Genomic DNA, 144,179 nt, shown 5'->3' with positions numbered 1-144,179 from the left:
TCTCAAGTTCTTTTCTCTGGCTCAACCCAAGTCATTTGTCCACATTAGGTGTCTTTTACCATCCTGCAGGGCCATGAATTATAGGCTCCCTGAGATACCCGGCTCAACTTCCCACTTTCGGAACTGGTCCCAAAGCAGCAGGACATTTTCAAGCCCAATTCTCCTTCCGAGAGCAAGCTTAGACTTGGGTCAATTCTTGTTCAGCATTGGAAATTAGAGCGCCATGTGCCTGTCCAAATATATAGCCATCGTCTCTTATTCTTCCCCATTGTAGTTCATCCATGGAACCAATTCCAAGTTATAAGTAAGAGTGTTTTGAAAGTGCTGACTTCCCCAATTGGGTATATTTTCAGAAAAGCGGCTGAAAGCTTGAACCCGAGCACCAGGATATGAGAAGATGAGGTGGCTTTTCATGTTTTTTTGCCGTTCCAATGGGGTAGCATCCTGTGGCTGTCCCATGCATGTGTTCGCTGTAGGAAGGGTCGTCTGCATTTGGAAATTTCGGGTCCATGGAATCAGGAAAAGGCAGTGTTATTCGACAAGGGCTGCATTTGCTGACTCATGCTCACGAAGACACTCAGACCCACGAGTGTCCTTCCTTAGGTCCGATCATTCTGTGTGTTAATATATGCTCAAAACAACTTCAATGACAGCCCCTGAACGAAGTCTCGAAGAATTTATCTCTCACTCACTGCCTTTATTTTGCAGTTTATTTTTCTCACGGGATGTAGCCGATTTTCTGTGCTGTGTTGCTTGCTGCTGTGCATCCACTTGATTCTCTTCCAGAGAGACATCGATAAATTGTTTTTCAAATTCTGACCAGTTGTCAATAAACTTTTTTGGAGTGTAAAGTGGGCTGAGTTCAATCCTTTGAGGTTTAGAGTAAGTTGTCTTGATTCCCTCTTTGGTCTATATGGAATGGTATCTGTGCTCATTGAAAACACCTGGTTTCTCCTCACCTCAAGTGACCTTCGCGCTCCTACAGGCATAAGTGTGTTTGCTAAATGTGTGATGCTTTCTCTCATCTGCCATTTCATTCATGGGACGCAATTTTGTATTCCACCTGTTCCTCATATCTTTGATAAACCACTTTTTTCTACGTGACTAAATTTACTGAGAATGATTATAACTACGAACACTCGTTTGGCGGCAAGTGACGTTATTTCATTGATTTCCTGGCTCAGTAATATATCATTGTAGATAAGAATCACATATTCTCCATCCATGTTTTCCGTCCAAAGAAATTTAGATTGTATACTTCTCGAGGCATTTGTAAAGAGAGCAGCAGTAAACGTTGGGTTGCCTGTGACCTGAGGTTTTTTGGTTTTCTTGAAAGGATACATCCTTGAGTGGAAGTGTCCGATGTGCTGTAGCTTTGTTTCTTACATTATTTTTGAATACACCATAGACTTCGCCAGGGTGCCGATGGCCATTGTTCATCCCGGAATCCACAAAATGTGGGTACGATTTACCTCCATGCTACCCTGAATTTCTAGTCTTTACACTTTTCGTAGATGACCCTTTGTTTAGATGGGAAGTGATAGCACTATGTAGTGTTGATTTGCACCGAGCCCCTGCCTGGTTGCCCAAAAACGGTGTATGCCTTTATTCGGAATATATTCAGGATAAAGGCATACACCCTTTTTCGACAAAGGCATGGTTGAAGAAGTACTGCCACATTCTAGGTTCTTACCAGGCGAGACGCTTCTCCCTCTTGAAATCCCGGATTTGCAATTCTGCCTTGCTCTCCCGTTCTTTTCTCTGGTTCAACCCAAGTCATTTTTCCACATTAGGTGCCTTTTACCATCCTGCAGGGCCATGAATTATAGGCTCCCTGAGATCCCCTGCTCAACTTCCCACTTTGGGAACTGGTCCCAAAGCAGCAGGAAATTTTCCAGCCCAATTTTCCTTCTGAGAGCAAGCTTAGAATTGGGTCAATTCTTGTTCAGCATTTTAAATTAGAGCGCCATGTGCCTGTCTAAATGTATGGCGATCATCTCTTGTCCTTCCCCGTTGTACTTCATCCATGGAACCAATTCCAAGCTATAAGAAAGGGTGTTTTGAAAGTGCTGACTTCACCAAGTGGGAATATTTTCAGAAAATCGGCTGAAAGCTTGAAACCGAGCACCAGGATATGAGAAGATGAGGTGGCTTTTCATGTTTTTTTCCCGTTCCAATGGGGTAGCATCCTGTGGCTGTCCCATGCATGTGTTTGGTGTAGGAAGGGTGGTCTGCATTTGGAGATTTCAGGTCAATGGAATCAGGGAAAGGCAGTGTTATTCTACAAGGGCTGCATTTGCTGACTCATGCTCACGAAGACACTCAGACCCACGAGTGTCCTCCCTTAGGTCCCATCTTTCTGTGTGTTAATATATGCTCAAAACAACTTCAAACACAGCCCCTGAATGAAGTCTCGAAGTATTTATCTCTCATTCACTGCCTTTATTTTGCAGTTTATTTTTCTCACGGGGTGTAGCCGATTTTCAGTGCTGTGTTGCTTGCTGCTGTGCATCCACTTGATTCTCTTCCAGAGAGACATCGATAAATTGTTTTTCAAATTCTAACCAGTTGTAAATAATCTTTTCTGGTGTGTAAAGTGGGCTGAGTTCAGTCCTTTGAGGTTTAGAGTAAGTTGTCTTGATGCCCTCTTTGGTGTATATGGAATGCTATCTGTGCTCATTGAAAACATCTGGTTTTTCCTCACCTCAAGTGACCTTCGCGCTCCTACAGGCATAAGTGTGTTTGCTAAATGTGTGATGCTTTCTCTCGCCTGCCATTTCATTCATGGGATGCAATTTTGTATTCCACCTGTACCTCATATCTTTGATAAACCACTTTTTTCTATGTGACTAAATTTACTGAGAATGATTGTAACTACGACCACTCCTTTGGCGGCAAGTGATGTTATTTCATTGATTTCCTGGCTCAGTAATATATCATTGTAGATAAGAATCACATATTCTCCATCCATGTTTTCCGTCCAAGGAAATTTAGATTGTATCCTAGTCGAGGCTTTTGTAAAGAGAGCAGCAGTAAACGTTGGGTTGCCTGTGACCTGAGGTTCTTTGGTTTCCTTGAAAATATACGTCCTTGAATGGAAGTGTCCTATGTGCTGTAGCTTTGTTTCTTACATTATTTTTGAATACACCATAGACTTCGCCAGGGTGCCGATTGCCATTGTTCATCCTGGAATCCACAAAATGTGGGTACGATTTACCTCCATGCTACCCTGAATTTCTCGTCTTTACACTTTTCGTAGATGACCCTTTGTTTAGATGGGAAGTGATAGCACTATCTACTGTTGATTTGCACCGAGCCCCTGCCTGGTTGCCCAAAAACGGTGTATGCCTTTATTCGGAATATATTCAGGATAAAGGCATACACCGTTTTTCGACAAAGGCATGGTTGAAGAAGTACTGCCACATTCTAGGTTCTTACCAGGCGAGACGCGTCTCCCTCTTGAAATCCCATTTTTGCAATTCTGCCTTGCTCTCAAGTTCTTTTCTCTGGCTCAACCCAAGTCATTTGTCCACATTAGGTGTCTTGGACCATCCTGCAGGCCCATGAATTATATGCTCGCTGAGATCCCCTGCTCAACTTCCCACTTTTGGAACTGGTCACAAATCAGCGGGAAATTTTCAAGCCCTATTCTCCTTCTGAGAGCAAGCTTAGACTTGGGTCAATTCTTGTTCAGCAGTTGAAATTAGAGCACCATATGCCTGTCCAAATATATAGGCATCGTGTCTTATTCTTCCCCGTTGTAGTTCATCCATGGAACCAATTCCAAGCTATAAGAAAGAAGGTTTTCAAAGTGCTGACTTCCCCAAGTGGGGATATTTTCAGGAAAGTGGCTGGAAGCTTGAACCCGAGCACCAGGATATGAGAAGATGAGGTGCCTTTTCATGTTTTGTCCCGTTCCAATGGGGTAGCATCCTGTGGATGACCCATGCATGGGTTCGCTGTAGAAGGGTCGTCTACATTTGGAGATTTCGGGTCCATGGAATCGGGGCAAGGCAGTGTTATTCTACAAGGGCTGCATTTGCTGACTCATGCTCACGAAGACGCTCAGACCCACGATTGTCCTCCCTTAGGTCCCATCATTCTGTGTGTTAATATATGCTGAAAACAACTCCAATCACAGGCCCTGAACGAAGTTTCGAAGAATTTATCTCTCACTCACTGCCTTTATTTTGCAGTTTATTTTTCTCACCGGGTGTAGCCGATTTTCCGTGCTGTGTTGCTTGCTGCTGTGCATCCACTAGATTCTCTTCCAGAGAGACATAGATAAATTGTTTTTCAATTTCTGACCAGTTGTCAATAATCTTTTCTGGTGTGTAAAGTGGGCTGAGTTCAGTCCTTTGAGGTTTAGAGTAAGTTGTCTTGATTCCCTCCTTGGTCTATACGGAATGGTATCTGTGCTCATTGAAAACACCTGGTGTTTCCTCACCTCATGTGACCTTCGCGCTCCTACAAGCATAAGTGTGTTTGCTAAATGTGTAATTCTCTCTGTCGTCTGCCATTTCGTTCAAGGGACGCAATTTTATATTCCACCTGTACCTCATATCTTTGATAAACCACTTTTTTCTATGTGACTAAATTCACTGAGAATGATTGTAACTAAGAACACTCCGGTGGCGCCAAGTGACGTTATTTCATTGATTTCCTGGCTCTGTAATATATCATTGTAGATAAGAATCACATATTCTTCATCCATGTTTCCGTCCAAGGAAATTTAGATTGTATCCTAGTCGAGGCTTTTGTAAAGAGAGCAGCAGTAAACGTTCGGTTGCCTGTGACCTAAAGTTCTTTGGTTTCCTTGAAAATATACGTCCTTGAGTGGAAGTGTCCTAAGTGCTGTAGCATTGTTTCTTACTTTATCTTCGAATACACCATAGAATTCGCCAGGGTGCCGATTGCAATTGGTCATCTCACAATCCACAAAATGTGGGTACGATTTACCTCCACGTTACCCTGCATTTCTTGTCTTTACACTTTTCGTACATGACCCTTTGTTTTGATGGGAAGTGATAGCATTATGTAGTTTTGATTTGCACCGAGCCCCTGCCTGGTTCCCCAAAAATGGTGTATGCCTTTATTCGGAATATATTCAGGATAAAGGCATACACCCTTTTTTGACAAAGGCATGTTTGAAGAAGTACTGCCACATCCTAGGTTCTTACCAGGCGAGACGCTTCTCCCTCTTGAAATCCCAGTTTTGCAATTCTGCCTTGCTCTCAAGTTCTTTTCTCTGGCTCAACCCAAGTCATTTTTCCACATTACGTGCCTTTTACCATCCTGCAGGGCCATGAATTATAGGCTCCCTGAGATCCCCGGCTCAACTTCCAACTTTCGGAACTGGTCTCAAAGCAGCAGGAAATTTTCAAGCCCAATTCTCCTTCCGAGAGCAAGCTTAGAATTGGGTCAATTCTTGTTCAGCATTGGAAATTAGAGCGCCATGTGCCTGTCCAAATATATAGCCATCGTCTCTTATTCTTCCCCATTGTAGTTCATCCATGGAACCAATTCCAAGTTATAAGTAAGAGTGTTTTGAAAGTGCTGACTTCACCAATTGGGTATATTTTCAGAAAAGCGGCTGAAAGCTTGAACCCGAGCACCAGGATATGAGAAGATGGGGTGGATTTTCATGTTTTTTTGCCGTTCCAATGGGGTAGCATCCTGTGGCTGTCCCATGCATGTGTTCGCTGTAGGAAGGGTCGTCTGCATTTGGAGATTTCGGGTCCATGGAATCAGGAAAAGGCAGTGTTATTCGACAAGGGCTGCATTTGCTGACTCATGCTCACGAAGACACTCAGACCCACGAGTGTCCTCCCTTAGGTCCGAACCTTCTGTGTGTTATTATATGCTCAAAACAACTTCAATGACAGCCCCTGAACGAAGTCTCGAAGAATTTATCTCTCACTCACTGCCTTTATTTTGCAGTTTATTTTTCTCACGGGGTGTAGCCGATTTTCAGTGCTGTGTTGCTTGCTGCTGTGCATCCACTTGATTCTCTTCCAGAGAGACATCGATAAATTGTTTTTCAAATTCTAACCAGTTGTCAATAATCTTCTCTGGTGTGTAAAGTGGGCTGAGTTCAGTCCTTTGAAGTTTAGAGTAAGTTGTCTTGATTCCCTCTTTGGTCTATATGGAATGGTATCTGTGCTCATTCAAAACACCTGGTTGTTCCTCACCTCAAGTGACCTTCGCGCTCCTACAGGCATAAGTGTGTTTGCTAAATGTGTGATGCTTTCTCTCGTCTGCCATTTCATTCATGGGACGCAATTTTGTATTCCACCTGTACCTCATATCTTTGATAAACCACTTTTTTCTATGTGACTAAATTTACTGAGAATGATTGTAACTACGAACACTCCTTTGGCGGCAAGTGACGTTACTTCATTGCTTTCCTGGCTCAGTAATATATCATTGTAGATAAGAATCACATATTCTCCATCCATGTTTTCCGTCCAAGGAAATTTAGATTGTATCCTAGTCGAGGCTTTTGTAAAGAGAGCAGCAGTAAACGTTGGGTTGCCTGTGAACTGAGGTTCTTTGGTTTTCTTGAAAATAAACGTCCTTGAGTGGAAGTGTCCTATGTGCTGTAGCTTTGTTTCTTACATTATTTTTGAATACACCATAGACTTCGCCAGGGTGCCGATTGCCATTGTTCATCCTGGAATCCACAAAATGTGGGTACGATTTACCTCCATGCTACCCTGAATTTCTCGTCTTTACACTTTTCGTAGATGACCCTTTGTTTAGATGGGAAGTTATAGCACTATGTAGTGTTGATTTGCACCGAGCCCCTGCCTGGTTGCCCAAAAACGGTGTATGCCTTTATTCGGAATATATTCAGGATAAAGGCATACACCGTTTTTCGACAAAGGCATGGTTGAAGAAGTACTGCCACATTCTAGGTTCTTACCAGGCGAGACGCGTCTCCCTCTTGAAATCCCATTTTTGCAATTCTGCCTTGCTCTCAAGTTCTTTTCTCTGGCTCAACCCAAGTCATTTGTCCATATTAGGTGTCTTGGCCCATCCTGCAGGCCCATGAATTATAGGATCGCTGAGATCCCCTGCTCAACTTCCCACTTTCGGAACTGGTCACAAATCAGCGGGAAATTTTCAAGCCCTATTCTCCTTCTGAGAGCAAGCTTAGACTTGGGTCAATTCTTGTTCAGCAGTTGAAATTAGAGCACCATATGCCTGTACAAATATATAGGCATCGTGTCTTATTCTTCCCCGTTGTAGTTCATCCATGGAACCAATTCTAAGCTATAAGAAAGAAGGTTTTGAAAGTGCTGACTTCCCCAAGTGGGGATATTTTCAGGAAAGTGGCTGGAAGCTTGAACCCGAGCACCAGGATATGAGAAGATGAGGTGCTTTTTCATGTTTTTTCCCGTTCCAATGGGGTAGCATCCTGTGGCTGACCCATGCATGTGTTTGCTGTAGAAGGGTCGTCTACATTTGGAGATTTCGGGTCAATGGAATCAGGGCAAGGCAGTGTTATTCTACAAGGGCTGCATTTGCTGACTCATGCTCACGAAGACACTCAGACCCACGATTGTCCTCCCTTAGGTCCCATCTTTCTGTGTGTTAATATATGCTGAAAACAACTCCAATCACAGCCCCTGAACGAAGTCTCGAAGAATTTATGTCTCACTCACTGCCTTTATTTTGCAGTTTATTTTTCTCACCGCGTGTAGCCGATTTTCCGTGCTGTGTTGCTTGCTGCTGTGCATCCACTAGATTCTCTTCCAGAGAGACATAGATAAATTGTTTTTCAAATTCTGACCAGTTGTCAATAATCTTTTCTGGTGTGTAAAGTGGGCTGAGTTCAGTCCTTTGAGGTTTAGAGTAAGTTGTCTTGATTCCCTCCTTGGTCTATATGGAATGGTATCTGTGCTCATTGAAAACACCTGGTTTTTCCTCACCTCATGTGACCTTTGCGCTCCTACAGGCATAAGTGTGTTTGCTAAATGTGTAATTCTCTCTGTCGTCTGCCATTTCGTTCAAGGGACACAATTTTATATTCCACCTGTACCTCATATCTTTGATAAACCACTTTTTTCTATGTGACTAAATTCACTGAGAATGATTGTAACTAAGAACACTCCGGTGGCGCCAAGTGACGTTATTTCATTGATTTCCTGGCTCTGTAATATATCATTGTAGATAAGAATCACATATTCTCCATCCATGTATTCCGTCCAAGGAAATTTAGATTGTATTCTAGTCGAGGCTTTTGTAAAGAGAGCAGCAGTAAACGTTTGGTTGCCTGTGACCTGAGGTTCTTTGGTTTTCCTGAAAATATACGTCCTTGAATGGAAGTGTCCTATGTGCTGTAGCATTGTTTCTTACTTTATCTTCGAATACACCATAGAATTCGCCAGGGTGCCGATTGCAATTGGTCATCCCACAATCCACAAAATGTGGGTACGATTTACCTCCACGTTACCCTGCATTTCTGGTCTTTACACTTTTCGTACATGACCCTTTGTTTTGATGGGAAGTGATAGCATTATGTAGTGTTGATTTGCACCGAGCCCCTGCCTGGTTGCCCAAAAACGGTGTATGCCTTTATCCTAAAGATATTCAGGATAAAGGCATACACCCTTTTTCGACAAAGGCATGTTTGAAGAAGTACTGCCACATCCAAGTTCTTACCAGGCGAGACGCTTCTCCCTCTTGAAATCCCAGTTTTGCAATTCTGCCTTGCTCTCAAGTTCTTTTCTCTGGTTCAACCCAAGTCATTTTTCCACATTACGTGCCTTTTACCATCCTGCAGGGCCATGAATTATAGGCTCCCTGAGATCCCCAGCTAAACTTCCCACTTTCGGAACTGGTCCCAAAGCAGCAGGGAATTTTCAAGCTCAATTCTCCTTCTGAGAGCAAGCTTAGACTTGGGTCAATTCTTGTTCAGCATTGGAAATTAGAGCGCCATGTGCCTGTCCAAATATATAGCCATCGTCTCTTATTCTTCCCCATTGTAGTTCATCCATGGAACCAATTCCAAGTTATAAGTAAGAGTGTTTTGAAAGTGCTGACTTCCCCGATTGGGTATATTTTCAGAAAAGCGGTTGAAAGCTTGAACCCGAGCACCAGGATATGAGAAGATGAGGTGGCTTTTCATGTTTTTTTGCCGTTCCAATGGGGTAGCATCCTGTGGCTGTCCCATGCATGTGTTCGCTGTAGGAAGGGTCGTCTGCATTTGGAGATTTCGGGTCCATGGAATCAGGAAAAGGCAGTGTTATTCGACAAGGGCTGCATTTGCTGACTCATGCTCACGAAGACACTCAGACCCACGAGTGTCCTCCCTTCAGTCCGATCCTTCTGTTTTTTAATATATGCTCAAAACAACTTCAATGACAGCCCCTGAACGAAGTCTCGAAGAATTTATCTCTCACTCACTGCCTTTATTTTGCAGTTTATTTTTCTCACGGGGTGTAGCCGATTTTCAGTGCTGTGTTGCTTGCTGCTGTGCATCCACTTGATTCTCTTCCAGAGAGACATCGATAAATTGTTTTTCAAATTCTAACCAGTTGTAAATAATCTTTTCTGGTGTGTAAAGTGGGCTGAGTTCAGTCCTTTGAGGTTTAGAGTAAGTTGTCTTGATGCCCTCTTTGGTCTATATGGAATGGTATCTGTACTCATTGAAAACACCTGGTTTTTCCTCACCTCAAGTGACCTTCGCGCTCCTACAGGCATAAGTGTGTTTGCTAAATGTGTGATGCTTTCTCTCCTCTGCGATTTCATGCATTGGACGCAATTTTGTATTCCACCTGTACCTCATATCTTTGATAAACCACTTTTTTCTATGTGACTAAATTTACTGAGAATGATTGTAACTACGAACACTCCTTTGGCGGCAAGTGGCGTTATTTCATTGATTTCCTGGCTCTGTAATATATCATTGTAGATAAGAATCACATATTCTCCATCCATGTTTTCCGTCCAAGGAAATTTAGATTGTATCCTAGTCGAGGCTTTTGTAAAGAGAGCAGCAGGAAACGTTGGGATGCCTGTGACCTGAGGTTCTTTGGTTTTCTTGAAAATATACGTCCTTGAGTGGAAGTGTCCTATGTGCTTTAGCTTTGTTTCTTACATTATTTTTGAATACACCATAGACTTCGCCAGGGTGCCGATTGCCATTTTTCATCCTGGAATCCACAAAATGTGGGTACGATTTAACTCCATGCTACCCTGAATTTCTAGTCTTTACAATTTTCGTAGATGACCCTTTGTTTAGATGGGATGTGATAGCACTATGTAGTGTTGATTTGCACCGAGCCCCTGCCTGGTTGCCCAAAAACGGTGTATGCCTTTATTCGGAATATATTCAGGATAAAGTCATACACCATTTTTCGAAAAAGGCATGGTTGAAGAAGTACTGCCACATTCTAGGTTCTTACCAGGCGAGAAGCGTCTCCCTCTTGAAATCCCATTTTTGCAATTCTGCCTTGCTCTCAAGTTCTTTTCTCTGGCTCAACCCAAGTCATTTGTCCACATTAGGTGTCTTTGACCATCCTGCAGGCCCATGAATTATAGGCTCGCTGAGATACCCTGCTCAACTTCCCACTTTTGGAAATGGTCACAAATCAGTGGGAAATTTTCAAGCCCTATTCTCCTTCTGAGAGCAAGCTTACAGTTGGGTCAATTCTTGTTCAGCAGTTGAAATTAGAGCACCATATGCCTGTCCAAATATATAGGCATCGTGTCTTATTCTTCCCCGTTGTAGTCCATCCATGGAACCAATTCCAAGCTATAAGAAAGAAGGTTTTGAAAGTGCTGACTTCCCCAAGTGGGGATATTTTCAGGAAAGTGGCTGGAAGCTTGAATCCGAGGACCAGGATATGAGAAGATGAGGTGCCTTTTCATGTTTTTCCCGTTCCAATGGGGTAGCATCCTGTGGCTGACCCATGCATGTGTTCGCTGTAGAATGGTCGTCTACATTTGGAGAATTCGGGTCAATGGAATCAGGGCAAGGCAGTGTTATTCTACAAGGGCTGCATTTGCTGACTCATGCTCACGAAGACACTCAGACCTACGATTGTCCCCCCTTAGGTCCCATCATTCTGTGTGTTAATATATGCTGAAAACAACTCCAATCACAGCCCCTGAACGAAGTCTTGAAGAATTTATCTGTCACTCACTGCCTTTATTTTGCAGTTTATTTTTCTCACCGGGTGTAGCTAATTTTCCGTGCTGTGTTGCTTGCTGCTGTGCATCCACTAGATTCTCTTCCAGAGAGACATAGATAAATTGTTTTTCAAATTGTGACCAGTTGTCAATAATCTTTTCTGGTGTGTAAAGTGGGCTGAGTTCTGTCTTTTGAGGTTTAGAGTAAGTTGTCTTGATTCCCTCCTTGGTCTATATGGAATGGTATCTGTGCTCATTGAAAACACCTGGTTTTTCCTCACCTCATGTGACCTTTGCGTTCCTACAGGCATAAGTGTGTTTGCTAAATGTGTAATTCTCTCTGTCGTCTGCCATTTCGTTCAAGGGACGCAATTTTATATTCCACCTGTACCTCATATCTTTGATAAACCCCTTTTTTCTATGTGACTAAATTCACTGAGAATGATTGTAACTTAGAACACTCCGGTGGCGCCAAGTGACGTTATTTCATTCATTTCCTGGCTCTGTAATATATCATTGTAGATAAGAATCACATATTCTTGATCCATGTTTTCCATCCAAGGAAATTTAGATTGTATCCTAGTCGAGGCTTTTGTAAAGAGAGCAGCAGTAAACGTTGGGTTGCCTGTGACCTGAGGTTCTTTGGTTTTCCTGAAAATATACGTCCTTGAATGGAAGTGTCCTATGTGCTGTAGCATTGTTTCTTACTTTATCTTCGAATACACCATAGAATTCGCCAGGGTGCCGATTGCAATTGGTCATCCCACAATCCACAAAATGTGGGTACGATTTACCTCCACGTTACCCTGAATTTCTGGTCTTTACACTTTTCGTACATGACCCTTTGTTTTGATGGGAAGTGATAGCATTATGTAGTGTTGATTTGCACCGAGCCCCTGCCTGGTTCCCCAAAAACGGTGTATGCCTTTATCCTAAAGATATTCAGGATAAAGGCATACACCCTTTATCGACAAAGGCATGTTTGAAGAAGTACTGCCACATCCTAGGTTCTTACCAGGCGAGACGCTTCTCCCTGTTGAAATCCCAGTTTTGCAATTCTGCCTTGCTCTCAAGTTCTTTTCTCTGGTTCAACCCAAGTCATTTTTCCACATTACATGCCTTTTACCATCCTGCAGGGCCAAGAATTATAGGCTCCCTGAGATCCCCGGATCTACTTCCCACTTTCGGAACTGGTCCCAAAGCAGCAGGAAATTTTCAAGCCCAATTCTCCTTCTGAGAGCAAGCTTAGACTTGGGTCAATTCTTGTTCAGCATTGGAAATTAGAGCGCCATGTGCCTGTCCAATATATAGCCATCGTCTCTTATTCTTCCCCGTTGTAGTTCATCCATGGAAACAATACCAAGTTATAAGTAAGAGTGTTTTGAAAGTGCTGACTTCCCCAATTGGGTATATTTTCAGAAAAGCGACTGAAAGCTTGAACCCGAGCACCAGGATATGAGAAGATGAGGTGGCTTTTCATGTTTTTTGCCGTTCCAATGGGGTAGCATCCTGTGGCTGTCCCATGCATGTGTTCGCTGTAGGAAGGGTCGTCTGCATTTGGAGATTTCGGGTCCATGGAATCAGGGCAAGGCAGTGTTATTCGACAAGGGCTGCATTGGCTGACTCATGCTCACGAAGACACTCAGACCCACGAGTGTCCTCCCTTACGTCCGATCCTTCTGTGTGTTAATATATGCTCAAAACAACTTCAATGACAGCCCCTGAACGAAGTCTTGAAGAATTTATCTGTCACTCACTGCCTTTATTTTGCAGTTTATTTTTCTCACCGGGTGTAGCCGATTTTCTGTGCTGTGTTGCTTGCTGCTGTGCATCCACTTGATTCTCTTCCAGAGAGACATCGATAAATTGTTTTTCAAATTCTGACCAGTTGTCAATAATCTTTTCTGCTGTGTAAAGTGGGCTGAGTTCAGTCCTTTGAGGTTTAGAGTAAGTTGTCTTGACTCCCTCCTTGGTCTATACGGAATGTTATCTGTGCTCATTGAAAACACCTGGTTTTTCCTCACCTCAAGTGACCTTCGCGCTCCTACAGGCATAAGTGTGTTTGCTAAATGTGTGATGCTTTCTCTCGTCTGCCATTTCATTCATGGGACGCAATTTTGTATTCCACCTCTACCTCATATCTTTGATAAACCACTTTTTTCTATGTGACTAAATTTACTGAGAATGATTGTAACTACGAACACTCCTTTGGCGGCAAGTGACGTTACTTCATTGATTTCCTGGCTCAGTAATATATCATTGTAGATAAGAATCACATATTCTCCATCCATGTTTTCCGTCCAAGGAAATTTAGATTGTATCCTAGTCGAGGCTTTTGTAAAGAGAGCAGCAGTAAACGTTGGGTTGCCTATGACCTGAGGTTCTTTCATTTTCTTGAAAATATTCATCCTTGAGTGGAAGTGTCCTATGTGCTGTAGCTTTGTTTCTTACATTATTTTTGAATACACCATAGACTTCGCCAGGGTGCCGATTGCCATTGTTCATCCTGGAATCCACAAAATGAGGGTAGGATTTACCTCCTTGCTACCCTGAATTTCTAGTCTTCACACTTTTCCTAGATGACACTTTGTTTAGATGGGAAGTGATAGCACTATTTAGTGTTGATTTGCACCGAGCCCCTGCCTGGTTGCCCAAAAACGGTGTATGCCTTTATTCGGAATATATTCAGGATAAAGGCATACACCGTTTTTCGACAAAGGCATGGTTGAAGAAGTACTGCCACATTCTAGGTTCTTACCAGGCGAGACGCTTCTCCCTCTTGAAATCCCATTTTTGCAATTCTGCCTTGCTCTCAAGTTCTTTTCTCTGGCTCAACCCAAGTCATTTGTCCACATTAGGTGTCTTGGCCCATCCTGCAGTCCCATGAATTATAGGATCGCTGAGATCCCCTGCTCAACTTCCCACTTTCGGAACTGGTCACAAATCAGCGGGAAATTTTCAAGCCCTATTCTCCTTCTGAGAGCAAGCTTAGACTTGGGTCAATTCTTGTTCAGCAGTTGAAATTAGAGCACCATATGCCTGTCCAAATATATAGGCATCGTGTCTTATTCTTCCCCGTTGTAGTTCATCCATGGAACCAATTCCAAGCTATAAGAAAGAATATTTTGAAAGTGCTGACTTCCGCAAGTGGGGATATTTTCAGGAAAGTGGCTGGAAGCTTGAACCCGAGCACCAGGATATGAGAAGATGAGGTGCCTTTTCATGTTTTTTCCCGTTCCAATGGGGTAGCATCCTGTGGCTGACCCATGCATGTGTTCGCTGTATAAGGGTCGTCTACATTTGGAGATTTCGGGTCAATGGAATCAGGGCAAGGCAGTGTTATTCTACAAGGGCTGCATTTGCTGACTCATGCTCACGAAGACACTCAGATCCACGATTGTCATCCCTTAGGTCCCATCTTTCTGTGTGTTAATATATGCTGAAAACAACTCCAATCACAGCCCCTGAACGAAGTCTCGAGAATTTATCTGTCACTCACTGCCTTTATTTTGCAGTTTATTTTTCTCACCGGGTGTAGCCGATTTTCCGTGCTGTGTTGCTTGCTGCTGTGCATCCACTAGATTCTCTTCCAGAGAGACATAGATAAATTGTTTTTCAAATTCTGACCAGTTGTCAATAATCTTTTCTGGTGTGTAAAGTGGGCTGAGTTCAGTCCTTTGAGGTTTAGAGTAAGTTGTCTTGATTCCCTCCTTGGTCTATATGGAATGGTATCTGTGCTCATTGAAAACACCTGGTTTTTCCTCACCTCATGTGACCTTTGCGCTCCTACAGGCATAAGTGTGTTTGCTAAATGTGTAATTCTCTCTGTCGTCTGCCATTTCGTTCAAGGGAAAAATTTTATATTCCACCTGTACCTCATATATTTGATCAACCCCTTTTTTCTATTTGACTAAATCCACTGAGAATGATTGTAACTAAGAACACACCGGTGGCGCCAAGTGACGTTATTTCATTGATTTTCTTGCTCTGTAATATATCATTGTAGATAAGAATCACATATTCTTCATCCATGTTTTCGTTCCAAGGAAATTTAGATTGTATCCTAGTCGAGGCTTTTGTAAAGAGAGCCGCAGTAAACGTTGCGTTGCCTGTGACCTGAGGTTCTTTGGTTTTCCTGAAAATATACGTCCTTGAATGGAAGTGTCCTATGTGCTGTAGCATTGTTTCTTACTTTATCTTCGAATACACTATAGAATTCGCCAGGGTGCCGATTGCAATTGGTCATCCCACAATCCACAAAATGTGGGTACGATTTACCTCCATGCTACCCTGAATTTCTCGTCTTTACACTTTTCGTAGATGACCCTTTGTTTAGATGGGAAGTGATAGCACTATGTAGTGTTGATTTGCACAGAGCCCCTGCCTGGTTGCCCAAAAACGGTGTATGCCTTTATCCTAAAGATATTCAGGATAAAGGCATACACCCTTTTTCGACAAAGGCATGTTTGAAGAAGTACTGCCACATCCTAGGTTCTTACCAGGCGAGACGCTTCTCCCTCTTGAAATCCCAGTTTTGCAATTCTGCCTTGCTCTCAAGTTCTTTTCTCTGGTGCAACCCAAGTCATTTTTCCACATTACGTGCCTTTTACCATGCTGCAGGGCCATGAATTATAGGCTCCCTGAGATCCCCGGCTCAACTTCCCACTTTCAGAACTGGTCCCAAAGCAGCAGGGAATTTTCAAGCTCAATTCTCCTTCTGAGAGCAAGCTTAGACTTGGGTCAATTCTTGTTCAGCATTGGAAATTAGAGCGCCATGTGCCTGTCCAAATATATACCCATCGTCTCTTATTCTTCCCCGTTGTAGTTCATCCATGGAACCAATTCCAAGTTATAAGTAAGAGTGTTTTGAAAGTGGTGACTTCCCCAATTGGGTATATTTTTAGAAAAGCGGCTGAAAGCTTGAACCCGAGCACGAGGATATGAGAAGATGAGGTGGCTTTTCATGTTTTTTGCCGTTCCAATGGGGTAGCATCCTGTGGCTGTCCCATGCATGTGTTCGCTGTAGGAAGGGTCGTCTGCATTTGGAGATGTCGGGTCCATGGAATCAGGAAAAGGCAGTGTTATTCTACAAGGGCTGCATTTGCTGACTCATGCTCACGAAGACACTCAGACCCACGAGTTTCCTCCCTTAGGTCCGATCCTTCTGTGTGTTAATATATGCTCAAAAGAACTTCAATGACAGCCCCTGAACGAAGTCTCAAAGAATTTATCTCTCACTCACTGCCTTTATTTTGCAGTTTATTTTTCTCACGGCGTGTAGCCGATTTTCCGTGCTGTGTTGCTTGCTGCTGTGCGTCCACTTGATTCTCTTCCAGAGAGACATCGATAAATTGTTTTTCAAATTCTAACCAGTTGTAAATAATCTTTTCTGGTGTGTAAAGTGGGCTGAGTTCAGTCCTTTGAGGTTTAGAGTAAGTTGTCCTCATTCCCTCTTTGGTCTATATGGAATGGTATCTGTGCTCATTGAAAACACCTGGTTTTTCCTCACCTCAAGTGACCTTCGCGCTCCTACAGTCATAAGTGTGTTTGCTAAATGTGTGATGCTTTCTCTCCTCTGCCATTTCATTCATGAGACGCAATTTTGTATTCCACCTGTACCTCATATCTTTGATAAACCACTTTTTTCTATGTGACTAAATTTACTGAGAATGATTGTAACTACGAACACTCCTTTGGCGGCAAGTGGCGTTATTTCATTGATTTCCTGGCTCAGTAATATATCATTGTAGATAAGAATCACATATTCTCCATCCATGTTTTCCGTCCAAGGAAATTTAGATTGTATCCTAGTCGAGGCTTTTGTAAAGAGAGCAGGAGGAAACGTTGGGATGCCTGTGACCTGAGGTTCTTTGGTTTTCTTGAAAATATACGTCCTTGAGTGGAAGTGTCCTATGTGCTGTAGCTTTGTTTCTTACATTATTTCTGAATACACCATAGACTTCGCCAGGGTGCCGATTGCCATTTTTCATCCTGGAATCCACAAAATGTGGGTACGATTTACCTCCATGCTACCCTGAATTTCTAGTCTTTACAATTTTCGTAGATTACCCTTTGTTTTGATGGGAAGTGATAGCACTATGTAGTGTTGATTTGCACCGAGCCCCTACCTGGTTGCCCAAAAACGCTGTATGCCTTTATTCGGAATATATTCAGGATAAAGGCATACACCGTTTTTCGACAAAGGCATGGTTGAAGAAGTATTGCCACATTCTAGTTTCTTACCAGGCGAGACGCGTCTCCCTCTTGAAATCCCATTTTTGCAATTCTGCCTTGCTCTCAAGTTCTTTTCTCTGGCTCAACCCAAGTCATTTGTCCACATTAGGTGTCTTTGACCATCCTGCAGGCCCATGAATTATATGCTCGCTGAGATCCCCTGCTCAACTTCCCACTTTTGGAACTGGTCACAAATCAGCGGGAAATTTTCAAGCCCTATTCTCCTTCTGAGAGCAAGCTTAGACTTGGGTCAATTCTTGTTCAGCAGTTGAAATTAGAGCACCATATGCCTGTCCAAATATATAGGCATCGTGTCTTATTCTTCCCCGTTGTAGTTCATCCATGGAACCAATTCCAAGCTATAAGAAAGAAGGTTTTGAAAGTGCTGACTTCCCCAAGTGGGGATATTTTCAGGAACGTGGCTGGAAGCTTGAACCCGAGCACCAGGATATGAGAAGATGAGGTGCCTTTTCATGTTTTTTCCCGTTCCAATGGGGTAGCATCCTGTGGCTGACCCATGCATGTGTTCGCTGTAGAAGGGTCGTCTACATTTGGAGATTTCGGGTCAATGGAATCAGGGCAAGGCAGTGTTATTCTACAAGGGCTGCATTTGCTGACTCATGCTCACGAAGACACTCAGACCCACGAGTGTCCTCCCTTAGGTCCCATCTTTCTGTGTGTTAATATATGCTGAAAACAACTCCAATCACAGCCCCTGAACGAAGTCTCGAAGAATTTATCTGTCACTCACTGCCTTTATTTTGCAGTTTATTTTTCTCACCGGGTGTAGCCGATTTTCCGTGCTGTGTTGCTTGCTGCTGTGCATCCACTAGATTCTCTTCCAGAGAGACATAGATAAATTGTTTTTCAAATTCTGACCAGTTGTGAATAATCTTTTCTGGTGTGTAAAGTGGGCTGAGTTCAGTCCTTTGAGGTTTAGAGAAAGTTGTCCTCATTCCCTTCTTGGTCTATATGGAATGGTATCTTTGCTCATTGAAAACACCTGGTTTGTCCTCACCTCATGTGACCTTTGCGCTCCTACAGGCATAAGTGTGTTCGCTAAATGTGTAATTCTCTCTGTCGTCTGCCATATCGTTCAAGGGACGCAATTTTATATTCCACCTGTACCTCATATCTTTGATAAACCACTTTTTTCTATGTGACTAAATTCACTGAGAATGATTGTAACTAAGAACACTCCGGTGACGCCAAGTGACGTTATTTCATTGATTACATGGCTCTGTAATATATCATTGTAGATAAGAATCACATATTCTTCATCCATGTTTTCCGTCCAAGGAAATTTAGATTGTATCCTAGTCGAGGCTTTTGTAAAGAGAGCAGCAGTAAACGTTGGGTTGCTTGTGACCTGAGGTTCTTTGGTTTTCCTGAAAATATACGTCCTTGAATGGAAGTGTCCTATGTGCTGGAGCATTGTTTCTTACTTTATCTTCGAATACACCATAGAATTCGCCAGGGTGCCGATTGCAATTGGTCATCCCACAATCCACAAAATGTGGGTACGATTTACCTCCACGTTACCCTGCATTTCTGGTCTTTACACTTTTCGTACATGACCCTTTGTTTTGATGGGAAGTGATAGCATTATGTAGTGTTGATTTGCACCGAGCCCCTGCCTGGTTCCCCAAAAACGGTGTATGCCTTTATCCTAAAGATATTCAGGATAAAGGCATACACCCTTTTTCGACAAAGGCATGTTTGAAGAAGTACTGCCACATCCTAGGTTCTTACCAGGCGAGACGCTTCTCCCTCTTGAAATCCCAGTTTTGCAATTCTGCCTTGCTCTCAAGTTCTTTTCTCTGGTTCAACCCAAGTCATTTTTCCACATTACGTGCCTTTTACCATCCTGCAGGGCCATGAATTATAGGCTCCCTGTGATCCCCTGCTCAACTTCCCACTTTGGGAACTGGTCCCAAAGCAGCAGGAAATTTTCCAGCCCAATTTTCCTTCTGAGAGCAAGCTTAGACTGGGGTCAATTCTTGTTCAGCATTTTAAATTAGAGCGCCATGTGCCTGTCCAAATGTATGGCGATCATCTCTTGTCCTTCCCCGTTGTAGTTCATCCATGGAACCAATTCCAAGCTATAAGAAAGGGTGTTTTGAAAGTGCTGACTTCCCCAAGTGGGAATATTTTCAGAAAATCGGCTGAAAGCTTGAAACCGAGCACCAGGATATGAGAAGATGAGGTGGCTTTTCATGTTTTTTTCCCGTTCCAATGGGGTAGCATCCTGTGGCTGTCCCATGCATGTGTTTGGTGTAGGAAGGGTGGTCTGCATTTGGAGATTTCAGGTCAATGGAATCAGGGAAAGGCAGTGTTATTCTACAAGGGCTGCATTTGCTGACTCATGCTCACGAAGACACTCAGACCCACGAGTGTCCTCCCTTAGGTCCCATCTTTCTGTGTGTTAATATATGCTCAAAACAACTTCAAACACAGCCCCTGAATGAAGTCTCGAAGTATTTATCTCTCATTCACTGCCTTTATTTTGCAGTTTATTTTTCTCACGGGGTGTAGCCGATTTTCAGTGCTGTGTTGCTTGCTGCTGTGCATCCACTTGATTCTCTTCCACAGAGACATCGATAAATTGTTTTTCAAATTCTGACCAGATGTCAATAAACTTTTTTGGTGTGTAAAGTGGGCTGAGTTCAATCCTTTGATGTTTAGAGTAAGTTGTCTTGATTCCCACTTTGGTCTACATGGAATGATATCTGTGCTCATTGAAAACACCTGGTTTTTCCTCACCTCAAGTGACCTTTGCGCTCCTACAAGCATAAGTGGGTTTGCTAAATGTGTAATTATTTCTGTCGTCTGCCATTTCGTTCAAGGGATGCAATTTTATATTCCACCTGTACCTCATATCTTTGATAAACCACTTTTTTCTATGGGACTAAATTCACTGAGAATGATTGTAACTAAGAACACTCCGGTGGCGGCAAGTGACGTTATTTCATTGATTTCCTGGCTCTGTAATATATCATTGCAGATAAGAATCACATATTCTCCATCCATGTTTTCCGTCCAAGGAAATTTAGATTGTATCCTAGTCTAGGCTTTTGGAAAGAGAGCAGCAGTAAACGTTGGGTTGCCTGTGACCTGAGATTCTTTGTTTTTCTTGAAAGTATACGTCCTTGAGTGGAAGTGTCCTATGTGCTGTAGCTTTGTTTCTTACATTATTTTTGAATACACCATAGACTTCGCCATGGTGCCGATTCCAATTGTTCATCCTGGGATCCACAAAATGTGGGTACGATTTACCTCCATGCTACCCTGAATTTCTAGTGTTTACACTTATCGTAGATGACCCTTTGTTTAGATGGGAAGTGATAGCACTATGTAGTGTTGATTTGCACCGAGCCCCCGCCTGGTTGCCCAAAAACGGTGTATGCCTTTATTCGGAATATATTCAGGATAAAGGCATACACCGTTTTTCGACAAAGGCATGGTTGAAGAAGTACTGCCACATTCTAGGTTCTTACCAGGCGAGACGCGTCTCCCTCTTGAAATCCCATTTTTGCAATTCTGCCTTGCTCTCAAGTTCTTTTCTCTGGCTCAACCCAAGTCATTTGTCCACATTAGGTGTCTTTGACCATCCTGCAGGCCCATGAATTATAGGCTCGCTGAGATCCCCTGCTCAACTTCCCACTTTTGGAACTGGTCACAAATCAGCGGGAAATTTTCAAGCCCAATTCTCCTTCTGAGAGCAAGCTGAGACTTGGGTCAATTCTTGTTCAGCAGTTGAAATTAGAGCACCATATGCCTGTCCAAATATATAGGCATCGTGTCTTATTCTTCCCCGTTGTAGTTCATCCATGGAACCAATTCCAAGCTATAAGAAAGAAGGTTTTGAAAGTGCTGACTTCCCCAAGTGGGGATATTTTCAGGAAAGTGGCTGGAAGCTTGAACCCGAGCACCAGGATATGAGAAGATGAGGTGCCTTTTCATGTTTTTTCCCGTTCCAATGGGGTAGCATCCTGTGGCTGACCCATGCATGTGTTTGCTGTAGAAGGGTCGTCTACATTTGGAGATTTCGGGTCAATGGAATCAGGGCAAGGCAGTGTTATTCTACAAGGGCTGCATTTGCTGACTCATGCTCACGAAGACACTCAGACCCACGATTGTCCTCCCTTAGGTCCCATCTTTCTGTGTGTGAATATATGCTGAAAACAACTCCAATCACAGCCCCTGAACGAAGTCTCGAAGAATTTATCTGTCACTCACTGCCTTTATTTTGCAGTTTATTTTTCTCACCGGGTGTAGCCGATTTTCCGTGCTGTGTTGCTTGCTGCTGTGCATCCACTAGATTCTCTTCCAGAGAGACATAGATAAATTGTTTTTCAAATTCTGACCAGTTGTCAATAATCTTTTCTGGTGTGTAAAGTGGGCTGAGTTCAGTCCTTTGAGGTTTAGAGTAAGTTGTCTTGATTCTCTCCTTGGTCTATATGGAATGGTATCTGTGCTCATTGAAAACACCTGGTTTTTCCTCACCTCATGTGACCTTTGCGCTCCTACAGGCATAAGTGTGTTTGCTAAATGTGTAATTCTCTCTGTCGTCTGCCATTTCGTTCAAGGGACTCAATTTTATATTCCACCTGTACCTCATAACTTTGATAAACCACTTTTTTCTATGTGACTTAATTCACTGAGAATGATTGTAACTAAGAACACTCCGGTGGCGCCAAGTGACGTTATTTCATTGATTTCCTGGCTCTGTAATATATCATTGTAGATAAGAATCACATATTCTCCATCCATGTATTCCGTCCAAGGAAATTTAGATTGTATCCTAGTCGAGGGTTTTGTAAAGAGAGCAGCAGTAAACGTTGGGTTGCCTGTGACCTGAGGTTCTTTGGTTTTCCTGAAAATATACGTCCTTGAATGGAAGTGTCCTATGTGCTGGAGCATTGTTTCTTACTTTATCTTCGAATACACCATAGAATTCGCCAGGGTGCCGATTGCAATTGGTCATCCCACAATCCACAAAATGTGGGTACGATTTACCTTCACGTTACCCTGCATTTCTGGTCTTTACACTTTTCGTACATGACCCTTTGTTTTGAGGGGAAGTGATAGCATTATGTAGTGTTGATTTGCACAGAGCCCCTGCCTGGTTGCCCAAAAACGGTGTATGCCTTTATCCTAAAGATATTCAGGATAAAGGCATACACCCTTTTTCGACAAAGGCATGTTTGAAGAAGTACTGCCACATCCTAGGTTCTTACCAGGCGAGACGCGTCTCCCTCTTGAAATCCCATTTTTGCAATTCTGCCTTGCTCTCAAGTTCTTTTCTCTGGCTCAACCCAAGTCATTTGTCCACATTAGGTGTCTTTTACCATCCTGCAGGGCCATGAATTATAGGCTCCCTGAGATCCCCGGCTCAACTTCCCACTTTCGGAACTGGTCCCAAAGCAGCAGGACATTTTCAAGCCCAATTCTCCTTCCGAGAGCAAGCTTAGACTTGGGTCAATTCTTGTTCAGCATTGGAAATTAGAGCGCCATGTGCCTGTCTAAATATATAGCCATCGTCTCTTATTCTTCCCCATTGTAGTTCATCCATGGAACCAATTCCAAGTTATAAGTAAGAGTGTTTTGAAAGTGCTGACTTCCCCAATTGGGTATATTTTCAGAAAAGCGGGTGAAAGCTTGAACCCGAGCACCAGGATATGAGAAGATGAGGTGGCTTTTCATGTTTTTTTGCCGTTCCAATGGGGTAGCATCCTGTGGCTGTCCCATGCATGTGTTCGCTGTAGGAAGGGTCGTCTGCATTTGGAAATTTTGGGTCCATGGAATCAGGAAAAGGCAGTGTTATTCGACAAGGGCTGCATTTGCTGACTCATGCTCACGAAGACACTCAGACCCACGAGTGTCCTTCCTTAGGTCCGATCATTCTGTGTGTTAATATATGCTCAAAACAACTTCAATGACAGCCCCTGAACGAAGTCTCGAAGAATTTATGTCTCACTCACTGCCTTTATTTTGCAGTTTATTTTTCTCACGGGATGTAGCCGATTTTGTGTGCTGTGTTGCTTGCTGCTGTGCATCCACTTGATTCTCTTCCAGAGAGACATCGATAAATTGTTTTTCAAATTCTGACCAGTTGTCAATAAACTTTTTTGGAGTGTAAAGTGGGCTGAGTTCAATCCTTTGAGGTTTAGAGTAAGTTGTCTTGATTCCCTCTTTGGTCTATATGGAATGGTATCTGTGCTCATTGAAAACACCTGGTTTCTCCTCACCTCAAGTGACCTTCGCGCTCCTACAGGCATAAGTGTGTTTGCTAAATGTGTGATGCTTTCTCTCGTCTGCCATTTCATTCATGGGACGCAATTTTGTATTCCACCTGTTCCTCATATCTTTGATAAACCACTTTTTTCTATGTGACTAAATTTACTGAGAATGATTATAACTACGAACACTCGTTTGGCGGCAAGTGACGTTATTTCATTGATTTCCTGGCTCAGTAATATATCATTGTAGATAAGAATCACATATTCTCCATCCATGTTTTCCGTCCAAAGAAATTTAGATTGTATCCTTCTCGAGGCATTTGTAAAGAGAGCAGCAGTAAACGTTGGGTTGCCTGTGACCTGAGGTTTTTTGGTTTTCTTGAAAGGATACATCCTTGAGTGGAAGTGTCCGATGTGCTGTAGCTTTGTTTCTTACATTATTTTTGAATACACCATAGACTTCGCCAGGGTGCCGATTGCCATTGTTCATCCCGGAATCCACAAAATGTGGGTACGATTTACCTCCATGCTACCCTGAATTTCTAGTCTTTACACTTTTCGTAGATGACCCTTTGTTTAGATGGGAAGTGATAGCACTATGTAGTGTTGATTTGCACTGAGCCCCTGCCTGGTTGCCCAAAAACGGTGTATGCCTTTATCCGGAATATATCCAGGATAAAGGCATACACCCTTTTTCGACAAAGGCATGGTTGAAGAAGTACTGCCACATTCTAGGTTCTTACCAGGCGAGACGCTTCTCCCTCTTGAAATCCCAGATTTGCAATTCTGCCTTGCTCTCACGTTCTTTTCTCTGGTTCAACCCAAGTCATTTTTCCACATTAGGTGCCTTTTACCATCCTGCAGGGCCGTGAATTATAGGCTCCCTGAGATCCCCTGCTCAACTTCCCACTTTGGGAACTGGTCCCAAAGCAGCAGGAAATTTTCCAGCCCAATTTTCCTTCTGAGAGCAAGCTTAGACTTGGGTCAATTCTTGTTCAGCATTGGAAATTAGAGCGCCATGTGCCTGTCCAAATGTATGGCGATCATCTCTTGTCCTTCCCCGTTGTAGTTCATCCATGGAACCAATTCCAAGCTATAAGAAAGGGTGTTTTGAAAGTGCTGACTTCCCCAAGTGGGAATATTTTCAGAAAATCGGCTGAAAGCTTGAAACCGAGCACCAGGATATGAGAAGATGAGGTGGCTTTTCATGTTTTTTTCCCGTTCCAATGGGGTAGCATCCTGTGGCTGTCCCATGCATGTGTTTGGTGTAGGAAGGGTGGTCTGCATTTGGAGATTTCAGGTCAATGGAATCAGGGAAAGGCAGTGTTATTCTACAAGGGCTGCATTTGCTGACTCATGCTCACGAAGACACTCAGACCCACGAGTGTCCTCCCTTAGGTCCCATCTTTCTGTGTGTTAATATATGCTCAAAACAACTTCAAACACAGCCCCTGAATGAAGTCTCGAAGTATTTATCTCTCATTCACTGCCTTTATTTTGCAGTTTATTTTTCTCACGGGGTGTAGCCGATTTTCAGTGCTGTGTTGCTTGCTGCTGTGCATCCACTTGATTCTCTTCCACAGAGACATCGATAAATTGTTTTTCAAATTCTAACCAGATGTCAATAAACTTTTTTGGTGTGTAAAGTGGGCTGAGTTCAATCCTTTGATGTTTAGAGTAAGTTGTCTTGATTCCCACATTGGTCTATATGGAATGATATCTTTGCTCATTGAAAACACCTGGTTTTTCCTCACCTCAAGTGACCTTTGCGCTCCTACAAGCATAAGTGGGTTTGCTAAATGTGTAATTATTTCTGTCGTCTGCCATTTCGTTCAAGGGATGCAATTTTATATTCCACCTGTACCTCATATCTTTGATAAACCACTTTTTTCTATGGGACTAAATTCACTGAGAATGATTGTAACTAAGAACACTCCGGTGGCGGCAAGTGACGTTATTTCATTGATTTCCTGGCTCTGTAATATATCATTGCAGATAAGAATCACATATTCTCCATCCATGTTTTCCGTCCAAGGAAATTTAGATTGTATCCTAGTCTAGGCTTTTGTAAAGAGTGCAGCAGTAAACGTTGGGTTGCCTGTGACCTGAGATTCTTTGTTTTCCTTGAAAGTATACGTCCTTGAGTGGAAGTGTCCTATGTGCTGTAGCTTTGTTTCTTACATTATTTTTGAATACACCATAGACTTCGCCATGGTGCCGATTCCAATTGTTCATCCCGGGATCCACAAAATGTGGGTACGATTTACCTCCATGCTACCCTGAATTTCTAGTGTTTACACTTTTCGTAGATGACCCTTTGTTTAGATGGGAAGTGATAGCACTATGTAGTGTTCATTTGCACCGAGCCCCTGCCTGGTTGCCCAAAAACGGTGTATGCCTTTATTCGGAATATATTCAGGATAAAGGCATACACCGTTTTTCGACAAAGGCATGGTTGAAGAAGTACTGCCACATTCTAGGTTCTTACCAGGCGAGACGCGTCTCCCTCTTGAAATCCCATTTTTGCAATTCTGCCTTGCTCTCAAGTTCTTTTCTCTGGCTCAACCCAAGTCATTTCTCCACATTAGGTGTCTTTGACCATCCTGCAGGCCCATGAATTATAGGCTCGCTGAGATCCCCTGCTCAACTTCCCACTTTTGGAACTGGTCACAAATCAGCGGGAAATTTTCAAGCCCAATTCTCCTTCTGAGAGCAAGCTGAGACTTGGGTCAATTCTTGTTCAGCAGTTGAAATTAGAGCACCATATGCCTGTCCAAATATATAGGCATCGTGTCTTATTCTTCCCCGTTGTAGTTCATCCATGGAACCAATTCCAAGCTATAAGAAAGAAGGTTTGTTTGTTTGTTTTTTTTTTGTTTTTGTTTTGTTTTTTTTTTGTTGTTGTTGTTTTTTTTTTTTTTGCGGTATGCGGGCCTCTCACTGTTGTGGCCTCTCCCAATGCGGAGCACAGGCTCCGGACGCGCAGGCCTAGCGGCCATGGCTCACGGGCTTAGTTGCTCCGTGTCATGTGGGATCTTCCCGGACCAGGGCACGAACCCGTGTCTCCTGCATCGGCAGGCGGATTCTCAACCGCTGCGCCACCAGGGAAGCCCAGAAAGAAGGTTTTGAAAGTGCTGACTTCCCCAAGTGGGGATATTTTCAGGAAAGTGGCTGGAAGCTTGAACCCAAGCACCAGGATATGAGAAGATGAGGTGCCTTTTCATGTTTTTTCCCGTTCCAATGGGGTAGCATCCTGTGGCTGACCCATGCATGTGTTTGCTGTAGAAGGGTCGTCTACATTTAGAGATTTCGGGTCAATGGAATCAGGGCAAGGCAGTGTTATTCTACAAGGGCTATATTTGCTGACTCATGCTCACGAAGACACTCAGACCCACGATTGTCCTCCCTTAGGTCCCATCTTTCTGTGTGTGAATATATGCTGAAAACAACTCCAATCACAGCCCCTGAACGAAGTCTCAAAAAATTTATCTGTCACTCACTGCCTTTATTTTGCAGTTTATTTTTCTCACCGGGTGTAGCCGATTTTCCGTGCTGTGTTGCTTGCTGCTGTGCATCCACTAGATTCTCTTCCAGAGAGACATAGATAAATAGTTTTTCAAATTCTGACCAGTTGTCAATAATCTTTTCTGGTGTGTAAAGTGGGCTGAGTTCAGTCCTTTGAGGTTTAGAGTAAGTTGTCTTGATTCCCTCCTTGTTCTATATGGAATGGTATCTGTGCTCATTGAAAACACCTGGTTTTTCCTCACCTCATGTGACCTTTGCGCTCCTACAGGCATAAGTGTGTTTGCTAAATGTGTAATTCTCTCTGTCGTCTGCCATTTCGTTCAAGGGACGCAATTTTATATTCCACCTGTACCTCATATCTTTGATAAACCACTTTTTTCTATGTGACTAAATTCACTGAGAATGATTGTAACTAAGAACACTCCGGTGGCGCCAAGTGACGTTATTTCATTGATTTCCTGGCTCTGTAATATATCATTGTAGATAAGAATCACATATTCTCCATCCATGTATTCCGTCTAAGGAAATTTAGATTGTATCCTAGTCGAGGCTTTTGTAAAGAGAGCAGCAGTAAACGTTGGGTTGCCTGTGACCTGAGGTTCTTTGGTTTTCCTGAAAATATACGTCCTTGAATGGAAGCGTCCTATGTGCTGTAGCATTGTTTCTTACTTTATCTTCGAATACACCATAGAATTCGCCAGGGTGCCGATTGCCATTGGTCATCCCACAATCCACAAAATGTGGGTACGATTTACCTCCACGTTACCCTGCATTTCTGGTCTTTACACTTTTCGTACATGACCCTTTGTTTGGATGGGAAGTGATAGCATTATGTAGTGTTGATTTGCAAAAACCCCTTGCCTGGTTGCCCAAAAACGGTGTATGCATTTATCCTAAAGATATTCAGGATAAAGGCATACACACTTTTTCGACAAAGGCATGTTTGAAGAAGTACTGCCACATCCTATGTTCTTACCAGGCGAGACGCGTCTCCCTCTTGAAATCCCATTTTTGCAATTCTGCCTTGCTCCCAAGTTCTTTTCTCTGGCTCAACCCAAGTCATTTGTCCACATTAGGTGTCTTTTACCATCCTGCAGGGCCATGAATTATAGGCTCCCTGAGATCCCCGGCTCAACTTCCCACTTTCGGAACTGGTCCCAAAGCAGCAGGACATTTTCAAGCCCAATTCTCCTTCCGAGAGCAAGCTTAGACTTGGGTCAATTCTTGTTCAGCATTGGAAATTAGAGCGCCATGTGCCTGTCTAAATATATAGCCATCGTCTCTTATTCTTCCCCATTGTAGTTCATCCATGGAACCAATTCCAAGTTATAAGTAAGAGTGTTTTGAAAGTGCTGACTTCCCCAATTGGGTATATTTTCAGAAAAGCGGCTGAAAGCTTGAACCCGAGCACCAGGATATGAGAAGATGAGGTGGCTTTTCATGTTTTTTTGCCGTTCCAATGGGGTAGCATCCTGTGGCTGTCCCATGCATGTGTTCGCTGTAGGAAGGGTCGTTTGCATTTGGAAATTTCGGGTCCATGGAATCAGGAAAAGGCAGTGTTATTCGACAAGGGCTGCATTTGCTGACTCATGCTCACGAAGACACTCAGACCCACGAGTGTCCTTCCTTAGGTCCGATCATTCTGTGTGTTAATATATGCTCAAAACAACTTCAATGACAGCCCCTGAACGAAGTCTCGAAGAATTTATCTCTCACTCACTGCCTTTATTTTGCAGTTTATTTTTCTCACGGGATGTAGCCGATTTTGTGTGCTGTGTTGCTTGCTGCTGTGCATCCACTTGATTCTCTTCCAGAGAGACATCGATAAATTGTTTTTCAAATTCTAACCAGTTGTAAATAATCTTTTCTGGTGTGTAAAGTGGGCTGAGTTCAGTCCTTTAAGCTTTAGAGTAAGTTGTCTTGATGCCCTCTTTGGTCTATACGGAATGGTATCTGTGCTCATTGAAAACACCTGGTTGTTCCTCACCTCAAGTGACCTTCGCGCTCCTACAGGCATAAGTGTGTTTGCTAAATGTGTGATGCTTTCTCTCGCCTGCCATTTCATTCATGGGACGCAATTTTGTATTCCACCTGTACATCATATCTTTGATAAACCACTTTTTTCTATGTGACTAAATTTACTGAGAATGATTGTAACTACGAACACTCCTTTGGCGGCAAGTGACGTTATTTCATTGATTTCCTGGCTCAGTAATATATCATTGTAGATAAGAATCACATATTCTCCATCCATGTTTTCCGTCCAAGGAAATTTAGATTGTATCCTAGTCGAGGCTTTTTTAAAGAGAGCAGCAGTAAACGTTCGGTTGCCTGTGACCTAACGTTCTTTGGTTTCCTTGAAAATATACGTCCTTGAGTGGAAGTGTCCTAAGTGCTGTAGCATTGTTTCTTACTTTATCTTCGAATACACCATAGAATTCGCCAGGGTGCCGATTGCAATTCGTCATCTCACAATCCACAAAATGTGGGTACGATTTACCTCCACGTTACCCTGCATTTCTTGTCTTTACACTTTTCGTACATGACCCTTTGTTTTGATGGGAAGTGATAGGATTATGTAGTTTTGATTTGCACCGAGCCCCTGCCTGGTTCCCCAAAAATGGTGTATGCCTTTATTCGGAATATATTCAGGATAAAGGCATACACCCTTTTTTGACAAAGGCATGTTTGAAGAAGTACTGCCACATCCTAGGTTCTTACCAGGCGAGACGCTTCTCCCTCTTGAAATCCCAGTTTTGCAATTCTGCCTTGCTCTCAAGTTCTTTTCTCTGGCTCAACCCAAGTCATTTGTCCACATTACGTGCCTTTTACCATCCTGCAGGCCCATGAATTATAGGCTCCCTGAGATCCCCGGCTCAACTTCCCACTTTCGGAACTGGTCTCAAAGCAGCAGGAAATTTTCAAGCCCAATTCTCCTTCCGAGAGCAAGCTTAGACTTGGGTCAATTCTTGTTCAGCATTGGAAATTAGAGCGCCATGTGCCTGTCCAAATATATAGCCATCGTCTCTTATTCTTCCCCATTGTAGTTCATCCATGGAACCAATTCCAAGTTATAAGTAAGAGTGTTTTATAAGTGCTGACTTCACCAATTGGGTATATTTTCAGAAAAGCGGCTGAAAGCTTGAACCCGAGCACCAGGATATGAGAAGATGGGGTGGATTTTCATGTTTTTTTGCCGTTCCAATGGGGTAGCATCCTGTGGCTGTCCCATGCATGTGTTTGCTGTAGGAAGGGTCGTCTGCATTTGGAGATTTCGGGTCCATGGAATCAGGAAAAGGCAGTGTTATTCGACAAGGGCTGCATTTGCTGACTCATGCTCACGAAGACACTCAGACCCACGAGTGTCCTCCCTTAGGTCCGATCCTTCTGTGTGTTAATATATGCTCAAAACAACTTCAATGACAGCCCCTGAACGAAGTCTCGAAGAATTTATCTCTCACTCACTGCCTTTATTTTGCAGTTTATTTTTCTCACGGGGTGTAGCCGATTTTGAGTGCTGTGTTGCTTGCTGCTGTGCATCCACTTGATTCTCTTCCAGAGAGACATCGATAAATTGTTTTTCAAATTCTAACCAGTTGTAAATAATCTTCTCTGGTGTGTAAAGTGGGCTGAGTTCAGTCCTTTGAGGTTTAGAGTAAGTTGTCTTGATTCCCTCTTTGGTCTATATGGAATGGTATCTGTGCTCATTAAAAACACCTGGTTGTTCCTCACCTCAAGTGACCTTCGGGCTCCTACAGGCATAAGTGTGTTTGCTAAATGTGTGATGCTTTCTCTCGTCTGCCATTTCATTCATGGGACGCAATTTTGTATTCCACCTGTACCTCATATCTTTGATAAACCACTTTTTTCTATGTGACTAAATTTACTGAGAATGATTGTAACTACGAACACTCCTTTGGCGGCAAGTGACGTTATTTCATTGATTTCCTGGCTCAGTAATATATCATTGTAGATAAGAATCACATATTCTCCATCCATGTTTTCCGTCCAAGGAAATTTAGATTGTATCCTAGTCGAGGCTTTTGGAAAGAGAGCAGCAGTAAACGTTGGGTTGCCTGTGACCTGAGGTTCTTTGGTTTTCTTGAAAATATACGTCCTTGAGTGGAAGTGTCCTACGTGCTGTAGCTTTGTTTCTTACATTATTTTTGAATACACCATAGACTTCGCCAGGGTGCCGATTGCCATTGTTCATCCCGGAATCCACAAAATGTGGGTACGATTTACCTCCATGCTACCCTGAATTTCTCGTCTTTACACTTTTCGTAGATGACCCTTTGTTTAGATGGGAAGTGATAGCACTATGTAGTGTTGATTTGCACCGAGCCCCTGCCTGGTTGCCCAAAAACGGTGTATGCCTTTATTCGGAATATATTCAGGATAAAGGCATACACCGTTTTTCGACAAAGGCATGGTTGAAGAAGTACTGCCACATTCTAGGTTCTTACCAGGCGAGACGCGTCTTCCTCTTGAAATCCCATTTTTGCAATTCTGCCTTGCTCTCAAGTTCTTTTCTCTGGCTCAACCCAAGTCATTTGTCCACATTAGGTGTCTTTGACCATCCTGCAGGCCCATGAATTATAGGCTCGCTGAGATCCCCTGCTCAACTTCCCACTTTTGGAACTGGTCACAAATCAGCGGGAAATTTTCAAGCCCTATTCTCCTTCTGAGAGCAAGCTTAGACTTGGGTCAATTATGGTGCAGCAGTTGAAATTAGAGCACCATATGCCTGTACAAATATATAGGCATCGTGTCTTATTCTTCCCCGTTGTAGTGCATCCATGGAACCAATTCCAAGCTATAAGAAAGAAGGTTTTGAAAGTGCTGACTTCCCCAAGTGGGGATATTTTCAGGAAAGTGGCTGGAAGCTTGAACCCGAGCACCAGGATATGAGAAGATGAGGTGCCTTTTCATGTTTTTTCCCGTTCCAATGGGGTAGCATCCTGTGGCTGACCCATGCATGTGTTCGCTGTAGAAGGGTCGTCTACATTTGGAGATATCGGGTCAATGGAATCAGGGCAAGGCAGTGTTATTCTACAAGGGCTGCATTTCCTGACTCATGCTCACGAAGACACTCAGACCCACGATTGTCCTCCCTTAGGTCCCATCTTTCTGTGTGTGAATATATGCTGAAAACAACTCCAATCACAGCCCCTGAACGAAGTCTCAAAAAATTTATCTGTCACTCACTGCCTTTATTTTGCAGTTTATTTTTCTCACCGGGTGTAGCCGATTTTCCGTGCTGTGTTGCTTGCTGCTGTGCATCCACTAGATTCTCTTCCAGAGAGACATAGATAAATAGTTTTTCAAATTCTGACCAGTTGTCAATAATCTTTTCTGGTGTGTAAAGTGGGCTGAGTTCAGTCCTTTGAGGTTTAGAGTAAGTTGTCTTGATTCCCTCCTTGGTCTATATGGAATGGTATCTGTGCTCATTGAAAACACCTGGTTTTTCCTCACCTCATGTGACCTTTGCGCTCCTACAGGCATAAGTGTGTTTGCTAAATGTGTAATTCTCTCTGTCGTCTGCCATTTCGTTCAAGGGACGCAATTTTATATTCCACCTGTACCTCATATCTTTGATAAAGCACTTTTTTCTATGTGACTAAATTCACTGAGAATGATTGTAACTAAGAACACTCCGGTGGCGCAAGTGACGTTATTTAATTGATTTCCTGGCTCTGTAATATATCATTGTAGATAAGAATCACATATTCTCCATCCATGTTTTCCGTCCAAGGAAATTTAGATTGTATCCTCGTCTAGGCTTTTGGAAAGAGAGCAGCAGTAAACGTTGGGTTGCCTGTGACCTGAGGTTCTTTGGTTTCCTTGAAAATATACGACCTTGAGTGGAAGTGTCCTATGTGCTGTAGCATTGTTTCTTACTTTATCTTCGAATACACCATAGAATTCGCCAGGGTGCCGATTGCCATTGTTCATCCCACAATCCACAAAATGTGGGTACGATTTACCTCCACGTTACCCTGCATTTCTGGTCTTTACACTTTTCGTACATGACCCTTTGTTTTGATGGGAAGTGATAGCATTATGTAGTGTTGATTTGCACCGAGCCCCTGCCTGGTTCCCCAAAAACGGTGTATGCCTTTATTCGGAATATATTCAGGATAAAGGCATACACCGTTTTTCGACAAAGGCATGGTTGAAGAAGTACTGCCACATTCTAGGTTCTTAAGAGGCGAGACGCGTCTCCCTCTTGAAATCCCATTTTTGCAATTCTGCCTTGCTCTCAAGTTCTTTTCTCTGGCTCAACCCAAGTCATTTGTCCACATTAGGTGTCTTTGACCATCCTGCAGGCCCATGAATTATAGGCTCCCTGAGATCCCCTGCTCAACTTCCCACTTTTGTTACTGGTCACAAATCAGCGGGAAATTTTCAAGCCCTATTCTCCTTCTGAGAGCAAGCTTAGACTTGGGTCAATTCTTGTTCAGCAGTTGAAATTAGAGCACCATATGCCTGTCCAAATATATAGGCATCGTGTCTTATTCTTCCCCGTTGTAGTTCATCCATGGAACCAATTCCAAGCTATAAGAAAGAAGGTTTTGAAAGTGCTGACTTCCCCAAGTGGGGATATTTTCAGGAAAGTGGCTGGAAGCTTGAACCCGAGCACCAGGATATGAGAAGATGAGGTGCCTTTTCATGTTTTTTCCCGTTCCAATGGGGTAGCATCCTGTGGCTGACCCATGCATGTGTTCGCTGTAGAAGGGTCGTCTACATTTGGAGATATCGGGTCAATGGAATCTGGGCAAGGCAGTGTTATTCTACAAGGGCTGCATTTGCTGACTCATGCTCACGAAGACACTCAGACCCACGATTGTCCTCCCTTAGGTCCCATCTTTCTGTGTGTGAATATATGCTGAAAACAACTCCAATCACAGCCCCTGAACGAAGTCTCGAAAAATTTATCTGTCACTCACTGCCTTTATTTTGCAGTTTATTTTTCTCACCGGGTGTAGCCGATTTTCCGTGCTGTGTTGCTTGCTGCTGTGCATCCACTAGATTCTCTTCCAGAGAGACATAGATAAATAGTTTTTCAAATTCTGACCAGTTGTCAATGATCTTTTCTGGTGTGTAACGTGGGCTGAGTTCACTCCTTTGAGGTTTAGAGTAAGTTGTCTTGATTCCCTCCTTGGTCTATATGGAATGGTATCTGTGCTCATTGAAAACACCTGGTTTTTCCTCACCTCATGTGACCTTTGCGCTCCTACAGGCATAAGTGTGTTTGCTAAATGTGTAATTCTCTCTGTCGTCTGCCATTTCGTTCAAGGGACGCAATTTTATATTCCACCTGTACCTCATATCTTTGATAAACCACTTTTTTCTATGTGACTAAATTCACTGAGAATGATTGTAACTAAGAACACTCCGGTGGCGCAAGTGACGTTATTTCATTGATTTTCTGGCTCTGTAATATATCATTGTAGATAAGAATCACATATTCTTCATCCATGTTTCTGTCCAAGGAAATTTAGATTGTATCCTCGTCGAGGCTTTTGTAAAGAGAGCAGCAGTAAACGTTGGGTTGCCTGTGACCTGAGGTTCTTTGGTTTCCTTGAAAATATACGTCCTTGAGTGGAAGTGTCCTATGTGCTGTAGCATTGTTTCTTACTTTATCTTCGAATACACCATAGAATTCGCCAGGGTGCCGATTGCCATTGTTCATCCCACAATCCACAATATGTGGGTACGATTTACCTCCACGTTACCCTGCATTTCTGGTCTTTACACTTTTCGTACATGACCCTTTGTTTTGATGGGAAGTGATAGCATTATGTAGTGTTGATTTGCACCGAGCCCCTGCCTGGTTCCCCAAAAACGGTGTATGCCTTTATCCTAAAGATATTCAGGATAAAGACATACACCCTTTTTCGACAAAGGCATGTTTGAAGAAGTACTGCCACATCCTAGGTTCTTACCAGGCGAGACGCTTCTCCCTCTTGAAATCCCAGTTTTGCAATTCTGCCTTGCTCTCAAGTTCTTTTCTCTGGTTCAACCCAAGTCATTTTTCCACATTACGTGCCTTTTACCATCCTGCAGGGCCATGAATTATAGGCTCCCTGAGATCCCCGGTCAACTTCCCACTTTCGGAACAGGTCCCAAAGCAGCAGGAAATTTTCAAGCCCAATTCTCCTTCTGAGAGCAAGCTTAGACTTGGGTCAATTCTTGTTCAGCATTGGAAATTAGAGCGCCATGTGCCTGTCCAAATATATAGCCATCGTCTCTTATTTTTCCCCGTTGTAGTTCATCCATGGAACCAATTCCAAGTTATAAGTAAGAGTGTTTTGAAAGTGCTGACTTCCCCAATTGGGTATATTTTCAGAAAAGCGGCTGAAAGCTTGAACCCGAGCACCAGGATATGAGAAGATGAGGTGGCTTTTCATGTTTTTTGCCGTTCCAATGGGGTAGCATCCTGTGGCTGTCCCATGCATGTGTTCGCTGTAGGAAGGGTCGTCTGCATTTGGAGATTTCGGGTCCATGGAATCAGGAAAAGGCAGTGTTATTCGACAAGGGCTGCATTTGCTGACTCATGCTCACGAAGACACTCAGACCCACGAGTGTCCTCCCTTAGGTCCGATCCTTCTGTGTGTTAATATATGCTCAAAACAACTTCAATGACAACCCCTGAACGAAGTCTCGAAGAATTTATATCTCACTCACTGCCTTTATTTTGCAGTTTATTTTTCTCACGGGGTGTAGCCGATTTTCAGTGCTGTGTTGCTTGCTGCTGTGCATCCACTTGATTCTCTTCCAGAGAGACATCGATAAATTGTTTTTCAAATTCTAACCAGTTGTAAATAATCTTTTCTGGTGTGTAAAGTGGGCTGAGTTCAGTCCTTTGAGGTTTAGAGTAAGTTGTCTTGATTCCCTCCTTGGTCTATATGGAATGGTATCTGTGCTCATTCAAAACACCTGTTTTTTCCTCACCTCAAGTGACCTTCGCGCTCCTACAGGCATAACTGTGTTTGCTAAATGTGTGATGCTTTCTCTCGTCTGCCATTTCATTCATGGGACGCAATTTTGTATTCCACCTGTACCTCATATCTTTGATAAACCACTTTTTTCTATGTGACTAAATTTACTGAGAATGATTGTAACTACGAACACCCCTTTGCCGGCAAGTGACGTTATTTCATTGATTTCCTGGCTCCGTAATATATCATTGTAGATAAGAATCACATATTCTCCATCCATGTTTTCCGTCCAAGGAAATTTAGATTGTATCCTAGTCGAGGCTTTTGTAAAGAGAGCAGCAGAAAACGTTGGATTGCCTGTGACCTGCGGTTCTTTGGTTTTCTTGAAAATATACGTCCTTTAGTGGAAGTGTCCTATGTGCTGTAGCTTTGTTTCTTACATTATTTTTGAATACACCATAGACTTTGCCAGGGTGCCGATTGCCATTGTTCATCCTGGAATCCACAAAATGTGGGTACGATTTACCTCCATGCTACCCTGAATTTCTAGTCTTTACACTTTTTGTAGATGACCCTTTGTTTAGATGGGAAGTGATAGCACTATGTAGTGTTGATTTGCACCGAGCCCCTGCCTGGTTGCCCAAAAACGGTGTATGCCTTTATTCGGAATATATTCAGGATAAAGGCATACACCCTTTTTTGACAAAGGCATGTTTGAAGAAGTACTGCCACATCCTAGGTTCTTACCAGGCGAGACGCTTCTCCCTCTTGAAATCCCATTTTTGCAATTCTGCCTTGCTCTCAAGTTCTTTCTCTGGTTCAACCCAAGTCATTTTTCCACATTACGTGCCTTTTACCATCCTGCAGGGCCATGAATTATAGGCTCCCTGAGATCCCCGGCTCAACTTCCCACTTTCGGAACTGGTCCCAAAGCAGCAGGACATTTTCAAGCCCAATTCTCCTTCCGAGAGCAAGCTTAGACTTGGGTCAATTCTTGTTCAGCATTGGAAATTAGAGCGCCATGTGCCTGTCCAAATATATAGCCATCGTCTCTTATTCTTCCCCATTGTAGTTCATCCATGGAACCAATTCCAAGTTATAAGTAAGAGTGTTTTGAAAGTGCTGACTTCCCCAATTGGGTATATTTTCAGAAAAGCGGCTGAAAGCTTGAACCCGAGCACCAGGATATGAGAAGATGAGGTGGCTTTTCATGTTTTTTTGCCATTCCAATGGGGTAGCATCCTGTGGCTGTCCCATGCATGTGTTCGCTGTAGGAAGGGTCATCTGCATTTGGAGATTTCGGGTCCATGGAAACAGGAAAAGGCAGTGTTATTTGACAAGGGCTGCATTTGCTGACTCATGCTCACGAAGACACTCAGACCCACGAGTGTCCTCCCTTAGGTCCGATCCTTCTGTGTGTTAATATGTGCTCAAAACAACTTCAATGACAGCCCCTGAACGAAGTCTCGAAGAATTTATCTCTCACTCACTGCCTTTATTTTGCAGTTTATTTTTCTCACGGGATGTAGCCGATTTTGAGTGCTGTGTTGCTTGCTGCTGTGCATCCACTTGATTCTCTTCCAGAGAGACATCGATAAATTGTTTTTCAAATTCTAACCAGTTGTAAATAATCTTTTCTGGTGTGTAAAGTGGGCTGAGTTCAGTCCTTTGAGGTTTAGAGTAAGTTGTCTTGATTCCCTCTTTGGTCTATATGGAATGGTATCTGTGCTCATTGAAAACACCTGGTTTTTCCTCACCTCAAGTGACCTTCGCGCTCCTACAGGCATAAGTGTGTTTGCTAAATGTGTGATGCTTTTCTCTCGTCTGCCATTTCATTCATGGGACGCAATTTTGTATTCCACCTGTACCTCATATCTTTGATAAACCACTTTTTTCTATGTGACTAAATTTACTGAGAATGATTGTAACTACGAACACTCCTTTGGCGGCAAGTGACGTTATTTCATTGATTTCCTGGCTCCGTAATATATCATTGTAGATAAGAATCACATATTCTCCATCCATGTTTTCCGTCCAAGGAAATTTAGATTGTATCCTAGTCGAGGCTTTTGTAAAGAGAGCAGCAGTAAACGTTGGGTTGCCTGTGACCTGAGGTTCTTTGTTTTTCCTGAAAATATACGTCCTTGAAAGGAAGTGTCCTATGTGCTGCAGCATTGTTTCTTACTTTATCTTCGAATACACCATAGAATTCGCCAGGGTGCCGATTGCAATTGGTCATCCCACAATCCACAAAATGTGGGTACGATTTACCTCCATGCTACCCTGAATTTCTAGTCTTTACACTTTTCGTAGATGACCCTTTGTTTAGATGGGAAGTGATAGCACTATGTAGTGTTGATTTGGACCGAGCCCCTGCCTGGTTGCCCCAAAACGTTGTATGCCTTTATTCGGAATATATTCAGGATAAAGGCATACACCGTTTTTCGACAAAGGCATGGTTGAAGAAGTACTGCCACATTCTAGGTTCTTACCAGGCGAGACGCGTCTCCCTCTTGAAATCCCATTTTTGCAATTCTGCCTTGCTCTCAAGTTCTTTTCTCTGGCTCAACCCAAGTCATTTGTCCACATTAGGTGTCTTTGACCATCCTGCAGGCCCATGAATTATAGGCTCCCTGAGATCCCCTGCTCAACTTCCCACTTTTGGAACTGGTTACAAAGCAGCAGGAAATTTTCAAGCCCTATTCTCCTTCTGAGAGCAAGCTTAGACTTGGGTCAATTCTTGTTCAGCAGTTGAAATTAGAGCACCATATGCCTGTCCAAATATATAGGCATCGTGTCTTATTCTTCCCCGTTGTAGTTCATCCATGGAACCAATTCCAAGCTATAAGAAAGAAGGTTTTGAAAGTGCTGACTTCCCCAAGTGGGGATATTTTCAGGAAAGTGGCTGGAAGCTTGAACCCAAGCACCAGGATATGAGAAGATGAGGTGCCTTTTCATGTTTTTTCCCGTTCCAATGGGGTAGCATCCTGTGGCTGACCCATGCATGTGTTCGCTGTAGAAGGGTCGTCTACATTTGGAGATTTCAGGTCAATGGAATCAGGGCAAGGCAGTGTTATTCTACAAGGGCTGCATTTGCTGACTCATGCTCACGAAGACACTCAGACCCACGATTGTCCTCCCTTAGGTCCCATCTTTCTGTGTGTGAATATATGCTGAAAACAACTCCAATCACAGCCCCAGAACGAAGTCTCAAAGAATTTATCTGTCACTCACTGCCTTTATTTTGCAGTTTATTTTTCTCACCGGGTGTAGCCGATTTTCCGTGCTGTGTTGCTTGCTGCTGTGCATCCACTAGATTCTCTTCCAGAGAGACATCGATAAATTGTTTTTCAAATTCTAACCAGTTGTCAATAATCTTTTCTGGTGTGTAAAGTGGGCTGAGTTCAGTCCTTTGAGGTTTAGAGTAAGTTGTCTTGATTCCCTCCTTGGTCTATATGGAATGGTATCTGTGCTCATTGAAAACACCTGGTTTTTCCTCACCTCATGTGACCTTTGCGCTCCTACAGGCATAAGTGTGTTTGCTAAATGTGTAATTCTCTCTGTCGTCTGCCATTTCGTTCAAGGGACGCAATTTTATATTCCACCTGTACCTCATATCTTTGATAAACCACTTTTTTCTATGTGACTAAATTCACTGAGAATGATTGTAACTAAGAGCACTCCGGTGGCGCCAAGTGACGTTATTTCATTGATTTCCTGGCTCTGTAATATATCATTGTAGATAAGAAACACATATTCTTCATCCATGTTTTCCGTCCAAGGAAATTTAGATTGTATCCTCGTCGAGGCTTTTGTAAAGAGAGCAGCAGTAAACGTTGGGTTGCCTGTGACCTGAGGTTCTTTGGTTTTCCTGAAAATATACGTCCTTGAATGGAAGTGTCCTATGTGCTGTAGCATTGTTTCTTACTTTTTCTTCGAATACACCATAGAATTCGCCAGGGTGCCGATTGCAATTGGTCATCCCGCAATCCACAAAATGTGGGTACGATTTACCTCCACGTTACCCTGCATTTCTGGTCTTTACACTTTTCGTACATGACCCTTTGTTTTGATGGGAAGTGATAGCATTATGTAGTGTTGATTTGCACCGAGCCCCTGCCTGGTTCCCCAAAAACGGTGTATGCCTTTATCCTAAAGATATTCAGGATAAAGACATACACCCTTTTTCGACAAAGGCATGTTTGAAGAAGTACTGCCACATCCTAGGTTCTTACCAGGCGAGACGCTTCTCCCTCTTGAAATCCTAGTTTTGCAATTCTGCCTTGCTCTCAAGTTCTTTTCTCTGGTTCAACCCAAGTCATTTTTCCACATTACGTGCCTTTTACCATCCTGTAGGGCCATGAATTATAGGCTCCCTGAGATCCCTGGCTCAACTTCCCACTTTCAGAACAGGTCCCAAAGCAGCAGGAAATTTTCAAGCCCAATTCTCCTTCTGAGAGCAAGCTTAGACTTGGGTCAATTCTTGTTCAGCATTGGAAATTAGAGCGCCATGTGCCTGTCCAAATATATAGCCATCGTCTCTTATTTTTCCCCGTTGTAGTTCATCCATGGAACCAATTCCAAGTTATAAGTAAGAGTGTTTTGAAAGTGCTGACTTCCCCCATTGGGTATATTTTCAGAAAAGCGGCTGAAAGCTTGAACCCGAGCACCAGGATATGAGAAGATGAGGTGGCTTTTCATGTTTTTTGCCGTTCCAATGGGGTAGCATCCGGTGGCTGTCCCATGCATGTGTTCGCTGTAGGAAGGGTCGTCTGCATTTGGAGATTTCGGGTCCATGGAATCAGGAAAAGGCAGTGTTATTCGACAAGGGCTGCATTTGCTGACTCATGCTCACGAAGACACTCAGACCCACGAGTGTCCTCCCTTAGGTCCGATCCTTCTGTGTGTTAATATATGCTCAAAACAACTTCAATGACAGCCCCTGAACGAAGTCTCGAAGAATTTATCTCTCACTCACTGCCTTTATTTTGCAGTTTATTTTTCTCACGGGGTGTAGCCGATTTTCAGTGCTGTGTTGCTTGCTGCTGTGCATCCACTTGATTCTCTTCCAGAGAGACATCGATAAATTGTTTTTCAAATTCTAACCAGTTGTAAATAATCTTTTCTGGTGTGTAAAGTGGGCTGAGTTCAGTCCTTTGAGGTTTAGAGTAAGTTGTCTTGATTCCCTCCTTGGTCTATATGGAATGGTATCTGTGCTCATTCAAAACACCTGTTTTTTCCCCACCTCAAGTGACCTTCGCGCTCCTACAGGCATAAGTGTGTTTGCTAAATGTGTGATGCTTTCTCTCGTCTGCCATTTCATTCATGGGACGCAATTTTGTATTCCACCTGTACCTCATATCTTTGATAAACCACTTTTTTCTATGTGACTAAATTCACTGAGAATGATTGTAACTACGAACACTCCTTTGGCGGCAAGTGACGTTATTTCATTGATTTCCTGGCTCAGTAATATATCATTGTAGATAAGAATCACATATTCTCCATCCATGTTTTCCGTCCAAGGAAATTTAGATTGTATCCTAGTCGAGGCTTTTGTAAAGAGAGAAGCAGTAAACGTTGGGTTGCCTGTGACCTGAGGTTCTTTGGTTTTCCTGAAAATATACGTCCTTGAAAGGAAGTGTCCTATGTGCTGCAGCATTGTTTCTTACTTTATCTTCGAATACACCATAGAATTCGCCAGGGTGCCGATTGCAATTGGTCATCCCACAATCCACAAAATGTGGGTACGATTTACCTCCATGCTACCCTGAATTTCTAGTCTTTACACTTTTCGTAGATGACCCTTTGTTTAGATGGGAAGTGATAGCACTATGTAGTGTTGATTTGGACCGAGCCCCTGCCTGGTTGCCCCAAAACGGTGTATGCCTTTATTCGGAATATATTCAGGATAAAGGCATACACCGTTTTTCGACAAAGGCATGGTTGAAGAAGTACTGCCACATTCTAGGTTCTTACCAGGCGAGACGCGTCTCCCTCTTGAAATCCCATTTTTGCAATTCTGCCTTGCTCTCAAGTTCTTTTCTCTGGCTCAACCCAAGTCATTTGTCCACATTAGGTGTCTTTGACCATCCTGCAGGCCCATGAATTATAGGCTCCCTGAGATCCCCTGCTCAACTTCCCACTTTTGGAACTGGTTACAAAGCAGCGGGAAATTTTCAAGCCCTATTCTCCTTCTGAGAGCAAGCTTAGACTTGGGTCAATTCTTGTTCAGCAGTTGAAATTAGAGCACCATATGCCTGTCCAAATATATAGGCATCGTGTCTTATTCTTCCCCGTTGTAGTTCATCCATGGAACCAATTCCAAGCTATAAGAAAGAAGGTTTTGAAAGTGCTGACTTCCCCAAGTGGGGATATTTTCAGGAAAGTGGCTGGAAGCTTGAACCCAAGCACCAGGATATGAGAAGATGAGGTTCCTTTTCATGTTTTTTCCCGTTCCAATGGGGTAGCATCCTGTGGCTGACCCATGCATGTGTTCGCTGTAGAAGGGTCGTCTACATTTGGAGATTTCAGGTCAATGGAATCAGGGCAAGGCAGTGTTATTCTACAAGGGCTGCATTTGCTGACTCATGCTCACGAAGACACTCAGACCCACGATTGTCCTCCCTTAGGTCCCATCTTTCTGTGTGTGAATATATGCTGAAAACAACTCCAATCACAGCCCCAGAACGAAGTCTCAAAGAATTTATCTGTCACTCACTGCCTTTATTTTGCAGTTTATTTTTCTCACCGGGTGTAGCCGATTTTCCGTGCTGTGTTGCTTGCTGCTGTGCATCCACTAGATTCTCTTCCAGAGAGACATAGATAAATTGTTTTTCAAATTCTGACCAGTTGTCAATAATCTTTTCTGGTGTGTAAAGTGGGCTGAGTTCAGTCCTTTGAGGTTTAGAGTAAGTTGTCTTGATTCCCTCCTTGGTCTATATGGAATGGTATCTGTGCTCATTGAAAACACCTGGTTTTTCCTCACCTCATGTGACCTTTGCGCTCCTACAGGCATAAGTGTGTTTGCTAAATGTGTAATTCTCTCTGTCGTCTGCCATTTCGTTCAAGGGACGCAATTTTATATTCCACCTGTACCTCATATCTTTGATAAACCACTTTTTTCTATGTGACTAAATTCACTGAGAATGATTGTAACTAAGAGCACTCCGGTGGCGCCAAGTGACGTTATTTCATTGATTTCCTGGCTCTGTAATATATCATTGTAGATAAGAAACACATATTCTTCATCCATGTTTTCCGTCCAAGGAAATTTAGATTGTATCCTCGTCGAGGCTTTTGTAAAGAGAGCAGCAGTAAACGTTGGGTTGCCTGTGACCTGAGGTTCTTTGGTTTTCCTGAAAATATACGTCCTTGAATGGAAGTGTCCTATGTGCTGTAGCATTGTTTCTTACTTTTTCTTCGAATACACCATAGAATTCGCCAGGGTGCCGATTGCAATTGGTCATCCCGCAATCCACAAAATGTGGGTACGATTTACCTCCACGTTACCCTGCATTTCTGGTCTTTACAATTTTCGTACATGACCCTTTGTTTTGATGGGAAGTGATAGCATTATGTAGTGTTGATTTGCACAGAGCCCCTGCCTGGTTGCCCAAAAACGGTGTATGCCTTTATCCTAAAGATATTCAGGATAAAGGCATACACCCTTTTTCGACCAATGCATGTTTGAAGAAGTACTGCCACATCCTAGGTTCTTACCAGGCGAGACGCTTCTCCCTCTTGGAATCCCAGTTTTGCAATTCTGCCTTGCTCTCAAGTTCTTTTCTCTGGCTCAACCCAAGTCATTTATCCACATTACGTGCCTTTTACCATCCTGCAGGGCCATGAATTATAGGCTCCCTGAGATCCCCTGCTCAACTTCCCACTTTCGGAACTGGTCCCAAAGCAGCAGGAAATTTTCAAGCCCAATTCTCCTTCCGAGAGCAAGATTAGACTGGGGTCAATTCTTGTTCAGCATTGGAAATTAGAGCGCCATGTGCCTGTCCAAATATATAGCCGTCGTCTCTTATTCTTCCCCATTGTAGTTCATCCATGGAACCAATTCCAAGTTATAAGTAAGAGTGTTTTGAAAGTGCTGACTTCCCCAATTGGGTATATTTTCAGAAAAGCGGCTGAAAGCTTGAAACCGAGCACCAGGATATGAGAAGATGAGGTAGCTTTTCATGTTTTTTTGCCGTTCCAATGGGGTAGCATCCTGTGGCTGTCCCATGCATGTGTTCGCTGTAGGAAGGGTCGTCTGCATTTGGAGATTTCGGGTCCATGGAATCAGGAAAAGGCAGTGTTATTCGACAAGGGCTGCATTTGCTGACTCATGCTCACGAAGACACTCAGACCCACGAGTGTCCTTCCTTAGGTCCGATCCTTCTGTGTGTTAATATATGCTCAAAACAACTTCAATGACAGCCCCTGAACGAAGTCTCGAAGAATTTATCTCTCACTCACTGCCTTTATTTTGCAGTTTATTTTTCTCACGGGGTGTAGCCGATTTTCAGTGCTGTGTTGCTTGCTGCTGTGCATCCACTTGATTCTCTTCCAGAGAGACATCGATAAATTGTTTTTCAAATTCTAACCAGTTGTAAATAATCTTTTCTGGTGTGTAAAGTGGGCTGAGTTCAGTCCTTTGAGGTTTAGAGTAAGTTGTCTTGATTCCCTCTTTGGTCTATATGGAATGGTATCTGTGCTCATTGAAAACACCTGGTTTTTCCTCACCTCAAGTGACCTTCGCGCTCCTACAGGCATAAGTGTGTTTGCTAAATGTGTGATGCTTTCTCTCGTCTGCCATTTCATTCATGGGACGCAATTTTGTATTCCACCTGTACCTCATATCTTTGATAAACCACTTTTTTCTATGTGACTAAATTTACTGAGAATGATTGTAACTACTAACACTCCTTTGGCGGCAAGTGACGTTACTTCATTGATTTCCTGGCTCAGTAATATATCATTGTAGATAAGAATCACATATTCTCCATCCATGTTTTCCGTCCAAGGAAATTTAGATTGTATCCTAGTCGAGGCTTTTGTAAAGAGAGCAGCAGTAAACGTTGGGTTGCCTGTGACCTGAGGTTCTTTGGTTTTCTTGAAAATATACGTCCTTGAGTGGAAGTGTCCTATGTGCTGTAGCTTTGTTTCTTACATTATTTTTGAATACACCATAGACTTCGCCAGGGTGCCGATTGCCATTGTTCATCCTGGAATCCACAAAATGTGGGTACGATTTACCTCCATGCTACCCTGAATTTCTAGTCTTTACACTTTTCGTAGGTGACCCTTTGTTTAGATGGGAAGTGATAGCACTATGTAGTGTTGATTTGCACTGAGCCCCTGCCTGGTTGCCCAAAAACGGTGTATGCCTTTATTCGGAATATATTCAGGATAAAGGCATACACAGTTTTTTGACAAAGGCATGGTTGAAGAAGTACTGCCACATTCTATGTTCTTACCAGGCGAGACGCGTCTCCCTCTTGAAATCCCATTTTTGCAATTCTGCCTTGCTCTCAAGTTCTTTTCTCTGGCTCAACCCAAGTCATTTGTCCACATTACGTGTCTTTGACCATCCTGCAGGCCCATGAATTATAGGCTCCCTGAGATCCCCTGCTCAACTTCCCACTTTTGTTACTGGTCACAAATCAGCGGGAAATTTTCAAGCCCTATTCTCCTTCTGAGAGCAAGCTTAGACTTGGGTCAATTCTTGTTCAGCAGTTGAAATTAGAGCACCATATGCCTGTCCAAATATATAGGCATCGTGTCTTATTCTTCCCCGTTGTAGTTCATCCAAGGAACCAATTCCAAGCTATAAGAAAGAAGGTTTTGAAAGTGCTGACTTCCCCAAGTGGGGATATTTTCAGGAAAGTGGCTGGAAGCTTGAACCCGAGCACCAGGATATGAGAAGATGAGGTGCCTTTTCATGTTTTTTCCCGTTCCAATGGGGTAGCATCCTGTGGCTGACCCATGCATGTGTTTGCTGTAGAAGGGTCGTCTACATTTGGAGATTTCGGGTCAATGGAATCAGGGCAAGGCAGTGTTATTCTACAAGGGCTGCATTTGCTGACTCATGCTCACGAAGACACTCAGACCCACGATTGTCCTCCCTTAGGTCTCATCTTTCTGTGTGTGAATATATGCTGAAAACAACTCCAATCACAGCCCCTGAACGAAGTCTTGAAAAATTTATCTGTCACTCACTGCCTTTATTTTGCAGTTTATTTTTCTCACCGGGTGTAGCCGATTTTCCGTGCTGTGTTGCTTGCTGCTGTGCATCCACTAGATTCTCTTCCAGAGAGACATAGATAAATTGTTTTTCAAATTCTGACCAGTTGTCAATAATCTTTTCTGGTGTGTAAAGTGGGCTGAGTTCAGTCCTTTGAGGTTTAGAGTAAGTTGTCTTGATTCCCTCCTTGGTCTATATGGAATGGTATCTGTGCTCATTGAAAACACCTGGTTTTTCCTCACCTCATGTGACCTTTGCGCTCCTACAGGCATAAGTGTGTTTGCTAAATGTGTAATTCTCTCTGTCGTCTGCCATTTCGTTCAAGGGACGCAATTTTATATTCCACCTGTACCTCATATCTTTGATAAACCACTTTTTTCTATGTGACTAAATTCACTGAGAATGATTGTAACTAAGAACACTCCGGTGGCGCCAAGTGACGTTATTTCATTGATTTCCTGGCTCTGTAATATATCATTGTAGATAAGAATCACATATTCTCCATCCATGTTTTCCGTCCAAGGAAATTTAGATTGTATCCTAGTCGAGGCTTTTGTAAAGAGAGCAGCAGTAAACGTTGGGTTGCCTGTGACCTGAGGTTCTTTGGTTTTCCTGAAAATATACGTCCTTGAATGGAAGTGTCCTATGTGCTGTAGCATTGTTTCTTACTTTATCTTCGAATACACCATAGAATTCGCCAGGGTGCCGATTGCAATTGGTCATCCCACAATCCACAAAATGTGGGTACGATTTACCTCCACGTTACCCTGCATTTCTGGACTTTACACTTTTCGTACATGACCCTTTGTTTGGATGGGAAGTGATAGCATTATGTAGTGTTGATTTGCACAGAGCCCCTGCCTGGTTGCCCAAAAACGGTGTATGCCTTTATCCTAAAGATATTCAGGATAAAGGCATACACCCTTTTTCGACAAAGGCATGTTTGAAGAAGTACTGCCACATCCTAGGTTCTTACCAGGCGAGACGCTTCTCCCTCTTGGAATCCCAGTTTTGCAATTCTGCCTTGCTCTCAAGTTCTTTTCTCTGGTTCAACCCAAGTCATTTTTCCACATTACGTGCCTTTTACCATCCTGCAGGGCCATGAATTATAGGCTCCCTGAGATCCCCTGCTCAACTTCCCACTTTCGGAACTGGTCCCAAAGCAGCAGGAAATTTTCAAGCCCAATTCTCCTTCTGAGAGCAAGCTTAGACTTGGGTCAATTCTTGTTCAGCATTGGAAATTAGAGCGCCATGTGCCTGTCCAAATATATAGCCATCGTCTCTTATTTTTCCCCGTTGTAGTTCATCCATGGAACCAATTCCAAGTTATAAGTAAGAGTGTTTTGAAAGTGCTGACTTCCCCCATTGGGTATATTTTCAGAAAAGCGGCTGAAAGCTTGAACCCGAGCACCAGGATATGAGAAGATGGGGTGGATTTTCATGTTTTTTGCCGTTCCAATGGGGTAGCATCCGCTGGCTGTCCCATGCATGTGTTCGCTGTAGGAAGGGTCGTCTGCATTTGGAGATTTCGGGTCCATGGAATCAGGAAAAGGCAGTGTTATTCGACAAGGGCTGCATTTGCTGACTCATGCTCACGAAGACACTCAGACCCACGAGTGTCCTCCCTTAGGTCCGATCCTTCTGTGTGTTAATATATGCTCAAAACAACTTCAATGACAGCCCCTGAACGAAGTCTCGAAGAATTTATCTCTCACTCACTGCCTTTATTTTGCAGTTTATTTTTCTCACGGGGTGTAGCCGATTTTCAGTGCTGTGTTGCTTGCTGCTGTGCATCCACTTGATTCTCTTCCAGAGAGACATCGATAAATTGTTTTTCAAATTCTAACCAGTTGTAAATAATCTTTTCTGGTGTGTAAAGTGGGCTGAGTTCAGTCCTTTGAGGTTTAGAGTAAGTTGTCTTGATTCCCTCCTTGGTCTATATGGAATGGTATCTGTGCTCATTCAAAACACCTGTTTTTTCCCCACCTCAAGTGACCTTCGCGCTCCTACAGGCATAAGTGTGTTTGCTAAATGTGTGATGCTTTCTCTCGTCTGCCATTTCATTCATGGGACGCAATTTTGTATTCCACCTGTACCTCATATCTTTGATAAACCACTTTTTTCTATGTGACTAAATTCACTGAGAATGATTGTAACTACGAACACTCCTTTGGCGGCAAGTGACGTTATTTCATTGATTTCCTGGCTCAGTAATATATCATTGTAGATAAGAATCACATATTCTCCATCCATGTTTTCCGTCCAAGGAAATTTAGATTGTATCCTAGTCGAGGCTTTTGTAAAGAGAGAAGCAGTAAACGTTGGGTTGCCTGTGACCTGAGGTTCTTTGGTTTTCCTGAAAATATACGTCCTTGAAAGGAAGTGTCCTATGTGCTGCAGCATTGTTTCTTACTTTATCTTCGAATACACCATAGAATTCGCCAGGGTGCCGATTGCAATTGGTCATCCCACAATCCACAAAATGTGGGTACGATTTACCTCCATGCTACCCTGAATTTCTAGTCTTTACACTTTTCGTAGATGACCCTTTGTTTAGATGGGAAGTGATAGCACTATGTAGTGTTGATTTGGACCGAGCCCCTGCCTGGTTGCCCCAAAACGGTGTATGCCTTTATTCGGAATATATTCAGGATAAAGGCATACACCGTTTTTCGACAAAGGCATGGTTGAAGAAGTACTGCCACATTCTAGGTTCTTACCAGGCGAGACGCGTCTCCCTCTTGAAATCCCATTTTTGCAATTCTGCCTTGCTCTCAAGTTCTTTTCTCTGGCTCAACCCAAGTCATTTGTCCACATTAGGTGTCTTTGACCATCCTGCAGGCCCATGAATTATAGGCTCCCTGAGATCCCCTGCTCAACTTCCCACTTTTGGAACTGGTTACAAAGCAGCGGGAAATTTTCAAGCCCTATTCTCCTTCTGAGAGCAAGCTTAGACTTGGGTCAATTCTTGTTCAGCAGTTGAAATTAGAGCACCATATGCCTGTCCAAATATATAGGCATCGTGTCTTATTCTTCCCCGTTGTAGTTCATCCATGGAACCAATTCCAAGCTATAAGAAAGAAGGTTTTGAAAGTGCTGACTTCCCCAAGTGGGGATATTTTCAGGAAAGTGGCTGGAAGCTTGAACCCAAGCACCAGGATATGAGAAGATGAGGTTCCTTTTCATGTTTTTTCCCGTTCCAATGGGGTAGCATCCTGTGGCTGACCCATGCATGTGTTCGCTGTAGAAGGGTCGTCTACATTTGGAGATTTCAGGTCAATGGAATCAGGGCAAGGCAGTGTTATTCTACAAGGGCTGCATTTGCTGACTCATGCTCACGAAGACACTCAGACCCACGATTGTCCTCCCTTAGGTCCCATCTTTCTGTGTGTGAATATATGCTGAAAACAACTCCAATCACAGCCCCAGAACGAAGTCTCAAAGAATTTATCTGTCACTCACTGCCTTTATTTTGCAGTTTATTTTTCTCACCGGGTGTAGCCGATTTTCCGTGCTGTGTTGCTTGCTGCTGTGCATCCACTAGATTCTCTTCCAGAGAGACATAGATAAATAGTTTTTCAAATTCTGACCAGTTGTCAATAATCTTTTCTGGTGTGTAAAGTGGGCTGAGTTCAGTCCTTTGAGGTTTAGAGTAAGTTGTCTTGATTCCCTCCTTGGTCTATATGGAATGGTATCTGTGCTCATTGAAAACACCTGGTTTTTCCTCACCTCATGTGACCTTTGCGCTCCTACAGGCATAAGTGTGTTTGCTAAATGTGTAATTCTCTCTGTCGTCTGCCATTTCGTTCAAGGGACGCAATTTTATATTCCACCTGTACCTCATATCTTTGATAAACCACTTTTTTCTATGTGACTAAATTCACTGAGAATGATTGTAACTAAGAGCACTCCGGTGGCGCCAAGTGACGTTATTTCATTGATTTCCTGGCTCTGTAATATATCATTGTAGATAAGAAACACATATTCTTCATCCATGTTTTCCGTCCAAGGAAATTTAGATTGTATCCTCGTCGAGGCTTTTGTAAAGAGAGCAGCAGTAAACGTTGGGTTGCCTGTGACCTGAGGTTCTTTGGTTTTCCTGAAAATATACGTCCTTGAATGGAAGTGTCCTATGTGCTGTAGCATTGTTTCTTACTTTTTCTTCGAATACACCATAGAATTCGCCAGGGTGCCGATTGCAATTGGTCATCCCGCAATCCACAAAATGTGGGTACGATTTACCTCCACGTTACCCTGCATTTCTGGTCTTTACAATTTTCGTACATGACCCTTTGTTTTGATGGGAAGTGATAGCATTATGTAGTGTTGATTTGCACAGAGCCCCTGCCTGGTTGCCCAAAAACGGTGTATGCCTTTATCCTAAAGATATTCAGGATAAAGGCATACACCCTTTTTCGACCAATGCATGTTTGAAGAAGTACTGCCACATCCTAGGTTCTTACCAGGCGAGACGCTTCTCCCTCTTGGAATCCCAGTTTTGCAATTCTGCCTTGCTCTCAAGTTCTTTTGTCTGGCTCAACCCAAGTCATTTATCCACATTACGTGCCTTTTACCATCCTGCAGGGCCATGAATTATAGGCTCCCTGAGATCCCCTGCTCAACTTCCCACTTTCGGAACTGGTCCCAAAGCAGCAGGAAATTTTCAAGCCCAATTCTCCTTCCGAGAGCAAGATTAGACTGGGGTCAATTCTTGTTCAGCATTGGAAATTAGAGCGCCATGTGCCTGTCCAAATATATAGCCGTCGTCTCTTATTCTTCCCCATTGTAGTTCATCCATGGAACCAATTCCAAGTTATAAGTAAGAGTGTTTTGAAAGTGCTGACTTCCCCAATTGGGTATATTTTCAGAAAAGCGGCTGAAAGCTTGAAACCGAGCACCAGGATATGAGAAGATGAGGTAGCTTTTCATGTTTTTTTGCCGTTCCAATGGGGTAGCATCCTGTGGCTGTCCCATGCATATGTTCGCTGTAGGAAGGGTCGTCTGCATTTGGAGATTTCGGGTCCATGGAATCAGGAAAAGGCAGTGTTATTCGACAAGGGCTGCATTTGCTGACTCATGCTCACGAAGACACTCAGACCCACGAGTGTCCTTCCTTAGGTCCGATCCTTCTGTGTGTTAATATATGCTCAAAACAACTTCAATGACAGCCCCTGAACGAAGTCTCGAAGAATTTATCTCTCACTCACTGCCTTTATTTTGCAGTTTATTTTTCTCACGGGGTGTAGCCGATTTTCAGTGCTGTGTTGCTTGCTGCTGTGCATCCACTTGATTCTCTTCCAGAGAGACATCGATAAATTGTTTTTCAAATTCTAACCAGTTGTAAATAATCTTTTCTGGTGTGTAAAGTGGGCTGAGTTCAGTCCTTTGAGGTTTAGAGTAAGTTGTCTTGATTCCCTCTTTGGTCTATATGGAATGGTATCTGTGCTCATTGAAAACACCTGGTTTTTCCTCACCTCAAGTGACCTTCGCGCTCCTACAGGCATAAGTGTGTTTGCTAAATGTGTGATGCTTTCTCTCGTCTGCCATTTCATTCATGGGACGCAATTTTGTATTCCACCTGTACCTCATATCTTTGATAAACCACTTTTTTCTATGTGACTAAATTTACTGAGAATGATTGTAACTACTAACACTCCTTTGGCGGCAAGTGACGTTACTTCATTGATTTCCTGGCTCAGTAATATATCATTGTAGATAAGAATCACATATTCTCCATCCATGTTTTCCATCCAAGGAAATTTAGATTGTATCCTAGTCGAGGCTTTTGTAAAGAGAGCAGCAGTAAACGTTGGGTTGCCTGTGACCTGAGGTTCTTTGGTTTTCTTGAAAATATACGTCCTTGAGTGGAAGTGTCCTATGTGCTGTAGCTTTGTTTCTTACATTATTTTTGAATACACCATAGACTTCGCCGGGGTGCCGATTGCCATTGTTCATCCTGGAATCCACAAAATGTGGGTACGATTTACCTCCATGCTACCCTGAATTTCTAGTGTTTACACTTTTCGTAGGTGACCCTTTGTTTAGATGGGAAGTGATAGCACTATGTAGTGTTGATTTGCACTGAGCCCCTGCCTGGTTGCCCAAAAACGGTGTATGCCTTTATTCGGAATATATTCAGGATAAAGGCATACACCGTTTTTTGACAAAGGCATGGTTGAAGAAGTACTGCCACATTCTATGTTCTTACCAGGCGAGACGCGTCTCCCTCTTGAAATCCCATTTTTGCAATTCTGCCTTGCTCTCAAGTTCTTTTCTCTGGCTCAACCGAAGTCATTTGTCCACATTAGGTGTCTTTGACCATCCTGCAGGCCCATGAATTATAGGCTCCCTGAGATCCCCTGCTCAACTTCCCACTTTTGTTACTGGTCACAAATCAGCGGGAAATTTTCAAGCCTTATTCTCCTTCTGAGAGCAAGCTTAGACTTGGGTCAATTCTTGTTCAGCAGTTGAAATTAGAGCACCATATGCCTGTCCAAATATATAGGCATCGTGTCTTATTCTTCCCCGTTGTAGTTCATCCAAGGAACCAATTCCAAGCTATAAGAAAGAAGGTTTTGAAAGTGCTGACTTCCCCAAGTGGGGATATTTTCAGGAAAGTGGCTGGAAGCTTGAACCCGAGCACCAGGATATGAGAAGATGAGGTGCCTTTTCATGTTTTTTCCCGTTCCAATGGGGTAGCATCCTGTGGCTGACCCATGCATGTGTTTGCTGTAGAAGGGTCGTCTACATTTGGAGATTTCGGGTCAATGGAATCAGGGCAAGGCAGTGTTATTCTACAAGGGCTGCATTTGCTGACTCATGCTCACGAAGACACTCAGACCCACGATTGTCCTCCCTTAGGTCTCATCTTTCTGTGTGTGAATATATGCTGAAAACAACTCCAATCACAGCCCCTGAACGAAGTCTTGAAAAATTTATCTGTCACTCACTGCCTTTATTTTGCAGTTTATTTTTCTCACCGGGTGTAGCCGATTTTCCGTGCTGTGTTGCTTGCTGCTGTGCATCCACTAGATTCTCTTCCAGAGAGACATAGATAAATTGTTTTTCAAATTCTGACCAGTTGTCAATAATCTTTTCTGGTGTGTAAAGTGGGCTGAGTTCAGTCCTTTGAGGTTTAGAGTAAGTTGTCTTGATTCCCTCCTTGGTCTATATGGAATGGTATCTGTGCTCATTGAAAACACCTGGTTTTTCCTCACCTCATGTGACCTTTGCGCTCCTACAGGCATAAGTGTGTTTGCTAAATGTGTAATTCTCTCTGTCGTCTGCCATTTCGTTCAAGGGACGCAATTTTATATTCCACCTGTACCTCATATCTTTGATAAACCACTTTTTTCTATGTGACTAAATTCACTGAGAATGATTGTAACTAAGAACACTCCGGTGGCGCCAAGTGACGTTATTTCATTGATTTCCTGGCTCTGTAATATATCATTGTAGATAAGAATCACATATTCTCCATCCATGTTTTCCGTCCAAGGAAATTTAGATTGTATCCTAGTCGAGGCTTTTGTAAAGAGAGCAGCAGTAAACGTTGGGTTGCCTGTGACCTGAGGTTCTTTGGTTTTCCTGAAAATATACGTCCTTGAATGGAAGTGTCCTATGTGCTGTAGCATTGTTTCTTACTTTATCTTCGAATACACCATAGAATTCGCCAGGGTGCCGATTGCAATTGGTCATCCCACAATCCACAAAATGTGGGTACGATTTACCTCCACGTTACCCTGCATTTCTGGACTTTACACTTTTCGTACATGACCCTTTGTTTGGATGGGAAGTGATAGCATTATGTAGTGTTGATTTGCACAGAGCCCCTGCCTGGTTGCCCAAAAACGGTGTATGCCTTTATCCTAAAGATATTCAGGATAAAGGCATACACCCTTTTTCGACAAAGGCATGTTTGAAGAAGTACTGCCACATCCTAGGTTCTTACCAGGCGAGACGCTTCTCCCTCTTGGAATCCCAGTTTTGCAATTCTGCCTTGCTCTCAAGTTCTTTTCTCTGGTTCAACCCAAGTCATTTTTCCACATTACGTGCCTTTTACCATCCTGCAGGGCCATGAATTATAGGCTCCCTGAGATCCCCTGCTCAACTTCCCACTTTCGGAACTGGTCCCAAAGCAGCAGGAAATTTTCAAGCCCAATTCTCCTTCCAAGAGCAAGCTTAAACTTGGGTCAATTCTTGTTAAGCATTGGAAATTAGAGCGCCATGTGCCTGTCCAAATATATAGCCATCGTCTCTTATTCCTCCCCATTGTATTTCATCCATGGAACCAATTCCAAGTTATAAGTAAAAGTGTTTTGAAAGTGCTGACTTCCCCAATTGGGTATATTTTCAGAAAAGCGCCTGAAAGCTTGAACCCGAGCACCAGGATATGAGAAGATGAGGTGGCTTTTCATGTTTTTTTGCCGTTCCAATGGGGTAGCATCCTGTGGCTGTCCCATGCATGTGTTCGCTGTAGGAAGGGTCGTCTGCATTTGGAGATTTCGGGTCCATGGAATCAGGAAAAGGCAGTGTTATTCAACAAGGGCTGCATTTGCTGACTCATGCTCACGAAGACACTCAGACCCACGAGTGTCCTCCCTTAGGTCCGATCCTTCTGTGTGTTAATATATGCTCAAAACAACTTCAATGACAGCCCCTGAACGAAGTCTCGAAGAATTTATCTCTCACTCACTGCCTTTAATTTGCAGTTCATTTTTCTCACGGGGTGTAGCCGATTTTGAGTGCTGTGTTGCTTGCTGCTGTGCATCCACTTGATTCTCTTCCAGAGAGACATCGATAAATTGTTTTTCAAATTCTAACCAGTTGTAAATAATCTTTTCTGGTGTGTAAAGTGGGCTGAGTTCAGTCCTTTGAGGTTTAGAGTAAGTTGTCTTGATTCCCTCTTTGGTCTATATGGAATGGTATCTGTGCTCATTGAAAACACCTGGTTTTTCCTCACCTCAAGTGACCTTCGCGCTCCTACAGGCATAAGTGTGTTTGCTAAATGTGTGATGCTTTCTCTCGTCTGCCATTTCATTCATGGGACGCAATTTTGTATTCCACCTGTACCTCATATCTTTGATAAACCACTTTTTTCTATGTGACTAAATTTACTGAGAATGATTGTAACTACGAACACTCCTTTGGCGGCAAGTGACGTTATTTCATTGATTTCCTGGCTCAGTAATATATCATTGTAGATAAGAATCACATATTCTCCATCCATGTTTTCCGTCCAAGGAAATTTAGATTGTATCCTAGTCGAGGCTTTTGTAAAGAGAGCAGCAGTAAACGTTGGGTTGCCTGTGACCTGAGGTTCTTTGGTTTTCTTGAAAATATAGGTCCTTGAGTGGAAGTGTCCTATGTGCTGTAGCTTTGTTTCTTACATTATTTTTGAATACACCATAGAATTCGCCAGGGTTCCGATTGCAATTGGTCATCCCACAATCCACAAAATGTGGGTACGATTTACCTCCATGCTACCCTGAATTTCTAGTCTTTACACTTTTTGTAGATGACCCTTTGTTTAGATGGGAAGTGATAGCACTATGTAGTGTTGATTTGCACCGAGCCCCTGCCTGGTTGGCCAAAAACGGTGTATGCCTTTATTCGGAATATATTCAGGATAAAGGCATTCACCGTTTTTCGACAAAGGCATGGTTGAAGAAGTACTGCCACATTCTAGGTTCTTACCAGGCGAGACGCGTCTCCCTCTTGAAATCCCATTTTTGCAATTCTGCCTTGCTCTCAAGTTCTTTTCTCTGGCTCAACCCAAGTCATTTGTCCACATTAGGTGTCTTTGACCATCCTGCAGGCCCATGAATTATAGGCTCGCTGAGATCCCCTGCTCAACTTCCCACTTTTGGAACTGGTCACAAATCAGCGGGAAATTTTCAAGCCCTATTCTCCTTCTGATAGCAAGCTTAGACTTGGGTCAATTATTGTTCAGCAGTTGAAATTAGAGCACCATATGCCTGTCCAAATATAAAGGCATCGTGTCTTATTCTTCCCCGTTGTAGTTCATCCATGGAAGCAATTCCAAGCTCTAAGAAAGAAGGTTTTGAAAGTGCTGACTTCCGCAAGTGGGGATTTTTTCAGGAAAGTGGTTGGAAGCTTGCACCCGAGCACCAGGATATGAGAAGATGAGGTGCCTTTTCATGTTTTTTCCCGTTCCAATGGGGTAGCATCCTGTGGCTGACCCATGCATGTGTTCGCTGTAGAAGGGTCGTCTACATTTGGAGCTTTCGGGTCAATGGAATCTGGGCAAGGCAGTGTTATTCTACAAGGGCTGCATTTGCTGACTCATGCTCACGAAGACACTCAGACCCACGATTGTCCTCCCTTAGGTCCCATCTTTCTGTGTGTGAATATATGCTGAAAACAATTGCAATCACAGCCCCTGAACGAAGTCTCGAAGAATTTATCTCTCACTCACTGCCTTTATTTTGCAGTTTATTTTTCTCACCGGGTGTAGCCGATTTTCCGTGCTGTGTTGCTTGCTGCTGTGCATCCACTAGATTCTCTTCCAGAGAGACATAGATAAATTGTTTTTCAAATTCTGACCAGTTGTCAATAATCTTTTCTGGTGTGTAAAGTGGGCTGAGTTCAGTCCTTTGAGGTTTAGAGTAAGTTGTCTTGATTCCCTCCTTGGTCTATATGGAATGGTATCTGTGCTCATTGAAAACACCTGGTTTTTCCTCACCTCATGTGACCTTTGCGCTCCTACAGGCATAAGTGTGTTTGCTAAATGTGTAATTCTCTCTGTCGTCTGCCATTTCGTTCAAGGGACGCAATTTTATATTCCACCTGTACCTCATATCTTTGATAAACCACTTTTTTCTATGTGACTAAATTCACTGAGAATGATTGTAACTAAGAACACTCCGGTGGCGCAAGTGACGTTATTTCATTGATTTCCTGGCTCTGTAATATATCATTGTAGATAAGAATCACATATTCTCCATCCATGTATTCCGTCCAAGGAAATTTAGATTGTATCCTAGTCGAGGCTTTTGTAAAGAGAGCAGCAGTAAAGGTTGGGTTGCCTGTGACCTGAGGTTCTTTGGTTTTCCTGAAAATATATGTCCTTGAATGGAAGTGTCCTAGGTGCTGTAGCATTGTTTCTTACTTTATCTTCGAATACACCATAGAATTCGCCAGGGTGCCGATTGCAATTGGTCATCCCACAATCCACAAAATGTGGGTACGATTTACCTCCACGTTACCCTGCATTTCTGGTCTTTACACTTTTCGTACATGACCCTTTGTTTTGATGGGAAGTGATAGCATTATGTAGTGTTGATTTGCACAGAGCCCCTGCGTGGTTGCCCAAAAACGGTGTATGCCTTTATCCTAAAGATATTCAGGATAAAGGCATACACCCTTTTTCGACAAAGGCATGTTTGAAGAAGTACTGCCACATCCTAGGTTCTTACCAGGCGAGACGCTTCTCCCTCTTGAAATCCCATTTTTGCAATTCTGCCTTGCTCTCAAGTTCTTTTCTCTGGTTCAACCCAAGTCATTTTTCCACATTACGTGCCTTTTACCATCCTGCAGGGCCATGAATTATAGGCTCCCTGAGATCCCCGGCTCAACTTCCCACTTTCGGAACTGGTCCCAAAGCAGCAGGACATTTTCAAGCCCAATTCTCCTTCCGAGAGCAAGCTTAGACTTGGGTCAATTCTTGTTCAGCATTGGAAATTAGAGCGCCATGTGCCTGTCCAAATATATAGCCATCGTCTCTTATTCTTCACCATTGTAGTTCATCCATGGAACCAATTCCAATTTATAAGTAAGAGTGTTTTGAAAGTGCTGACTTCCCCAATTGGGTATATTTCCAGAAAAGCGGCTGAAAGCTTGAACCCGAGCACCAGGATATGAGAAGATGAGGTGGCTTTTCATGTTTTTTTGCCGTTCCAATGGGGTAGCATCCTGTGGCTGTCCCATGCATGTGTTTGCTGTAGGAAGGGTCGTCTGCATTTGGAGATTTCAGGTCCATGGAATCAGGAAAAGGCAGTGTTATTCGACAAGGGCTGCATTTGCTGACTCATGCTCACGAAGACACTCAGACCCACGAGTGTCCTTCCTTAGGTCCGATCCTTCTGTGTGTTAATATATGCTCAAAACAACTTCAATGACAGCCCCTGAACGAAGTCTCGAAGAATTTATCTCTCACTCACTGCCTTTATTTTGCAGTTTATTTTTCTCACGGGGTGTAGCCGATTTTCAGTGCTGTGTTGCTTGCTGCTGTGCATCCACTTGATTCTCTTCCAGAGAGGCATCGATAAATTGTTCTTCAAATTCTAACCAGTTGTAAATAATCTTTTCTGGTGTGTAAAGTGGGCTGAGTTCAGTCCTTTGAGGTTTAGAGTAAGTTGTCTTGATGCCCTCTTTGGTCTATATGGAATGGTATCTGTGCTCATTGAAAACACCTGGTTTTTCCTCACCTCAAGTGACCTTCGCGCTCCTACAGGCATAAGTGTGTTTGCTAAATGTGTGATGCTTTCTCTCGTCTGCCATTTCATTCATGGGACGCAATTTTGTATTCCACCTGTACCTCATATCTTTGATAAACCACTTTTTTCTATGTGACTAAATTTACTGAGAATGATTGTAACTACGAACACTCCTTTGGCGGCAAGTGACGTTACTTCATTGATTTCCTGGCTCAGTAATATATCATTGTAGATAAGAATCACATATTCTCCATCCATGTTTTCCGTCCAAGGAAATTTAGATTGTATCCTAGTCGAGGCTTTTGTAAAGAGAGCAGCAGTAAACGTTGGGTTGCCTGTGACCTGAGGTTCTTTGGTTTTCTTGAAAATATACGTCCTTGAGTGGAAGTGTCCTATGTGCTGTAGCTTTGTTTCTTACATTATTTTTGAATACACCATAGACTTCGCCAGGGTGCCGATTGCCATTGTTCATCCTGGAATCCACAAAATGTGGGTACGATTTACCTCCATGCTACCCTGAATTTCTAGTCCTTACACTTTTCGTAGATGACCCTTTGTTTAGATGGGAAGTGATAGCACTATGTAGTGTTGATTTGCACCGAGCCCCTGCCTGGTTGCCCAAAAACGGTGTATGCCTTTATTCGGAATATATTCAGGATAAAGGCATACACCGTTTTTCGACAAAGGCATGGTTGAAGAAGTACTGCCACATTCTAGGTTCTTACCAGGCGAGACGCGTCTCCCTCTTGAAATCCCATTTTTGCAATTCTGCCTTGCTCTCAAGTTCTTTTCTCTGGCTCAACCCAAGTCATTTGTCCACATTAGGTGTCTTTGACCATCCTGCAGGCCCATGAATTATAGGCTCGCTGAGATACCCTGCTCAACTTCCCACTTTTGGAACTGGTCACAAATCAGCGGGAAATTTTCAAGCCCTATTCTCCTTCTGAGAGCAAGCTTAGACTTGGGTCAATTCTTGTTCAGCAGTTGAAATTAGAGCAACATATGCCTGTCCAAATATATAGGTATCGTGTCTTATTCTTCCCCGTTGTAGTTCATCCATGGAACCAATTCCAAGCTATAAGAAAGAAGGTTTTGAAAGTGCTGACTTCCCCAAGTGGGGATATTTTCAGGAAAGTGGCTGGAAGCTTGAACCCGAGTACCAGGATATGAGAAGAAGAGGTGCCTTTTCATGTTTTTTCCCGTTCCAATGGGGTAGCATCCTGTGGCTGACCCATGCATGTGTTTGCTGTAGAAGGGTCGTCTACATTTGGAGATTTCGGGTCAATGGAATCAGGGCAAGGCAGTGTTATTCTACAAGGGCTGCATTTGCTGACTCATGCTCACGAAGACACTCAGACCCACGATTGTCCTCCCTTAGGTCCCATCTTTCTGTGTGTGAATATATGCTGAAAACAACTCCAATCACAGCCCCTGAACGAAGTCTCGAAAAATTTATCTGTCACTCACTGCCTTTATTTTGCAGTTTATTTTTCTCACCGGGTGTAGCCGATTTTCCGTGCTGTGTTGCTTGCTGCTGTGCATCCACTAGATTCTCTTCCAGAGAGACATAGATAAATTGTTTTTCAAATTCTGACCAGTTGTCAATAATCTTTTCTGGTGTGTAAAGTGGGCTGAGTTCAGTCCTTTGAGGTTTAGAGTAAGTTGTCTTGATTCCCTCCTTGGTCTATATGGAATGGTATCTGTGCTCATTGAAAACACCTGGTTTTTCCTCACCTCATGTGACCTTTGCGCTCCTACAGGCATAAGTGTGTTTGCTAAATGTGTAATTCTCTCTTTCATCTGCCATTTCGTTCAAGGGATGCAATTTTATATTCCACCTGTTCCTCATATCTTTGATAAACCACTTTTTTCTATGTGACTAAATTCACTGAGAATGATTGTAACTAAGAACACTCCGGTGGCGCCAAGTGACGTTATTTCATTGATTTCCTGGCTCTGTAATATATCATTGTAGATAAGAATCACATATTCTCCATCCATGTATTCCGTCCAAGGAAATTTAGATTGTATCCTAGTCGAGGCTTTTGTAAAGAGAGCAGCAGTAAACGTTGGGTTGCCTGTGACCTGAGGTTCTTTGGTTTTCCTGAAAATATACGTCCTTGAATGGAAGTGTCCTATGTGCTGTAGCATTGTTTCTTACTTTATCTTCGAATACACCATAGAATTCGCCAGGGTGCCGATTGCAATTGGTCATCCCACAATCCACAAAATGTGGGTACGATTTACCTCCACGTTACCCTGCATTTCTGGTCTTTACACTTTTCGTACATGACCCTTTGTTTTGATGGGAAGTGATAGCATTATGTAGTGTTGATTTGCACAGAGCCCCTGCCTGGTTGCCCAAAAACGGTGTATGCCTTTATCCTAAAGATATTCAGGATAAAGGCATACACCCTTTTTCGACAAAGGCATGTTTGAAGAAGTACTGCCACATCCTAGGTTCTTACCAGGCGAGACACGTCTCCCTCTTGAAATCCCATTTTTGCAATTCTGCCTTGCTCACAAGTTCTTTTCTCTGGCTCAACCCAAGTCATTTGTCCACATTAGGTGTCTTTTACCATCCTGCAGGGCCATGAATTATAGGCTCCCTGAGATCCCCGGCTCAACTTCCCACTTTCGGAACTGGTCCCAAAGCAGCAGGAAATTTTCAAGCCCAATTCTCCTTCCGAGAGCAAGCTTAGACTTGGGTCAATTCATGTTCAGCATTGGAAATTAGAGCGCCATGTGCCTGTCCAAATATATAGCCATCGTCTCTTATTCTTCCCCATTGTAGTTCATCCATGGAACCAATTCCAAGTTATAAGTAAGAGTGTTTTGAAAGTGCTGAATTCCCCAATTGGGTATATTTTCAGAAAAGCGGCTGAAAGCTTGAACCCGAGCACCAGGATATGAGAAGATGAGGTGGCTTTTCATGTTTTTTTGCCGTTCCAATGGGGTAGCATCCTGTGGCTGTCCCATGCATGTGTTCACTGTAGGAAGGGTCGTCTGCATTTGGAAATTTCGGGTCCATGGAATCAGGAAAAGGCAGTGTTATTCTACAAGGGCTGCATTTGCTGACTCATGCTCACGAAGACACTCAGACCCACGAGTGTCCTTCCTTAGGTCCGATCATTCTGTGTGTTAATATATGCTCAAAACAACTTCAATGACAGCCCCTGAACGAAGTCTCGAAGAATTTACCTCTCACTCACTGCCTTTATTTTGCAGTTTATTTTTCTCACGGGGTGTAGCCGATTTTGAGTGCTGTGTTGCTTGCTGCTGTGCATCCACTTGATTCTCTTCCAGATAGACATCGATAAATTGTTTTTCAAATTCTAACCAGTTGTAAATAATCTTTTCTGGTGTGTAAAGTGGGCTGAGTTCAGTCCTTTGAGGTTTAGATTAAGTTGTCTTGATGCCCTCTTTGGTCTATATGGAATGGTATCTGTGCTCATTGAAAACACCTGGTTTTTCCTCACCTCAAGGGACCTTCGCGCTCCTACAGGCATAAGTGTGTTTGCTAAATGTGTGATGCTTTCTCTCGTCTGCCATTTCATTCATGGAATGCAATTTTGTATTCCAACTGTACCTCATATCTTTGATAAACCACTTTTTTCTATGTGACTAAATTTACTGAGAATGATTGTAACTACGAACACTCCTTTGGCGGCAAGTGACGTTATTTCATTGATTTCCTGGCTCAGTAATATATCATTGTAGATAAGAATCACATATTCTCCATCCATGTTTTCCGTACAAGGAAATTTAGATTGTATCCTAGTCGAGGCTTTTGTAAAGAGAGCAGCAGAAAACGTTAGGTTGCCTGTGACCTGAGGTTCTTTGGTTTTCTTGAAAATATACGTCCTTGAGTGGAAGTGTCCTATGTGCTGTAGCTTTGTTTCTTACATTATTTTTGAATACACAATAGAATTCGCCAGGGTTCCGATTGCAATTGGTCATCCCACAATCCACAAATGTGGGTACGATTTACCTCCATGCTACCCTGAATTTCTAGTCTTTACAATTTTCGTAGATGACCCTTTGTTTAGATGGGAAGTGATAGCACTATGTAGTGTTGATTTGCACCGAGCCCCTGCCTGGTTGCCCAAAAACGGTGTATGCCTTTATTCGGAATATATTCAGGATAAAGGCATACACCGTTTTTCGACAAAGGCATGGTTGAAGAAGTACTGCCACATTCTAGATTCTTACCAGGCGAGACGCGTCTCCCTCTTGAAATCCCATTTTTGCAATTCTGCCTTGCTCTCAAGTTCTTTTCTCTGGCTCAACCCAAGTCATTTGTCCACATTAGGTGTCTTTGACCATCCTGCAGGCCCATGAATTATAGGCTCGCTGAGATACCCTGCTCAACTTCCCACTTTTGGAACTGGTCACAAATCAGCTGGAAATATTCAAGCCCTATTCTCCTTCGGAGAGCAAGCTTAGACTTGGGTCAATTATTGTTCAGCAGTTGAAATTAGAGCACCATATGCCTGTCCAAATATAAAGGCATCGTGTCTTATTCTTCCCCGTTGTAGTTCATTCATGGAAGCAATTCCAAGCTCTAAGAAAGAAGGTTTTGAAAGTGCTGACTTCCCCAAGTGGGGATATTTTCAGGAAAGTGGCTGGAAGCTTGAACCCGAGCACCAGGATATGAGAAGATGAGGTGCCTTTTCATGTTTTTTCCCGTTCCAATGGGGTAGCATCCTGTGGCTGACCCATGCATGTGTTTGCTGTAGAAGGGTCGTCTACATTTGGAGATTTCGGGTCAATGGAATCAGGGCAAGGCAGTGTTATTCTACAAGAGCTGCATTTGCTGACTCATGCTCACGAAGACACTCAGACCCACGATTGTCCTCCCTTAGGTCCCATCTTTCTGTGTGTGAATATATGCTGAAAACAATTCCAATCACAGCCCCTGAACGAAGTCTCGAAGAATTTATCTCTCACTCACAGCCTTTATTTTGCAGTTCATTTTTCTCACGGGGTGTAGCCGATTTTGAGTGCTGTGTTGCTTGCTGCTGTGCATCCACTTGATTCTCTTCCAGAGAGACATCGATAAATTGTTTTTCAAATTCTAACCAGTTGTAAATAATCTTTTCTGGTGTGTAAAGTGGGCTGAGTTCAGTCCTTTGAGGTTTAGAGTAAGTTGTCTTGATGCCCTCTTTGGTCTATATGGAATGGTATCTGTGCTCATTGAAAACACCTGGTTTTTCCTCACCTCAAGTGACCTTCGCGCTCCTACAGGCATAAGTGTGTTTGCTAAATGTGTGATGCTTTCTCTCGTCTGCCATTTCATTCATGGGACGCAATTTTGTATTCCACCTGTACCTCATATCTTTGATAAACCACTTTTTTCTATGTGACTAAATTTACTGAGAATGATTGTAACTACGAACACTCCTTTGGCGGCAAGTGACGTTACTTCATTGATTTCCTGGCTCAGTAATATATCATTGTAGATAAGAATCACATATTCTCCATCCATGTTTTCCGTCCAAGGAAATTTAGATTGTATCCTAGTCGAGGCTTTTGTAAAGAGAGAAGCAGTAAACGTTGGGTTGCCTGTGACCTGAGGTTCTTTGGTTTTCTTGAAAATATACATCCTTGAGTGGAAGTGTCCTATGTGCTGTAGCTTTGTTTCTTACATTATTTTTGAATACACCATAGACTTCGCCAGGGTGCCGATTGCCATTGTTCATCCTGGAATCCACAAAATGTGGGTACGATTTACCTCCATGCTACCCTGAATTTCTAGTCTTTACACTTTTCGTAGATGACCCTTTGTTTAGATGGGAAGTGATAGCACTATGTAGTGTTGATTTGCACCGAGCCCCTGCCTGGTTGCCCAAAAACGGTGTATGCCTTTATTCGGAATATATTCAGGATAAAGGCATACACCGTTTTTCGACAAAGGCATGGTTGAAGAAGTACTGCCACATTCTAGGTTCTTACCAGGCGAGACGCGTCTCCCTCTTGAAATCCCATTTTTGCAATTCTGCCTTGCTCTCAAGTTCTTTTCTCTGGCTCAACCCAAGTCATTTGTCCACATTAGGTGCCTTTGACCATCCTGCAGTGCCATGAATTATAGGCTCCCTGAGATCCCCTGCTCAACTTCCCACTTTTGGAACTGGTCACAAATCAGCGTAAATTTTCAAGCCCTATTCTCCTTCTGAGAGCAAGCTTAGACTTGGGTCAGTTTTTGTTCAGCAGTTGAAATTAGAGCACCATATCCCTGTCCAAGTATATAGGCATCGTGTCTTATTCTTCCCCGTTGTAGTTCATCCATGGAACCAATTCCAAGCTATAAGAAAGAAGGTTTTGAAAGTGCTGACTTCCCCAAGTGGGGATATTTTCAGGAAAGTGCCTGGAAGCTTGAACCCGAGCACCAGGATATGAGAAGATGAGGTGCCTTTTCATGTTTTTTCCCGTTCCAATGGGGTAGCATCCTGTGGATGACCCATGCATGTGTTCGCTGTAGAAGGGTCGTCTGCATTTGGAGATTTCGGGTCCATGGAATCAGGAAAAGGCAATGTTATTCGACAAGGGCTGCATTTGCTGACTCATGCTCACGAAGACACTCAGACCCACGAGTGTCCTTCCTTAGGTCCGATCATTCTGTGTGTTAATATATGCTCAAAACAACTTCAATGACAGCCCCTGAACGAAGTCTCGAAGAATTTATCTCTCACTCACTGCCTTTATTTTGCAGTTCATTTTTCTCACGGGGTGTAGCCGATTTTGAGTGCTGTGTTGCTTGCTGCTGTGCATCCACTTGATTCTCTTCCAGAGAGACATCGATAAATTGTTTTTCAAATTCTAACCAGTTGTAAATAATCTTTTCTGGTGTGTAAAGTGGGCTGAGTTCAGTCCTTTGAGGTTTAGAGTAAGTTGTCTTGATTCCCTCCTTGGTCTATATGGAACGGTATCTGTGCTCATTGAAAACACCTGGTTTTTCCTCACCTCAAGTGACCTTCGCGCTCCTACAGTCATAAGTGTGTTTGCTAAATGTGTGATGCTTTCTCTCGTCTGCCATTTCATTCATGGGACGCAATTTTGTATTCCACCTGTACCTCATATCTTTGATAAACCACTTTTTTCTATGTGACTAAATTTACTGAGAATGATTGTAACTACGAACACTCCTTTGGCGGCAAGTGACGTTACTTCATTGATTTCCTGGCTCAGTAATATATCATTGTAGATAAGAATCACATATTCTCCATCCATGTTTTCCGTCCAAGGAAATTTAGATTGTATCCTAGTCGAGGCTTTTGTAAAGAGAGAAGCAGTAAACGTTGGGTTGCCTGTGACCTGAGGTTCTTTGGTTTTCTTGAAAATATACATCCTTGAGTGGAAGTGTCCTATGTGCTGTAGCTTTGTTTCTTACATTATTTTTGAATACACCATAGACTTCGCCAGGGTGCCGATTGCCATTGTTCATCCTGGAATCCACAAAATGTGGGTACGATTTACCTCCATGCTACCCTGAATTTCTAGTATTTACACTTTTCGTAGATGACCCTTTGTTTAGATGGGAAGTGATAGCACTATGTAGTGTTGATTTGCACCGAGCCCCTGCCTGGTTGCCCAAAAACGGTGTATGCCTTTATTCGGAATATATTCAGGATAAAGGCATACACCGTTTTTCGACAAAGGCATGGTTGAAGAAGTACTGCCACATTCTAGGTTCTTACCAGGCGAGACGCGTCTCCCTCTTGAAATCCCATTTTTGCAATTCTGCCTTGCTCTCAAGTTCTTTTCTCTGGCTCAACCCAAGTCATTTGTCCACATTAGGTGCCTTTGACCATCCTGCAGTGCCATGAATTATAGGCTCCCTGAGATCCCCTGCTCAACTTCCCACTTTTGGAACTGGTCACAAATCAGCGGGAAATTTTCAAGCCCTATTCTCCTTCTGAGAGCAAGCTTAGACTTGGGTCAGTTCTTGTTCAGCAGTTGAAATTAGAGCACCATATGCCTGTCCAAATATATAGGCATCGTGTCTTATTCTTCCCCGTTGTAGTTCATCCATGGAAACAATTCCAAGCTGTAAGAAAGAAGGTTTTGAAAGTGCTGACTTCCCCAAGTGGGGATATTTTCAGGAAAGTGGCTGGAAGCTTGAACCCGAGTACCAGGATATGAGAAGATGAGGTGCCTTTTCATGTTTTTTCCCGTTCCAATGGGGTAGCATCCTGTGGCTGACCCATGCATGTGTTTGCTGTAGAAGGGTCGTCTACATTTGGAGATTTCGGGTCAATGGAATCAGGGCAAGGCAGTGTTATTCTACAAGGGCTGCATTTGCTGACTCATGCTCACGAAGACACTCAGACCCACGATTGTCCTCCCTTAGGTCCCATCTTTCTGTGTGTGAATATATGCTGAAAACAACTCCAATCACAGCCCCTGAACGAAGTCTCGAAAAATTTATCTGTCACTCACTGCCTTTATTTTGCAGTTTATTTTTCTCACCGGGTGTAGCCGATTTTCCGTGCTGTGTTGCTTGCTGCTGTGCATCCACTAGATTCTCTTCCAGAGAGACATAGATAAATTGTTTTTCAAATTCTGACCAGTTGTCAATAATCTTTTCTGGTGTGTAAAGTGGGCTGAGTCCAGTCCTTTGAGGTTTAGAGTAAGTTGTCTTGATTCCCTCCTTGGTCTATATGGAATGGTATCTGTGCTCATTGAAAACACCTGGTTTTTCCTCACCTCATGTGACCTTTGCGCTCCTACAGGCATAAGTGTGTTTGCTAAATGTGTAATTCTCTCTGTCGTCTGCCATTTCGTTCAAGGGACGCAATTTTATATTCCACCTGTACCTCATATCTTTGATAAACCACTTTTTTCCATGTGACTAAATTCACTGAGAATGATTGTAACTAAGAACACTCCGGTGGCGCCAAGTGACGTTATTTCATTGATTTCCTGGCTCTGTAATATATCATTGTAGATAAGAATCACATATTCTCCATCCATGTTTTCCGTCCAAGGAAATTTAGATTGTATCCTAGTCGAGGCTTTTGTAAAGAGAGCAGCAGTAAAGGTTGGGTTGCCTGTGACCTGAGGTTCTTAGGTTTTCCTGAAAATATACGTCCTTGAATGGAAGTGTCCTATGTGCTGTAGCATTGTTTCTTACTTTATCTTCGAATACACCATAGAATTCGCCAGGGTGCCGATTGCAATTGGTCATCCCACAATCCACAAAATGTGGGTACGATTTACCTCCACGTTACCCTGCATTTCTGGTCTTTACACTTTTCGTACATGACCCTTTGTTTTGATGGGAAGTGATAGCATTATGTAGTGTTGATTTGCACAGAGCCCCTGCCTGGTTGCCCAAAAACGGTGTATGCCTTTATCCTAAAGATATTCAGGATAAAGGCATACACCCTTTTTCGACAAAGGCATGTTTGAAGAAGTACTGCCACATCCTAGGTTCTTACCAGGCGAGACGCGTCTCCCTCTTGAAATCCCATTTTTGCAATTCTGCCTTGCTCTCAAGTTCGTTTCTCTGGTTCAACCCAAGTCATTTGTCCACATTAGGTGTCTTTTACCATCCTGCAGGGCCATGAATTATAGGCTCCCTGAGATCCCCGGCTCAACTTCCCACTTTCAGAACTGGTCCCAAAGCAGCAGGGAATTTTCAAGCTCAATTCTCCTTCTGAGAGCAAGCTTAGACTTGGGTCAGTTCTTGTTCAGCATTGGAAATTAGAGCGCCATGTGCCTGTCCAAATATATAGCCATCGTCTCTTATTCTTCCCCGTTGTAGTTCATCCATGGAACCAATTCCAAGTTATAAGTAAGAGTATTTTGAAAGTGCTGACTTCCCCAATTGGGTATATTTTCAGAACAGCGGCTGAAAGCTTGAACCCGAGCACCAGGATATAAGAAGATGAGGTGGCTTTTCATGTTTTTTTGCCGTTCCAATGGGATAGCATCCTGTGGCTGTCCCATGCATGTGTTCGCTGTAGGAAGGGTCGTCTGCATTTGGAAATTTCGGGTCCATGGAATCAGGAAAAGGCAGTGTTATTCGACAAGGGCTGCATTTGCTGACTCATGCTCACGAAGACATTCAGACCCACGAGTGTCCTCCCTTAGGTCCGATCCTTCTGTGTGTTAATATATGCTCAAAACAACTTCAATGACAGCCCCTGAACGAAGTCTCGAAGAATTTATCTCTCACTCACTGCCTTTAATTTGCAGTTCATTTTTCTCACGTGGTGTAGCCGATTTTGAGTGATGTGTTGCTTGCTGCTGTGCATCCACTTGATTCTCTTCCAGAGAGACATCGATAAATTGTTTTTCAAATTCTAACCAGTTGTAAATAATCTTTTCTGGTGTGTAAAGTGGGCTGAGTTCAGTCCTTTGAGGTTTAGAGTAAGTTGTCTTGATTCCCTCTTTGGTCTATATGGAATGGTATCTGAGCTCATTGAAAACACCTGTTTTTTCCTCACCTCAAGTGACCTTCGCGCTCCTACAGGCATAAGTGTGTTTGCTAAATGTGTGATGCTTTCTCTCGTCTGCCATTTCATTCATGGGACGCAATTTTGTATTCCACCTGTACCTCATATCTTTGATAAACCACTTTTTTCTATGTGACTAAATTTACTGAGAATGATTGTAACTACGAACACTCCTTTGGCGGCAAGTGACGTTATTTCATTGATTTCCTGGCTCAGTAATATATCATTGTAGATAAGAATCACATATTCTCCATCCATGTTTTCCGTCCAAGGAAATTTAGATTGTATCCTAGTCGAGGCTTTTGTAAAGAGAGAAGCAGTAAACGTTGGGTTGCCTGTGACCTGAGGTTCTTTGGTTTTCTTGAAAATATACGTCCTTGAGTGGAAGTGTCCTATGTGCTGTAGCTTTGTTTCTTACATTATTTTTGAATACACCATAGACTTCGCCAGGGTGCCGATTGCCATTGTTCATCCTGGAATCCACAAAATGTGGGTACGATTTACCTCCATGCTACCCTGAATTTCTAGTCTTTACACTTTTCGTAGATGACCCTTTGTTTAGATGGGAAGTGATAGCACTATGTAGTGTTGATTTGCACCGAGCCCCTGCCTGGTTGCCCAAAAACGGTGTATGACTTTATTCCGAATATATTCAGGATAAAGGCATACACCGTTTTTCGACAAAGGCATGGTTGAAGAAGTACTGCCACATTCTAGGTTCTTACCAGGCGAGACGCGTCTCCCTCTTGAAATCCCATTTTTGCAATTCTGCCTTGCTCTCAAGTTCTTTTCTCTGGCTCAACCCAAGTCATTTGTCCACATTAGGTGTCTTTGACCATCCTGCAGGCCCATGAATTATAGGCTCGCTGAGATCCCCTGCTCAACTTCCCACTTTTGGAACTGGTCACAAATCAGCGGGAAATTTTCAAGCCCTATTCTCCTTCTGAGAGCAAGCTTAGACTTGGGTCAATTCTTGTTCAGCAGTTGAAATTAGAGCACCATATGCCTGTCCAAATATATAGGCATCGTGTCTTATTCTTCCCCGTTGTAGTTCATCCATGGAACCAATTCCAAGCTATAAGAAAGAAGGTTTTGAAAGTGCTGACTTCCCCAAGTGGGGATATTTTCAGGAAAGTGGCTGGAAGCTTGAACCCGAGCACCAGGATATGAAAAGATGAGGTGCCTTTTCATGTTTTTTCCCTTTCCAATGGGATAGCATCCTGTGGCTGACCCATGCATGTGTTTGCTGTAGAAGGGTCGTCTACATTTGGAGATTTCGGGTCAATGGAATCAGGGCAAGGCAGTGTTATTCTACAAGGGCTGCATTTGCTGACTCATGCTCACGAAGACACTCAGACCCACGATTGTCCTCCCTTAGGTCCCATCTTTCTGTGTGTGAATATATGCTGAAAACAACTCCAATCACAGCCCCTGAACGAAGTCTCGAAAAATTTATCTGTCACTCACTGCCTTTATTTTGCAGTTTATTTTTCTCACCGGGTGTAGCCGATTTTCCGTGCTGTGTTGCTTGCTGCTGTGCATCCACTAGATTCTCTTCCAGAGAGACATAGATAAATTGTTTTTCAAATTCTGACCAGTTGTCAATAATCTTTTCTGGTGTGTAAAGTGGGCTGAGTTCAGTCCTTTGAGGTTTAGAGTAAGTTGTCTTGATTCCCTCCTTGGTCTATATGGAATGGTATCTGTGCTCATTGAAAACACCTGGTTTTTCCTCACCTCATGTGACCTTTGCGCTCCTACAGGCATAAGTGTGTTTGCTAAATGTGTAATTCTCTCTGTCGTCTGCCATTTCGTTCAAGGGACGCAATTTTATATTCCACCTGTACCTCATATCTTTGATAAACCACTTTTTTCTATGTGACTAAATTCACTGAGAATGATTGTAACTAAGAACACTCCGGTGGCGCCAAGTGACGTTATTTCATTGATTTCCTGGCTCTGTAATATATCATTGTAGATAAGAATCACATATTCTCCATCCATGTTTTCCGTTCAAGGAAATTTAGATTGTATCCTAGTCGAGGCTTTTGTAAAGAGAGCAGCAGTAAACGTTGGGTTGCCTGTGACCTGAGGTTCTTTGGTTTTCCTGAAAATATACGTCCTTGAATGGAAGTGTCCTATGTGCTGTAGCATTGTTTCTTACTTTATCTTCGAATACACCATAGAATTCGCCAGGGTGCCGATTGCAATTGGTCATCCCACAATCCACAAAATGTGGGTACGATTTACCTCCACGTTACCCTGCATTTCTGGTCTTTACACTTTTCGTACATGACCCTTTGTTTTGATGGGAAGTGATAGCATTATGTAGTGTTGATTTGCACAGAGCCCCTGCCTGGTTGCCCAAAAACGGTGTATGCCTTTATCCTAAAGATATTCAGGATAAAGGCATACACCCTTTTTCGACAAAGGCATGTTTGAAGAAGTACTGCCACATCCTAGGTTCTTACCAGGCGAGACGCTTCTCCCTCTTGAAATCCCATTTTTGCAATTCTGCCTTGCTCTCAAGTTCTTTTCTCTGGTTCAACCCAAGTCATTTTTCCACATTACGTGCCTTTTACCATCCTGCAGGGCCATGAATAATAGGCTCCCTGAGATCCCCGGCTCAACTTCCCACTTTCGGAACTGGTCCCAAAGCAGCAGGACATTTTCAAGCCCAATTCTCCTTCCGAGAGCAAGCTTAGACTTGGGTCAATTCTTGTTCAGCATTGGAAATTAGAGCGCCATGTGCCTGTCCAAATATATAGCCATCGTCTCTTATTCTTCACCATTGTAGTTCATCCATGGAACCAATTCCAATTTATAAGTAAGAGTGTTTTGAAAGTGCTGACTTCCCCAATTGGGTATAATTCCAGAAAAGCGGCTGAAAGCTTGAACCCGAGCACGAGGATATGAGAAAATGAGGTGGCTTTTCATGTTTTTTTGCCGTTCCAATGGGATAGCATCCTGTGGCTGTCCCATGCATGTGTTTGCTGTAGGAAGGGTCGTCTGCATTTGGAGATTTCAGGTCCATGGAATCAGGAAAAGGCAGTGTTATTCGACAAGGGCTGCATTTGCTGACTCATGCTCACGAAGACATTCAGACCCACGAGTGTCCTCCCTTAGGTCCGATCCTTCTGTGTGTTAATATATGCTCAAAACAACTTCAATGACAGCCCCTGAACGAAGTCTCGAAGAATTTATCTCTCACTCACTGCCTTTATTTTGCAGTTTATTTTTCTCACGGGGTGTAGCCGATTTTCAGTGCTGTGTTGCTTGCTGCTGTGCATCCACTTGATTCTCTTCCAGAGAGGCATCGATAAATTGTTCTTCAAATTCTAACCAGTTGTAAATAATCTTTTCTGGTGTGTAAAGTGGGCTGAGTTCAGTCCTTTGAGGTTTAGAGTAAGTTGTCTTGATGCCCTCTTTGGTCTATATGGAATGGTATCTGTGCTCATTGAAAACACCTGGTTTTTCCTCACCTCAAGTGACCTTTGCGCTCCTACAGGCATAAGTGTGTTTGCTAAATGTGTGATGCTTTCTCTCGTCTGCCATTTCATTCATGGGACGCAATTTTGTATTCCACCTGTACCTCATATCTTTGATAAACCACTTTTTTCTATGTGACTAAATTTACTGAGAATGATTGTAACTACGAACACTCCTTTGGCGGCAAGTGACGTTATTTCATTGATTTCCTGGCTCAGTAATATATCATTGTAGATAAGAATCACATATTCTCCATCCATGTTTTCCGTCCAAGGAAATTTAGATTGTATCCTAGTCGAGGCTTTTGTAAAGAGAGCAGCAGTAAACGTTGGGTTGCCTGTGACCTGAGGTTCTTTGGTTTTCTTGAAAATATACGTCCTTGAGTGGAAGTGTCCTATGTGCTGTAGCTTTGTTTCCTACATTATTTTTGAATACACCATAGACTTCGCCAGGGTGCCGATTGCCATTGTTCATCCTGGAATCCACAAAATGTGGGTACGATTTACCTCCATGCTACCCTGAATTTCTAGTCCTTACACTTTTCGTAGATGACCCTTTGTTTAGATGGGAAGTGATAGCACTATGTAGTGTTGATTTGCACCGAGCCCCTGCCTGGTTGCCCAAAAACGGTGTATGCCTTTATTCGGAATATATTCAGGATAAAGGCATACACCGTTTTTCGACAAAGGCATGGTTGAAGAAGTACTGCCACATTCTAGGTTCTTACCAGGCGAGACGCGTCTCCCTCTTGAAATCCCATTTTTGCAATTCTGCCTTGCTCTCAAGTTCTTTTCTCTGGCTCAACCCAAGTCATTTGTCCACATTAGGTGCGTTTGACCATCCTGCAGGGCCATGAATTATAGGCTCCCTGAGATCCCCTGCTCAACTTCCCACTTTTGGAACTGGTCACAAATCAGCGGGAAATTTTCAAGCCCTATTCTCCTTCTGAGAGCAAGCTTAGACTTGGGTCAATTCTTGTTCAGCAGTTGAAATTAGAGCAACATATGCCTGTCCAAATATATAGGTATCGTGTCTTATTCTTCCCCGTTGTAGTTCATCCATGGAACCAATTCCAAGCTATAAGAAAGAAGGTTTTGAAAGTGCTGACTTCCCCAAGTGGGGATATTTTCAGGAAAGTGGCTGGAAGCTTGAACCCGAGTACCAGGATATGACAAGATGAGGTGCCTTTTCATGTTTTTTCCCGTTCCAATGGGGTAGCATCCTGTGGCTGACCCATGCATGTGTTTGCTGTAGAAGGGTCGTCTACATTTGGAGATTTCGGGTCAATGGAATCAGGGCAAGGCAGTGTTATTCTACAAGGGCTGCATTTGCTGACTCATGCTCACGAAGACACTCAGACCCACGATTGTCCTCCCTTAGGTCCCATCTTTCTGTGTGTGAATATATGCTGAAAACAACTCCAATCACAGCCCCTGAATGAAGTCTCGAAAAATTTATCTGTCACTCACTGCCTTTATTTTGCAGTTTATTTTTCTCACCGGGTGTAGCCGATTTTCCGTGCTGTGTTGCTTGCTGCTGTGCATCCACTAGATTCTCTTCCAGAGAGACATAGATAAATTGTTTTTCAAATTCTGACCAGTTGTCAATAATCTTTTCTGGTGTGTAAAGTGGGCTGAGTTCAGTCCTTTGAGGTTTAGAGTAAGTTGTCTTGATTCCCTCTTTGGTCTATATGGAATGGTATCTGTGCTCATTGAAAACACCTGGTTTTTCCTCACCTCATGTGACCTTTGCGCTCCTACAGGCATAAGTGTGTTTGCTAAATGTGTAATTCTCTCTGTCATCGCAATTTCGTTCAAGGGATGCAATTTTATATTCCACGTGTACCTCATATCTTTGATAAACCACTTTTTTCTATGTGACTAAATTCACTGAGAATGATTGTAACTAAGAACACTCCGGTGGCGCCAAGTGACGTTATTTCATTGATTTCCTGGCTCAGTAATATATCATTGTAGATAAGAATCACATATTCTCCATCCATGTATTCCGTCCAAGGAAATTTAGATTGTATCCTAGTCGAGGCTTTTGTAAGGAGAGCAGCAGTAAACGTTGGGTTGCCTGTGACCTGAGGTTCTTTGGTTTTCCTGAAAATATACGTCCTTGAGTGGAAGTGTCCTATGTGCTGTAGCTTTGTTTCTTACATTATTTTTGAATACACAATAGAATTCGCCAGGGTTCCGATTGCAATTGGTCATCCCACAATCCACAAATGTGGGTACGATTTACCTCCATGCTACCCTGAATTTCTAGTCTTTACAATTTTCGTAGATGACCCTTTGTTTAGATGGGAAGTGATAGCACTATGTAGTGTTAATTTGCACCGAGCCCCTGCCTGGTTGCCCAAAAACGGTGTATGCCTTTATTCGGAATATATTCAGGATAAAGGCATTCACCGTTTTTCGACAAAGGCATGGTTGAAGAAGTACTGCCACATTCTAGGTTCTTACCAGGCGAGACGCGTCTCCCTCTTGAAATCCCATTTTTGCAATTCTGCCTTGCTCTCAAGTTGTTTTCTCTGGCTCAACCCAAGTCATTTGTCCACATTAGGTGTCTTTGACCATCCTGCAGGCCCATGAATTATAGGCTCGCTGAGATACCCTGCTCAACTTCCCACTTTTGGAACTGGTCACAAATCAGCGGGAAATTTTCAAGCCCTATTCTCCTTCTGAGAGCAAGCTTAGACTTGGGTCAATTCTTGTTCAGCAGTTGAAATTAGAGCAACATATGCCTGTCCAAATATATAGGTATCGTGTCTTATTCTTCCCCGTTGTAGTTCATCCATGGAACCAATTCCAAGCTATAAGAAAGAAGGTTTTGAAAGTGCTGACTTCCCCAAGTGGGGATATTTTCAGGAAATTGGCTGGAAGCTTGAACCCGAGTACCAGGATATGACAAGATGAGGTGCCTTTTCATGTTTTTTCCCGTTCCAATGGGGTAGCATCCTGTGGCTGACCCATGCATGTGTTTGCTGTAGAAGGGTCGTCTACATTTGGAGATTTCGGGTCAATGGAATCAGGGCAAGGCAGTGTTATTCTACAAGGGCTGCATTTGCTGACTCATGCTCACGAAGACACTCAGACCCACGATTGTCCTCCCTTAGGTCTCATCTTTCTGTGTGTGAATATATGCTGAAAACAACTCCAATCACAGCCCCTGAACGAAGTCTCGAAGAATTTATCTCTCACTCACTGCCTTTATTTTGCAGTTTATTTTTCTCACGGGGTGTAGCCGATTTTCAGTGCTGTGTTGCTTGCTGCTGTGCATCCACTTGATTCTCTTCCAGAGAGGCATCGATAAATTGTTCTTCAAATTCTAACCAGTTGTAAATAATCTTTTCTGGTGTGTAAAGTGGGCTGAGTTCAGTCCTTTGAGGTTTAGAGTAAGTTGTCTTGATGCCCTCTTTGGTCTATATGGAATGGTATCTGTGCTCATTGAAAACACCTGGTTTTTCCTCACCTCAAGTGACCTTCGCGCTCCTACAGGCATAAGTGTGTTTGCTAAATGTGTGATGCTTTCTCTCGTCTGCCATTTCATTCATGGGACGCAATTTTGTATTCCACCTGTACCTCATATCTTTGATAAACCACTTTTTTCTATGTGACTAAATTTACTGAGAATGATTGTAACTACGAACACTCCTTTGGCGGCAAGTGACGTTATTTCATTGATTTCCTGGCTCAGTAATATATCATTGTAGATAAGAATCACATATTCTCCATCCATGTTTTCCGTCCAAGGAAATTTAGATTGTATCCTAGTCGAGGCTTTTGTAAAGAGAGCAGCAGTAAACGTTGGGTTGCCTGTGAACTGAGGTTCTTTGGTTTTCTTGAAAATATACGTCCTTGAGTGGAAGTGTCCTATGTGCTGTAGCTTTGTTTCTTACATTATTTTTGAATACACCATAGACTTCGCCAGGGTGCCGATTGCCATTGTTCATCCTGGAATCCACAAAATGTGGGTACGATTTACCTCCATGCTACACTGAATTTCTAGTCCTTACACTTTTCGTAGATGACCCTTTGTTTAGATGGGAAGTGATAGCACTATGTAGTGTTGATTTGCACCGAGCCCCTGCCTGGTTGCCCAAAAACGGTGTATGCCTTTATTCGGAATATATTCAGGATAAAGGCATACACCGTTTTTCGACAAAGGCATGGTTGAAGAAGTACTTCCACATTCTAGGTTCTTACCAGGCGAGACGCGTCTCCCTCTTGAAATCCCATTTTTGCAATTCTGCCTTGCTCTCAAGTTCTTTTCTCTGGCTCAACCCAAGTCATTTGTCCACATTAGGTGCGTTTGACCATCCTGCAGGGCCATGAATTATAGGCTCCCTGAGATCCCCTGCTCAACTTCCCACTTTTGGAACTGGTCACAAATCAGCGGGAAATTTTCAAGCCCTATTCTCCTTCTTAGAGCAAGCTTAGACTTGGGTCAATTCTTGTTCAGCAGTTGAAATTAGAGCAACATATGCCTGTCCAAATATATAGGTATCATGTCTTATTCTTCCCCGTTGTAGTTCATCCATGGAACCAATTCCAAGCTATAAGAAAGAAGGTTTTGAAAGTGCTGACTTCCCCAAGTGGGGATATTTTCAGGAAAGTGGCTGGAAGCTTGAACCCGAGTACCAGGATATGAGAAGATGAGGTGCCTTTTCATGTTTTTTCCCGTTCCAATGGGGTAGCATCCTGTGGCTGACCCATGCATGTGTTTGCTGTAGAAGGGTCGTCTACATTTGGAGATTTCGGGTCAATGGAATCAGGGCAAGGCAGTGTTATTCTACAAGGGCTGCATTTGCTGACTCATGCTCACGAAGACACTCAGACCCACGATTGTCCTCCCTTAGGTCCCATCTTTCTGTGTGTGAATATATGCTGAAAACAACTCCAATCACAGCCCCTGAACGAAGTCTCGAAAAATTTATCTGTCACTCACTTCCTTTATTTTGCAGTTTATTTTTCTCACCGGGTGTAGCCGATTTTCCGTGCTGTGTTGCTTGCTGCTGTGCATCCACTAGATTCTCTTCCAGAGAGACATAGATAAATTGTTTTTCAAATTCTGACCAGTTGTCAATAATCTTTTCTGGTGTGTAAAGTGGGCTGAGTTCAGTCCTTTGAGGTTTAGAGTAAGTTGTCTTGATTCCCTCCTTGGTCTATATGGAATGGATTCTGTGCTCATTGAAAACACCTGGTTTTTCCTCACCTCATGTGACCTTTGCGCTCCTACAGGCATAAGTGTGTTTGCTAAATGTGTAATTTTCTCTGTCATCTGCCATTTCGTTCAAGGGATGCAATTTTATATTCCACCTGTACCTCATATCTTTGATAAACCACTTTTTTCTATGTGACTAAATTCACTGAGAATGATTGTAACTAAGAACACTCCGGTGGCGCCAAGTGACGTTATTTCATTGATTTCCTGGCTCTGTAATATATCATTGTAGATAAGAATCACATATTCTCCATCCATGTTTTCCGTCCAAGGAAATTTAGATTGTATCCTAGTCGAGGCTTTTGTAAAGAGAGCAGCAGTAAACGTTGGGTTGCCTGTGACCTGAGGTTCTTTGGTTTTCCTGAAAATATACGTCCTTGAATGGAAGTGTCCTATGTGCTGTAGCATTGTTTCTTACTTTATCTTCGAATACACCATAGAATTCGCCAGGGTGCCGATTGCAATTGGTCATCCCACAATCCACAAAATGTGGGTACGATTTACCTCCACGTTACCCTGCATTTCTGGTCTTTACACTTTTCGTACATGACCCTTTGTTTTGATGGGAAGTGATAGCATTATGTAGTGTTGATTTGCACAGAGCCCCTGCCTGGTTGCCCAAAAACGGTGTATGCCTTTATTCGGAATATATTCAGGATAAAGGCATACACCCTTTTTTGACAAAGGCATGTTTGAAGAAGTACTGCCACATCCTAGGTTCTTACCAGGCGAGACGCTTCTCCCTCTTGAAATCCCAGTTTTGCAATTCTGCCTTGCTCTCAAGTTCTTTTCTCTGGCTCAACCCAAGTCATTTGTCCACATTACGTGCCTTTTACCATCCTGCAGGCCCATGAATTATAGGCTCCCTGAGATCCCCGGCTCAACTTCCCACTTTCGGAACTGGTCTCAAAGCAGCAGGAAATTTTCAAGCCCAATTCTCCTTCCGAGAGCAAGCTTAGACTTGGGTCAATTCTTGTTCAGCATTGGAAATTAGAGCGCCATGTGCCTGTCCAAATATATAGCCATCGTCTCTTATTCTTCCCCATTGTAGTTCATCCATGGAACCAATTCCAAGTTATAAGTAAGAGTGTTTTATAAGTGCTGACTTCACCAATTGGGTATATTTTCAGAAAAGCGGCTGAAAGCTTGAACCCGAGCACCAGGATATGAGAAGATGGGGTGGATTTTCATGTTTTTTTGCCGTTCCAATGGGGTAGCATCCTGTGGCTGTCCCATGCATGTGTTTGCTGTAGGAAGGGTCGTCTGCATTTGGAAATTTCGGGTCCATGGAATCAGGAAAAGGCAGTGTTATTCGACAAGGGCTGCATTTGCTGACTCATGCTCACGAAGACACTCAGACCCACGAGTGTCCTTCCTTAGGTCCGATCATTCTGTGTGTTAATATATGCTCAAAACAACTTCAATGACAGCCCCTGAACGAAGTCTCGAAGAATTTATCTCTCACTCACTGCCTTTATTTTGCAGTTCATTTTTCTCACGGGGTGTAGCCGATTTTGAGTGCTGTGTTGCTTGCTGCTGTGCATCCACTTGATTCTCTTCCAGAGAGACATCGATAAATTGTTTTTCAAATTCTAACCAGTTGTAAATAATCTTTTCTGGTGTGTAAAGTGGGCTGAGTTCAGTCCTTTGAGTTTTAGAGTAAGTTGTCTTGATGCCCTCTTTGGTCTATATGGAACGGTATCTGTGCTCATTGAAAACACCTGGTTTTTCCTCACCTCAAGTGACCTTCGCGCTCCTACAGGCATAAGTGTGTTGGCTAAATGTGTGATGCTTTCTCTCGTCTGCCATTTCATTCATGGGACGCAATTTTGTATTCCACCTGTACCTCATATCTTTGATAAACCACTTTTTTCTATGTGACTAAATTTACTGAGAATGATTGTAACTACGAACACTCCTTTGGCGGCAAGTGACGTTACTTCATTGATTTCCTGGCTCAGTAATATATCATTGTAGATAAGAATCACATATTCTCCATCCATGTTTTCCGTCCAAGGAAATTTAGATTGTATCCTAGTCGAGGCTTTTGTAAAGAGAGAAGCAGTAAACGTTGGGTTGCCTGTGACCTGAGGTTCTTTGGTTTTCTTGAAAATATACATCCTTGAGTGGAAGTGTCCTATGTGCTGTAGCTTTGTTTCTTACATTATTTTTCAATACACCATAGACATCGCCAGGGTGCCGATTGCCATTTTTCATCCGGGAATCCACAAAATGTGGGTACCATTTACCTCCATGCTACCCTGAATTTCTAGTCTTTACACTTTTCGTAGATGACCCTTTGTTTAGATGGGAAGTGATAGCACTATGTAGTGTTGATTTGCACCGAGCCCCTGCCTGGTTGCCCAAAAACGGTGTATGCCTTTATTCGGAATATATTCAGGATAAAGGCATACACCGTTTTTCGACAAAGGCATGGTTGAAGAAGTACTGCCACATTCTAGGTTCTTACCAGGCGAGACGCGTCTCCCTCTTGAAATCCCATTTTTGCAATTCTGCCTTGCTCTCAAGTTCTTTTCTCTGGCTCAACCCAAGTCATTTGTCCACATTAGGTGCCTTTGACCATCCTGCAGTGCCATGAATTATAGGCTCGCTGAGATACCCTGCTCAACTTCCCACTTTTGGAACTGGTCACAAATCAGCGGGAAATTTTCAAGCCCTATTCTCCTTCTGAGAGCAAGCTTAGACTTGGGTCAGTTCTTGTTCAGCAGTTGAAATTAGAGCACCATATGCCTGTCCAAATATATAGGCATCGTGTCTTATTCTTCCCCGTTGTAGTTCATCCATGGAAACAATTCCAAGCTGTAAGAAAGAAGGTTTTGAAAGTGCTGACTTCCCCAAGTGGGGATATTTTCAGGAAAGTGGCTGGAAGCTTGAACCCGAGTACCAGGATATGAGAAGATGAGGTGCCTTTTCATGTTTTTTCCAGTTCCAATGGGGTAGCATCCTGTGGCTGACCCATGCATGTGTTTGCTGTAGAAGGGTCGTCTACATTTGGAGATTTCGGGTCAATGGAATCTGGGCAAGGCAGTGTTATTCTACAAGGGCTGCATTTGCTGACTCATGCTCACGAAGACACTCAGACCCACGATTGTCCTCCCTCAGGTCCCATCTTTCTGTGTGTGAATATATGCTGAAAACAACTCCAATCACAGCCCCTGAATGAAGTCTCGAAAAATTTATCTGTCACTCACTGCCTTTATTTTGCAGTTTATTTTTCTCACCGGGTGTAGCCGATTTTCCGTGCTGTGTTGCTTGCTGCTGTGCATCCACTAGATTCTCTTCCAGAGAGACATAGATAAATTGTTTTTCAAATTCTGACCAGTTGTCAATAATCTTTTCTGGTGTGTAAAGTGGGCTGAGTTCAGTCCTTTGAGGTTTAGAGTAAGTTGTCTTGATTCCCTCCTTGGTCTATATGGAATGGTATCTGTGCTCATTGAAAACACCTGGTTTTTCCTCACCTCATGTGACCTTTGCGCTCCTACAGGCATAAGTGTGTTTGCTAAATGTGTAATTCTCTCTGTCGTCTGCCATTTCGTTCAAGGGACGCAATTTTATATTCCACCTGTACCTCATATCTTTGATAAACCACTTTTTTCTATGTGACTAAATTCACTGAGAATGATTGTAACTAAGAACACTCCGGTGGCGCCAAGTGACGTTATTTCATTGATTTCCTGGCTCTGTAATATATCATTGTAGATAAGAATCACATATTCTCCATCCATGTTTTCCGTCCAAGGAAATTTAGATTGTATCCTAGTCGAGGCTTTTGTAAAGAGAGCAGCAGTAAACGTTGGGTTGCCTGTGACCTGAGGTTCTTTGGTTTTCCTGAAAATATACGTCCTTGAATGGAAGTGTCCTATGTGCTGTAGCATTGTTTCTTACTTTATCTTCGAATACACCATAGAATTCGCCAGGGTGCCGATTGCAATTGGTCATCCCACAATCCACAAAATGTGGGTACGATTTACCTCCACGTTACCCTGCATTTCTGGTCTTTACACTTTTCGTACATGACCCTTTGTTTTGATGGGAAGTGATAGCATTATGTAGTGTTGATTTGCACAGAGCCCCTGCCTGGTTGCCCAAAAACGGTGTATGCCTTTATCCTAAAGATATTCAGGATAAAGGCATACACCCTTTTTCGACAAAGGCATGTTTGAAGAAGTACTGCCACATCCTAGGTTCTTACCAGGCGAGACGCGTCTCCCTCTTGAAATCCCATTTTTGCAATTCTGCCTTGCTCTCAAGTTCGTTTCTCTGGTTCAACCCAAGTCATTTGTCCACATTAGGTGTCTTTTACCATCCTGCAGGGCCATGAATTATAGGCTCCCTGAGATCCCCGGCTCAACTTCCCACTTTCGGAACTGGTCCCAAAGCAGCAGGAAATTTTCAAGCCCAATTCTCCTTCCGAGAGCAAGCTTAGACTTGGGTCAGTTCTTGTTCAGCATTGGAAATTAGAGCGCCATGTGCCTGTCCAAATATATAGCCATCGTCTCTTATTCTTCCCCATTGTAGTTCATCCATGGAACAAATTCCAAGTTATAAGTAAGAGTGTTTTGAAAGTGCTGACTTCCCCAATTGGGTATATTTTCAGAACAGCGGCTGAAAGCTTGAACCCGAGCACCAGGATATGAGAAGATGAGGTGGCTTTTCATGTTTTTTTGCCGTTCCAATGGGATAGCATCCTGTGGCTGTCCCATGCATGTGTTCGCTGTAGGAAGGGTCGTCTGCATTTGGAAATTTCGGGTCCATGGAATCAGGAAAAGGCAGTGTTATTCGACAAGGGCTGCATTTGCTGACTCATGCTCACGAAGACACTCAGACCCACGAGTGTCCTCCCTTAGGTCCGATCCTTCTGTGTGTTAATATATGCTCAAAACAACTTCAATGACAGCCCCTGAACGAAGTCTCGAAGAATTTATCTCTCACTCACTGCCTTTAATTTGCAGTTCATTTTTCTCACGTGGTGTAGCCGATTTTGAGTGATGTGTTGCTTGCTGCTGTGCATCCACTTGATTCTCTTCCAGAGAGACATCGATAAATTGTTTTTCAAATTCTAACCAGTTGTAAATAATCTTTTCTGGTGTGTAAAGTGGGCTGAGTTCAGTCCTTTGAGGTTTAGAGTAAGTTGTCTTGATTCCCTCTTTGGTCTATATGGAATGGTATCTGTGCTCATTGAAAACACCTGTTTTTTCCTCACCTCAAGTGACCTTCGCGCTCCTACAGGCATAAGTGTGTTTGCTAAATGTGTGATGCTTTCTCTCGTCTGCCATTTCATTCATGGGACGCAATTTTGTATTCCACCTGTACCTCATATCTTTGATAAACCACTTTTTTCTATGTGACTAAATTTACTGAGAATGATTGTAACTACGAACACTCCTTTGGCGGCAAGTGACGTTATTTCATTGATTTCCTGGCTCAGTAATATATCATTGTAGATAAGAATCACATATTCTCCATCCATGTTTTCCGTCCAAGGAAATTTAGATTGTATCCTAGTCGAGGCTTTTGTAAAGAGAGCAGCAGTAAACGTTGGGTTGCCTGTGACCTGAGGTTCTTTGGTTTTCTTGAAAATATACGTCCTTGAGTGGAAGTGTCCTATGTGCTGTAGCTTTGTTTCTTACATTATTTTTGAATACACCATAGACTTCGCCAGGGTGCCGATTGCCATTGTTCATCCTGGAATCCACAAAATGTGGGTACGATTTACCTCCATGCTACCCTGAATTTCTAGTCTTTACACTTTTCGTAGATGACCCTTTGTTTAGATGGGAAGTGATAGCACTATGTAGTGTTGATTTGCACCGAGCCCCTGCCTGGTTGCCCAAAAACGGTGTATGCCTTTATTCGGAATATATTCAGGATAAAGGCATACACCGTTTTTCGACAAAGGCATGGTTGAAGAAGTACTGCCACATTCTAGGTTCTTACCAGGCGAGACGCGTCTCCCTCTTGAAATCCCATTTTTGCAATTCTGCCTTGCTCTCAAGTTCTTTTCTCTGGCTCAACCCAAGTCATTTGTCCACATTAGGTGTCTTTGACCATCCTGCAGGCCCATGAATTATAGGCTCGCTGAGATCCCCTGCTCAACTTCCCACTTTTGGAACTGGTCACAAATCAGCGGGAAATTTTCAAGCCCTATTCTCCTTCTGAGAGCAAGCTTAGACTTGGGTCAATTCTTGTTCAGCAGTTGAAATTAGAGCACCATATGCCTGTCCAAATATATAGGCATCGTGTCTTATTCTTCCCCGTTGTAGTTCATCCATGGAACCAATTCCAAGCTATAAGAAAGAAGGTTTTGAAAGTGCTGACTTCCCCAAGTGGGGATATTTTCAGGAAAGTGGCTGGAAGCTTGAACCCGAGCACCAGGATATGAAAAGATGAGGTGCCTTTTCATGTTTTTTCCCTTTCCAATGGGATAGCATCCTGTGGCTGACCCATGCATGTGTTTGCTGTAGAAGGGTCGTCTACATTTGGAGATTTCGGGTCAATGGAATCAGGGCAAGGCAGTGTTATTCTACAAGGGCTGCATTTGCTGACTCATGCTCACGAAGACACTCAGACCCACGATTGTCTTCCCTTAGGTCCCATCTTTCTGTGTGTGAATATATGCTGAAAACAACTCCAATCACAGCCCCTGAACGAAGTCTCGAAAAATTTATCTGTCACTCACTGCCTTTATTTTGCAGTTTATTTTTCTCACCCGGTGTAGCCGATTTTCCGTGCTGTGTTGCTTGCTGCTGTGCATCCACTAGATTCTCTTCCAGAGAGACATAGATAAATTGTTTTTCAAATTCTGACCAGTTGTCAATAATCTTTTCTGGTGTGTAAAGTGGGCTGAGTTCAGTCCTTTGAGGTTTAGAGTAAGTTGTCTTGATTCCCTCCTTGGTCTATATGGAATGGTATCTGTGCTCATTGAAAACACCTGGTTTTTCCTCACCTCATGTGACCTTTGCGCTCCTACAGGCATAAGTGTGTTTGCTAAATGTGTAATTCTCTCTGTCGTCTGCCATTTCGTTCAAGGGACGCAATTTTATATTCCACCTGTACCTCATATCTTTGATAAACCACTTTTTTCTATGTGACTAAATTCACTGAGAATGATTGTAACTAAGAACACTCCGGTGGCGCCAAGTGACGTTATTTCATTGATTTCCTGGCTCTGTAATATATCATTGTAGATAAGAATCACATATTCTCCATCCATGTATTCCGTCCAAGGAAATTTAGATTGTATCCTAGTCGAGGCTTTTGTAAAGAGAGCAGCAGTAAAGGTTGGGTTGCCTGTGACCTGAGGTTCTTTGGTTTTCCTGAAAATATACGTCCTTGAATGGAAGTGTCCTATGTGCTGTAGCATTGTTTCTTACTTTATCTTCGAATACACCATAGAATTCGCCAGGGTGCCGATTGCAATTGGTCATCCCACAATCCACAAAATGTGGGTACGATTTACCTCCACGTTACCCTGCATTTCTGGTCTTTACACTTTTCGTACATGACCCTTTGTTTTGATGGGAAGTGATAGCATTATGTAGTGTTGATTTGCACAGAGCCCCTGCCTGGTTGCCCAAAAACGGTGTATGCCTTTATCCTAAAGATATTCAGGATAAAGGCATACACCCTTTTTCGACAAAGGCATGTTTGAAGAAGTACTGCCACATCCTAGGTTCTTACCAGGCGAGACGCTTCTCCCTCTTGAAATCCCATTTTTGCAATTCTGCCTTGCTCTCAAGTTCTTTTCTCTGGTTCAACCCAAGTCATTTTTCCACATTACGTGCCTTTTACCATCCTGCAGGGCCATGAATTATAGGCTCCCTGAGATCCCCGGCTCAACTTCCCACTTTCGGAACTGGTCCCAAAGCAGCAGGACATTTTCAAGCCCAATTCTCCTTCCGAGAGCAAGCTTAGACTTGGGTCAATTCTTGTTCAGCATTGGAAATTAGAGCGCCATGTGCCTGTCCAAATATATAGCCATCGTCTCTTATTCTTCACCATTGTAGTTCATCCATGGAACCAATTCCAATTTATAAGTAAGAGTGTTTTGAAAGTGCTGACTTCCCCAATTGGGTATAATTCCACAAAAGCGGCTGAAAGCTTGAACCCGAGCACGAGGATATGAGAAGATGAGGTGGCTTTTCATGTTTTTTTGCCGTTCCAATGGGATAGCATCCTGTGGCTGTCCCATGCATGTGTTTGCTGTAGGAAGGGTCGTCTGCATTTGGAGATTTCAGGTCCATGGAATCAGGAAAAGGCAGTGTTATTCGACAAGGGCTGCATTTGCTGACTCATGCTCACGAAGACATTCAGACCCACGAGTGTCCTCCCTTAGGTCCGATCCTTCTGTGTGTTAATATATGCTCAAAACAACTTCAATGACAGCCCCTGAACGAAGTCTCGAAGAATTTATCTCTCACTCACTGCCTTTATTTTGCAGTTTATTTTTCTCACGGGGTGTAGCCGATTTTCAGTGCTGTGTTGCTTGCTGCTGTGCATCCACTTGATTCTCTTCCAGAGCGGCATCGATAAATTGTTCTTCAAATTCTAACCAGTTGTAAATAATCTTTTCTGGTGTGTAAAGTGGGCTGAGTTCAGTCCTTTGAGGTTTAGAGTAAGTTGTCTTGATGCCCTCTTTGGTCTATATGGAATGGTATCTGTGCTCATTGAAAACACCTGGTTTTTCCTCACCTCAAGTGACCTTTGCGCTCCTACAGGCATAAGTGTGTTTGCTAAATGTGTGATGCTTTCTCTCGTCTGCCATTTCATTCATGGGACGCAATTTTGTATTCCACCTGTACCTCATATCTTTGATAAACCACTTTTTTCTATGTGACTAAATTTACTGAGAATGATTGTAACTACGAACACTCCTTTGGCGGCAAGTGACGTTATTTCATTGATTTCCTGGCTCAGTAATATATCATTGTAGATAAGAATCACAAATTCTCCATCCATGTTTTCCGTCCAAGGAAATTTAGATTGTATCCTAGTCGAGGCTTTTGTAAAGAGAGCAGCAGTAAACGTTGGGTTGCCTGTGACCTGAGGTTCTTTGGTTTTCTTGAAAATATACGTCCTTGAGTGGAAGTGTCCTATGTGCTGTAGCTTTGTTTCTTACATTATTTTTGAATACACCATAGACTTCGCCAGGGTGCCGATTGCCATTGTTCATCCTGGAATCCACAAAATGTGGGTACGATTTACCTCCATGCTACCCTGAATTTCTAGTCCTTACACTTTTCGTAGATGACCCTTTGTTTAGATGGGAAGTGATAGCACTATGTAGTGTTGATTTGCACCGAGCCCCTGCCTGGTTGCCCAAAAACGGTGTATGCCTTTATTCGGAATATATTCAGGATAAAGGCATACACCGGTTTTCGACAAAGGCATGGTTGAAGAAGTACTGCCACATTCTAGGTTCTTACCAGGCGAGACGTGTCTCCCTCTTGAAATCCCATTTTTGCAATTCTGCCTTGCTCTCAAGTTCTTTTCTCTGGCTCAACCCAAGTCATTTGTCCACATTAGGTGCGTTTGACCATCCTGCAGGGCCATGAATTATAGGCTCCCTGAGATCCCCTGCTCAACTTCCCACTTTTGGAACTGGTCACAAATCAGCGGGAAATTTTCAAGCCCTATTCTCCTTCTGAGAGCAAGCTTAGACTTGGGTCAATTCTTGTTCAGCAGTTGAAATTAGAGCAACATATGCCTGTCCAAATATATAGGTATCGTGTCTTATTCTTCCCCGTTGTAGTTCATCCATGGAACCAATTCCAAGCTATAAGAAAGAAGGTTTTGAAAGTGCTGACTTCCCCAAGTGGGGATATTTTCAGGAAAGTGGCTGGAAGCTTGAACCCGAGTACCAGGATATGACAAGATGAGGTGCCTTTTCATGTTTTTTCCCGTTCCAATGGGGTAGCATCCTGTGGCTGACCCATGCATGTGTTTGCTGTAGAAGGGTCGTCTACATTTGGAGATTTCGGGTCAATGGAATCAGGGCAAGGCAGTGTTATTCTACAAGGGCTGCATTTGCTGACTCATGCTCACGAAGACACTCAGACCCACGATTGTCCTCCCTTAGGTCCCATCTTTCTGTGTGTGAATATATGCTGAAAACAACTCCAATCACAGCCCCTGAACGAAGTCTCGAAAAATTTATCTGTCACTCACTGCCTTTATTTTGCAGTTTATTTTTCTCACCGGGTGTAGCCGATTTTCCGTGCTGTGTTGCTTGCTGCTGTGCATCCACTAGATTCTCTTCCAGAGAGACATAGATAAATTGTTTTTCAAATTCTGACCAGTTGTCAATAATCTTTTCTGGTGTGTAAAGTGGGCTGAGTTCAGTCCTTTGAGGTTTAGAGTAAGTTGTCTTGATTCCCTCCTTGGTCTATATGGAATGGTATCTGTGCTCATTGAAAACACCTGGTTTTTCCTCACCTCATGTGACCTTTGCGCTCCTACAGGCATAAGTGTGTTTTCTAAATGTGTAATTCTCTCTGTCATCTGCCATTTCGTTCAAGGGATGCAATTTTATATTCCACCTGTACCTCATATCTTTGATAAACCACTTTTTTCTATGTGACTAAATTCACTGAGAATGATTGTAACTAACAACACTCCGGTGGCGCCAAGTGACGTTATTTCATTGATTTCCTGGCTCTGTAATATATCATTGTAGATAAGAATCACATATTCTCCATCCATGTATTCCGTCCAAGGAAATTTAGATTGTATCCTAGTCGATGCTTTTGTAAGGAGAGCAGCAGTAAACGTTGGGTTGCCTGTGACCTGAGGTTCTTTGGTTATCCTGAAAATATACGTCCTTGAGTGGAAGTGTCCTATGTGCTGTAGCTTTGTTTCTTACATTATTTTTGAATACACAATAGAATTCGCCAGGGTTCCGATTGCAATTGGTCATCCCACAATCCACAAATGTGGGTACGATTTACCTCCATGCTACCCTGAATTTCTAGTCTTTACAATTTTCGTAGATGACACTTTGTTTAGATGGGAAGTGATCGCACTATGTAGTGTTGATTTGCACCGAGCCCCTGCCTGGTTGCCCAAAAACGGTGTATGCCTTTATTCGGAATATATTCAGGATAAAGGCATTCACCGTTTTTCGACAAAGGCATGGTTGAAGAAGTACTGCCACATTCTAGATTCTTACCAGGCGAGACGCGTCTCCCTCTTGAAATCCCATTTTTGCAATTCTGCCTTGCTCTCAAGTTCTTTTCTCTGGCTCAACCCAAGTCATTTGTCCACATTAGGTGTCTTTGACCATCCTGCAGGCCCATGAATTATAGGCTCGCTGAGATACCCTGCTCAACTTCCCACTTTTGGAACTGGTCACAAATCAGCGGGAAATTTTCAAGCCCTATTCTCCTTCTGAGAGCAAGCTTAGACTTGGGTCAATTCTTGTTCAGCAGTTGAAATTAGAGCAACATATGCCTGTCCAAATATATAGGTATCGTGTCTTATTCTTCCCCGTTGTAGTTCATCCATGGAACCAATTCCAAGCTATAAGAAAGAAGGTTTTGAAAGTGCTGACTTCCCCAAGTGGGGATATTTTCAGGAAAGTGGCTGGAAGCTTGAACCCGAGTACCAGGATATGAGAAGATGAGGTGCCTTTTCATGTTTTTTCCCGTTCCAATGGGGTAGCATCCTGTGGCTGACCCATGCATGTGTTTGCTGTAGAAGGGTCGTCTACATTTGGAGATTTCGGGTCAATGGAATCAGGGCAAGGCAGTGTTATTCTACAAGGGCTGCATTTGCTGACTCATGCTCACGAAGACACTCAGACCCTCGATTGTCCTCCCTTAGGTCTCATCTTTCTGTGTGTGAATATATGCTGAAAACAACTCCAATCACAGCCCCTGAACGAAGTCTCGAAGAATTTATCTCTCACTCACTGCCTTTATTTTGCAGTTTATTTTTCTCACGGGGTGTAGCCGATTTTCAGTGCTGTGTTGCTTGCTGCTGTGCATCCACTTTATTCTCTTCCAGAGAGGCATCGATAAATTGTTCTTCAAATTCTAACCAGTTGTAAATAATCTTTTCTGGTGTGTAAAGTGGGCTGAGTTCAGTCCTTTGAGGTTTAGAGTAAGTTGTCTTGATGCCCTCTTTGGTCTATATGGAATGGTATCTGTGCTCATTGAAAACACCTGGTTTTTCCTCACCTCAAGTGACCTTCGCGCTCCTACAGGCATAAGTGTGTTTGCTAAATGTGTGATGCTTTCTCTCGTCTGCCATTTCATTCATGGGACGCAATTTTGTATTCCACCTGTACCTCATATCTTTGATAAACCACTTTTTTCTATGTGACTAAATTTACTGAGGATGATTGTAACTACGAACACTCCTTTGACGGCAAGTGACGTTATTTCATTGATTTCCTGGCTCAGTAATATATCATTGTAGATAAAAATCACATATTCTCCATCCATGTTTTCCGTCCAAGGAAATTTAGATTGTATCCTAGTCGAGGCTTTTGTAAAGAGAGCAGCAGTAAACGTTGGGTTGCCTGTGACCTGAGGTTCTTTGGTTTTCTTGAAAATATACGTCCTTGAGTGGAAGTGTCCTATGTGCTGTAGCTTTGTTTCTTACATTATTTTTGAATACACCATAGACTTCGCCAGGGTGCCGATTGCCATTGTTCATCCTGGAATCCACAAAATGTGGGTACGATTTACCTCCATGCTACCCTGAATTTCTAGTCTTTACACTTTTCGTAGATGACCCTTTGTTTAGATGGGAAGTGATAGCACTATGTAGTGTTGATTTGCACCGAGCCCCTGCCTGGTTGCCCAAAAACGGTGTATGCCTTTATTCGGAATACATTCAGGATAAAGGCATACACCGTTTTTCGACAAAGGCATGGTTGAAGAAGTACTGCCACATTCTAGGTTCTTACCAGGCGAGACGCGTCTCCCTCTTGAAATCCCATTTTTGCAATTCTGCCTTGCTCTCAAGTTCTTTTCTCTGGCTCAACCCAAGTCATTTGTCCACATTAGGTGCGTTTGACCATCCTGCAGGGCCATGAATTATAGGCTCCCTGAGATCCCCTGCTCAACTTCCCACTTTTTGAACTGGTCACAAATCAGCGGGAAATTTTCAAGCCCTATTCTCCTTCTGAGAGCAAGCTTAGACTTTGGTCAATTCTTGTTCAGCAGTTGAAATTAGAGCAACATATGCCTGTCCAAATATATAGGTATCGTGTCTTATTCTTCCCCGTTGTAGTTCATCCATGGAACCAATTCCAAGCTATAAGAAAGAAGGTTTTGAAAGTGCTGACTTCCCCAAGTGGGGATATTTTCAGGAAAGTGGCTGGAAGCTTGAACCCGAGTACCAGGATATGAGAAGATGAGGTGCCTTTTCATGTTTTTTCCCGTTCCAATGGGGTAGCATCCTGTGGCTGACCCATGCATGTGTTTGCTGTAGAAGGGTCGTCTACATTTGGAGATTTCGGGTCAATGGAATCAGGGCAAGGCAGTGTTATTCTACAAGGGCTGCATTTGCTGACTCATGCTCACGAAGACACTCAGACCCACGATTGTCCTCCCTTAGGTCCCATCTTTCTGTGTGTGAATATATGCTGAAAACAACTCCAATCACAGCCCCTGAACGAAGTCTCGAAAAATTTATCTGTCACTCACTGCCTTTATTTTGCAGTTTATTTTTCTCACCGGGTGTAGCCGATTTTCCGTGCTGTGTTGCTTGCTGCTGTGCATCCACTAGATTCTCTTCCAGAGAGACATAGATAAATTGTTTTTCAAATTCTGACCAGTTGTCAATAATCTTTTCTGGTGTGTAAAGTGGGCTGAGTTCAGTCCTTTGAGGTTTAGAGTAAGTTGTCTTGATTCCCTCCTTGGTCTATATGGAATGGTATCTGTGCTCATTGAAAACACCTGGTTTTTCCTCACCTCATGTGACCTTTGCGCTCCTACAGGCATAAGTGTGTTTTCTAAATGTGTAATTCTCTCTGTCATCTGCCATTTCGTTCAAGGGATGCAATTTTATATTCCACCTGTACCTCATATCTTTGATAAACCACTTTTTTCTATGTGACTAAATTCACTGAGAATGATTGTAACTAAGAACACTCCGGTGGCGCCAAGTGACGTTATTTCATTGATTTCCTGGCTCTGTAATATATCATTGTAGATAAGAATCACATATTCTCCATCCATGTATTCCGTCCAAGGAAATTTAGATTGTATCCTAGTCGAGGCTTTTGTAAAGAGAGCAGCAGTAAACGTTGGGTTGCCTGTGACCTGAGGTTCTTTGGTTTTCCTGAAAATATACGTCCTTGAATGGAAGTGTCCTATGTGCTGTAGCATTGTTTCTTACTTTATCTTCGAATACACCATAGAATTCGCCAGGGTGCCGATTGCAATTGGTCATCCCACAATCCACAAAATGTGGGTACGATTTACCTCCACGTTACCCTGCATTTCTGGTCTTTACACTTTTCGTACATGACCCTTTGTTTTGATGGGAAGTGATAGCATTATGTAGTGTTGATTTGCACAGAGCCCCTGCCTGGTTGCCCAAAAACGGTGTATGCCTTTATCCTAAAGATATTCAGGATAAAGGCATACACCCTTTTTCGACAAAGGCATGTTTGAAGAAGTACTGCCACATCCTAGGTTCTTACCAGGCGAGACGCGTCTCCCTCTTGAAATCCCATTTTTGCAATTCTGCCTTGCTCTCAAGTTCTTTTCTCTGGCTCAACCCAAGTCATTTGTCCACATTAGGTGTCTTTTACCATCCTGCAGGGCCATGAATTATAGGCTCCCTGAGATCCCCGGCTCAACTTCCCACTTTCGGAACTGGTCCCAAAGCAGCAGGAAATTTTCAAGCCCAATTCTCCTTCCGAGATCAAGCTTAGACTTGGGTCAATTCTTGTTCAGCATTGGAAATTAGAGCGCCATGTGCCTGTCCAAATATATAGCCATCGTCTCTTATTCTTCCCCATTGTAGTTCATCCATGGAACCAATTCCAAGTTATAAGTAAGAGTGTTTTGAAAGTGCTGACTTCCCCAATTGGGTATATTTTCAGAAAAGCGGCTGAAAGCTTGAACCCGAGCACCAGGATATGAGAAGATGAGGTGGCTTTTCATGTTTTGTTGCCGTTCCAATGGGGTAGCATCCTGTGGCTGTCCCATGCATGTGTTCGCTGTAGGAAGGGTCGTCTGCATTTGGAAATTTCGGGTCCATGGAATCAGGAAAAGGCAGTGTTATTCGACAAGGGCTGCATTTGCTGACTCATGCTCACGAAGACACTCAGACCCACGAGTGTCCTTCCTTAGGTCCGATCATTCTGTGTGTTAATATATGCTCAAAACAACTTCAATGACAGCCCCTGAACGAAGTCTCGAAGAATTTATCTCTCACTCACTGCCTTTATTTTGCAGTTTATTTTTCTCACGGGATGTAGCCGATTTTGTGTGCTGTGTTGCTTGCTGCTGTGCATCCACTTGATTCTCTTCCAGAGAGACATCGATAAATTGTTTTTCAAATTCTAACCAGTTGTAAATAATATTTTCTGGTGTGTAAAGTGGGCTGAGTTCAGTCCTTTGAGGTTTAGAGTAAGTTGTCTTGATGCCCTCTTTGGTCTATATGGAATGGTATCTGTGCTCATTGAAAACACCTGGTTTTTCCTCACCTCAAGTGACCTTCGCGCTCCTACAGGCATAAGTGTGTTTGCTAAATGTGTGATGCTTTCTCTCGTCTGCCATTTCATTCATGGGACGCAATTTTGTATTCCACCTGTACCTCATATCTTTGATAAACCACTTTTTTCTATGTGACTAAATTTACTGAGAATGATTGTAACTACGAACACTCCTTTGGCGCCAAGTGACGTTATTTCATTGATTTCCTGGCTCAGTAATATATCATTGTAGATAAGAATCACATATTCTCCATCCATGTTTTCCGTCCAAGGAAATTTAGATTGTATCCTAGTCGAGGCTTTTGTAAAGAGAGCAGCAGTAAACGTTGGGTTGCCTGTGACCTGAGGTTCTTTGGTTTTCTTGAAAATATACGTCCTTGAGTGGAAGTGTCCTATGTGCTGTAGCTTTGTTTCTTACATTATTTTTGAATACACAATAGAATTCGCCAGGGTTCCGATTGCAATTGGTCATCCCACAATCCACAAATGTGGGTACGATTTACATCCATGTTACCCTGAATTTCTAGTCTTTACACTTTTCGTAGATGACCCTTTGTTTAGATGGGAAGTGATAGCACTATGTAGTGTTGATTTGCACCGAGCCCCTGCCTGGTTGCCCAAAAACGGTGTATGCCTTTATTCGGAATATATTCAGGATAAAGGCATTCACCATTTTTCGACAAAGGCATGGTTGAAGAAGTACTGCCACATTCTAGATTCTTACCAGGCGAGACGCGTCTCCCTCTTGAAATCCCATTTTTGCAATTCTGCCTTGCTCTCAAGTTCTTTTCTCTGGCTCAAGCCAAGTCATTTGTCCACATTAGGTGTCTTTGACCATCCTGCAGGCCCATGAATTATAGGCTCGCTGAGATACCCTGCTCAACTTCCCACTTTTGGAACTGGTCACAAATCAGCGGGAAATTTTCAAGCCCTATTCTCCTTCTGAGAGCAAGCTTAGACTTGGGTCAATTCTTGTTCAGCAGTTGAAATTAGAGCAACATATGCCTGTCCAAATATATAGGTATCGTGTCTTATTCTTCCCCGTTGTAGTTCATCCATGGAACCAATTCCAAGCTGTAAGAAAGAAGGTTTTGAAAGTGCTGACTTCCCCAAGTGGGGATATTTTCAGGAAAGTGGCTGGAAGCTTGAACCCGAGTACCAGGATATGAGAAGATGAGGTGCCTTTTCATGTTTTTTCCCGTTCCAATGGGGTAGCATCCTGTGGCTGACCCATGCATGTGTTTGCTGTAGAAGGGTCGTCTACATTTGGAGATTTCGGGTCAATGGAATCAGGGCAAGGCAGTGTTATTCTACAAGGGCTGCATTTGCTGACTCATGCTCACGAAGACACTCAGACCCACGATTGTCCTCCCTTAGGTCCCATCTTTCTGTGTGTGAATATATGCTGAAAACAACTCCAATCACAGCCCCTGAACGAAGTCTCGAAAAATTTATCTGTCACTCACTGCCTTTATTTTGCAGTTTATTTTTCTCACCGGGTGTAGCCGATTTTCCGTGCTGTGTTGCTTGCTGCTGTGCATCCACTAGATTCTCTTCCAGAGAGACATAGATAAATTGTTTTTCAAATTCTGACCAGTTGTCAATAATCTTTTCTGGTGTGTAAAGTGGGCTGAGTTCAGTCCTTTGAGGTTTAGAGTAAGTTGTCTTGATTCCCTCCTTGGTCTATATGGAATGGTATCTGTGCTCATTGAAAACACCTGGTTTTTCCTCACCTCATGTGACCTTTGCGCTCCTACAGGCATAAGTGTGTTTTCTAAATGTGTAATTTTCTCTGTCATCTGCCATTTCGTTCAAGGGATGCAATTTTATATTCCACCTGTACCTCATATCTTTGATAAACCACTTTTTTCTATGTGACTAAATTCACTGAGAATGATTGTAACTAAGAACACTCCGGTGGCGCCAAGTGACGTTATTTCATTTTTTTCCTGGCTCTGTAATATATCATTGTAGATAAGAATCACATATTCTCCATCCATGTTTTCCGTCCAAGGAAATTTAGATTGTATCCTAGTCGAGGCTTTTGTAAAGAGAGCAGCAGTAAACGTTGGGTTGCCTGTGACCTGAGGTTCTTTGGTTTTCCTGAAAATATACGTCCTTGAATGGAAGTGTCCTATGTGCTGTAGCATTGTTTCTTACTTTATCTTCGAATACACCATAGAATTCGCCAGGGTGCCGATTGCAATTGGTCATCCCACAATCCACAAAATGTGGGTACGATTTACCTCCACGTTACCCTGCATTTCTGGTCTTTACACTTTTCGTACATGACCCTTTGTTTTGATGGGAAGTGATAGCATTATGTAGTGTTGATTTGCACAGAGCCCCTGCCTGGTTGCCCAAAAACGGTGTATGCCTTTATCCTAAAGATATTCAGGATAAAGGCATACACCCTTTTTCGACAAAGGCATGTTTGAAGAAGTACTGCCACATCCTAGGTTCTTACCAGGCGAGACGCGTCTCCCTCTTGAAATCCCATTTTTGCAATTCTGCCTTGCTCTCAAGTTCTTTTCTCTGGCTCAACCCAAGTCATTTGTCCACATTAGGTGTCTTTTACCATCCTGCAGGGCCATGAATTATAGGCTCCCTGAGATCCCCGGCTCAACTTCCCACTTTCGGAACTGGTCCCAAAGCAGCAGGAAATTTTCAAGCCCAATTCTCCTTCCGAGAGCAAGCTTAGACTTGGGTCAATTCTTGTTCAGCATTGGAAATTAGAGCGCCATGTGCCTGTCCAAATATATAGCCATCGTCTCTTATTCTTCCCCATTGTAGTTCATCCATGGAACCAATTCCAAGTTATAAGTAAGAGTGTTTTGAAAGTGCTGAATTCCCCAATTGGGTATATTTTCAGAAAAGCGGCTGAAAGCTTGAACCCGAGCACCAGGATATGAGAAGATGAGGTGGCTTTTCATGTTTTTTTGCCGTTCCAATGGGGTAGCATCCTGTGGCTGTCCCATGCATGTGTTCGCTGTAGGAAGGGTCGTCTGCATTTGGAAATTTCGGGTCCATGGAATCAGGAAAAGGCAGTGTTATTCTACAAGGGCTGCATTTGCTGACTCATGCTCACGAAGACACTCAGACCCACGACTGTCCTTCCTTAGGTCCGATCATTCTGTGTGTTAATATATGCACAAAACAACTTCAATGACAGCCCCTGAACGAAATCTCGAAGAATTTATCTCTCACTCACTGCCTGTATTTTGCAGTTTATTTTTCTCACGGGGTGTAGCCGATTTTCAGTGCTGTGTTGCTTGCTGCTGTGCATCCACTTGATTCTCTTCCAGAGAGACATCGATAAATTGTTTTTCAAATTCTAACCAGTTGTAAATAATCTTTTCTGGTGTGTAAAGTGGGCTGAGTTCAGTCCTTTGAGGTTTAGAGTAAGTTGTCTTGATGCCCTCTTTGGTCTATATGGAATGGTATCTGTGCTCATTGAAAACACCTGGTTTTTCCTCACCTCAAGTGACCTTCGCGCTCCTACAGGCATAAGTGTGTTTGCTAAATGTGTGATGCTTTCTCTCGTCTGCCATTTCATTCATGGGACGCAATTTTGTATTCCACCTGTACCTCATATCTTTGATAAACCACTTTTTTCTATGTGACTAAATTTACTGAGAATGATTGTAACTACGAACACTCCTTTGGCGGCAAGTGACGTTATTTCATTGATTTCCTGGCTCAGTAATATATCATTGTAGATAAGAATCACATATTCTCCATCCATGTTTTCCGTACAAGGAAATTTAGATTGTATCCTAGTCGAGGCTTTTGTAAAGAGAGCAGCAGTAAACGTTGGGTTGCCTGTGACCTGAGGTTCTTTGGTTTTCTTGAAAATATACGTCCTTGAGTGGAAGTGTCCTATGTGCTGTAGCTTTGTTTCTTACATTATTTTTGAATACACAATAGAATTCGCCAGGGTTCCGATTGCAATTGGTCATCCCACAATCCACAAATGTGGGTACGATTTACCTCCATGTTACCCTGAATTTCTAGTCTTTACACTTTTCGTAGATGACCCTTTGTTTAGATGGGAAGTGATAGCACTATGTAGTGTTGATTTGCACCGAGCCCCTGCCTGGTTGCCCAAAAACGGTGTATGCCTTTATTCGGAATATATTCAGGATAAAGGCATTCACCGTTTTTCGACAAAGGCATGGTTGAAGAAGTACTGCCACATTCTAGATTCTTACCAGGCGAGACGCGTCTTCCTCTTGAAATCCCATTTTTGCAATTCTGCCTTGCTCTCAAGTTCTTTTCTCTGGCTCAAGCCAAGTCATTTGTCCACATTAGGTGTCTTTGACCATCCTGCAGGCCCATGAATTATAGGCTCGCTGAGATCCCCTGCTCAACTTCCCACTTTTGGAACTGGTCACAAATCAGCGGGAAATTTTCAAGGCCTGTTCTCCTTCTGAGAGCAAGCTTAGACTTGGGTCAATTCTTGTTCAGCAGTTGAAATTAGAGCAACATATGCCTGTCCAAATATATAGGTATCGTGTCTTATTCTTCCCCGTTATAGTTCATCCATGGAACCAATTCCAAGCTATAAGAAAGAAGGTTTTGAAAGTGCTGACTTCCCCAAGTGGGGATATTTTCAGGAAAGTGGCTGGAAGCTTGAACCCGAGTACCAGGATATGAGAAGATGAGGTGCCTTTTCATGTTTTTTCCCGTTCCAATGGGGTAGCATCCTGTGGCTGACCCATGCATGTGTTTGCTGTAGAAGGGTCGTCTACATTTGGAGATTTCGGGTCAATGGAATCAGGGCAAGGCAGTGTTATTCTACAAGGGCTGCATTTGCTGACTCATGCTCACGAAGACACTCAGACCCACGATTGTCCTCCCTTAGGTTCCATCTTTCTGTGTGTGAATATATGCTGAAAACAACTCCAATCACAGCCCCTGAACGAAGTCTCGAAAAATTTATCTGTCACTCACTGCCTTTATTTTGCAGTTTATTTTTCTCACCGGGTGTAGCCGATTTTCCGTGCTGTGTTGCTTGCTGCTGTGCATCCACTAGATTCTCTTCCAGAGAGACATAGATAAATTGTTTTTCAAATTCTGACCAGTTGTCAATAATCTTTTCTGGTGTGTAAAGTGGGCTGAGTTCAGTCCTTTGAGGTTTAGAGTAAGTTGTCTTGATTCCCTCCTTGGTCTATATGGAATGGTATCTGTGCTCATTGAAAACACCTGGTTTTTCCTCACCTCATGTGACCTTTGCGCTCCTACAGGCATAAGTGTGTTTGCTAAATGTGTAATTCTCTCTGTCATCTGCCATTTCGTTCAAGGGATGCAATTTTATATTCCACCTGTTCCTCATATCTTTGATAAACCACTTTTTTCTATGTGACTAAATTTACTGAGAATGATTGTAACTACGAACACTCCTTTGGCGGCAAGTGACGTTATTTCATTGATTTCCTGGCTCACTAATATATCATTGTAGATAAGAATCACATATTCTCCATCCATGTTTTTCGTCCAAGGAAATTTAGATTGTATCCTAGTCGAGGCTTTTGTAAAGAGAGCAGCAGTAAACGTTGGGTTGCCTGTAACCTGAGGTTCTTTGGTTTTCTTGAAAATATACGTCCTTGAGTGGAAGTGTCCTATGTGCTGTAGCTTTTTTTCTCACATTATTTTTCAATACACCATAGACATCGCCAGGGTGCCGATTGCCATTTTTCATCCGGGAATCCACAAAATGTGGGTACCATTTACCTCCATGCTACCCTGAATTTCTAGTCTTTACAATTTTCGTAGATGACCCTTTGTTTAGATGGGAAGTGATAGCACTATGTAGTGTTGATTTGCACCGAGCCCCTACCTGGTTGCCCAAAAACGGTGTATGCCTTTATTCGAAAAATATTCAGGATAAAGGCATACACCATTTTTCGACAAAGGCATGGTTGAAGAAGTATTGCCACATTCTAGTTTCTTACCAGGCGAGACGCGTCTCCCTCTTGAAATCCCATTTTTCCAATTCTGCCTTGCTCTCAAGTTCTTTTCTCTGGCTCAACCCAAGTCATTTGTCCACATTAGGTGTCTTGGCCCATCCTGCAGGCCCATGAATTATATGCTCGCTGAGATCCCCTGCTCAACTTCCCACTTTTGGAACTGGTCACAAATCAGCGGGAAATTTTCAAGCCCTATTCTCCTTCTGAGAGCAAGCTTAGACTTGGGTCAATTCTTGTTCAGCAGTTGAAATTAGAGCACCATATGCCTGTCCAAATATATAGGCATCGTGTCTTATTCTTCCCCGTTGTAGTTCATCCATGGAACCAATTCCAAGCTATAAGAAAGAAGGTTTTGAAAGTGCTGACTTCCCCAAGTGGGGATATTTTCAGGAAAGTGGCTGGAAGCTTGAACCCGAGCACCAGGATATGAGAAGATGAGGTGCCTTTTCATGTTTTTTCCCGTTCCAATGGGGTAGCATCCTGTGGATGACCCATGCATGTGTTCGCTGTAGAAGGGTCGTCTGCATTTGGAGATTTCGGGTCCATGGAATCAGGAAAAGGCAATGTTATTCGACAAGGGCTGCATTTGCTGACTCATGCTCACGAAGACACTCAGACCCACGAGTGTCCTTCCTTAGGTCCGATCATTCTGTGTGTTAATATATGCTCAAAACAACTTCAATGACAGCCCCTGAACGAAGTCTCGAAGAATTTATCTCTCACTCACTGCCTTTATTTTGCAGTTCATTTTTCTCACGGGGTGTAGCCGATTTTGAGTGCTGTGTTGCTTGCTGCTGTGCATCCACTTGATTCTCTTCCAGAGAGACATCGATAAATTGTTTTTCAAATTCTAACCAGTTGTAAATAATCTTTTCTGGTGTGTAAAGTGGGCTGAGTTCAGTCCTTTGAGGTTTAGAGTAAGTTGTCTTGATTCCCTCTTTGGTCTATATGGAACGGTATCTGTGCTCATTGAAAACACCTGGTTTTTCCTCACCTCAAGTGACCTTCGCGCTCCTACAGGCATAAGTGTGTTTGCTAAATGTGTGATGCTTTCTCTCGTCTGCCATTTCATTCATGGGACGCAATTTTGTATTCCACCTGTACCTCATATCTTTGATAAACCACTTTTTTCTATGTGACTAAATTTACTGAGAATGATTGTAACTACGAACACTCCTTTGGCGGCAAGTGACGTTACTTCATTGATTTCCTGGCTCAGTAATATATCATTGTAGATAAGAATCACATATTCTCCATCCATGTTTTCCGTCCAAGGAAATTTAGATTGTATCCTAGTCGAGGCTTTTGTAAAGAGAGAAGCAGTAAACGTTGGGTTGCCTGTGACCTGAGGTTCTTTGGTTTTCTTGAAAATATACATCCTTGAGTGGAAGTGTCCTATGTGCTGTAGCTTTGTTTCTTACATTATTTTTGAATACACCATAGACTTCGCCAGGGTGCCGATTGCCATTGTTCATCCTGGAATCCACAAAATGTGGGTACGATTTACCTCCATGCTACCCTGAATTTCTAGTCTTTACACTTTTCGTAGATGACCCTTTGTTTAGATGGGAAGTGATAGCACTATGTAGTGTTGATTTGCACCGAGCCCCTGCCTGGTTGCCCAAAAACGGTGTATGCCTTTATTCGGAATATATTCAGGATAAAGGCATACACCGTTTTTCGACAAAGGCATGGTTGAAGAAGTACTGCCACATTCTAGGTTCTTACCAGGCGAGACGCGTCTCCCTCTTGAAATCCCATTTTTGCAATTCTGCCTTGCTCTCAAGTTCTTTTCTCTGGCTCAACCCAAGTCATTTGTCCACATTAGGTGCCTTTGACCATCCTGCAGTGCCATGAATTATAGGCTCCCTGAGATCCCCTGCTCAACTTCCCACTTTTGGAACTGGTCACAAATCAGCGGGAAATTTTCAAGCCCTATTCTCCTTCTGAGAGCAAGCTTAGACTTGGGTCAGTTCTTGTTCAGCAGTTGAAATTAGAGCACCATATGCCTGTCCAAATATATAGGCATCGTGTCTTATTCTTCCCCGTTGTAGTTCATCCATGGAAACAATTCCAAGCTGTAAGAAAGAAGGTTTTGAAAGTGCTGACTTCCCCAAGTGGGGATATTTTCAGGAAAGTGGCTGGAAGCTTGAACCCGAGTACCAGGATATGAGAAGATGAGGTGCCTTTTCATGTTTTTTCCCGTTCCAATGGGGTAGCATCCTGTGGCTGACCCATGCATGTGTTTGCTGTAGAAGGGTCGTCTACATTTGGAGATTTCGGGTCAATGGAATCAGGGCAAGGCAGTGTTATTCTACAAGGGCTGCATTTGCTGACTCATGCTCACGAAGACACTCAGACCCACGATTGTCCTCCCTTAGGTCCCATCTTTCTGTGTGTGAATATATGCTGAAAACAACTCCAATCACAGCCCCTGAACGAAGTCTCGAAAAATTTATCTTTCACTCACTGCCTTTATTTTGCAGTTTATTTTTCTCACCGGGTGTAGCCGATTTTCCGTGCTGTGTTGCTTGCTGCTGTGCATCCACTTGATTCTCTTCCAGAGAGACATCGATAAATTGTTTTTCAAATTCTAACCAGTTGTAAATAATCTTTTCTGGTGTGTAAAGTGGGCTGAGTTCAGTCCTTTGAGGTTTAGAGTAAGTTGTCTTGATGCCCTCTTTGGTCTATATGGAATGGTATCTGTGCTCATTGAAAACACCTGTTTTTTCCTCACCTCAAGTGACCTTCGCGCTCCTACAGGCATAAGTGTGTTTGCTAAATGTGTGATGCTTTCTCTCGTCTGCCATTTCATTCATGGGACGCAATTTTGTATTCCACCTGTACCTCATATCTTTGATAAACCACTTTTTTCTATGTGACTAAATTTACTGAGAATGATTGTAACTACGAACACTCCTTTGGCGGCAAGTGACGTTATTTCATTGATTTCCTGGCTCAGTAATATATCATTGTAGATAAGAATCACATATTCTCCATCCATGTTTTCCGTCCAAGGAAATTTAGATTGTATCCTAGTCGAGGCTTTTGTAAAGAGAGCAGCAGTAAACGTTGGGTTGCCTGTGACCTGAGGTTCTTTGGTTTTCTTGAAAATATACGTCCTTGAGTGGAAGTGTCCTATGTGCTGTAGCTTTGTTTCTTACATTATTTTTGAATACACCATAGACTTCGCCAGGGTGCCGATTGCCATTGTTCATCCTGGAATCCACAAAATGTGGGTACGATTTACCTCCATGCTACCCTGAATTTCTAGTCTTTACACTTTTCGTAGATGACCCTTTGTTTAGATGGGAAGTGATAGCACTATGTAGTGTTGATTTGCACCGAGCCCCTGCCTGGTTGCCCAAAAACGTTGTATGACTTTATTCCGAATATATTCAGGATAAAGGCATACACCGTTTTTCGACAAAGGCATGGTTGAAGAAGTACTGCCACATTCTAGGTTCTTACCAGGCGAGACGCGTCTCCCTCTTGAAATCCCATTTTTGCAATTCTGCCTTGCTCTCAAGTTCTTTTCTCTGGCTCAACCCAAGTCATTTGTCCACATTAGGTGTCTTTGACCATCCTGCAGGCCCATGAATTATAGGCTCGCTGAGATCCCCTGCTCAACTTCCCACTTTTGGAACTGGTCACAAATCAGCGGGAAATTTTCAAGCCCTATTCTCCTTCTGAGAGCAAGCTTAGACTTGGGTCAATTCTTGTTCAGCAGTTGAAATTAGAGCACCATATGCCTGTCCAAATATATAGGCATCGTGTCTTATTCTTCCCCGTTGTAGTTCATCCATGGAACCAATTCCAAGCTATAAGAAAGAAGGTTTTGAAAGTGCTGACTTCCCCAAGTGGGGATATTTTCAGGAAAGTGGCTGGAAGCTTGAACCCGAGCACCAGGATATGAAAAGATGAGGTGCCTTTTCATGTTTTTTCCCTTTCCAATGGGATAGCATCCTGTGGCTGACCCATGCATGTGTTTGCTGTAGAAGGGTCGTCTACATTTGGAGATTTCGGGTCAATGGAATCAGGGCAAGGCAGTGTTATTCTACAAGGGCTGCATTTGCTGACTCATGCTCACGAAGACACTCAGACCCACGATTGTCCTCCCTTAGGTCCCATCTTTCTGTGTGTGAATATATGCTGAAAACAACTCCAATCACAGCCCCTGAACGAAGTCTCGAAAAATTTATCTGTCACTCACTGCCTTTATTTTGCAGTTTATTTTTCTCACCGGGTGTAGCCGATTTTCCGTGCTGTGTTGCTTGCTGCTGTGCATCCACTAGATTCTCTTCCAGAGAGACATAGATAAATTGTTTTTCAAATTCTAACCAGTTGTAAATAATCTTTTCTGGTGTGTAAAGTGGGCTGAGTTCAGTCCTTTGAGGTTTAGAGTAAGTTGTCTTGATTCCCTCCTTGGTCTATATGGAATGGTATCTGTGCTCATTGAAAACACCTGGTTTTTCCTCACCTCATGTGACCTTTGCGCTCCTACAGGCATAAGTGTGTTTGCTAAATGTGTAATTCTCTCTGTCGTCTGCCATTTCGTTCAAGGGACGCAATTTTATATTCCACCTGTACCTCATATCTTTGATAAACCACTTTTTTCTATGTGACTAAATTCACTGAGAATGATTGTAACTAAGAACACTCCGGTGGCGCCAAGTGACGTTATTTCATTGATTTCCTGGCTCTGTAATATATCATTGTAGATAAGAATCACATATTCTCCATCCATGTATTCCGTCCAAGGAAATTTAGATTGTATCCTAGTCGAGGCTTTTGTAAAGAGAGCAGCAGTAAAGGTTGGGTTGCCTGTGACCTGAGGTTCTTTGGTTTTCCTGAAAATATACGTCCTTGAATGGAAGTGTCCTATGTGCTGTAGCATTGTTTCTTACTTTATCTTCGAATACACCATAGAATTGGCCAGGGTGCCGATTGCAATTGGTCATCCCACAATCCACAAAATGTGGGTACGATTTACCTCCACGTTACCCTGCATTTCTGGTCTTTACACTTTTCGTACATGACCCTTTGTTTTGATGGGAAGTGATAGCATTATGTAGTGTTGATTTGCACAGAGCCCCTGCCTGGTTGCCCAAAAACGGTGTATGCCTTTATCCTAAAGATATTCAGGATAAAGGCATACACCCTTTTTCGACAAAGGCATGTTTGAAGAAGTACTGCCACATCCTAGATTCTTACCAGGCGAGACGCCTCTCCCTCTTGAAATCCCATTTTTGCAATTCTGCCTTGCTCTCAAGTTCTTTTCTCTGGTTCAACCCAAGTCATTTTTCCACATTACGTGCCTTTTACCATCCTGCAGGGCCATGAATTATAGGCTCCCTGAGATCCCCGGCTCAACTTCCCACTTTCGGAACTGGTCCCAAAGCAGCAGGACATTTTCAAGCCCAATTCTCCTTCCCAGAGCAAGCTTAGACTTGGGTCAATTCTTGTTCAGCATTGGAAATTAGAGCGCCATGTGCCTGTCCAAATATATAGCCATCGTCTCTTATTCTTCACCATTGTAGTTCATCCATGGAACCAATTCCAATTTATAAGTAAGAGTGTTTTGAAAGTGCTGACTTCCCCAATTGGGTATAATTCCAGAAAAGCGGCTGAAAGCTTGAACCCGAGCACGAGGATATGAGAAGATGAGGTGGCTTTTCATGTTTTTTTGCCGTTCCAATGGGATAGCATCCTGTGGCTGTCCCATGCATGTGTTTGCTGTAGGAAGGGTCGTCTGCATTTGGAGATTTCAGGTCCATGGAATCAGGAAAAGGCAGTGTTATTCGACAAGGGCTGCATTTGCTGACTCATGCTCACGAAGACATTCAGACCCACGAGTGTCCTCCCTTAGGTCCGATCCTTCTGTGTGTTAATATATGCTCAAAACAACTTCAATGACAGCCCCTGAACGAAGTCTCGAAGAATTTATCTCTCACTCACTGCCTTTATTTTGCAGTTTATTTTTCTCACGGGGTGTAGCCGATTTTCAGTGCTGTGTTGTTTGCTGCTGTGCATCCACTTGATTCTCTTCCAGAGAGGCATCGATAAATTGTTCTTCAAATTCTAACCAGTTGTAAATAATCTTTTCTGGTGTGTAAAGTGGGCTGAGTTCAGTCCTTTGAGGTTTAGAGTAAGTTGTCTTGATGCCCTCTTTGGTCTATATGGAATGGTATCTGTGCTCATTGAAAACACCTGGTTTTTCCTCACCTCAAGTGACCTTTGCGCTCCTACAGGCATAAGTGTGTTTGCTAAATGTGTGATGCTTTCTCTCGTCTGCCATTTCATTCATGGGACGCAATTTTGTATTCCACCTGTACCTCATATCTTTGATAAACCACTTTTTTCTATGTGACTAAATTTACTGAGAATGATTGTAACTACGAACACTCCTTTGGCGGCAAGTGACGTTATTTCATTGATTTCCTGGCTCAGTAATATATCATTGTAGATAAGAATCACATATTCTCCATCCATGTTTTCCGTCCAAGGAAATTTAGATTGTATCCTAGTCGAGGCTTTTGTAAAGAGAGCAGCAGTAAACGTTGGGTTGCCTGTGACCTGAGGTTCTTTGGTTTTCTTGAAAATATACGTCCTTGAGTGGAAGTGTCCTATGTGCTGTAGCTTTGTTTCTTACATTATTTTTGAATACACCATAGACTTCGCCAGGGTGCCGATTGCCATTGTTCATCCTGGAATCCACAAAATGTGGGTACGATTTACCTCCATGCTACCCTGAATTTCTAGTCCTTACACTTTTCGTAGATGACCCTTTGTTTAGATGGGAAGTGATAGCACTATGTAGTGTTGATTTGCACCGAGCCCCTGCCTGGTTGCCCAAAAACGGTGTATGCCTTTATTCGGAATATATTCAGGATAAAGGCATACACCGTTTTTCGACAAAGGCATGGTTGAAGAAGTACTGCCACATTCTAGGTTCTTACCAGGCGAGACGCGTCTCCCTCTTGAAATCCCATTTTTGCAATTCTGCCTTGCTCTCAAGTTCTTTTCTCTGGCTCAACCCAAGTCATTTGTCCACATTAGGTGCGTTTGACCATCCTGCAGGGCCATGAATTATAGGCTCCCTGAGATCCCCTGCTCAACTTCCCACTTTTGGAACTGGTCACAAATCAGCGGGAAATTTTCAAGCCCTATTCTCCTTCTGAGAGCAAGCTTAGACTTGGGTCAATTCTTGTTCAGCAGTTGAAATTAGAGCAACATATGCCTGTCCAAATATATAGGTATCGTGTCTTATTCTTCCCCGTTGTAGTTCATCCATGGAACCAATTCCAAGCTATAAGAAAGAAGGTTTTGAAAGTGCTGACTTCCCCAAGTGGGGATATTTTCAGGAAAGTGGCTGGAAGCTTGAACCCGAGTACCAGGATATGAGAAGATGAGGTGCCTTTTCATGTTTTTTCCCGTTCCAATGGGGTAGCATCCTGTGGCTGACCCATGCATGTGTTTGCTGTAGAAGGGTCGTCTACATTTGGAGATTTCGGGTCAATGGAATCAGGGCAAGGCAGTGTTATTCTACAAGGGCTGCATTTGCTGACTCATGCTCACGAAGACACTCAGACCCACGATTGTCCTCCCTTAGGTCCCATCTTTCTGTGTGTGAATATATGCTGAAAACAACTCCAATCACAGCCCCTGAACGAAGTCTCGAAAAATTTATCTGTCACTCACTGCCTTTATTTTGCAGTTTATTTTTCTCACCGGGTGTAGCCGATTTTCCGTGCTGTGTTGCTTGCTGCTGTGCATCCACTAGATTCTCTTCCAGAGAGACATAGATAAATTGTTTTTCAAATTCTGACCAGTTGTCAATAATCTTTTCTGGTGTGTAAAGTGGGCTGAGTTCAGTCCTTTGAGGTTTAGAGTAAGTTGTTTTGATTCCCTCTTTGGTCTATATGGAATAGTATCTGTGCTCATTGAAAACACCTGGTTTTTCCTCACCTCATGTGACCTTTGCGCTCCTACAGGCATAAGTGTGTTTTCTAAATGTGTAATTCTCTCTGTCATCTGCCATTTCGTTCAAGGGATGCAATTTTATATTCTACCTGTACCTCATATCTTTGATAAACCACTTTTTTCTATGTGACTAAATTCACTGAGAATGATTGTAACTAAGAACACTCCGGTGGCGCCAAGTGACGTTATTTCATTGATTTCCTGGCTCTGTAATATATCATTGTAGATAAGAATCACATATTCTCCATCCATGTATTCCGTCCAAGGAAATTTAGATTGTATCCTAGTCGAGGCTTTTGTAAGGAGAGCAGCAGTAAACGTTGGGTTGCCTGTGACCTGAGTTTCTTTGGTTTTCCTGAAAATATACGTCCTTGAGTGGAAGTGTCCTATGTGCTGTAGCTTTGTTTCTTACATTATTTTTGAATACACAATAGAATTCGCCAGGGTTCCGATTGCAATTGGTCATCCCACAATCCACAAATGTGGGTACGATTTACCTCCATGCTACCCTGAATTTCTAGTCTTTACAATTTTCGTAGATGACCCTTTGTTTAGATGGGAAGTGATAGCACTATGTAGTGTTGATTTGCACCGAGCCCCTGCCTGGTTGCCCAAAAACGGTGTATGCCTTTATTCGGAATATATTCAGGATAAAGGCATTCACCGTTTTTCGACAAAGGCATGGTTGAAGAAGTACTGCCACATTCTAGATTCTTACCAGGCGAGACGCGTCTCCCTCTTGAAATCCCATTTTTGCAATTCTGCCTTGCTCTCAAGTTCTTTTCTCTGGCTCAAGCCAAGTCATTTGTCCACATTAGGTGTCTTTGACCATCCTGCAGGCCCATGAATTATAGGCTCGATGAGATACCCTGCTCAACTTCCCACTTTTGGAACTGGTCACAAATCAGCGGGAAATTTTCAAGCCCTATTCTCCTTCTGAGAGCAAGCTTAGACTTGGGTCAATTCTTGTTCAGCAGTTGAAATTAGAGCAACATATGCCTGTCCAAATATATAGGTATCGTGTCTTATTCTTCCCCGTTGTAGTTCATCCATGGAACCAATTCCAAGCTATAAGAAAGAAGGTTTTGAAAGTGCTGACTTCCCCAAGTGGGGATATTTTCAGGAAAGTGGCTGGAAGCTTGAACCCGAGTACCAGGATATGAGAAGATGAGGTGCCTTTTCATGTTTTTTCCCGTTCCAATGGGGTAGCATCCTGTGGCTGACCCATGCATGTGTTTGCTGTAGAAGGGTCGTCTACATTTGGAGATTTCGGGTCAATGGAATCAGGGCAAGGCAGTGTTATTCTACAAGGGCTGCATTTGCTGACTCATGCTCACGAAGACACTCAGACCCTCGATTGTCCTCCCTTAGGTCTCATCTTTCTGTGTGTGAATATATGCTGAAAACAACTCCAATCACAGCCCCTGAACGAAGTCTCGAAGAATTTATCTCTCACTCACTGCCTTTATTTTGCAGTTTATTTTTCTCACGGGGTGTAGCCGATTTTCCGTGCTGTGTTGCTTGCTGCTGTGCATCCACTTGATTCTCTTCCAGAGAGGCATCGATAAATTGTTCTTCAAATTCTAACCAGTTGTAAATAATCTTTTCTGGTGTGTAAAGTGGGCTGAGTTCAGTCCTTTGAGGTTTAGAGTAAGTTGTCTTGATGCCCTCTTTGGTCTATATGGAATGGTATCTGTGCTCATTGAAAACACCTGGTTTTTCCTCACCTCAAGTGACCTTCGCGCTCCTACAGGCATAAGTGTGTTTGCTAAATGTGTGATGCTTTCTCTCGTCTGCCATTTCATTCATGGGACGCAATTTTGTATTCCACCTGTACCTCATATCTTTGATAAACCACTTTTTTCTATGTGACTAAATTTACTGAGAATGATTGTAACTACGAACACTCCTTTGGCGGCAAGTGACGTTATTTCATTGATTTCCTGGCTCAGTAATATATCATTGTAGATAAGAATCACATATTCTCCATCCATGTTTTCCGTCCAAGGAAATTTAGATTGTATCCTAGTCGAGGCTTTTGTAAAGAGAGCAGCAGTAAACGTTGGGTTGCCTGTGACCTGAGGTTCTTTGGTTTTCTTGAAAATATACGTCCTTGAGTGGAAGTGTCCTATGTGCTGTAGCTTTGTTTCTTACATTATTTTTGAATACACCATAGACTTCGCCAGGGTGCCGATTGCCATTGTTCATCCTGGAATCCACAAAATGTGGGTACGATTTACCTCCATGCTACCCTGAATTTCTAGTCCTTACACTTTTCGTAGATGACCCTTTGTTTAGATGGGAAGTGATAGCACTATGTAGTGTTGATTTGCACCGAGCCCCTGCCTGGTTGCCCAAAAACGGTGTATGCCTTTATTCGGAATATATTCAGGATAAAGGCATACACCGTTTTTCGACAAAGGCATGGTTGAAGAAGTACTGCCACATTCTAGGTTCTTACCAGGCGAGACGCGTCTCCCTCTTGAAATCCCATTTTTGCAATTCTGCCTTGCTCTCAAGTTCTTTTCTCTGGCTCAACCCAAGTCATTTGTCCACATTAGGTGCGTTTGACCATCCTGCACGGCCATGAATTATAGGCTCCCTGAGATCCCCTGCTCAACTTCCCACTTTTGGAACTGGTCACAAATCAGCGGGAAATTTTCAAGCCCTATTCTCCTTCTGAGAGCAAGCTTAGACTTTGGTCAATTTTTGTCAGCAGTTGAAATTAGAGCAACATATGCCTGTCCAAATATATAGGTATCGTGTCTTATTCTTCCCCGTTGTAGTTCATCCATGGAACCAATTCCAAGCTATAAGAAAGAAGGTTTTGAAAGTGCTGACTTCCCCAAGTGGGGATATTTTCAGGAAAGTGGCTGGAAGCTTGAACCCGAGTACCAGGATATGAGAAGATGAGGTGCCTTTTCATGTTTTTTCCCGTTCCAATGGGGTAGCATCCTGTGGCTGACCCATGCATGTGTTTGCTGTAGAAGGGTCGTCTACATTTGGAGATTTCGGGTCAATGGAATCAGGGCAAGGCAGTGTTATTCTACAAGGGCTGCATTTGCTGACTCATGCTCACGAAGACACTCAGACCCACGATTGTCCTCCCTTAGGTCCCATCTTTCTGTGTGTGAATATATGCTGAAAACAACTCCAATCACAGCCCCTGAACGAAGTCTCGAAAAATTTATCTGTCACTCACTGCCTTTATTTTGCAGTTTATTTTTCTCACCGGGTGTAGCCGATTTTCCGTGCTGTGTTGCTTGCTGCTGTGCATCCACTAGATTCTCTTCCAGAGAGACATAGATAAATTGTTTTTCAAATTCTGACCAGTTGTCAATAATCTTTTCTGGTGTGTAAAGTGGGCTGAGTTCAGTCCTTTGAGGTTTAGAGTAAGTTGTCTTGATTCCCTCCTTGGTCTATATGGAATGGTATCTGTGCTCATTGAAAACACCTGGTTTTTCCTCACCTCATGTGACCTTTGCGCTCCTACAGGCATAAGTGTGTTTTCTAAATGTGTAATTTTCTCTGTCATCTGCCATTTCGTTCAAGGGATGCAATTTTATATTCCACCTGTACCTCATATCTTTGATAAACCACTTTTTTCTATGTGACTAAATTCACTGAGAATGATTGTAACTAAGAACACTCCGGTGGCGCCAAGTGACGTTATTTCATTGATTTCCTGGCTCTGTAATATATCATTGTAGATAAGAATCACATATTCTCCATCCATGTATTCCGTCCAAGGAAATTTAGATTGTATCCTAGTCGAGGCTTTTGTAAAGAGAGCAGCAGTAAACGTTGGGTTGCCTGTGACCTGAGGTTCTTTGGTTTTCCTGAAAATATACGTCCTTGAATGGAAGTGTCCTATGTGCTGTAGCATTGTTTCTTACTTTATCTTCGAATACACCATAGAATTCGCCAGGGTGCCGATTGCAATTGGTCATCCCACAATCCACAAAATGTGGGTACGATTTACCTCCACGTTACCCTGCATTTCTGGTCTTTACACTTTTCGTACATGACCCTTTGTTTTGATGGGAAGTGATAGCATTATGTAGTGTTGATTTGCACAGAGCCCCTGCCTGGTTGCCCAAAAACGGTGTATGCCTTTATCCTAAAGATATTCAGGATAAAGGCATACACCCTTTTTCGACAAAGGCATGTTTGAAGAAGTACTGCCACATCCTAGGTTCTTACCAGGCGAGACGCGTCTCCCTCTTGAAATCCCATTTTTGCAATTCTGCCTTGCTCTCAAGTTCTTTTCTCTGGCTCAACCCAAGTCATTTGTCCACATTAGGTGTCTTTTACCATCCTGCAGGGCCATGAATTATAGGCTCCCTGAGATCCCCGGCTCAACTTCCCACTTTCGGAACTGGTCCCAAAGCAGCAGGAAATTTTCAAGCCCAATTCTCCTTCCGAGAGCAAGCTTAGACTTGGGTCAATTCTTGTTCAGCATTGGAAATTAGAGCGCCATGTGCCTGTCCAAATATATAGCCATCGTCTCTTATTCTTCCCCATTGTAGTTCATCCATGGAACCAATTCCAAGTTATAAGTAAGAGTGTTTTGAAAGTGCTGAATTCCCCAATTGGGTATATTTTCAGAAAAGCGGCTGAAAGCTTGAACCCGAGCACCAGGATATGAGAAGATGAGGTGGCTTTTCATGTTTTTTTGCCGTTCCAATGGGGTAGCATCCTGTGGCTGTCCCATGCATGTGTTCGCTGTAGGAAGGGTCGTCTGCATTTGGAAATTTCGGGTCCATGGAATCAGGAAAAGGCAGTGTTATTCGACAAGGGCTGCATTTGCTGACTCATGCTCACGAAGACACTCAGACCCACGAGTGTCCTTCCTTAGGTCCGATCATTCTGTGTGTTAATATATGCTCAAAACAACTTCAATGACAGCCCCTGAACGAAGTCTCGAAGAATTTATCTCTCACTCACTGCCTTTATTTTGCAGTTTATTTTTCTCACGGGATGTAGCCGATTTTGTGTGCTGTGTTGCTTGCTGCTGTGCATCCACTTGATTCTCTTCCAGAGAGACATCGAGAAATTGTTTTTCAAATTCTAACCAGTTGTAAATAATCTTTTCTGGTGTGTAAAGTGGGCTGAGTTCAGTCCTTTGAGGTTTAGAGTAAGTTGTCTTGATGCCCCCTTTGGTCTATATGGAATGGTATCTGTGCTCATTGAAAACACCTGGTTTTTCCTCACCTCAAGTGACCTTCGCGCTCCTACAGGCATAAGTGTGTTTGCTAAATGTGTGATGCTTTCTCTCGTCTGCCATTTCATTCATGGGACGCAATTTTGTATTCCACCTGTACCTCATATCTTTGATAAACCACTTTTTTCTATGTGACTAAATTTACTGAGAATGATTGTAACTACGAACACTCCTTTGGCGGCAAGTGACGTTATTTCATTGATTTCCTGGCTCAGTAATATATCATTGTAGATAAGAATCACATATTCTCCATCCATGTTTTCCGTACAAGGAAATTTAGATTGTATCCTAGTCGAGGCTTTTGTAAAGAGAGCAGCAGTAAACGTTGGGTTGCCTGTGACCTGAGGTTCTTTGGTTTTCTTGAAAATATACGTCCTTGAGTGGAAGTGTCCTATGTGCTGTAGCTTTGTTTCTTACATTATTTTTGAATACACAATAGAATTCGCCAGGGTTCCGATTGCAATTGGTCATCCCACAATCCACAAATGTGGGTACGATTTACCTCCATGCTACCCTGAATTTCTAGTCTTTACAATTTTCGTAGATGACCCTTTGTTTAGATGGGAAGTGATAGCACTATGTAGTGTTGATTTGCACCGAGCCCCTGCCTGGTTGCCCAAAAACGGTGTATGCCTTTATTCGGAATATATTCAGGATAAAGGCATTCACCGTTTTTCGACAAAGGCATGGTTGAAGAAGTACTGCCACATTCTAGATTCTTACCAGGCGAGACGCGTCTCCCTCTTGAAATCCCATTTTTGCAATTCTGCCTTGCTCTCAAGTTCTTTTCTCTGGCTCAAGCCAAGTCATTTGTCCACATTAGGTGTCTTTGACCATCCTGCAGGCCCATGAATTATAGGCTCGCTGAGATACCCTGCTCAACTTCCCACTTTTGGAACTGGTCACAAATCAGCGGGAAATTTTCAAGCCCTATTCTCCTTCTGAGAGCAAGCTTAGACTTGGGTCAATTATTGTTCAGCAGTTGAAATTAGAGCACCATATGCCTGTCCAAATATAAAGGCATCGTGTCTTATTCTTCCCCGTTGTAGTTCATCCATGGAAGCAATTCTAAGCTCTAAGAAAGAAGGTTTTGAAAGTGCTGACTTCCCCAAGTGGGGATATTTTCAGGAAAGTGGCTGGAAGCTTGAACCCGAGCACCAGGATATGAGAAGATGAGGTGCCTTTTCATGTTTTTTCCCTTTCCAATGGGGTAGCATCCTGTGGCTGACCCATGCATGTGTTCGCTGTAGAAGGGTCGTCTACATTTGGAGATTTCGGGTCAATGGAATCAGGGCAAGGCAGTGTTATTCTACAAGGGCTGCATTTGCTGACTCATGCTCACGAAGACACTCAGACCCACGATTGTCCTCCCTTAGGTCCCATCTTTCTGTGTGTGAATATATGCTGAAAACAATTCCAATCACAGCCCCTGAACGAAGTCTCGAAGAATTTATCTCTCACTCACTGCCTTTATTTTGCAGTTTATTTTTCTCACCGGGTGTAGCCGATTTTCCGTGCTGTGTTGCTTGCTGCTGTGCATCCACTAGATTCTCTTCCAGAGAGACATAGATAAATTGTTTTTCAAATTCTGACCAGTTGTCAATAATCTTTTCTGGTGTGTAAAGTGGGCTGAGTTCAGTCCTTTGAGGTTTAGAGTAAGTTGTCTTGATTCCCTCCTTGGTCTATATGGAATGGTATCTGTGCTCATTGAAAACACCTGGTTTTTCCTCACCTCATGTGACCTTTGCGCTCCTACAGGCATAAGTGTGTTTGCTAAATGTGTGATGCTTTCTCTCGTCTGCCATTTCATTCATGGGATGCAATTTTGTATTCCACCTGTACCTCATATCTTTGATAAACCACTTTTTTCTATGTGACTAAATTTACTGAGAATGATTGTAACTACGAACACTCCTTTGGCGGCAAGTGACGTTATTTCATTGATTTCCTGGCTCACTAATATATCATTGTAGATAAGAATCACATATTCTCCATCCATGTTTTTCGTCCAAGGAAATTTAGATTGTATCCTAGTCGAGGCTTTTGTAAAGAGAGCAGCAGTAAACGTTGGGTTGCCTGTAACCTGAGGTTCTTTGGTTTTCTTGAAAATATACGTCCTTGAGTGGAAGTGTCCTATGTGCTGTAGCTTTTTTTCTTACATTATTTTTCAATACACCATAGACATCGCCAGGGTGCCGATTGCCATTTTTCATCCGGGAATCCACAAAATGTGGGTACCATTTACCTCCATGCTACCCTGAATTTCTAGTCTTTACAATTTTCGTAGATGACCCTTTGGTTAGATGGGAAGTGATAGCACTATGTAGTGTTGATTTGCACCGAGCCCCTACCTGGTTGCCAAAAAACGGTGTATGCCTTTATTCGAAAAATATTCAGGATAAAGGCATACACCACTTTTCGACAAAGGCATGGTTGAAGAAGTATTGCCACATTCTAGTTTCTTACCAGGCGAGACGCGTCTCCCTCTTGAAATCCCATTTTTGCAATTCTGCCTTGCTCTCAAGTTCTTTTCTCTGGCTCAACCCAAGTCATTTGTCCACATTAGGTGTCTTGGCCCATCCTGCAGGCCCATGAATTATATGCTCGCTGAGATCCCCTGCTCAACTTCCCACTTTTGGAACTGGTCACAAATCAGCGGGAAATTTTCAAGCCCTATTCTCCTTCTGAGAGCAAGCTTAGACTTGGGTCAATTCTTGTTCAGCAGTTGAAATTAGAGCACCATATGCCTGTCCAAATATATAGGCATCGTGTCTTATTCTTCCCCGTTGTAGTTCATCCATGGAACCAATTCCAAGCTATAAGAAAGAAGGTTTTGAAAGTGCTGACTTCCCCAAGTGGGGATATTTTCAGGAAAGTGGCTGGAAGCTTGAACACGAGCACCAGGATATGAGAAGATGAGGTGCCTTTTCATGTTTTTTCCCGTTCCAATGGGGTAGCATCCTGTGGATGACCCATGCATGTGTTCGCTGTAGAAGGGTCGTCTGCATTTGGAGATTTCGGGTCCATGGAATCAGGAAAAGGCAATGTTATTCGACAAGGGCTGCATTTGCTGACTCATGCTCACGAAGACACTCAGACCCACGAGTGTCCTTCCTTAGGTCCGATCATTCTGTGTGTTAATATATGCTCAAAACAACTTCAATGACAGCCCCTGAACGAAGTCTCGAAGAATTTATCTCTCACTCACTGCCTTTATTTTGCAGTTCATTTTTCTCACGGGGTGTAGCCGATTTTGAGTGCTGTGTTGCTTGCTGCTGTGCATCCACTTGATTCTCTTCCAGAGAGACATCGATAAATTGTTTTTCAAATTCTAACCAGTTGTAAATAATCTTTTCTGGTGTGTAAAGTGGGCTGAGTTCAGTCCTTTGAGGTTTAGAGTAAGTTGTCTTGATGCCCTCTTTGGTCTATATGGAATGGTATCTGTGCTCATTGAAAACACCTGGTTTTTCCTCACCTCAAGTGACCTTCGCGCTCCTACAGGCATAAGTGTGTTTGCTAAATGTGTGATGCTTTCTCTCGTCTGCCATTTCATTCATGGGACGCAATTTTGTATTCCACCTGTACCTCATATCTTTGATAAACCACTTTTTTCTATGTGACTAAATTTACTGAGAATGATTGTAACTACGAACACTCCTTTGGCGGCAAGTGACGTTACTTCATTGATTTCCTGGCTCAGTAATATATCATTGTAGATAAGAATCACATATTCTCCATCCATGTTTTCCGTCCAAGGAAATTTAGATTGTATCCTAGTCGAGGCTTTTGTAAAGAGAGAAGCAGTAAACGTTGGGTTGCCTGTGACCTGAGGTTCTTTGGTTTTCTTGAAAATATACATCCTTGAGTGGAAGTGTCCTATGTGCTGTAGCTTTGTTTCTTACATTATTTTTGAATACACCATAGACTTCGCCAGGGTGCCGATTGCCATTGTTCATCCTGGAATCCACAAAATGTGGGTACGATTTACCTCCATGCTACCCTGAATTTCTAGTCTTTACACTTTTCGTAGATGACCCTTTGTTTAGATGGGAAGTGATAGCACTATGTATTGTTGATTTGCACCGAGCCCCTGCCTGGTTGCCCAAAAACGGTGTATGCCTTTATTCGGAATATATTCAGGATAAAGGCATACACCGTTTTTCGACAAAGGCATGGTTGAAGAAGTACTGCCACATTCTAGGTTCTTACCAGGCGAGACGCGTCTCCCTCTTGAAATCCCATTTTTGCAATTCTGCCTTGCTCTCAAGTTCTTTTCTCTGGCTCAACCCAAGTCATTTGTCCACATTAGGTGCCTTTGACCATCCTGCAGTGCCATGAATTATAGGCTCCCTGAGATCCCCTGCTCAACTTCCCACTTTTGGAACTGGTCACAAATCAGCGGGAAATTTTCAAGCCCTATTCTCCTTCTGAGAGCAAGCTTAGACTTGGGTCAGTTCTTGTTCAGCAGTTGAAATTAGAGCACCATATGCCTGTCAAAATATATAGGCATCGTGTCTTATTCTTCCCCGTTGTAGTTCATCCATGGAACCAATTCCAAGCTGTAAGAAAGAAGGTTTTGAAAGTGCTGACTTCCCCAAGTGGGGATATTTTCAGGAAAGTGGCTGGAAGCTTGAACCCGAGTACCAGGATATGAGAAGATGAGGTGCCTTTTCATGTTTTTTCCCGTTCCAATGGGGTAGCATCCTGTGGCTGACCCATGCATGTGTTTGCTGTAGAAGGGTCGTCTACATTTGGAGATTTCGGGTCAATGGAATCAGGGCAAGGCAGTGTTATTCTACAAGGGCTGCATTTGCTGACTCATGCTCACGAAGACACTCAGACCCACGATTGTCCTCCCTTAGGTCCCATCTTTCTGTGTGTGAATATATGCTGAAAACAACTCCAATCACAGCCCCTGAACGAAGTCTCGAAAAATTTATCTGTCACTCACTGCCTTTATTTTGCAGTTTATTTTTCTCACCGGGTGTAGCCGATTTTCCGTGCTGTGTTGCTTGCTGCTGTGCATCCACTAGATTCTCTTCCAGAGAGACATAGATAAATTGTTTTTCAAATTCTGACCAGTTGTCAATAATCTTTTCTGGTGTGTAAAGTGGGCTGAGTTCAGTCCTTTGAGGTTTAGAGTAAGTTGTCTTGATTCCCTCCTTGGTCTATATGGAATGGTATCTGTGCTCATTGAAAACACCTGGTTTTTCCTCACCTCATGTGACCTTTGCGCTCCTACAGGCATAAGTGTGTTTGCTAAATGTGTAATTCTCTCTGTCGTCTGCCATTTCGTTCAAGGGACGCAATTTTATATTCCACCTGTACCTCATATCTTTGATAAACCACTTTTTTCTATGTGACTAAATTCACTGAGAATGATTGTAACTAAGAACACTCCGGTGGCGCCAAGTGACGTTATTTCATTGATTTCCTGGCTCTGTAATATATCATTGTAGATAAGAATCACATATTCTCCATCCATGTTTTCCGTCCAAAGAAATTTAGATTGTATCCTAGTCGAGGCTTTTGTAAAGAGAGCAGCAGTAAACGTTGGGTTGCCTGTGACCTGAGGTTCTTTGGTTTTCCTGAAAATATACGTCCTTGAATGGAAGTGTCCTATGTGCTGTAGCATTGTTTCTTACTTTATCTTCGAATACACCATAGAATTCGCCAGGGTGCCGATTGCAATTGGTCATCCCACAATCCACAAAATGTGGGTACGATTTACCTCCACGTTACCCTGCATTTCTGGTCTTTACACTTTTCGTACATGACCCTTTGTTTTGATGGGAAGTGATAGCATTATGTAGTGTTGATTTGCACAGAGCCCCTGCCTGGTTGCCCAAAAACGGTGTATGCCTTTATCCTAAAGATATTCAGGATAAAGGCATACACCCTTTTTCGACAAAGGCATGTTTGAAGAAGTACTGCCACATCCTAGGTTCTTACCAGGCGAGACGCGTCTCCCTCTTGAAATCCCATTTTTGCAATTCTGCCTTGCTCTCAAGTTCGTTTAACTGGTTCAACCCAAGTCATTTGTCCACATTAGGTGTCTTTTACCATCCTGCAGGGCCATGAATTATAGGCTCCCTGAGATCCCCGGCTCAACTTCCCACTTTCGGAACTGGTCCCAAAGCAGCAGGAAATTTTCAAGCCCAATTCTCCTTCCGAGAGCAAGCTTAGACTTGGGTCAGTTCTTGTTCAGCATTGGAAATTAGAGCGCCATGTGCCTGTCCAAATATATAGCCATCGTCTCTTATTCTTCCCCATTGTAGTTCATCCATGGAACCAATTCCAAGTTATAAGTAAGAGTGTTTTGAAAGTGCTGACTTCCCCAATTGGGTATATTTTCAGAAAAGCGGCTGAAAACTTGAACCCGATCACCAGGATATGAGAAGATGAGGTGGCTTTTCATGTTTTTTTGCCGTTCCAATGGGATAGCATCCTGTGGCTGTCCCATGCATGTGTTCGCTGTAGGAAGGGTCGTCTGCATTTGGAAATTTCGGGTCCATGGAATCAGGAAAAGGCAGTGTTATTCGACAAGGGCTGCATTTGCTGACTCATGCTCACGAAGACACTCAGACCCACGAGTGTCCTCCCTTAGGTCCGATCCTTCTGTGTGTTAATATATGCTCAAAACAACTTCAATGACAGCCCCTGAACGAAGTCTCGAAGAATTTATCTCTCACTCACTGCCTTTAATTTGCAGTTCATTTTTCTCACGGGGTGTAGCCGATTTTGAGTGCTGTGTTGCTTGCTGCTGTGCATCCACTTGATTCTCTTCCAGAGAGACATCGATAAATTGTTGTTCAAATTCTAACCAGTTGTAAATAATCTTTGCTGGTGTGTAAAGTGGGCTGAGTTCAGTCCTTTGAGGTTTAGAGTAAGTTGTCTTGATGCCCTCTTTGGTCTATATGGAATGGTATCTGTGCTCATTGAAAACACCTGGTTTTTCCTCACCTCAAGTGACCTTCGCGCTCCTACAGGCATAAGTGTGTTTGCTAAATGTGTGATGCTTTCTCTCGTCTGCCATTTCATTCATGGGACGCAATTTTGTATTCCACCTGTACCTCATATCTTTGATAAACCACTTTTTTCTATGTGACTAAATTTACTGAGAATGATTGTAACTACGAACACTCCTTTGGCGGCAAGTGACGTTATTTCATTGATTTCCTGGCTCAGTAATATATCATTGTAGATAAGAATCACATATTCTCCATCCATGTTTTCCGTCCAAGGAAATTTAGATTGTATCCTAGTCGAGGCTTTTGTAAAGAGAGCAGCAGTAAACGTTGGGTTGCCTGTGACCTGAGGTTCTTTGGTTTTCTTGAAAATATACGTCCTTGAGTGGAAGTGTCCTATGTGCTGTAGCTTTGTTTCTTACATTATTTTTGAATACACCATAGACTTCGCCAGGGTGCCGATTGCCATTGTTCATCCTGGAATCCACAAAATGTGGCTACGATTTACCTCCATGCTACCCTGAATTTCTAGTCTTTACACTTTTCGTAGATGACCCTTTGTTTAGATGGGAAGTGATAGCACTATGTAGTGTTGATTTGCACCGAGCCCCTGCCTGGTTGCCCAAAAACGGTGTATGACTTTATTCGGAATATATTCAGGATAAAGGCATACACCGTTTTTCGACAAAGGCATGGTTGAAGAAGTACTGCCACATTCTAGGTTCTTACCAGGCGAGACGCGTCTCCCTCTTGAAATCCCATTTTTGCAATTCTGCCTTGCTCTCAAGTTCTTTTCTCTGGCTCAACCCAAGTCATTTGTCCACATTAGGTGTCTTTGACCATCCTGCAGGCCCATGAATTATAGGCTCGCTGAGATCCCCTGCTCAACTTCCCACTTTTGGAACTGGTCACAAATCAGCGGGAAATTTTCAAGCCCTATTCTCCTTCTGAGAGCAAGCTTAGACTTGGGTCAATTCTTGTTCAGCAGTTGAAATTAGAGCACCATATGCCTGTCCAAATATATAGGCATCGTGTCTTATTCTTCCCCGTTGTAGTTCATCCATGGAACCAATTCCAAGCTATAAGAAAGAAGGTTTTGAAAGTGCTGACTTCCCCAAGTGGGGATATTTTCAGGAAAGTGGCTGGAAGCTTGAACCCGAGCACCAGGATATGAAAAGATGAGGTGCCTTTTCATGTTTTTTCCCGTTCCAATGGGGTAGCATCCTGTGGCTGACCCATGCATGTGTTTGCTGTAGAAGGGTCGTCTACATTTGGAGATTTCGGGTCAATGGAATCAGGGCAAGGCAGTGTTATTCTACAAGGGCTGCATTTGCTGACTCATGCTCACGAAGACACTCAGACCCACGATTGTCCTCCCTTAGGTCCCATCTTTCTGTGTGTGAATATATGCTGAAAACAACTCCAATCACAGCCCCTGAACGAAGTCTCGAAAAATTTATCTGTCACTCACTGCCTTTATTTTGCAGTTTATTTTTCTCACCGGGTGTAGCCGATTTTCCGTGCTGTGTTGCTTGCTGCTGTGCATCCACTAGATTCTCTTCCAGAGAGACATAGATAAATTGTTTTTCAAATTCTGACCAGTTGTCAATAATCTTTTCTGGTGTGTAAAGTGGGCTGAGTTCAGTCCTTTGAGGTTTAGAGTAAGTTGTCTTGATTCCCTCCTTGGTCTATATGGAATGGTATCTGTGCTCATTGAAAACACCTGGTTTTTCCTCACCTCATGTGACCTTTGCGCTCCTACAGGCATAAGTGTGTTTGCTAAATGTGTAATTCTCTCTGTCGTCTGCCATTTCGTTCAAGGGACGCAATTTTATATTCCACCTGTACCTCATATCTTTGATAAACCACTTTTTTCTATGTGACTAAATTCACTGAGAATGATTGTAACTAAGAACACTCCGGTGGCACCAAGTGACGTTATTTCATTGATTTCCTGGCTCTGTAATATATCATTGTAGATAAGAATCACATATTCTCCATCCATGTTTTCCGTCCAAGGAAATTTAGATTGTATCCTAGTCGAGGCTTTTGTAAAGAGAGCAGCAGTAAAGGTTGGGTTGCCTGTGACCTGAGGTTCTTTGGTTTTCCTGAAAATATACGTCCTTGAATGGAAGTGTCCTATGTGCTGTAGCATTGTTTCTTACTTTATCTTCGAATACACCATAGAATTCGCCAGGGTGCCGATTGCAATTGGTCATCCCACAATCCACAAAATGTGGGTACGATTTACCTCCACGTTACCCTGCATTTCTGGTCTTTACACTTTTCGTACATGACCCTTTGTTTTGATGGGAAGTGATAGCATTATGTAGTGTTGATTTGCACAGAGCCCCTGCCTGGTTGCCCAAAAACGGTGTATGCCTTTATCCTAAAGATATTCAGGATAAAGGCATACACCCTTTTTCGACAAAGGCATGTTTGAAGAAGTACTGCCACATCCTAGGTTCTTACCAGGCAAGACGCTTCTCCCTCTTGGAATCCCAGTTTTGCAATTCTGCCTTGCTCTCAAGTTCTTTTCTCTGGTTCAACCCAAGTCATTTATCCACATTACGTGCCTTTTACCATCCTGCAGGGCCATGAATTATAGGCTCCCTGAGATCCCCTGCTCAACTTCCCACTTTTGGAACTGGTCCCAAAGCAGCAGGAAATTTTCAAGCCCAATTCTCTTTCCGAGAGCAAGCTTAGACTTGGGTCAATTCTTGTTCAGCATTGGAAATTAGAGCGCCATGTGCCTGTCCAAATATATAGCCATCGTCTCTTATTCCTCCCCATTGTAGTTCATCCATGGAACCAATTCCAAGTTATAAGTAAGAGTGTTTTGAAAGGGCTGACTTCCCCAATTGGGTATATTTTCAGAAAAGCGGCTGAAAGCTTGAACCCGAGCACCAGGATATGAGAAGATGAGGTGGCTTTTCATGTTTTATTGCCGTTCCAATGGGGTAGCATCCTGTGGCTGTCCCATGCATGTGTTCGCTGTAGGAAGGGTCGTCTGCATTTGGAGATTTCGGGTCCATGGAATCAGGAAAAGGCAGTGTTATTCAACAAGGGCTGCATTTGCTGACTCATGCTCACGAAGACACTCAGACCCACGAGTGTCCTCCCTTAGGTCCGATCCTTCTGTGTGTTAATATATGCTCAAAACAACTTCAATGACAGCCCCTGAACGAAGTCTCGAAGAATTTATCTCTCACTCACTGCCTTTAATTTGCAGTTCATTTTTCTCACGGGGTGTAGCCGATTTTGAGTGATGTGTTGCTTGCTGCTCTGCATCCACTTGATTCTCTTCCAGAGAGACATCGATAAATTGTTTTTCAAATTCTGACCAGTTGTCAATAATCTTTTCTGGTGTGTAAAGTGGGCTGAGTTCAGTCCTTTGAGGTTTAGAGTAAGTTGTCTTGATTCCCTCTTTGGTCTATATGGAATGGTATCTGTGCTCATTGAAAACACCTGGTTTTTCCTCACCTCATGTGACCTTTGCGCTCCTACAGGCATAAGTGTGTTTGCTAAATGTGTAATTCTCTCTGTCGTCTGCCATTTCGTTCAAGGGACGCAATTTTATATTCCACCTGTACCTCATATCTTTGATAAACCACTTTTTTCTATGTGACTAAATTCACTGAGAATGATTGTAACTAAGAACACTCCGGTGGCACCAAGTGACGTTATTTCATTGATTTCCTGGCTCTGTAATATATCATTGTAGACAAGAATCACATATTCTCCATCCATGTTTTCCGTCCAAGGAAATTTAGATTGTATCCTAGTCGAGGCTTTTGTAAAGAGAGCAGAAGTAAACGTTGGGTTGCCTGTGACCTGAGGTTCTTTGGTTTTCCTGAAAATATACGTCCTTGAATGGAAGTGTCCTATGTGCTGTAGCATTGTTTCTTACTTTATCTTTGAATACACCATAGAATTCGCCAGGGTGCGGATTGCAATTGGTCATCCCACAATCCACAAAATGTGGGTACGATTTACCTCCACGTTACCCTGCATTTCTGGTCTTTACACTTTTCGTACATGACCCTTTGTTTTGATGGGAAGTAATAGCATTATGTAGTGTTGATTTGCACAGAGCCCCTGCCTGGTTGCCCAAAAACGGTGTATGCCTTTATCCTAAAGATATTCAGGATAAAGGCATACACCCTTTTTCGACAAAGGCATGTTTGAAGAAGTACTGCCACATCCTAGGTTCTTACCAGGCGAGACGCGTCTCCCTCTTGAAATCCAATTTTTGCAATTCTGCCTTGCTCTCAAGTTCGTTTCTCTGGTTCAACCCAAGTCATTTGTCCACATTAGGTGTCTTTTACCATCCTGCAGGGCCATGAATTATAGGCTCCCTGAGATCCCCGGCTCAACTTCCCACTTTCGGAACTGGTCCCAAAGAGGCAGGAAATTTTCAAGCCCAATTCTCCTTCCGAGAGCAAGCTTAGACTTGGGTCAGTTCTTGTTCAGCATTGGAAATTAGAGCGCCATGTGCCTGTCCAAATATATAGCCATCGTCTCTTATTCTTCCCCATTGTAGTTCATCCATGGAACCAATTCCAAGTTATAAGTAAGAGTGTTTTGAAAGTGCTGACTTCCCCAATTGGGTATATTTTCAGAAAAGCGGCTGAAAACTTGAACCCGAGCACCAGGATATGAGAAGATGAGGTGGCTTTTCATGTTTTTTTGCCGTTCCAATGGGATAGCATCCTGTGGCTGTCCCATGCATGTGTTCGCTGTAGGAAGGGTCGTCTGCATTTGGAAATTTCGGGTCCATGGAATCAGGAAAAGGCAGTGTTATTCGACAAGGGCTGCATTTGCTGACTCATGCTCACGAAGACACTCAGACCCACGAGTGTCCTCCCTTAGGTCCGATCCTTCTGTGTGTTAATATATGCTCAAAACAACTTCAATGACAGCCCCTGAACGAAGTCTCGAAGAATTTATCTCTCACTCACTGCCTTTAATTTGCAGTTCATTTTTCTCACGGGGTGTAGCCGATTTTGAGTGCTGTGTTGCTTGCTGCTGTGCATCCACTTGATTCTCTTCCAGAGAGACATCGATAAATTGTTGTTCAAATTCTAACCAGTTGTAAATAATCTTTGCTGGTGTGTAAAGTGGGCTGAGTTCAGTCCTTTGAGGTTTAGAGTAAGTTGTCTTGATTCCCTCTTTGGTCTATATGGAATGGTATCTGTGCTCATTGAAAACACCTGGTTTTTCCTCACCTCAAGTGACCTTCGCGCTCCTACAGGCATAAGTGTGTTTGCTAAATGTGTGATGCTTTCTCTCGTCTGCCATTTCATTCATGGGACGCAATTTTGTATTCCACCTGTACCTCATATCTTTGATAAACCACTTTTTTCTATGTGACTAAATTTACTGAGAATGATTGTAACTACGAACACTCCTTTGGCGGCAAGTGACGTTATTTCATTGATTTCCTGGCTCAGTAATATATCATTGTAGATAAGAATCACATATTCTCCATCCATGTTTTCCGTCCAAGGAAATTTAGATTGTATCCTAGTCGAGGCTTTTGTAAAGAGAGCAGCAGTAAACGTTGGGTTGCCTGTGACCTGAGGTTCTTTGGTTTTCTTGAAAATATACGTCCTTGAGTGGAAGTGTCCTATGTGCTGTAGCTTTGTTTCTTACATTATTTTTGAATACACCATAGACTTCGCCAGGGTGCCGATTGCCATTGTTCATCCTGGAATCCACAAAATGTGGGTACGATTTACCTCCATGCTACCCTGAATTTCTAGTCTTTACACTTTTCGTAGATGACCCTTTGTTTAGATGGGAAGTGATAGCACTATGTAGTGTTGATTTGCACCGAGCCCCTGCCTGGTTGCCCAAAAACGGTGTATGACTTTATTCGGAATATATTCAGGATAAAGGCATACACCGTTTTTCGACAAAGGCATGGTTGAAGAAGTACTGCCACATTCTAGGTTCTTACCAGGCGAGACGCGTCTCCCTCTTGAAATCCCATTTTTGCAATTCTGCCTTGCTCTCAAGTTCTTTTCTCTGGCTCAACCCAAGTCATTTGTCCACATTAGGTGTCTTTGACCATCCTGCAGGCCCATGAATTATAGGCTCGCTGATATCCCCTGCTCAACTTCCCACTTTTGGAACTGGTCACAAATCAGCGGGAAATTTTCAAGCCCTATTCTCCTTCTGAGAGCAAGCTTAGACTTGGGTCAATTCTTGTTCAGCAGTTGAAATTAGAGCACCATATGCCTGTCCAAATATATAGGCATCGTGTCTTATTCTTCCCCGTTGTAGTTCATCCATGGAACCAATTCCAAGCTATAAGAAAGAAGGTTTTGAAAGTGCTGACTTCCCCAAGTGGGGATATTTTCAGGAAAGTGGCTGGAAGCTTGAACCCGAGCACCAGGATATGAAAAGATGAGGTGCCTTTTCATGTTTTTTCCCGTTCCAATGGGGTAGCATCCTGTGGCTGACCCATGCATGTGTTTGCTGTAGAAGGGTCGTCTACATTTGGAGATTTCGGGTCAATGGAATCAGGGCAAGGTAGTGTTATTCTACAAGGGCTGCATTTGCTGACTCATGCTCACGAAGACACTCAGACCCACGATTGTCCTCCCTTAGGTCCCATCTTTCTGTGTGTGAATATATGCTGAAAACAACTCCAATCACAGCCCCTGAACGAAGTCTCGAAAAATTTATCTGTCACTCACTGCCTTTATTTTGCAGTTTATTTTTCTCACCGGGTGTAGCCGATTTTCCGTGCTGTGTTGCTTGCTGCTGTGCATCCACTAGATTCTCTTCCAGAGAGACATAGATAAATTGTTTTTCAAATTCTGACCAGTTGTCAATAATCTTTTCTGGTGTGTAAAGTGGGCTGAGTTCAGTCCTTTGAGGTTTAGAGTAAGTTGTCTTGATTCCCTCCTTGGTCTATATGGAATGGTATCTGTGCTCATTGAAAACACCTGGTTTTTCCTCACCTCATGTGACCTTTGCGCTCCTACAGGCATAAGTGTGTTTGCTAAATGTGTAATTCTCTCTGTCGTCTGCCATTTCGTTCAAGGGACGCAATTTTATATTCCACCTGTACCTCATATCTTTGATAAACCACTTTTTTCTATGTGACTAAATTCACTGAGAATGATTGTAACTAAGAACACTCCGGTGGCGCCAAGTGACGTTATTTCATTGATTTCCTGGCTCTGTAATATATCATTGTAGATAAGAATCACATATTCTCCATCCATGTTTTCCGTCCAAGGAAATTTAGATTGTATCCTAGTCGAGGCTTTTGTAAAGAGAGCAGCAGTAAACGTTGGGTTGCCTGTGACCTGAGGTTCTTTGGTTTTCCTGAAAATATACGTCCTTGAATGGAAGTGTCCTATGTGCTGTAGCATTGTTTCTTACTTTATCTTCGAATACACCATAGAATTCGCCAGGGTGCCGATTGCAATTGGTCATCCCACAATCCACAAAATGTGGGTACGATTTACCTCCACGTTACCCTGCATTTCTGGTCTTTACACTTTTCGTACATGACCCTTTGTTTTGATGGGAAGTGATAGCATTATGTAGTGTTGATTTGCACAGAGCCCCTGCCTGGTTGCCCAAAAACGGTGTATGCCTTTATCCTAAAGATATTCAGGATAAAGGCATACACCCTTTTTCGACAAAGGCATGTTTGAAGAAGTACTGCCACATCCTAGGTTCTTACCAGGCAAGACGCTTCTCCCTCTTGGAATCCCAGTTTTGCAATTCTGCCTTGCTCTCAAGTTCTTTTCTCTGGTTCAACCCAAGTCATTTATCCACATTACGTGCCTTTTACCATCCTGCAGGGCCATGAATTATAGGCTCCCTGAGATCCCCTGCTCAACTTCCCACTTTTGGAACTGGTCCCAAAGCAGCAGGAAATTTTCAAGCCCAATTCTCTTTCCGAGAGCAAGCTTAGACTTGGGTCAATTCTTGTTCAGCATTGGAAATTAGAGCGCCATGTGCCTGTCCAAATATATAGCCATCGTCTCTTATTCCTCCCCATTGTAGTTCATCCATGGAACCAATTCCAAGTTATAAGTAAGAGTGTTTTGAAAGGGCTGACTTCCCCAATTGGGTATATTTTCAGAAAAGCGGCTGAAAGCTTGAACCCGAGCACCAGGATATGAGAAGATGAGGTGGCTTTTCATGTTTTATTGCCGTTCCAATGGGGTAGCATCCTGTGGCTGTCCCATGCATGTGTTCGCTGTAGGAAGGGTCGTCTGCATTTGGAGATTTCGGGTCCATGGAATCAGGAAAAGGCAGTGTTATTCAACAAGGGCTGCATTTGCTGACTCATGCTCACGAAGACACTCAGACCCACGAGTGTCCTCCCTTAGGTCCGATCCTTCTGTGTGTTAATATATGCTCAAAACAACTTCAATGACAGCCCCTGAACGAAGTCTCGAAGAATTTATCTCTCACTCACTGCCTTTAATTTGCAGTTCATTTTTCTCACGGGGTGTAGCCGATTTTGAGTGATGTGTTGCTTGCTGCTCTGCATCCACTTGATTCTCTTCCAGAGAGACATCGATAAATTGTTTTTCAAATTCTAACCAGTTGTAAATAATCTTTTCTGGTGTGTAAAGTGGGCTGAGTTCAGTCCTTTGAGGTTTAGAGTAAGTTGTCTTGATTCCCTCTTTGGTCTATATGGAATGGTATCTGTGCTCATTGAAAACACCTGGTTTTTCCTCACCTCATGTGACCTTTGCGCTCCTAAAGGCATAAGTGTGTTTGCTAAATGTGTAATTCTCTCTGTCGTCTGCCATTTCGTTCAAGGGACGCAATTTTATATTCCACCTGTACCTCATATCTTTGATAAACCACTTTTTTCTATATGACTAAATTCACTGAGAATGATTGTAACTAAGAACACTCCGGTGGCACCAAGTGACGTTATTTCATTGATTTCCTGGCTCTGTAATATATCATTGTAGATAAGAATCACATATTCTCCATCCATGTTTTCCGTCCAAGGAAATTTAGATTGTATCCTAGTCAAGGCTTTTGTAAAGAGAGCAGAAGTAAACGTTGGGTTGCCTGTGACCTGAGGTTCTTTGGTTTTCCTGAAAATATACGTCCTTGAATGGAAGTGTCCTATGTGCTGTAGCATTGTTTCTTACTTTATCTTTGAATACACCATAGAATTCGCCAGGGTGCCGATTGCAATTGGTCATCCCACAATCCACAAAATGTGGGTACGATTTACCTCCACGTTACCCTGCATTTCTGGTCTTTACACTTTTCGTACATGACCCTTTGTTTTGATGGGAAGTAATAGCATTATGTAGTGTTGATTTGCACAGAGCCCCTGCGTGGTTGCCCAAAAACGGTGTATGCCTTTATCCTAAAGATATTCAGGATAAAGGCATACACCCTTTTTCGACAAAGGCATGTTGGAAGAAGTACTGCCACATCCTAGGTTCTTACCAGGCGAGACGCTTCTCCCTCTTGAAATCCCATTTTTGCAATTCTGCCTTGCTCTCAAGTTCTTTTCTCTGGTTCAACCCAAGTCATTTTTCCACATTACGTGCCTTTTACCATCCTGCAGGGCCATGAATTATAGGCTCCCTGAGATCCCCGGCTCAACTTCCCACTTTCGGAACTGGTCCCAAAGCAGCAGGACATTTTCAAGCCCAATTCTCCTTCCGAGAGCAAGCTTAGACTTGGGTCAATTCTTGTTCAGCATTGGAAATTAGAGCGCCATGTGCCTGTCCAAATATATAGCCATCGTCTCTTATTCTTCCCCATTGTAGTTCATCCATGGAACCAATTCCAATTTATAAGTAAGAGTGTTTTGAAAGTGCTGACTTCCCCAATTGGGTATATTTCCAGAAAAGCGGCTGAAAGCTTGAACCCGAGCACCAGGATATGAGAAGATGAGGTGGCTTTTCATGTTTTATTGCCGTTCCAATGGGGTAGCATCCTGTGGCTGTCCCATGCATGTGTTCGCTGTAGGAAGGGTCGTCTGCATTTGGAGATTTTGGGTCAATGGAATCAGGAAAAGGCAGTGTTATTCGACAAGGGCTGCATTTGCTGACTCATGCTCACGAAGACATTCAGACCCACGAGTGTCCTCCCTTAGGTCCGATCCTTCTGTGTGTTAATATATGCTCAAAACAACTTCAATGACAGCCCCTGAACGAAGTCTCGAAGAATTTATCTCTCACTCACTGCCTTTAATTTGCAGTTCATTTTTCTCACGGGGTGTAGCCGATTTTGAGTGCTGTGTTGCTTGCTGCTGTGCATCCTCTTGATTCTCTTCCAGAGAGACATCGATAAATTGTTTTTCAAATTCTAACCAGTTGTAAATAATCTTTGCTGGTGTGTAAAGTGGGCTGAGTTCAGTCCTTTGAGGTTTAGAGTAAGTTGTCTTGATGCCCTCTTTGGTCTATATGGAATGGTATCTGTGCTCATTGAAAACACCTGGTTTTTCCTCACCTCAAGTGACCTTCGCGCTCCTACAGGCATAAGTGTGTTTGCTAAATGTGTGATGCTTTCTCTCGTCTGCCATTTCATTCATGGGACGCAATTTTGTATTCCACCTGTACCTCATATCTTTGATAAACCACTTTTTTCTATGTGACTAAATTTACTGAGAATGATTGTAACTACGAACACTCCTTTGGCGGCAAGTGACGTTATTTCATTGATTTCCTGGCTCAGTAATATATCATTGTAGATAAGAATCACATATTCTCCATCCATGTTTTCCGTCCAAGGAAATTTAGATTGTATCCTAGTCGAGGCTTTTGTAAAGAGAGCAGCAGTAAACGTTGGGTTGCCTGTGAACTGAGGTTCTTTGGTTTTCTTGAAAATATACGTCCTTGAGTGGAAGTGTCCTATGTGCTGTAGCTTTGTTTCTTACATTATTTTTGAATACACCATAGACTTCGCCAGGGTGCCGATTGCCATTGTTCATCCTGGAATCCACAAAATGTGGGTACGATTTACCTCCATGCTACCCTGAATTTCTAGTCTTTACACTTTTCGTAGATGACCCTTTGTTTCGATGGGAAGTGATAGCACTATGTAGTGTTGATTTGCACCGAGCCCCTGCCTGGTTGCCCAAAAACGGTGTATGCCTTTATTCGGAATATATTCAGGATAAAGGCATACACCGTTTTTCGACAAAGGCATGGTTGAAGAAGTACTGCCACATTCTAGTTTCTTACCAGGCGAGACGCGTCTCCCTCTTGAAATCCAATTTTTGCAATTCTGCCTTGCTCTCAAGTTCTTTTCTCTGGCTCAACCCAAGTCATTTGTCCACATTAGGTGCCTTTGGCCATCCTGCAGGGCCATGAATTATAGGCTCCCTGAGATCCCCTGCTCAACTTCCCACTTTTGGAACTGGTCACAAATCAGCGGGAAATTTTCAAGCCCTATTCTCCTTCTGAGAGCAAGCTTAGACTTGGGTCAATTCTTGTTCAGCAGTTGAAATTAGAGCACCATATGCCTGTCCAAATATATAGGCATCGTGTCTTATTCTTCCCCGTTGTAGTTCAACCATGGAACCAATTCCAAGCTATAAGAAAGAAGGTTTTGAAAGTGCTGACTTCCCCAAGTGGGGATATTTTCAGGAAAGTGGCTGGAAGCTTGAACCCGAGTACCAGGATATGAGAAGATGAGGTGCCTTTTCATGTTTTTTCCCGTTCCAATGGGGTAGCAGCCTGTGGCTGACCCATGCATGTGTTCGATGTAGAAGGGTCGTCTACATTTGGAGATTTCGGGTCAATGGAATCAGGGCAAGGCAGTCTTATTCTACAAGGGCTGCATTTGCTGACTCATGCTCACGAAGACACTCAGACCCACGATTGTCCTCCCTTAGGTCCCATCTTTCTGTGTGTGAATATATGCTGAAAACAACTCCAATCACAGCCCCTGAACGAAGTCTCGAAAAATTTATCTGTCACTCACTGCCTTTATTTTGCAGTTTATTTTTCTCACCGGGTGTAGCCGATTTTCCGTGCTGTGTTGCTTGCTGCTGTGCATCCACTAGATTCTCTTCCAGAGAGACATAGATAAATTGTTTTTCAAATTCTGACCAGTTGTCAATAATCTTTTCTGGTGTGTAAAGTGGGCTGAGTTCAGTCCTTTGAGGTTTAGAGTAAGTTGTCTTGATTCCCTCCTTGGTCTATATGGAATGGTATCTGTGCTCATTGAAAACACCTGGTTTTTCCTCACCTCATGTGACCTTTGCGCTCCTACAGGCATAAGTGTGTTTGCTAAATGTGTAATTCTCTCTGTCATCGCAATTTCGTTCAAGGGATGCAATTTTATATTCCACCTGTACCTCATATCTTTGATAAACCACTTTTTTCTATGTGACTAAATTCACTGAGAATGATTGTAACTAAGAACACTCCGGTGGCGCCAAGTGACGTTATTTCATTGATTTCCTGGCTCTGTAATATATCATTGTAGATAAGAATCACATATTCTCCATCCATGTATTCCGTCCAAGGAAATTTAGATTGTATCCTAGTCGAGGGTTTTGTAAAGAGAGCAGCAGTAAACGTTGGGTTGCCTGTGACCTGAGGTTCTTTGGTTTTCCTGAAAATATACGTCCTTGAATGGAAGTGTCCTATGTGCTGTAGCATTGTTTCTTACTTTATCTTCGAATACACCATAGAATTCGCCAGGGTGCCGATTGCAATTGGTCATCCCACAATCCACAAAATGTGGGTACGATTTACCTCCACGTTACCCTGCATTTCTGGTCTTTACACTTTTCGTACATGACCCTTTGTTTTGATGGGAAGTGATAGCATTATGTAGTGTTGATTTGCACAGAGCCCCTGCCTGGTTGCCCAAAAACGGTGTATGCCTTTATCCTAAAGATATTCAGGATAAAGGCATACACCCTTTTTCGACAAAGGCATGTTTGAAGAAGTACTGCCACATCCTATGTTCTTACCAGGCGAGACGCGTCTCCCTCTTGAAATCCCATTTTTGCAATTCTGCCTTGCTCTCAAGTTCTTTTCTCTGGCTCAACCCAAGTCATTTGTCCACATTAGGTGTCTTTTACCATCCTGCAGGGCCATGAATTATAGGCTCCCTGAGATCCCCGGCTCAACTTCCCACTTTCGGAACTGGTCCCAAAGCAGTAGGAAATTTTCAAGCCCAATTCTCCTTCCGAGAGCAAGCTTAGACTTGGGTCAATTCTTGTTCAGCATTGGAAATTAGAGCGCCATGTGCCTGTCCAAATATATAGCCATCGTCTCTTATTCTTCCCCATTGTAGTTCATCCATGGAACCAATTCCAAGTTATAAGTAAGAGTGTTTTGAAAGTGCTGACTTCCCCAATTGGGTATATTTTCAGAAAAGCGGCTGAAAGCTTGAACCCGAGCACCAGGATATGAGAAGATGAGGTGGCTTTTCATGTTTTTTTGCCGTTCCAATGGGGTAGCATCCTGTGGCTGTCCCATGCATGTGTTCGCTGTAGGAAGGGTCGTCTGCATTTGCAAATTTCGGGTCCATGGAATTAGGAAAAGGCAGTGTTATTCGACAAGGGCTGCATTTGCTGACTCATGCTCACGAAGACACTCAGACCCACGAGTGTCCTTCCTTAGGTCCGATCATTCTGTGTGTTAATATATGCTCAAAACAACTTCAATGACAGCCCCTGAACGAAGTCTCGAAGAATTTATCTCTCACTCACTGCCTTTATTTTGCAGTTTATTTTTCTCACGGGGTGTAGCCGATTTTGAGTGCTGTGTTGCTTGCTGCTGTGCATCCACTTGATTCTCTTCCAGAGAGACATCGATAAATTGTTTTTCAAATTCTAACCAGTTGTAAATAATCTTTTCTGGTGTGTAAAGTGGGCTGAGTTCAGTCCTTTGAGGTTTAGAGTAAGTTGTCTTGATGCCCTCTTTGGTCTATATGGAATGGTATCTGTGCTCATTGAAAACACCTGGTTTTTCCTCACCTCAAGTGACCTTCGCGCTCCTACAGGCATAAGTGTGTTTGCTAAATGTGTGATGCTTTCTCTCGTCTGCCATTTCATTCATGGGATGCAATTTTGTATTCCACCTGTACCTCATATCTTTGATAAACCACTTTTTTCTATGTGACTAAATTTACTGAGAATGATTGTAACTACGAACACTCCTTTGGCGGCAAGTGACGTTATTTCATTGATTTCCTGGCTCAATAATATATCATTGTAGATAAGAATCACATATTCTCCATCCATGTTTTCCGTCCAAGGAAATTTAGATTGTATCCTAGTCGAGGCTTTTGTAAAGAGAGCAGCAGGAAACGTTGGGATGCCTGTGACCTGAGGTTCTTTGGTTTTCTTGAAAATATACGTCCTTGAGTGGAAGTGTCCTATGTGCTGTAGCTTTGTTTCTTACATTATTTTTGAATACACAATAGAATTCGCCAGGGTTCCGATTGCAATTGGTCATCCCACAATCCACAAAATGTGGGTACGATTTACCTCCATGCTACCCTGAATTTCTAGTCTTTACACTTTTCGTAGATGACCCTTTGTTTAGATGGGAAGTGATAGCACTATGTAGTGTTGATTTGCACCGAGCCCCTGCCTGGTTGCCCAAAAACGGTGTATGCCTTTATTCGGAATATATTCAGGATAAAGGCATACACCGTTTTTCGACAAAGGCATGGTTGAAGAAGTACTGCCACATTCTAGTTTCTTACCAGGCGAGACGCGTCTCCCTCTTGAAATCCAATTTTTGCAATTCTGCCTTGCTCTCAAGTTCTTTTCTCTGGCTCAACCCAAGTCATTTGTCCACATTAGGTGCCTTTGGCCATCCTGCAGGGCCATGAATTATAGGCTCCCTGAGATCCCCTGCTCAACTTCCCACTTTTGGAACTGGTCACAAATCAGCGGGAAATTTTCAAGCCCTATTCTCCTTCTGAGAGCAAGCTTAGACTTGGGTCAATTCTTGTTCAGCAGTTGAAATTAGAGCACCATATGCCTGTCCAAATATAAAGGCATCGTGTCTTATTCTTCCCCGTTGTAGTTCATCCATGGAAGCAATTCCAAGCTATAAGAAAGAAGGTTTTGAAAGTGCTGACTTCCGCAAGTGGGGATATTTTCAGGAAAGTGGCTGGAAGCTTGAACCCGAGCACCAGGATATGAGAAGATGAGGTGCCTTTTCATGTTTATTCCCGTTCCAATGGGGTAGCATCCTGTGGCTGACCCATGCATGTGTTTGCTGTAGAAGGGTCGTCTACATTTGGAGATTTCGGGTCAATGGAATCAGGGCAAGGCAGTGTTATTCTACAAGGGCTGCATTTGCTGACTCATGCTCACGAAGACACTCAGACCCACGATTGTCCTCCCTTAGGTCCCATCTTTCTGTGTGTGAATATATGCTGAAAACAACTCCAATCACAGCCCCTGAACGAAGTCTCGAAAAATTTATCTGTCACTCACTGCCTTTATTTTGCAGTTTATTTTTCTCACCGGGTGTAGCCGATTTTCCGTGCTGTGTTGCTTGCTGCTGTGCATCCACTAGATTCTCTTCCAGAGAGACATAGATAAATTGTTTTTCAAATTCTGACCAGTTGTCAATAATCTTTTCTGGTGTGTAAAGTGGGCTGAGTTCAGTCCTTTGAGGTTTAGAGTAAGTTGTCTTGATTCCCTCCTTGGTCTATATGGAATGGTATCTGTGCTCATTGAAAACACCTGGTTTTTCCTCACCTCATGTGACCTTTGCGCTCCTACAGGCATAAGTGTGTTTGCTAAATGTGTAATTCTCTCTGTCATCGCAATTTCGTTCAAGGGATGCAATTTTATATTCCACCTGTACCTCATATCTTTGATAAACCACTTTTTTCTATGTGACTAAATTCACTGAGAATGATTGTAACTAAGAACACTCCGGTGGCGCCAAGTGACGTTATTTCATTGATTTCCTGGCTCTGTAATATATCATTGTAGATAAGAATCACATATTCTCCATCCATGTATTCCGTCCAAGGAAATTTAGATTGTATCCTAGTCGAGGGTTTTGTAAAGAGAGCAGCAGTAAACGTTGGGTTGCCTGTGACCTGAGGTTCTTTGGTTTTCCTGAAAATATACGTCCTTGAATGGAAGTGTCCTATGTGCTGTAGCATTGTTTCTTACTTTATCTTCGAATACACCATAGAATTCGCCAGGGTGCCGATTGCAATTGGTCATCCCACAATCCACAAAATGTGGGTACGATTTACCTCCACGTTACCCTGCATTTCTGGTCTTTACACTTTTCGTACATGACCCTTTGTTTTGATGGGAAGTGATAGCATTATGTAGTGTTGATTTGCACAGAGCCCCTGCCTGGTTGCCCAAAAACGGTGTATGCCTTTATCCTAAAGATATTCAGGATAAAGGCATACACCCTTTTTCGACAAAGGCATGTTTGAAGAAGTACTGCCACATCCTATGTTCTTACCAGGCGAGACGCGTCTCCCTCTTGAAATCCCATTTTTGCAATTCTGCCTTGCTCTCAAGTTCTTTTCTCTGGCTCAACCCAAGTCATTTGTCCACATTAGGTGTCTTTTACCATCCTGCAGGGCCATGAATTATAGGCTCCCTGAGATCCCCGGCTCAACTTCCCACTTTCGGAACTGGTCCCAAAGCAGTAGCAAATTTTCAAGCCCAATTCTCCTTCCGAGAGCAAGCTTAGACTTGGGTCAATTCTTGTTCAGCATTGGAAATTAGAGCGCCATGTGCCTGTCCAAATATATAGCCATCGTCTCTTATTCTTCCCCATTGTAGTTCATCCATGGAACCAATTCCAAGTTATAAGTAAGAGTGTTTTGAAAGTGCTGACTTCCCCAATTGGGTATATTTTCAGAAAAGCGGCTGAAAGCTTGAACCCGAGCACCAGGATATGAGAAGATGAGGTGGCTTTTCATGTTTTTTTGCCGTTCCAATGGGGTAGCATCCTGTGGCTGTCCCATGCATGTGTTCGCTGTAGGAAGGGTCGTCTGCATTTGCAAATTTCGGGTCCATGGAATTAGGAAAAGGCAGTGTTATTCGACAAGGGCTGCATTTGCTGACTCATGCTCACGAAGACACTCAGACCCACGAGTGTCCTTCCTTAGGTCCGATCATTCTGTGTGTTAATATATGCTCAAAACAACTTCAATGACAGCCCCTGAACGAAGTCTCGAAGAATTTATCTCTCACTCACTGCCTTTATTTTGCAGTTTATTTTTCTCACGGGGTGTAGCCGATTTTGAGTGCTGTGTTGCTTGCTGCTGTGCATCCACTTGATTCTCTTCCAGAGAGACATCGATAAATTGTTTTTCAAATTCTAACCAGTTGTAAATAATCTTTTCTGGTGTGTAAAGTGGGCTGAGTTCAGTCCTTTGAGGTTTAGAGTAAGTTGTCTTGATGCCCTCTTTGGTCTATATGGAATGGTATCTGTGCTCATTGAAAACACCTGGTTTTTCCTCACCTCAAGTGACCTTCGCGCTCCTACAGGCATAAGTGTGTTTGCTAAATGTGTGATGCTTTCTCTCGTCTGCCATTTCATTCATGGGATGCAATTTTGTATTCCACCTGTACCTCATATCTTTGATAAACCACTTTTTTCTATGTGACTAAATTTACTGAGAATGATTGTAACTACGAACACTCCTTTGGCGGCAAGTGACGTTATTTCATTGATTTCCTGGCTCAATAATATATCATTGTAGATAAGAATCACATATTCTCCATCCATGTTTTCCGTCCAAGGAAATTTAGATTGTATCCTAGTCGAGGCTTTTGTAAAGAGAGCAGCAGGAAACGTTGGGATGCCTGTGACCTGAGGTTCTTTGGTTTTCTTGAAAATATACGTCCTTGAGTGGAAGTGTCCTATGTGCTGTAGCTTTGTTTCTTACATTATTTTTGAATACACAATAGAATTCGCCAGGGTTCCGATTGCAATTGGTCATCCCACAATCCACAAAATGTGGGTACGATTTACCTCCATGCTACCCTGAATTTCTAGTCTTTACACTTTTCGTAGATGACCCTTTGTTTAGATGGGAAGTGATAGCACTATGTAGTGTTGATTTGCACCGAGCCCCTGCCTGGTTGCCCAAAAACGGTGTATGCCTTTATTCGGAATATATTCAGGATAAAGGCATACACCGTTTTTCGACAAAGGCATGGTTGAAGAAGTACTGCCACATTCTAGTTTCTTACCAGGCGAGACGCGTCTCCCTCTTGAAATCCAATTTTTGCAATTCTGCCTTGCTCTCAAGTTCTTTTCTCTGGCTCAACCCAAGTCATTTGTCCACATTAGGTGCCTTTGGCCATCCTGCAGGGCCATGAATTATAGGCTCCCTGAGATCCCCTGCTCAACTTCCCACTTTTGGAACTGGTCACAAATCAGCGGGAAATTTTCAAGCCCTATTCTCCTTCTGAGAGCAAGCTTAGACTTGGGTCAATTCTTGTTCAGCAGTTGAAATTAGAGCACCATATGCCTGTCCAAATATAAAGGCATCGTGTCTTATTCTTCCCCGTTGTAGTTCATCCATGGAAGCAATTCCAAGCTATAAGAAAGAAGGTTTTGAAAGTGCTGACTTCCGCAAGTGGGGATATTTTCAGGAAAGTGGCTGGAAGCTTGAACCCGAGCACCAGGATATGAGAAGATGAGGTGCCTTTTCATGTTTATTCCCGTTCCAATGGGGTAGCATCCTGTGGCTGACCCATGCATGTGTTTGCTGTAGAAGGGTCGTCTACATTTGGAGATTTCGGGTCAATGGAATCAGGGCAAGGCAGTGTTATTCTACAAGGGCTGCATTTGCTGACTCATGCTCACGAAGACACTCAGACCCACGATTGTCCTCCCTTAGGTCCCATCTTTCTGTGTGTGAATATATGCTGAAAACAACTCCAATCACAGCCCCTGAACGAAGTCTCGAAAAATTTATCTGTCACTCACTGCCTTTATTTTGCAGTTTATTTTTCTCACCGGGTGTAGCCGATTTTCCGTGCTGTGTTGCTTGCTGCTGTGCATCCACTAGATTCTCTTCCAGAGAGACATAGATAAATTGTTTTTCAAATTCTGACCAGTTGTCAATAATCTTTTCTGGTGTGTAAAGTGGGCTGAGTTCAGTCCTTTGAGGTTTAGAGTAAGTTGTCTTGATTCCCTCCTTGGTCTATATGGAATGGTATCTGTGCTCATTGAAAACACCTGGTTTTTCCTCACCTCATGTGACCTTTGCGCTCCTACAGGCATAAGTGTGTTTGCTAAATGTGTAATTCTCTCTGTCATCGCAATTTCGTTCAAGGGATGCAATTTTATATTCCACCTGTACCTCATATCTTTGATAAACCACTTTTTTCTATGTGACTAAATTCACTGAGAATGATTGTAACTAAGAACACTCCGGTGGCGCCAAGTGACGTTATTTCATTGATTTCCTGGCTCTGTAATATATCATTGTAGATAAGAATCACATATTCTCCATCCATGTATTCCGTCCAAGGAAATTTAGATTGTATCCTAGTCGAGGGTTTTGTAAAGAGAGCAGCAGTAAACGTTGGGTTGCCTGTGACCTGAGGTTCTTTGGTTTTCCTGAAAATATACGTCCTTGAATGGAAGTGTCCTATGTGCTGTAGCATTGTTTCTTACTTTATCTTCGAATACACCATAGAATTCGCCAGGGTGCCGATTGCAATTGGTCATCCCACAATCCACAAAATGTGGGTACGATTTACCTCCACGTTACCCTGCATTTCTGGTCTTTACACTTTTCGTACATGACCCTTTGTTTTGATGGGAAGTGATAGCATTATGTAGTGTTGATTTGCACAGAGCCCCTGCCTGGTTGCCCAAAAACGGTGTATGCCTTTATCCTAAAGATATTCAGGATAAAGGCATACACCCTTTTTCGACAAAGGCATGTTTGAAGAAGTACTGCCACATCCTATGTTCTTACCAGGCGAGACGCGTCTCCCTCTTGAAATCCCATTTTTGCAATTCTGCCTTGCTCTCAAGTTCTTTTCTCTGGCTCAACCCAAGTCATTTGTCCACATTAGGTGTCTTTTACCATCCTGCAGGGCCATGAATTATAGGCTCCCTGAGATCCCCGGCTCAACTTCCCACTTTCGGAACTGGTCCCAAAGCAGTAGCAAATTTTCAAGCCCAATTCTCCTTCCGAGAGCAAGCTTAGACTTGGGTCAATTCTTGTTCAGCATTGGAAATTAGAGCGCCATGTGCCTGTCCAAATATATAGCCATCGTCTCTTATTCTTCCCCATTGTAGTTCATCCATGGAACCAATTCCAAGTTATAAGTAAGAGTGTTTTGAAAGTGCTGACTTCCCCAATTGGGTATATTTTCAGAAAAGCGGCTGAAAGCTTGAACCCGAGCACCAGGATATGAGAAGATGAGGTGGCTTTTCATGTTTTTTTGCCGTTCCAATGGGGTAGCATCCTGTGGCTGTCCCATGCATGTGTTCGCTGTAGGAAGGGTCGTCTGCATTTGGAGATTTCGGGTCCATGGAATTAGGAAAAGGCAGTGTTATTCGACAAGGGCTGCATTTGCTGACTCATGCTCACGAAGACACTCAGACCCACGAGTGTCCTTCCTTAGGTCCGATCATTCTGTGTGTTAATATATGATCAAAACAACTTCAATGACAGCCCCTGAACGAAGTCTCGAAGAATTTATCTCTCACTCACTGCCTTTATTTTGCAGTTTATTTTTCTCACGGGGTGTAGCCGATTTTGAGTGCTGTGTTGCTTGCTGCTGTGCATCCACTTGATTCTCTTCCAGAGAGACATCGATAAATTGTTTTTCAAATTCTAACCAGTTGTAAATAATCTTTTCTGGTGTGTAAAGTGGGCTGAGTTCAGTCCTTTGAGGTTTAGAGTAAGTTGTCTTGATGCCCTCTTTGGTCTATATGGAATGGTATCTGTGCTCATTGAAAACACCTGGTTTTTCCTCACCTCAAGTGACCTTCGCGCTCCTACAGGCATAAGTGTGTTTGCTAAATGTGTGATGCTTTCTCTCGTCTGCCATTTCATTCATGGGACGCAATTTTGTATTCCACCTGTACCTCATATCTTTGATAAACCACTTTTTTCTATGTGACTAAATTTACTGAGAATGATTGTAACTACGAACACTCCTTTGGCGGCAAGTGACGTTATTTCATTGATTTCCTGGCTCAATAATATATCATTGTAGATAAGAATCACATATTCTCCATCCATGTTTTCCGTCCAAGGAAATTTAGATTGTATCCTAGTCGAGGCTTTTGTAAAGAGAGCAGCAGTAAACGTTGGGTTGCCTGTGACCTGAGGTTCTTTGGTTTTCTTGAAAATATACGTCCTTGAGTGGAAGTGTCCTATGTGCTGTAGCTTTGTTTCTTACATTATTTTTGAATACACAATAGAATTCGCCAGGGTTCCGATTGCAATTGGTCATCCCACAATCCACAAAATGTGGGTACGATTTACCTCCACGTTACCCTGCATTTCTGGTCTTTACACTTTTCGTACATGACCCTTTGTTTTGATGGGAAGTAATAGCATTATGTAGTGTTGATTTGCACAGAGCCCCTGCGTGGTTGCCCAAAAACGGTGTATGCCTTTATCCTAAAGATATTCAGGATAAAGGCATACACCCTTTTTCGACAAAGGCATGTTGGAAGAAGTACTGCCACATCCTAGGTTCTTACCAGGCGAGACGCTTCTCCCTCTTGAAATCCCATTTTTGCAATTCTGCCTTGCTCTCAAGTTCTTTTCTCTGGTTCAACCCAAGTCATTTTTCCACATTACGTGCCTTTTACCATCCTGCAGGGCCATGAATTATAGGCTCCCTGAGATCCCCGGCTCAACTTCCCACTTTCGGAACTGGTCCCAAAGCAGCAGGACATTTTCAAGCCCAATTCTCCTTCCGAGAGCAAGCTTAGACTTGGGTCAATTCTTGTTCAGCATTGGAAATTAGAGCGCCATGTGCCTGTCCAAATATATAGCCATCGTCTCTTATTCTTCCCCATTGTAGTTCATCCATGGAACCAATTCCAATTTATAAGTAAGAGTGTTTTGAAAGTGCTGACTTCCCCAATTGGGTATATTTCCAGAAAAGCGGCTGAAAGCTTGAACCCGAGCACCAGGATATGAGAAGATGAGGTGGCTTTTCATGTTTTATTGCCGTTCCAATGGGGTAGCATCCTGTGGCTGTCCCATGCATGTGTTCGCTGTAGGAAGGGTCGTCTGCATTTGGAGATTTTGGGTCAATGGAATCAGGAAAAGGCAGTGTTATTCGACAAGGGCTGCATTTGCTGACTCATGCTCACGAAGACATTCAGACCCACGAGTGTCCTCCCTTAGGTCCGATCCTTCTGTGTGTTAATATATGCTCAAAACAACTTCAATGACAACCCCTGAACGAAGTCTCGAAGAATTTATCTCTCACTCACTGCCTTTAATTTGCAGTTCATTTTTCTCACGGGGTGTAGCCGATTTTGAGTGCTGTGTTGCTTGCTGCTGTGCATCCTCTTGATTCTCTTCCAGAGAGACATCGATAAATTGTTTTTCAAATTCTAACCAGTTGTAAATAATCTTTGCTGGTGTGTAAAGTGGGCTGAGTTCAGTCCTTTGAGGTTTAGAGTAAGTTGTCTTGATGCCCTCTTTGGTCTATATGGAATGGTATCTGTGCTCATTGAAAACACCTGGTTTTTCCTCACCTCAAGTGACCTTCGCGCTCCTACAGGCATAAGTGTGTTTGCTAAATGTGTGATGCTTTCTCTCGTCTGCCATTTCATTCATGGGACGCAATTTTGTATTCCACCTGTACCTCATATCTTTGATAAACCACTTTTTTCTATGTGACTAAATTTACTGAGAATGATTGTAACTACGAACACTCCTTTGGCGGCAAGTGACGTTATTTCATTGATTTCCTGGCTCAGTAATATATCATTGTAGATAAGAATCACATATTCTCCATCCATGTTTTCCGTCCAAGGAAATTTAGATTGTATCCTAGTCGAGGCTTTTGTAAAGAGAGCAGCAGCAAACGTTGGGTTGCCTGTGAACTGAGGTTCTTTGGTTTTCTTGAAAATATACGTCCTTGAGTGGAAGTGTCCTATGTGCTGTAGCTTTGTTTCTTACATTATTTTTGAATACACCATAGACTTCGCCAGGGTGCCGATTGCCATTGTTCATCCTGGAATCCACAAAATGTGGGTACGATTTACCTCCATGCTACCCTGAATTTCTAGTCTTTACACTTTTCGTAGATGACCCTTTGTTTCGATGGGAAGTGATAGCACTATGTAGTGTTGATTTGCACCGAGCCCCTGCCTGGTTGCCCAAAAACGGTGTATGCCTTTATTCGGAATATATTCAGGATAAAGGCATACACCGTTTTTCGACAAAGGCATGGTTGAAGAAGTACTGCCACATTCTAGTTTCTTACCAGGCGAGACGCGTCTCCCTCTTGAAATCCAATTTTTGCAATTCTGCCTTGCTCTCAAGTTCTTTTCTCTGGCTCAACCCAAGTCATTTGTCCACATTAGGTGCCTTTGGCCATCCTGCAGGGCCATGAATTATAGGCTCCCTGAGATCCCCTGCTCAACTTCCCACTTTTGGAACTGGTCACAAATCAGCGGGAAATTTTCAAGCCCTATTCTCCTTCTGAGAGCAAGCTTAGACTTGGGTCAATTCTTGTTCAGCAGTTGAAATTAGAGCACCATATGCCTGTCCAAATATATAGGCATCGTGTCTTATTCTTCCCCGTTGTAGTTCAACCATGGAACCAATTCCAAGCTATAAGAAAGAAGGTTTTGAAAGTGCTGACTTCCCCAAGTGGGGATATTTTCAGGAAAGTGGCTGGAAGCTTGAACCCGAGTACCAGGATATGAGAAGATGAGGTGCCTTTTCATGTTTTTTCCCGTTCCAATGGGGTAGCAGCCTGTGGCTGACCCATGCATGTGTTCGATGTAGAAGGGTCGTCTACATTTGGAGATTTCGGGTCAATGGAATCAGGGCAAGGCAGTCTTATTCTACAAGGGCTGCATTTGCTGACTCATGCTCACGAAGACACTCAGACCCACGATTGTCCTCCCTTAGGTCCCATCTTTCTGTGTGTGAATATATGCTGAAAACAACTCCAATCACAGCCCCTGAACGAAGTCTCGAAAAATTTATCTGTCACTCACTGCCTTTATTTTGCAGTTTATTTTTCTCACCGGGTGTAGCCGATTTTCCGTGCTGTGTTGCTTGCTGCTGTGCATCCACTAGATTCTCTTCCAGAGAGACATAGATAAATTGTTTTTCAAATTCTGACCAGTTGTCAATAATCTTTTCTGGTGTGTAAAGTGGGCTGAGTTCAGTCCTTTGAGGTTTAGAGTAAGTTGTCTTGATTCCCTCCTTGGTCTATATGGAATGGTATCTGTGCTCATTGA

This window comes from Kogia breviceps, chromosome 20 (genome assembly GCF_026419965.1).
Source record: "Kogia breviceps isolate mKogBre1 chromosome 20, mKogBre1 haplotype 1, whole genome shotgun sequence".
NCBI classification, from domain to species: Eukaryota; Metazoa; Chordata; class Mammalia; order Artiodactyla; family Physeteridae; genus Kogia; species Kogia breviceps.
This window is presented reverse-complemented; position numbering follows the sequence as displayed.